A 115,424-nucleotide genomic window follows, 5' to 3' on the forward strand; every position below is an offset into this window, starting at 1 on the left:
CCTATAATATCATAAGAGTCTGATGAGATAAAAGCCTCTAAATCATGAATTTTATTCCTAATACTCCTGGCGTTTAAATACAGACAACAAAGGGTAGGCCTATTACAGAAATATCTATATATTTCCAATGCTGTATCATATTTCACATTCTCTGACTATTATATTAGTACCTGTACATACTCTTATGTGTGTGTGTATGTATGTGTGTGTATATATATATACATACATATATATACACACACATACACCACCTTATCTCTCTATGTCTGGCACCAACCACCAAAGCAAATTCCTTGTACGTGTGAATGGCAATAAACTCTATTCTGATTCTGATTCTAGCAATGGACGTGCACTGGATGGTCTTTCTAATCTTAGTTAATTTACCATTAAAAATGTAATACAGTCATCACTCTTAAGAGCTTGTGGGACTTGCGAGTATAATGAAGAATTCCATGTTAACTCTTTGGTCTAGGGGTAGGGAACACACTATCACTGATCGGGGCATGGTCTCACATTTCATTCAGTATCATAAACTTAATTCATAGCAAATAAATTATTTCTTATATATTTGTTTTGGCATTAAACTCATCTTAATCTTAGTGTACTTTGTAAATATGTCAGATTTATGTGAAGTTTGTAATTTGACATCAAAGTATATATCAAAGATATTGCAAAATGCAGTTTGGAACACTTGCAGAAACATTATAAAAGTACATAGTAAGCAATGGTGGCAGTTTATTTTGATCCCAGATATCTGATCACCAAAGTCTTGGCTACATGAAGATGATGAAATGGTGTAGTTGCAACATTCAGTTGAATAAATAAATAAGAAAAACCTAACTCATGTCACTATTTCTGGCGTCCTTTCATTGAATATGTAGTAACTTTCATGTGTATGCATGAGCCATTCACACCTGGCCAAATCCCCCCCCCCGCTTTTTATGGTGCTGATGGGGATGTATCTGGATCACGTTTCACCGTTGCGTTGTTCATCAAATTACCATGTGAATGTGATTTGAATATGCGGAAATGCGGATATTTAGAATGCGAATAGCGATTTTCACGTGAGGGTGGTACTACACGCCCCCGAAGCAGGTAAAACAATGACATGTGAAATGGTTGCCTTTTTTGCCGATTTAACCTTATTTTTAAAACTTTAATACTTCCAACAATTGACATTTTGAAAAGAAGACAGATTATGGATTTAGTCAGCATTATTTTCATGTTTCTACAAGATTTCAGCTAGTTATGAACTGAAATACACAAGAAAGATACGGGGCATCGCCACGACATGGATAATAACCTAGACATGGATAATTCAAATAGGAGGCAGGCAGCCGTAAGTAGGTAAAGGTGTGCACTGGATAGTCTGTCTAATTGTAGTTATCTTACCATTAAAAAATGTAAGAAAGTCATCACTCTTAAGAGCTTGCGGGATTTGCAAGTTTAATGAAGAATTCTGTATTATCCTAGCCACGGATTCAAATAGGAATTTAGGATTGGTTTTGTTCATGTCTATTAATCTGGAGAGATACACAGACCGAGCAGTCACTAGTGCTTGTCTGTATTTAGAGAGGCTCTATTTCCAGGCACATTTGAAATCTTCTAGTTTAGTTGAGCACCATTTGCGGTCTAGCTTGCATGAAGCCTGTTTAAGTTCACGCGTATGATCAGAGTACCAGGGGGCAGGTTTCTTATCTCTATGCTTTATCTTCTTAAGTGGAGCTACAAGACCTAGAGTGCTGTGAAGGGATTTTTCCATGTTTGCAATTACCTGTTCAAGTTCATTTAGACATGATGCTTCAGATGTAAGGCTGAAGGACTGTGGAAGCTGTTTGATAAACGTTGTTGTAGTTAATGAGGCAATGGAACATCTGATTCTGTACTTTGGAACTGTGGTTGATGTGAGGCTATACTGGATTTACCATTAACAAGTAATGTTCTGAAAGCAGAGGATTTTGAAGTATAATAGATACATGTTCCACCAGGATGCCATGGCTAATAATCAAATCAAGGGTATGATTACAGGCATGAGTAGGCCTGACTACATTCTGACATACACCTACAGAATCTAGAATAGCTGCAAACGTTGTTTTTAAAGGATCACTGTCTTTCTCTCTGTGAATATTAACAATAACAACTTTGTCAGTAATGACCACCAGGTTTGTTAAAATAATCAGCAAACTCCTTAAGAAAATTACTGTATGGACCAGGCAGTCAATACACAGTAATAATGGTGATTAGGGGTGAAGAGCTACAAGGAAATGAGCCAGAAAGGCTAAGAACAAGAGTGTGAAAAGTGCTGAAGATAAAACGACTGGACCGGGGGACACTTATATACAAGACTAACAAGGGAGCTAATGAGAGGTAGCTGGAGTGATTAACATGAGGACAGGAACAGCAGGTAAGAATAATGAACAACAGGTGTGGCTTGTTAAGGCCATGCCAGGGAGTAGACAGGGGGATGAGGTGGAAGGGGTGGGCAGTACCCCCCTGCCCCTCCCTCCCACCCTCGTACAACAAACAGCGGAAGGTGACTGAATGACAAGGTGAACCCACAGGGCTGGGGACGAATGGAAAATCGGACTAGATAGCATAGCAGGCCGACAGGACACATGGAATAAACACCACAAAAGACCACAGGGACTGAAAACTTGGACAGGACAGGACAGAATACATCTCACCAGAGAGCACCAGACAGATTCCAACTCAGGGTACAGGACAAGACCCAAAGCACAAAACAGACCTAGGCAAGACTAGGGACAACAAAGGAGACAACCAACACAACATACTCCAGGACTGGACAGAGAGGTAGAGGAACCACAAGTAAAGAAACCCAGAGGAGGACCACAGGGGACACAAGCCAGGGTAATGGGACAGGGACTAAGAGACTAGGTATGTATAACAAAAACAGGGGGTGTCCAGGGAGTCTTCTAGATCCTGGGATGCTGAGTGATGACCCTGGGATGTGGATTCTCCTGGGCTCATTCACCGGTGAGTCGGGGCCTGGTGTGTGTGAGCGCACAGCCAGACAGAGACAGTGGTAGCGTGTGGAGAGCGAGCGCAGGAAACCAGCAGAGGGGAGGAAAGAGAAAGAGGAACACATTTGTGGGTTGTGCACATATAATTGAATAAAGTGCAGAGTCCTGTCCGCCAGCCCTGGCTATTGTCTGTAAGTGGAGTCGACTACAGGCACACCTGTGAATGAGTAGAGTAACATTCAGAAAGAATCCTCCAAGGTTGCATAAACAACCTCAGCTAAAAACCTAAGCTCATTATAGAGGTGCCCAAACAGGGACTTAGATGGACACAGATTCTGAGAATACTTTGGCAAGATTGCCAATAATCACTTCCTCTGCTTCTCCTTCCTTTCCCTGGCATTTAGCTAATTACAAGGGCATTAAGGGACCAGCGGGACTGGACGGCACTGAGGGGCTAGAGGGAAGAACAAGGGGCTGCCAAGGAAACTGCAGGGGAGGAGCAGGAAGGCACCATGGGGTCTTCCCTCTGGACCTTAGCAAGAGAGTCGCCCGGATGGGTAGCACTGGGAGATCCAGACAGCCGCCACAAAAGGTGTGTCCCCCTCTCCCCCTATGGAAGCCGCTCTCCTGGGCCCCAACCAATATTGGTGGTCACCCAGGACAATTAAAAACATATGAAATTTACAAACGAGAGGAGGCCATTTGGCTCATCAAGCTCATTTGGGGAGAACCTAACTAATAGCTCAGAGTTATTAAAATCTTGTCTAGCTCTGATTTAAAGAACCCAGGGTTTTAGCTTTCACTAAACTAGCAGGAAGACTATTCCATACTCCAACTACATGCTGTGTAAAGAAGTGCTTTCTCAAATTCAATTTAAAATGTTCTCCCGCTAAAATTTCCACTTATGGGCACAGGTTGTAGTATTTAAAATAATACTGAAATAGCCATTTGGCTGAACAGCATCCCAACCTGTTAGAATCTTAAACCCCGTGATCATGTCCCCCCCTTAGTCTCCTTTGCTCGAGGCTAAACAGATTCAACTCAGCTAACCTCTCCTCATAAGACATTCCTCTAAGACCAGGAATCATTCTCGTCGCCGTGCGTTGCACCCTTTCCAAGGCAGCAATGTTCTTCTTAAGGTATGGTGACCAAACCTGTACACAATATTCTAGGTGGGGTCTTACCAAGGAATTATATAATCGTAGCATCACATCCCTTGACTTAAACTCCAGTAGCATCAACATGTACACTGAGATCTTTCTCATAATCAGCTACCTTTATTTCCACGGAACCCTTAAGGGGCAGCGTGTGGCTCTGTGGGCTAAGCCTGTGTGTCTGTAATCAGAAGGGCGCAGGTTCAAACCCAGCCTCAGATTGCGGGTCCTTGAGCAAGGCCCTTAACCCCCAGCTCCCTGGGCGCCGCTACAGGTGGCAGCCCTTCGCAGACAACTTCCTCTATGAAAAAGAGCAAGTTGTGGGAGGCATAAAGACAATTTCCCTATGGGGATCAATAAAGTATTGATTATTATTAAATATCTGTACTTTATATTTCTGCTCACTGCATGAATTACCTTACATTTATCTATGTTAAGTTTCATCTGCCAGGTATCAGCCCAGTCACTAATTAAATCGAGATCCCGTTGTAGCCTCTCTGCTGCTAGATCAGTATCTACTGCACCACCCAACTTGGTGTCGTCTGCAAATTTAACCAGTTCACTGTATGTATTGATGTCAATATAATTAATATAAATTAGGAACAATAGTGGTCCTAAAATTTAACCCTGCGGTACCACACTATGAACGCAGGCCCACTGTGACATTGTGCTTCTAATACTGTAACTACTCACTGCTTCCTGCCTGTTAACCAGTTCTTGATCCAAGCTGCTACAGTTCCTAAAATCCCTACAACTTTGAACTTAAGCAAGAGCCGTTTGTGAGGGACAACATCAAAGGCCTTCTGGAAATCTAAGTAGACCACATCGTAGGCCTTTTTGTGATCAATTCCTCTTGTAGCTTCCTCAAAGAACTCAAGTAAATTAAACAGGATCTACCTCTCCTAAATCCATGTTGGTTAAAACACATGTCCAAGAAGTTATGAATTTATTGTATTTTTTAAATGGTAAAATAACAGATTAGACAGACCATCCAGAGCACATCTGTAGCTATGTACAGCTACCAGTCCTATTAATAATGTTACCTTTGAATCTTTCTTTGCTGTAAAATAATCAGAACTTTTGAACTTAATTTCCTCTTGGAAATCGTCTACTAGCCTTGAAGACCCAATGCCTATGAAACATAATATTATTGTACCACTGATTAACACTACCCTGTTAAACTGATATCTTAGGCTCGGATATGTTCCATCCATCACTGCTTAATCCTAACTGGGGTTGTGGGGGGGGAGCCTAGGCAGAGCCTATCCCAGGAACAAACGGCACAGACAGGAACCAACCCTGGGCAGTCACTAACACAATGCAGGGCATACACACGGCCAATTTAGATTCGCCAATCAACCTGCCTCACATGCTTTTGGACTGTGGAAAGAAACCGGAGCCCCCAGTGGAAACCCACACAAACACAGGAAAAGCGCGCAAACTCAAACCTAGGACCTTCTTGTGAGGCAGCAGTGCTAACCACTGCACCACTGTGCTGCCCTGGATATTAAACGGTTCCAAAACCTTTTAATAAAGCTGTTATTAGATGTGTTTTCAAGAAACCAAATCTTGATACTAGTGATCCAGGACAGTGTTTCCCAACCCAGTTCTCGGGGAACCCCAGACAGTCCCCGTTTTTCCTGATGATGTCATTTGGTGCCCGTACCAGTTTTTACGACAGTGGAAAACCAACACTAAAGAGGTGCCATACTTTTCGCACTTTACGGAAGTACCGAAAGTACGGTACCTGGTGTGGTGGAAAAGCACCAAAACTGAACCATAGTCAAGCTTTGGAAGATGCTCTCCTTCTATGATACAGAAAAACTAATACATGCCTTTATAACTTCCAGACTGAACTACTATAATGCCCTCCTTTTTGGTTGTCCATATGGATCCTTAAATAAACTTCAGCTGGTACAAAATGCAGCAGCCAGAATTCTTATACAAACTAAAAAAAATTATCATATTAGCCCTGTTATATGCTCTCTTCACTGGCTTTCAGTTAAGTCTCGGACTGATTACAAAATACTGCTATTAACTTACAAAGCATTGAATGGCTTTGGACCGGAATATCTTAGTGATGTACTGGTGTCTTACAACACTCCTCGCCCGGTTCTAACTCCAGGAACAGGATATCTATTAGTATCTAGAGTGGAAAGCACTACAACAGGCTGGAAAGCATTCTCCAGTGGAGCTTCTCAGCTGTGTATTAGTCTCCCAGCAGATGTTTAAGATTCAGGTTTACTCTCAATATTCAAGTCTAGAATAAAAACACACTTGTTTGGTCTAGCTTATAGGGACTTTAATTGTAACTCTAACTAACTGCACACCCTCAGTTAGGCCTACAGTGTGAGGTGCTAGAGCTGGATCATGATCAGTGCCATTGCCTTTGGATGAACTGAACTGTCAGTGCTGTGACTCTAGCTTCACACTACCTCATGGAACTGGAGTGCTGATGTTCAGGGACTTCTTATGTCTGCATTCCTACTTGCCTCTCCATCCTACTTATATGCTACCATAGCCATATCTGTCGGAGCTTATGTATTGCACTCACGTAACTGTTTGCACAGCCTCTGGTCTCCTCTACTTTGGCTAATGTACTTTTTTATTTCCTCCTACCTCTCCTGGGGTGTGCTGCCTGGAGACCCCCAAAAAATCAAGATATTCTGCCTACCTGCTGCCTGCAATGTCTTCACTACCTGTTATGTCTCAACCTTCCTTCCCTGCTGCTGTACCACTGTTCATCCTGCCATTAGAAGCCACACCAACACACATGTGCCATCACCTGCCTGCCCCGCATTGAGACTCAAATCTTAAAATTTGGACAGTGTAAATTAGGACTTTGCCATCCTGTTCATTTGACTTCCTCTGCTGGCCCCTGGTGTATAGATTTCCCCTTTCAGTCTGGTTCCTGACAAGGTTTCTTCCTTTTAAGGAGTTTTTTCTTGCCACTGGGGGCTTTGGTCAGGGATAATGTAAAGCACTTTGAGACAATGTAATGTTGCAAAAATGCACTTTGAAAAATTGATTTGTTGATTGATTGAGTCTGGAGGCACTGGGTCAGGTAGAGGAACATCCATGGGCACAGCCATCCTCCTCCATCTCCTCCTCCTGCGACTGGAACCAGCAGGTGGGACTACGGCCAATGTTAATGTAATTAATCAATGACCTTTTTTTCCATGACTAAGACGTTGACCAGCTAGAAATTCATCATTGATAATGAACCTGTGACAAATGTTAACCAGACAAGATGGAACTAAAATGTGAACTTGTGGACTGTCAGACATTGAAAATGCATCTAGTTTGTCTGTCAACATGGGTTGGATGGGTTGACAGATGTGTGCAGATCAAATTAGAGCCATACAGGTCCTGACGCCCTATATCGACAACCGAGCAAGTGGATGGACACAAGGCTTCCATGCAACGAAGGTTGCTTGGGCAAAAAAGACAGCAATATGGATATTGTTTATTCATAATTCTGCTGAATGGAGCACAAAATGCCAAGTATTTAACGGAGATGGAGAGATGCCCTGTGGCTTCGAAATAGATCAGAAGAATGCAACAAACCTCAAGAGGCATTTGAAGGTGCACAACCCCGCTATTTATACTATGCTAACTGCAAGGTGAAATCACAAGTCTTGCTTTAAGCATTTAAGGTTTGCTAGTCAATGTTATTGAGAAATTGGCTGTGTCAACTTAAATGGCAAATATGTTCATGAGCTGAGTTTCGTTCTCACACAGAATAAGTTTGTATTAGCCAGACTAATGTTGGCTGGCTGAATGTACTAAATTAGTAACTTCAGTTTGCTAGTTTCAAAGATTAAGTGAAACATGCAGGGTTTGACTATTAATGTTAAGGCTTTTCCCATCCTGGACAAGTAAACGTCTACCTTAAGAATACATTGCTATAGGGCTGGGCAATACCATATCAATATTATACCACATATGTGCAAATATCACCAGGGCTTCAGATGATGGGCGAAACATTTGGCCAGACGCCAGCTTTCTGGTACTATACGGACATTTATTTCTGCCCACAATTTAGTAAGCAGATTAATAGTACGGCTAAAATATCAATGAGATGCATTTTGTGACACGCAAAAGTTAGAAATCTGTATAAACTTACCGCATGTTTATGTTTATTAAACTCAGATAGCGGAGTTTATACTGTTTTGGTATACTATGGTTTGGTATACTTCAGTGAGATATGTACTGAATTGGCATTTACAGGTTTTAAAAGAGAAGATCTTGCGGATAAACAAGGTAAAAAGACATCAGTGGTGTGGCGGTACTTTTTGCAGTTTAAAGCCTGACACGTTTATTAAACTCAAGTATATGCAGAATTTATACTGATTACTAATTTATGGGTGTCATAAAATGGCATTGATATTTTAGGTGTAATACTGATATACTTAAAATTGTGTGCGTATAATGTTTCACCCGTCATCTGAAGCCCTGGTGATTATTGTGCATGCACGATATAATATCGATATGATTTTGCCCAGCCCTACTTTGCTCGTAGTACATATTGAGTATTGTCTTAGTCAAGTAATACATATGGAGTGTATTGGCTTTTCAAACGTGTTCTGTTATCCAATATGTCTACATGCGCATCATGCTGTTAATGTTAATCCTGCGAGTTTATTCATGTGTACTTGGATTCAATTTATTATGCTAGATCAGTTGCATGCTTGCTTGAGCGTCAATTGCAATTTCTGTCTAGTCCAACGGTAATTAGTTATTTCTAAGATCACACAGCAATTTATTTGGAAGGTATTTATGTACAATTTCTTAGTTCCAAGGCCAGTACAATAAGCAAGTTGTATTGTGTTATTTAATTTGAATCTTCAAAATTGTGCTATTCTATATTTTAATGACAATGCTATTACCAAAGTAACACCTTGAATTCAATTTGACTTCATCTGTATGACTTGTGGAAAGTTGTATACAGGCAGTCATTGTATCAATTAAAAATTTTGCTAATGTAAATCCCAGAGAGAGCTCCTCAAAAACGGTAACCAAGTGCAAAGAATGAGCAGACACAGTCAACTGTCCTAGCAGCATTCTCCTCAGCATCTAAATACAAAGCAAGCTCGCTGGAACGAGATGCTAAAGAAGAGGCAATTGCTTGGTGGATTTGACACACTGGTCTACTTGCCCATACAGTCCATGATGACGATTTCATCCTTATGATGCCTTATGAGGCCGTAGATGAGAAGCTTATCCATGAGCATATGTGTGTTCAATGCACTTTTATTTGAACAACAATGGCCTAAGAAAGAATGCTTTTTTTCTTGACTTGGAGTTAAGAATACTTCACTATGTTACCACTTTGCATTATGCCACTTATCTGTGTGTAATGTACTATCCTTACCTTTGTATCAGAAAGGACAGCACAACAGCATCACATAGCTGGGAGAATAGGCTAATGATATCCAAGTAAGGCATGGAATCTGGTTATTACACAAGCAAAAGTGTTAATGATGAAATGTTGCTTTATGAATTTCAACACTTGATACAACTTGTCACCTTGATTTCAACTTCTCATTCGCCAAATTGAACAAGATTGAGGGGAAACATTTTGACAAAAAATAATTACTAAAAGATCACTAAAATATAACTAATTTTGGTGGATTACAACTAGACTAAAACTATGAAGATGGAAATTAATAAAATGTGACTAAAACTAATGTACATTTTCATGTAAAGGGTGTTTAAATCTAAAGTAGCTACCAAAATGAACACTGACTGTGGCAAACTGCAAGGAGCCGGCAGACAGATCAGTGGTGAGCTGCGAGGAGCCAGCGGATGAAGCTGCAAGAGGAGTTGCTCCATTCCCCCCATAAAACATACGATTTCCTCTTCCTCTTGAGGGTATAATAGGACCCTTATCCCTGAGTGCAACCCACACTGTCAGCTATGGTGCAAGTTCTGTCATGAAATGGAGAAATGGATGACTCAAGGGCTGATTTTAGTCTTGGTGCCCTGTGCCTTACTGAGACCTGGCTTAAACCGGATGAATTCATAGCACTAAATGAATCTACTCCAGCGGAATACAGTTATAAGCATAACCCTCGACCAAATCGCAAAGGTGGTGGTGTTGCTGCAATTTTTCAGTCCAACTTAGGAGTGTCTAAGAAATGTGGTGTGAGTTTCAGCACATTTGAAACTCTTGTTCTTAGCCTTGCTGGCTCATCTCTTTCTAGTTCGTCACCCCAAATCACCATTGTTATTGTGTATAGACCGCCTGGGCCGTACAGTGATTTTCTTAAGGAATTTGCTGATTTTTTAACAAACCTGGTGGTCAGTACTGACAAAGCAGTTATTGTGGGTGATTTTAACATTCATATGGAGAAGGATAATGATCCTTTAAAAATAGCGTTTGCAGCTATTCTTGACTCTGTAGGTGTATATCAGAATGTAGTCGGGCCTACTCATGTCTGTAACCATACCCTTGATTTGATCATTAGTCATGGCATCCTGGTAGAACATGTGTCTATTATGCCACAGAGTCCTCTGCTCTCAGATCATTACTTGTTAACATTTGAAATCCAGTATAGCCTCCTGTTGACCACCACTCCAAAGTATAGAATCAGACGTTCTATTAAGGCACTAACTACAACAACATTTATGAAACAACTTCCACAGTCCTTCAGCCTTACATCTGAAGCATCGTGTGTAAATGAACTTGAACAGGCAACTTCAAACATGGAAAAATCCCTTCGCAGCACTCTAGATCTTGTGGCTCCACTTAAGAGGATAAAGCATAGCAAAAACAAACCTGCCCCCTGGTATTCTGATAATACACGTGAACTCAAACAGGTATCATGCAAGCTAGAGCGAAAACAGCGCTCAACTAAACTGGAAGTTTTCAAATCTGCCTGGAAAGAGAGCCTCTCTAAATACAGACAAGCACTAGTGACTGCTCGGTCTGTGTATCTCTCCAGATTAATAGACATGAACAAAACCAATCCTAAATTCCTATTTGAATCCGTGGCTAGGATAACACAGAATTCTTCATTAAACTTGCAAATCCCGCAAGCTCTTAAGAGTGATGACTTTCTTACATTTTTTAATGGTAAGATAACTACAATTAGACAGACTATCCAGTGCACACCTTTACCTACTTACGGCTGCCTGCCTCCTGCTAGTCTTATGCCTACCAATAATGAGACATTTGAATCATTCATTCCTATTACACACTCAGAACTTTTGAGCTTAATTTTCTCCTGTAAATCCTCTACTAGCCTTGTAGACCCAATTCCTACAAAATTCTTCAAGGAAATTGTACCACAGATTGGCACTACCATGTTAAATGTGTTAAACTCTTCTCTTAGGCTTGGATATGTTCCAAAACCTTTTAAAATGGCTGTTATCAGACCCGTCCTAAAGAAACCAAATCTTGAACCCAGTGTTTTAGGAAACTACAGACCTATCTCAAATCTTCCTTTCATTTCAAAGATCATGGAAAAGGTTGTAGTTCGTCAATTGTCCTCTTTCCTACAAAAAAATAATGCCAATGAATTATATCAGTCTGGCTTTAGACCAAACCATAGCACAGAAACTGCTCTAGTCAAAGTAATGAATGATTTACTTGTGGCTTCTGACCGTGGCTGTGTATCTCTATTGGTATTGCTAGATTTAACTGCAGCGTTCGATACTGTGGACCATAATATCCTCTTGGACCGGTTAGAAGGTGTAGTTGGCATTACAGGGACAGCACTTTCTTGGTTCCGCTCATATTAATCTGATCGCTATCAGTATGCCCATGTGAACAATGAATCATCCAAGGCCACAAATGTTGAATATGGTGTCCCTCAGGGATCAGTCCTGGGCCCGCTACTGTTTACCCTATACATGCTACCTCTTGGTAACATTATTAGAAATCATGGTATTGGGTTTCATTGTTATGCAGATGATACACAGTTGTACATATCTGTTAACCCTGATGATATATCACTACTATCTTGGTTAGAAGACTATCTATTAGATATCCGGTGCTGGATGGCAAAAAATTTCCTTATGTTAAACACAGAAAAAACTGAAGTTCTGGTAATTGGTCCCAAGGCTGCTAGAAATAAGTTTCACCACCTCAACGTTGGTAGCCTTCCTACACAACCTAACATGGTGGTTAGAAATCTTGGCGTTCTTGTCGATTCAGATCTATGCTTTGATGGTCACATAAGAAGTATTACTAGAACTGCATTTTATCATCTACGGAACACAGCCAAGCTTCGTAAGATGCTCTCACTTAATGATGCAGAAAAACTAATACATGCCTTCCTAAGTTCCAGACTGGATTACTGTAATGCCCTCCTATCGGGTTGCCCGTCTGGATCCTTGCATAAACTTCAGATGGTACAGAATGCTGCAGCCAGAGTTCTAACAAACACTAAAAAATTTTATCATATTACACCGGTCTTATCCTCTCTTCATTGGCTGCCAGTTAAGTCTCGAATTGACTATAAAATACTGCTATTAACTTATAAAGCACTAAATGGCCTTGCACCAGAATACTTTAGTGATCTGCTGACCACATACAACCCTCCACGCTTGCTTAGCTCTCAAGCCATGGGATATCTGTTCGTGCCCAGGGTAGAAAGAGCTACGGCAGGCTGCAGAGCTTTCTCCTACAGAGCTCCTCAGCTGTGGAATGGTCTTCCACCGGATGTGCGGGTTTCAGGTTCACTCTCAATATTCAAGTCCAGACTAAAAACACACCTGTTTAGTTTAGCGTATAGGGACATTAGTTCTAGCCCTAGCTAACTCTTCACTCCCAGTCAGACCTGTAGTGTGAAGTGTAGAGCAGGGTGGGGATCGGTGCCATTGGCTTTGGATAAACTGGACTGTTAGTGCTGTCACTCTAGCTTCGCAATCTCTTGTGGAACTGGAGTGCTGACATTTCAGGGACTCCCCAAGCCTGCATTCCCACTTGCCTCTCCCTCCTACTGATGCTGCCATAGCCATATCTGCCGGAGCTTGCACATTGCACTTCATATTGCACTCACCTAGCTTTTAGCACTGCCAATAGCCTCCTCTAATTTGCCTAATTGTACATTTTATTTCCCCTACTCCTCCTGGGGGGTGATGCCTGGAGACCTCAATCTATCAAGATATCCAGCACACCCGGCCACATGTGACGTCGCCACCACCAGTGACGTCCCTGCATCTAGCTCACCGTTCTGATCTTCCATGTATGACCCGCTGCCTTACCTCTGGTTGCCTGGCGATTGGAAGAAGACTCGGCATCGGCATTGGCTTGTCATCTTCCTTGCTCTCCAGTTATTTCCCAAATCTTATGATTGGGACAATGTGACTTGGCGCTTCCCCATCTCTGGCACTCAACCATCTCTCTATTTGACTATCCCTGCTGGCCCCTGGAGGATGGGCTCCCCCTGTGGCGAAACAAAAGGTGTTTTATTAAATTCATAGAACATAAATGGGAAATATACAAGATCACGAGGGATCAAAACGGGAGGAGTGGCACAAGGCAGGGCAGAGGTGACATGAGGGAATGACATCAATGACTGGATTGGGGAACATGGGACTGGGAAGCAGTTATATACAAGACTGACGAGGGAGAGCAACACGAGGGCAGGAACAAGAGGTAAGACAAATGAACAACAGGCATGGCTTGTTAGGGTCACACCAGGGAGGAGACAGGAGGGTCAGTTGGATGTGGTGGGCAGGATATGAGAAGCTGATTCTAAAAATCAGTTATAGAAATCCTCCCCCCCATATGGAATACATAATTCTGGAAATCTATTGCTGGATGCAGTGTGTGAAATATATGACTGTCTGGCTGAATCATGAATCATAGTTTCCATGTTAGAATGAAATGCAGGGTTTAAACGCATATACTAAGATTTACTGGACTACTGTCTGGAGGTTTTTTCCGCCTTTAAAATAGGAAGTACAGACTGCTGGTGGTGAACTGGTTAAGGATGTGGCTGATGTGACCAAGTTTGAGGTGAGATGTCTGGTGAGATAATCTGAGATAATTTCACCAGGGAAACATCTAGCTGTACAAGTAGTTAAAAAAGATTTGAGTTGCTTATAGATGAAAATTAGAGTACATATAGTGTCGCACCATTTCTGCTGTCCATCAAAAACTCTTTATCTTGTGCTTTGGCCCAATTAAATCATCTGCTTTGATCTGAGAATGCTTGTCTCTTTCTTTATGACTTCTGTCCTTCTTTACAGCCAGCATACCAGACTGGGTAACGTAATGCAGATAATTGATCTTCTCTCCTTTGTGATCAAGGTGGATACTTGGAGGTGGGTGATCACCTATCCATCTTTCTTTCATCTTCCCTTTTCCCTGTTTTTGAATTATTCTGTATAATGGGCGTTATATAAAAATAAATTAAACTACTAAACTGAACACTGTATTATTTTCCATAAATATTTTTGAGAATGTCTAATAAGAATATGCAGATCAATACTGAAATATTGTACTTTTGAAAAATTGTACTACATACTCATCTAATTTCAATACTGGTTAACTTAATCTAGCTTTACTATATGTACTCACTAACTTCAAGTAGAACTTTAGTGCAAAGGCATACAGGAACAGAGAAAAAAGAACAAGGCTACTGAAACACAGATATTAATGGGCCTAGTAAATGTATTGTATAATGGAGGAGGAGCAAGATGCACAAGCACTAAGACTGATTCTCAGCTCTTTCCTTAGTCATCATCTCCTTGCTGCATTCTTTACAGTACAGTAATCGTGCATCTAAATCCTAACCACTGCCATCTAGTGATCATATCTGAAACAACATTATGTAAAGGAATTTACAGTAAGCTAGACGTAGCTGTGCGTTTATACTCACAGCAATAGCATATGTTAAAATAGCTTTCCCAGTATATGTAGGGCTTTTTCATAATCAGTGGTTAATGCTTAAGTAATGTAATAAGATCTTTTGGTTATAGCAAGGAAACTACCAGCAGTATTTTGTATTTCTTGAATGGAATTTTAAAATGCTGTATATTTATACCGTAAATGTAATTAATGTGTTACAAAAAAAATCGTATGTATAATTTATGAAAATTGAGAAAAGTGCCCTGATAATGTTTTGGAAAAGATATGTTGGATGCTTTAAAGCTTAGTAAACAGCCACTCAAATGCCTTTAAATGTCTCTTTGCTCATCCTGAGGAGAGTTGAGTTGAGGTTGATTATATCTCAATCTATGCTAATGTTGCAAGCCATCTGCATGGCACCCTAAATGAAGACTGAATTCACCCCACACAGATAGGTTAAGGGTCACATACTTGAATCTGCAGACTTGTCATTTATGTTTCCTATACTGGATTCACCTACTGCCAAATTACAGTTAGTATTTTTTAAACAAAATAACAGAGATAAATAAAACATGAGACTTTTTCTCCAGTTATCATTTCCCATAAAATGTAAATTGTAGATAAATGTAATGCCTATAAATAGCGTGTCTGCACCCAGTCCCCGGTACATTGCTGTTGCCACTCCTTGACTGCAGGGACCTTGCTGGGTTGGAAGTCTCAATGAAACAAGGGCGGCTGATACCCCAGGACTCACTGGAAGGGTAGCTGATTGCTCGATTGTAGAGGGAGTTCCTGGCATACTCAGCCCATGGAAGGAACTGGGCCTACTCCACAGGACAGAACTGGCACAGCAACCTCAGAGTCTTCATCACCTCTTAGTTAGTCTGCTCCATCACATCAAGAGTAACCCAGACACATTTAGGAAAGAACAGAAACAGAACACTCTGGAGGTGTTGGACTGAGGACCACAGTTCAGTGTACTTTGGGATCTCGTAGTACTGAAAGACCCACATGATCAATAAGTTCCCCAGTGTACAGAAGTTTAGGAAGGGGAACTGCTCCTGAGGATTAAGGTGTTCTCCTGCCTGGAAGGAATATTGGTCATGAAGTCTAAAGAGAGGTGCAACCAAGGGTGTGAAGGCACGGGTAAGGGCTGGAGGAGACTTGATGGAAGCTGGTTGGCATTCAGAACAGGACCTGGCTACCAGTAGCAATGCAAAACCAGCTGCGTGGTGGAGGCAATGTCTGGGTGACCTGGGCTGCAGGAGGTGTGTACCCACTGGATGGTAGCGGAACAGAAGGCTGGAGGGACTTACACTGTACCTGGAGAGCACTCTGCAGGAGGGATTTCTTACTGATTGGCCTTCTGCAGAGAATTGCCCAAGCTCCATGTAACTGGCCCTAGGAAGCTGGTATTAGGGAGAATCAGGACAGGTTACTCCAAAGACTCAGAAGGATCAAACTGCCTGGACAGTACATCAACCTTTATGTTCTTACACCTTGAGAGGTAAGATACCTTAAAATCAAATCAGGTGAAGAAAGGCAACCAGCAGGCTTGACAGATGTTCAGCAGTTAGGCATTCTGAATGAATTTCTGATTGCAATGTTCTGTCAGCAGCAGAAAGAGATATTTCACTTCTTCCAGCTAATGGTGTCACTCCTCCAGTACCAGCTTGATGGCCAGCAGGTCCAGGTTCCCCACATCATAATTAAATTCTGCTGTTAGCTTCTTAGAGTAAAAGGAGCAGGGGTGAAGCTGGTCAAAGTCCTTCCATCACTGGAAAAGGACAGCTCCTACGCCCACCTTCAAGTATCCACCTTGATCACAAAGGGGAGATCCGGGTCTGGTTGCTTTGGAATGGGTGCAGAACAGATCTTGCAGGCTGCAAAACCCTACCTCAATCTCCAGGACCCGCCGTAGAACAGGGCTCTCAGCATACAGGAGGGAAGTCAGTGGGTGACCACCAAACTGAACCTCCTGATGAAGCAACTGTAGAAACTGGTGAAGCCAAGGAACTGTTGTAGCTCTTTGATCATTTTGGAGACAAAACCATTCCTGAATGGCCTGGACCTGTTCTTCTAACATCAACGCTCCTTCTGGATGAATCAAACACTCTGGAACTTCGGGGTGCTCTGATGGAAGTCGTAGTATTCCCAGAGACTCTACAGCACCTGTCAAACATGGGGGACATGCTATTCTGGGGAAGAAGAGTAAACCAGGATGTCATCAATGTAGACAACCATAAAATTGCTAATCATGCCTGCCAAGACCTCATTCACACAAATGAATGCAATTTGTAATTCATGTAAAGTCAAAGTAAACCATGGCGGAACCACCATGAAAATGTGGTAAAACATCGGAAGTAAACTTTAAACTGATTATTAAACATATACTAGATAATCTTGAAAGGGAATAATCATTAAAAATGCAGAGCTAGCTAAGGATTTTTTCAGTAATAAAAACAGTATACATCAGGGTATGAAATGTAATCAATCATTTTAAATGAAGAGATATGAATGACAATTAATGCTGACAAATTAATTACATCATTTATGAAACATTGTTCTTGTTAGCTATTTCTCTTGTCACCAAATTACATATTCACGTGTATCATCTGAGCACTTTGGCTATACTGTGTATAATACTGGACATAATAGGTGGCTGTGGTCAAACAGATTGATAATTACTAGCACTCCACCTGCACCTGCTTGGGGTAGTACTGAACAGTAAAATGGTCACCTTGTGTCCTCAAAGAGGTCCCTATCAATCGGCTGATCATCACCTTTGCTGCTTTAACAAAGGGAGATCATTCTCATCTCATTAGCTCAGTTTGCTCCCATTTGGCTGTTTTTTTCTTTGCATGTATCTGTAGTCCATCATGTGTCCAGCAATCAGTGAGGAGTCTATATTTAATCAATTGATTCAGTTTAGGCTGAATTACAGGACAGGTTATTCAGATTTACACAAATATTAAGCTCCCAGTCTGTGTTTTCTAGAACTGATTGGCTACATTAAATACAAGAAAATACCACAAAGTTAAAAGCAAGCAATTCTCTGTTTCCTTCTATGGTCTTGAATCTTACGTTCACTGGCAATTAGAAACACAAAGTGTTGTTATCATCTCACTGGCACACCGTCATCCGTCTGCTCTGTGCTGAGAGAATATATCCGGAACATATATTGCATACACAAAAGCCTTTGTTTTGTGTTTTCATTTTTTTCCGGAGTGTGTTGTTTATACTAATGGGCTGTCCACATGAAGTCACCAAAGGAGGAAAAATACAGAGATAGTTAATTTAACAAAGGCAAATGATTGCATTTCTTTACCTGCCAAGTTGTAGTTCTTCAACTAGTGTGTTCTGTGCTAAATTAAGAACAATGGTCAAATTGAGAACAAGGCAACAAACATATCATATTTAGTCTTTCACTTCACCAAAAACACTGTCACATGTGTACACTAGGAATGTAAAGGTACAAATATTCATACCGAAATTTTTTGGTAGAGGTCTTTCAATTTGGTACACATATGAGAATCCTTTGTGTATTTGTTTGTTTCCCCAAAGCAACATTCGGAAAGGAGCGGATGAAGCCGCGTTACTACGCGTGCGTCCTAATGTGAAGCTGGAAGTTAGCGAGAATACAAGTACAGCACAGATGTTTTTTAAATGCTGCATTATAATGCATATTTATTTTGTTATGCTTTTCAATTTTTGAGACAATATTTGTGTTGCACATGAAGTTGAGTGCAGATCAGGTACAGTTAATTTTTTAAATGAGCACCTTAATGGATTTTTGTTTTATTTTTAAATTCCTTGAGATAATATTTATTTCGATTTACTTTTAAGTGAATTTTAGTTGTTTATTAGTAGGTTGCAACAGTATTGACAGAGACTTTTTATTTAAGAAAGACAGTCATACTTTGTTCAGTAAACCACTGTTTAATAAAGAAAAAAAGATGCCGTTTGTTTTGTTTTTGTAACTTAAAAACTGAGGTACATGTGAACCGTGATTTTTGTGTACCGTTACACCCCTATTCTGAGCAAAATGAAGATGATTTAATACTTAAGAGGCAAGTTATAAAACAAAGTGTATACAGCATAGTGTGTTCACAATAAGAATTCACTTTTATCCCAAGCAGCAAACAATAAAGAAAGCACTCCTTAGAGCAACTGCAGGCTAAGAGCCTTGCTCTAATGCCCAGTGACGAAATCACTCTGAGTCTGGGATTTGCACCAATGATCTTCCAATCACAGGTACTGAGTCCTAATCCACAGAGCCACACACTACCCCCTATTAGGTGAATGAAACACTTCTGCCCACCTAGATGTGCAGAATCCAAATTGTTACAAATCTGTTACAAAAAAGTATAAAATTTGCATGTCCAAGTTTGGGAAAAAAAGGGAACATTCTGCTCTGTGTATCAAGTTTGCATGTACGCCCACAATGTGTTTACACTCACTATCCAACTTAGGCTGCTGCCCAGGGAAAACTCCAGGCCCAGTCCTCGGGACCCCTTATTAGTGTTTGGAAAATTCATGGACGATTAGTGTGGACAGCAAAAGCAAAAGGACGTTATTATCACAGTAAAAATGTACCATCAAGCACTAGTAAACTGTTAAAACACTTCCCACTTTGCAACATCACACTGATTCATGAATAAAGGCAGAGTGACACAGAGAGACTGCGAGAAACACAGATGTGCTTCGGCAGCTCACCTACTCACCACTGAGGCTAAACATGAGAACCATGCTGAGCTACGTTACCCTGTCACCGCTTACTATTCTACAGAGAAGTGATTGCACAGAAAAGTGCAGTTCCAGAGTTACCTGATTTGTATTCTGAGGAAATGGTAGTATTTAAAGATTATACTGTAGTGTGCACTTTGGAACTCCACACCATGCACTTCCAGCTCAATTTCTTCATTGCTTTCTTGATTCATCACATTTAAAATTTAGCCATCTGACACCTTTATTGCAATTGTTTTTACAGCTGTATAGGTCATGAAGCCTACTCAATGGTACAAGAACAATTTTCCTGGTATTTCAGCTGAGTAATGTTCTTGACTGCTGTTCCACCTTCTGCCACTATTAATTTTGCACGTTTCATCACTGTTGGAGAAACAAACTTTTTTGTTTCTTCTTAAATTGTGTAGAAAAGTGCCATCCCTATGGAATCAGGTGTCGGTGACATATTTTCTGCATCCCTCTGTGTTTCTTCTCATCACAGGAGGATCGTGCATCTTGTTCATATGTGTGTGGACTTGCCTTACAGCAGGTGTCAGGAAATTACTTCTAATCAACTCCCCAAATTGAAGGTTTATTCCCCAGACTACACAGCTGTGAAAGCTTTTTTAAAAATGATTTAGTCAGTGCTTACCAGCAGGCTCTGCTTCAAGAGTATAGCTTTGATGCAGCCACTTTCATAATGGTCTTTTAGATTTCATAATAGTTCATATAAGCTGGCATCGGCTCCTGTTGCCTTTCAAAAAAATGTCTTTTTTACACAATACACAGAAAAATATAGTGACAATTATCCTTCAATATTTCAGCTGCAAATCCTGCCCAGTGATGCAGATGGACCTGCAGCATAGGGCACAAGACAGGGATACATACAACTCAGAGACACCAGTTCACCTGACTGCATGTCTTTAGGTTGTGGGAGGGGGAACCCTGCCTGACCGGGAGAGAACACGCAAACTGCACACAGAGTGGAAGCAGGACCCACCTCTCCAGTCCTGGAGGTGTGAGGCAGCAGCATTACCCAGTGCACCACCCTCATCATTCCTAACATAAGCATATACATATCATTATAAGCAGAAAATGGGCACTCACTTCATAATCCACACAGATCATCATACTCTGCACACACCAATATCACAGAACTTTCCTTCAAATCATTACATATTCTTCTGTCTTGTTGTGGCAATACTGCAGCAGAACTTGTACTGAAACACGTTTCCTGTTGAATGAATTTACCTCTGTAGATGCCACTTTACTGAACACTGTGCACCTGCTTTTTTCTGGGATGGGTAAAAATGCTTATTAATCTGTGCTATTTGTATTTCATAATCAGGGAACAACTTTCTGTATAAGATTACCTTTTACAGAGGTCTAATCTACTACTTCATATGCCACCGCTGAGACTGACCCAATGTCTTCATCAGTTTTTCTAATGGTCAGAAACAGGCACATTAGTCAAAATGTTGTATGCTTGTTATTCCGAGCCAGTAACAAAACTGAGAAAATATATAGAGCAGCTCTTTCCTTTCACTGGACTGTCAGTATGAACTGACACTCATGGGCAGAGCAGCCAGAGGTTGAATTTAGTCATTCTGTTATGACTACAGCTGTGAGTACTACACTCCATAGGTTCTCTGTCACCATGGCAACCCTAGAGAAATTTTCATCCAGTCGTGCTTAATACTCACTTTCAGTACAGTATGTGCACTGCTTTTCTAAGTATGCACTACGTGTGTAAGTAGCATTTGGCTAATGCTGCCATTCACCTGGATACCAAAAGCTGCCTCCAGATGGCAGGCCATGAACAAAACGCAGTCCTTCGTACAAAAAGGCAACTCCTTTTTAAATTATCCTATTTGCGACTCCCCAACATCAGCTCAAGCTGTCTGATGTGGTTTTGCGCCGCACATTGAAAAGTGCACCGTAACATTAACACCAAGAAGGTTATTAAGCATTCTGCAATTGTAATGGGAAATCAAATACATTTGCAGCTCCCATTCTTCATGAAGGCTGCAGTGTCTTCTGCATGTAAGTGTTCTACAAGCAGCTGTGGGGTAAACTCTGCCTGGTGGAAAGATGCTAAATGTGCCTCGCTTGTCTTTGCATTCCTCATTGTTTGCAGCATCTAAGACAAGACAGGGAAAAATCACGGTGCAGTCAAAGTAATTATTTTACCAACCAAAAATTTCCTGGGCAAATCAGACCCAATAATAATGTAGCAGGATCTTTGGTACTGGTTTCGAACTGTCATTTAATTCACTCTTGTATAAGCGTTGGATAGCATTTGTGTTCAACGTCAGCATGTACCTAAAGGTAAGACTGACAGAGGTGCATTCTGGTCATCTGTCTGTGGCAAAAGTTCTACCCCATAACATTTTGTCAGTGACATACTTGTTTGCAGTAATCCTTTTATCTACAAATAAGGAAATCATATTGCGTCACGTGTTCCACACAGTTCCATTCTGGCCACTAGTGACAACAGGTAACATGAGGACTATTCGGAAAATGCCCAAAGAAGTCTGGACGTCTGCGTTTACCACACAGTGCAATGCAAGCTAATAGTGTACAAACCCAAAATGAGCAGCGCTGTAGCGAACTACTTCAGATACAGATGAAATATGCATTTATAATCCACTTCAATAGGGAGAAACATAAGAAGGACATTGTGCGAAACCCTGCTTGTACTGCAGCAAACCCCTCAGCATTCAATGCCCACGAACACTGTAGCATGCTAACACATGTACATAACAAATAGTACTGTAAAGTGTTTATGGGAATCTACAAATGGACCCAAGTATCACAATATTGATCCAAGAGTCCCATAGAGTGTAAACAGCACCTGGTCACTGCAGCTGACAATGTACAGGCTGCGAGGTTCAAATCCGCTCAGCAGGAAAGTCCATTGTTTTGTTATAATCAGTTTCAAATACAAGGACATGACTACAGCAATACACTCTGGGGTTCAGCACCATCTCAGTGTTGGTGCAGACAGGGGAACACAACCAAAGACAGCATAGCCAGAAAAACGATCTTGAAATACAAGGGATTTAAAACAGAAGATAAAAATGCATTCCTTCTGAGAACCATTGCAAGAAATGCTTAAAAAAAAGTAAGAATGTAAGAGTAATAACATCATCAACAACAATAGCAATCATAATTAAGATAGTAACAATAAATTTTGAAAATCATATTTAATCCCTATAGCTAATTTAACAAAGAGCTCTGAAACTCAGCACAGTTCTACACTGGGTTTTACTAGAATCTTTCTCCCAAGGTGAGTTGGTAGTGAACTACATCTCTTACATATGTGTGCATGTGTCTTCAATGTTCACATGTCCAACGAGCCATGTAAGCATATATTTTCATATTTAATAATTCTTAAATATATATACACATTACATTAGCATTGTGGTGCATTATTGGGAAAATCATTAGGTTAAGAAAAGTCATAAACTATATAGGGTGTGGTAGGAAAAAATTGGTTCTTAAAAGACAGGCAGGTTTTGTAGAAAATGTTCAGTTTTCGGGGGGGGGGGGGGGGGGGGGGGAGAGATGAGCAGTAAAGATGCTACTCACAACACACACTTGGTGGCACCAAGTTAACAGGCATCCTACTCACTGCCAACTTAACCTGGGTGAGAAATTCTAAACCAGTTTCACTCACTTCACACACTGAACAGAGAGAGAACAAGTAATGAACAAAGTAAAAAAAAAGAAAAAAAAAAGAAAAAAAAAACACATTTACTTCCACCCTATCCATACAAGGTCATGGTGAGGACGTGCTCTCAGTGGCCTTTGTACAGACATGTGTATGTAAGCGTGAGGTGTTTGTGTTGTGTGTTTGTGTATATAAATCAATACATAGTCAACCATTTTAATATGTACATGACAATACTCTTTGAGTACGTACAAACATACATCTTTGCATATATTGTTTTTTTTGTAGGGATTAGTGTTTAAAGTACTTGTCTCTCCCAATACCTTATCAATAGACAAACATAGATTTATTCCAAGAAAATAATAAAAAGGATAACAAATTAAGTGCTTGACTGAACCCACAACAAAATTAAAATTGACCATTTTAATTTTGTTTTTGTTTTTCAGATTAACTCAAGTATACTTCTTTTCTCACCGATCATCCACTTTACATTCTCCCATCTAAGCCCAAAAGTTTGATTTTTTCCTGTCCTCGCTTTTCAAAGTGTCATCCAGCTGTTCATTATTTAAAATATATCATTTGACAAAAATTCGGTTTTAAAACATCGTATAGTTGCTCTCTCTTTGCCCCAATCCCTCCCCATATATAAAATATACAAAATTATTTCCAAAGGCTCCTCTCAAATTTCTCTCTTTGCAGATATAAAAATACACAGTTTTCCTATGTCAAAATGCTCTCACACTCTCTGTAAAATGCCTGCCCAACCATCTTTGCCTTTCACACATCTCCCACCACCGCCCTCCATCTGTTCACATGGCGTTCCCCCACTGGAAAAAAAAGCAGACACAAGGTCTGCAATAGAAAAGAGGAGGGTGGCTCGGCCCCCAGTTGCTGGCCCCCTGGCGACACTGCAGCTCACAGGTCCCCGTGCCGGCTCTCGTACTTGTTAAGGATGTTGCGGCAGCGGCCCAACTCCTTGCGCATGTCAGCCACCTCCTGCCGCAGTGCCGCGTTCTCCCGCTCCAGAAAGGCAGCCCGCACCGAGATCTGGTTCTCCTTCAGCCTGCGCGCGTCCCGCGACCGCTTTGCTGCTTCATTGTTCTTGTAACGCCGACTCCAGTACTTGTCGTCCTGCAGATGGGGGAAGGTGCAGAAGGGGGCTTAATGTGGATTGCAGCCCAGATCGCTGCTCCAGCTGAGATTGTCCATTTATGCACCACCAAGCTAGTCAGCTGACATTGTGTTTTGTATTAAAGTTGCTATTTTGAGAACTCAAACTACATAAAGTGCTTTTTCTATTCCTAGGTAAGTCAAGGTATTATTTTATCTTCGGGATGATAAGACCTAATAAATTAAATTTATATGTATTGCATAATGGCAATCAGTAGCATAAGTGGGAAAAACAGGGCAGCATGCAGGCCAGCGAGTTAGGCCTCTGTGCCCAGAACTGAAAGGTCATGAGTTCAAATCCCATAGCTGTTAGATTAATCATATCACTGTTGAGCCTTTGAACAAGGCCTTTAACCCCAGTGATTCCAGGGATGCTGGCTGACTCTGCTCTCTGACCCCCCAACTTTCCTCACTGGTACATTACATCTGCTAAATAAATGCAAAGTAGCACCTATTTGACATAATGCAGCTATAAGTAAGACAGAACATGTCCTGTCTTGCATCATCATACTAATACGGGCTCACTGACATCTGGGTGAAGACTGACATTGGGCAGCAGAAATGGCTCACTGTTTATTGGTGACCCAGCTGAGTCCCTGTACAGTTGCCATACCTTTTGCTCCTCCGGCACCAGCATTTTACGGGCTTTCTTGATCATGGGCTGTGGCTTGAGCTCTTCCTCTGTGAAGCGATGCCTCCGTGGATCGAAGGCCTCCTGGCCCGGCACACTTGACAGTGCCAAATCCGCGGGATCTGGATCAAAGTTCACCATTACATCTGCAGCATTGGTGGAAGGGGGCACAGGGGGCGGTGGGCAGGATGATGAAGCTGAAGGGTTAGGAGGGGCTGCCTGGCCACCTGCAGGAGAGAAAAATGCAAACGAATCAGCACCACGTGCCCAGCACAAGGATCTAGAAGGTTATATTTACAGTCAGGTTGTGTAGGCTTTAGCTGAAAACAGCAGCCAGGTGGCAGAAATGCTGAGCTACGAGTCAAAGCTCGTACAGCAGAGCCATCCCTGATACTGATCCTTGGTCAGTTTGGCTGGATCCAAAACAAACCAGTTTACCCTACTTCTCATTTCTTATGATTCATCAGTTGTCCTTTCAAATGTCGTAAAAAGTGCATGAAGAGGTAAATTTACAAATGTTTTTGTTTTTTTATTGTGCTAGAATGAACATTGTCACTGAGAGATGGCCTCAAATATTTGCCTGAAATATTAATATGTAGGGAAGCTGTCAGCAATCTCTTGGCAAATAGTAATTACTGTTCTGTCCATAAGACGCTTTTCCCACAGATTACAGCTTTATCTTTATACTGAGGGATTCTCACGATGCAAGGATTTTACATACAACTCTGCATCCATATATCTGCAAAACCAGGGTCCATAAAAGAAAGACCTAATCAACAGAATCTCTGGAGCTTGCAAGTTAAAGACATAGGGAGGATGAGGGTGACAGTGAGACCACCAGGGGGAGACGCTTGGGATAAATGAGCAAACCTACAGCCAGCATCTCTAATATAACATTAACATAACATCCTATAGGTATCTACTTACATAACCTTTGCCCTGAACCAAGCCCATTTTAACAATATAGGTCCCCTTCCTTTGTATTGTAACCACAGGACAGAGTCCCGTGTCCAACCCTTCCTCTTCCCTTCTCTGCTGTACTCCAAGAAAAGAGCCATTCTCCCACCCTGCCCCCCACCAGACCAGGGCTGAGCTGAAGTGCACCTCCAACAGGATCCAGTCATCCTTACGTTTCAGTACCCTGTTATGCCCCTGCTCCCCTATGCTCACTATTCCCATTTTTTTCCACCCCTCCTTCCTTCCCTCCCTGGCCCCCTCCCTCTCTTTCTCCACACTCTCGCTCCATTGCTTTCTGCATTAGCACGTGACCAGCTGCCTGCACATGGACCAAGCGTATGAGAGAGAGCGGAAGAAAGGGAGAGAGACAGTGCCTAACACACGGGCACGCATGCGCACCATGCACACAGGCGCAGTATACACGCTCTCCCCACTCTCTTTCCTTGAGCTACAATACAACACAGAGCCGAGACCTCTTACCAAAGCACCTCCTGTTCTTCTTATTTCTCTTGTTAATTTATACATTTATACACGCATGGTGTGTCACATTCCTCCAGCTCCTGCCGCTCTCTGGCAGTTAGGCTCCTCACTGCACCACATGTGAATCTGCTGTACGAACCCACTGCACACCCATTGCCGCACTCCACCAAATTTTATGCAGATTAACAACAGCAGCCTCAGTGTCGAATAATTGCTCTATGCACAGGTTATTCTTCACATCTTGAAATGTCTATCCATAAGTGCGCATCTGACTTAGAATACAAGAAGATAATACAGTGACCCCATCCTCCCCATGAAAAACCTGTTAACCATGGAACCACAAAGACTGCATCATAGATGCCCCCCCAATATTTGATTGTCATTATTATTACATACAGCAATGCCAATCTCTTCCATATAAAATACATTCCCAGCTATATTCCACCATCTCTCTCAAAATTCCTTCTCTCTTCTCCCTTTCTCTCTCCGTCTGTTCTCCCCCCAGTTTACCATGCCTCAGTCACTGCTGCTACCACCCTTCAGGTGTGTCGTGCTCTGCCACCACAACCGTGATGGCTGCCCAGGGCATACTCACCACGCAGGGCTTCTGGCGTGCCCAGGAGCCCCTGTGTAGCCTGCTGCACCTCCAGGCCCAGCAGAGAAGAGGAAGAGGAGGATGAGGAAATGGAGGAGGATGAGGAGCAGGGTGGCGGGGAGGACGGGGGGCACTGGGAGCTCTGGCTAGGGACAGCAGATTGGGAACTCTGAGAGGGAATCTGGGCAGAGCTGGAGCTGCTACTGTGCATGCAGCCCATGCCGTTCTCAGTGAGGAACTCCTCCAAGTCCATGTACTGCAGCTGGAAGAGGCCCCCATCACAGGGCAGGGTACGCTCCCACAACAGGGGACCCAGGAAGGCTGACTGTGAAGTTGGCCTCAGGGTGCAGCCACTGCCACCGCCGGTTCCACCCAGCGAGTCCTCGTCCGAGGCAAGGGGCTTCTCTTTGTCTGGGGGGGGGGGGGGGGGGGGGGGAGCGGGCAAACACATACTAAGACGGTACCACTAATCTCCTTCAGATTTGAGTAGGAAAATCAAAAAACCCTAACAATGTGGCATTTTCTATACAAGTATTTGGTGTGTTCTGCTGACTGTCTAATGGAAATCTGTTTTGCCTTTACAGGAGAGCACCTAACATTAGAAGTATAATCTACTATTCCATTGCAACAAGGCAGGAATTCACCAACTTCAACACAAATGAAGTTCAAGGAAGGAGGGAAATCCATATTCTTCTGTTTTAACTAAAGCAATACAATAAGGATGATGAAAGTTGACCTTTTGTGATCCAACTCAGTTGTGGTCAACGCACTTAACGACGACCATGGGAAAGGCGCTCAGCATTAAGCATGCAACACCAGGGGGCGCTATAATGGTAATCTTGAAATTATATTCATTGCTGACTTTTTCCTCCACATTCCGTAATCTTAAATCTGGTAAAATAGCTTTATAATATTTCCATCCATTTCGTGAGACATGGAAAGCACGGCTTGCTTGTGAATCTTCTCATTTCAGCTGAGCATAACTTAGAATTTGGCACTTTAGAGTGGCATACCAGAATGGTAATGGCGACCAAAGAAGCGGTGTCTCGCTTTCGTTTCTCCGCTCGAGAAAAAAAAGCGAATGCAAGGGGATATCATAACTAAATAACTTATTTGATAGTATACAGGAAAAAAAGAACAAGAAATCGCATCGACAAAAATGCACATCGATTTCGCACGGACCCACCTTTCATTTCGCAGCAATCCTTCCCGCGCTGGTCTGCTTTGATTGGGAGCTGCAGAAGGGACTTCAGGCTGGCCATGGAGCTCAGGTGTCCCCCTCCCGGAGCACCTCCCGCCTGGCTGCCACTCCCGAATTGCGGGCTGGCTCCAGCAGGGAGGTCAGGGGGAAGAATCTGAGACAGTGGCCTAGACATCATTAGACGGCTTCTGATTCTTGATGAGCTGAACCGAGCTGAAGAAGGAGGGGGTTCACTTATCCAAACCAACTGTCTTCAGATCGTTCGATTATCGACCTATTAATATAATTAATGTATATATAATATGCGAATAAACTCTAAAATATATTGCTGGTACGCTATGGCTCAAGCCCCCAGTGCACATATGTGACAGGCAGTTTATCAAATATGGAATAATATTACGTATTACCCGTGGTGTAATTAATACACCAAATGCCTACAATAAAATTCTTCTCTGGGTTCGGATGCAGCGTCAAGTAACGCTAGATGCATATAAATGTATTGCTTTTATTTGGTCAATCAAAATCTAAACGGCGCAGAAATGTTAAAGCTCCAATCGCAAAGAAAAATCGATCTCAGGTTGGAAAAATCTAGATATAAATATTATTTTGTATTTTCTCACGTCTTCCTGATATGCAAACTCACACGCACACTTTCGGGTGTAAACAAAGTTGTTTAAAATTGCTCCTGCTTGATTTTCTTCTGTATTGTTCCAGTTCGCCTCCCCCAAAATAATTGATTTATTTGTTGTTTCTATTTAAATTTAGCTTATTTTCTTCGCAACAAAAACAGTCTTCCAAAAATAAAATTGTTTGATAATGACAGGCGTCCATGGAGTGTTAAAAAGAATAAACAAACCGAGAAACTGACAGAGCCTGAACAGCGTTGTGTAAATGCACCAAAAACTAACCTGATAATGATAACTTAAAACTATGCAAAATTCTGTTAATCGACAATAAAACTATAGAGTCGAGTCTGTCCTTTTATAGCTGAGTTTCCGTTCAAATATAAAATGTAAAAATAAATGGCAATGCGAGCGATTTATGGCTTTCTTGTTCTCCCTCACTCTTTCACTCGTTATTTTTTCGTTCTCTCTCTCTCGCTCTCCCACCCACCCACCCTCTCTTCCATACACACTCTTTCTCCAACGCCTTTCTGCATGCAGGCTGCTCGAGCAGCGGCTGGAGTCAGCTGGAACGAACACGAGCCACACTCGTGACATCATCTCTCACGGGGGAACGGCGCTGGGGGGCGGCGCCAATCATTATTCATGAACAGCACACCCCTACACGCCCCACCCCACGAACCACAAGTACACGCTACTCCATGGTATCCATCCAATGGTATAACGAATAAAACGCTAATTTCCTTTCGACCTTGCCCATTTAATTAACCCACTACTTACTGCTTTGCTTCTGATACTGCCTTCGGTACCTAAACACGTGGTTGAAACATGCTGGCAAGCATAAATATGGTAGTGAAGCTATGTGTGCCCCATACAGTACGTAATAAATGGTAATTTTATACATCTCCATATAAATTAGTATTTATCTGCATCTACATTATTGGTTATTGTCAAATCGTAGAGACGTATTTTTATTTTTAAAAAAGCGCTGCACTTTATTACAAATTGTATGCATGTGTAATTCGTATAGTATCAGACGTAAGATCGTAATAAATCATCTATGTTCGGTATACATTCACATTTAATCTGCCTAAAACGTGAGATCCGGCAGTTTTCCCGACACAATTAGCAACCGCTGTTACCTTTAGACCAGCTGCTGCAGCGCACATGGACCTAGCACGCGTGGGTGCTGCCCACTGAAATGCAAGCCTCGTAGTGATTGGTTCTAAGTAGGTCGTTCTCTGCCTTCTCTATGATGTTATTGGTCAAAAGTAGGTCAACTGCTCCGCCTACAGCTTTCCCCATGCGAAGGCCGCGTGAGGCTGTGAAGAAACAAATAGCTACGGCGATGCATTTAGTCATTTTCGTTAGTGTTTAGTCGACAAGTCCATTTGATTTTTTTAATTAGCAAATGCTCCGTGTTACTTGGGTTTATCTGCACCAGGTTTATATATTTTTGCAGGAAAAGCTATTATTTTTAGATGCTTATTGCAGCTAACAAACATATATAGTTCATACTAACCAAGAAACCAAAGGGTACACTGAAGAGAAATAGTATTAGTTACCTACAGTGACTGGGGTCATGTAAGGTGAATACACACTTCTAGCCCATACAAAGTACATGGAATCACAGTGCAACAAATGCCTCAAATTTGCTAAACAAAAGCTCCCATTACCTATAACACTTTATAGTCATTTTGTCCTCAAACCACTTGCAGTTCTGGGAAAAGCACAATATGTTTGAGAAAGAAACCAAATGATAAGAAATCCCTGGCAAAGAAGGGTATTATGAACAGGAACATATCTACGTCAGTTAAGGGACACATTAATATGCCAGGCCCCATCTGAAATTATATAGTTTAGTGAATGTTTCCTTACCTGACAGCAGTTCCATGTCAGAGAAAACATTCAGAAAAAAAGCAGTTTACTCATACCACAATGAACTATAAAAATTATTTTGTCAGAAGGTACACCCTACTGCCAACGGAGATGACTTTTCTGGAGCCAGAACTACTAACTCTACCTCAGGGGTGTCGAACTCCAGTCCTGGAGGGCCAGAGCCCTGTGTAGCTTAGTTCTTTCCTTGTACCACAAATGACTTAGACCACGAGCTGTGTGGCAATTAGCACAAGGAGGTGCACGGAGTTGAATTAGGTGTGTCAAATGAGGGGAAACCCCAAAATGTGCAGGGCTTTGGCCCTCCAGGACTGGAGTGTGACATTCCTGCTCTACCTCATTTGTATTTTGCATGAGTGTAGCAACACCATGACATACATGGTGCTCATATAGTTTTTGCTTTGATGTAGTTCATAATTATGAAAGTATTAATATAGGCAAGTTACACACAATTGGAAAATGACTGGAGGCACTACCAAATTTCTATCAAAGAAAAATGCATATTACAAGTACAGCGCATGTGACAATTCGCCAAACTTTGGAATGCTACTCCCACCTAGTGGAAACCTAATGCACTTGCATTTGAAATCTGCTGACATTTCTTGGATTTCACTGAAACAAGAGAGCAAAACTGCTTTGAATATACAACTATTACCAGTAATTGCCTTTTATTGGAAAAAAAAACATGTATGAAGGAATGTTTTTGACAAAAGAAATTCAATTAAAAATATATAACTTTAGTCATATATAAAAGGTGACACTGGTAACAATAGAGAAAACCTGGAGACACACAGAGATACTGCATCTCTCCAGGCACTGGAGCTTATTGTAAATGAGTCTGGCGTGGTGCCCACTGTATGCTACAGCATGTGAGCAAGGAGGAAACCCCTGCAGAACACCTGGCACTGCACATTTCATTAGTTTTGATACAGCGAAGAAAAGCATCACTAAGCTTCCACTTACACTGCAGTTTCTTTTTCCATACAAATGTATCATTAAGCACTTTGAAGCTTCCCTTTATTCTTGAAATATCAAACATAGTTATTTAAAATCATTGAAATAGATTGAGGTTTTATTTTAAAAAACCTAGAATAGCAAGTATGAACATGGTTTTAGGTCATGTGTATACATCAGGGACTACATAGAGGACTGGGATGTGGAAAGAGTGAACAATCACATTGTTACATCTGATTAACAAAAATAAAAAATATCCACCCCTGCCACATCCCTCCCTTCTCTTTGTCAAGCCAACAATGAATCTAAATTATGCTTAGCCTAAAACACTTAAAACACTAATATACATTGTATACTACAAGCTGTATTTTCCCCACCTGTCTTCCCATGTCAATCTGAAACGACAGTCCAAAGATTAAAAAAAAAAATGTAATTACAGTTATCCTGTTTTGCTAGTTAAAATTGAATATGCATTTTTGGAAAGGACCATACACAAGTCAGCTGGGTTAAATACATCTTCTATTTCCTCTTTTTAAAATCACCCTTATTTTTATTGGCAGTGTTATGTAATTTGACTCTGATGCTTATAGTCACAAAGTGTCCTCCCAAAATACAGTAAGTAAAATCACAATCCAAGCGACAAAGCAGGTAACATTGTGAGTATGTTCAACTGATATTGATGAAGTTTTAACAAAAAGTTCAACAGTTCCAAACAAGTTTCATGTTGTACGCTTTAAAAAAAAAAAAAAAAAAAAAAAAAAAACAACTCGTATAAAAACTGCACATAGCACACAGCAGAGACAAGAGCATAAAATGAATGTTTGATAATGGCAGAAATCAACTAGAACAGACAATACTATTAGGATAAATTCACTGATATTGCTATACATCTATTATTCCCATACATTGTCAACCAAATAGGGACAACACTGTGGGCCTGAAGTTGCGAGAACAGTCATATATAAAACAAGTCTCTGGAAGTCCTTGTCTACAGGTTTCTTCGGTTGAAGTCTTTTTTGTATTATGAATCCATGTAAAGGTACAAATGATTCATGTTAAAATGTATCTTAACAATGTTCAGTAAGAATACATGGACCCGAATCATCAAAATTCTTAACATCCTTTTCTCAATCAAATCTGAACTTCTCAGTTATGAGTGTATTTTACGGTCTAGGGTCAGTTAGCACTATGCTTCTGTTATTTTGCCTTTCTTCTCTCTTTCTTCCTACTGATTTTAACAAAGATATTAGTTTCAAACCACCTCTCCCAATACCACGGCAAGCAATCTTATGCCTCCTTAGGAGATTTCCATTCCAAAAATGTGAGGGGCATCGTGAACAAGAGTAAGACCCTTGAACAAGATGGAATGTTCGATGAGCAAGTGCTGCAAATAAGCGTCGATGGCGCTTCCCACAGACAAAGCACACCAAACGTGCTTGGCGGGAACAGGATCTTGGAGGGTGTCTTACAGCGCAATGGACCAACAGTGCAGCCTGTCGGGGAAATGTGGTGCTTGGACAATAGGGGCATGGAAAGCGTTTCTGGGGTACTCCTAAAGATGACAGACATCCAAAGTTTAGTGTACCTCCATGCCACGAGTTCTGTATTCCCCTCAACTGAAGAAGCTGTGCCAGGTTCTTCCTAAGCAGCGGTTGATGGAATCTTCTCTTCTTTTGTTTAGCTCTGTTATGACTTTTCCTTTGGGCAGACATGCACACTGCATTATCCTTCTCTCCCTTTGCCTCTCTGGATAAACTTGAGTCGTTTCCTTTTTTTATCTTTTGCTTTCTTACATGAGACTCTGTTTGATGATTTTGGAAATTCATATTAGACGTTTTCATATCAACTGCATGACGCTGCTGCTGCAGCTGAGAGGAGGGCAGAAAATGGGACGAAGGAGTGAGAAGGCTGGCCGAAGCAGTTTGGTGAAGGGGCTCCCCTTTAATAGTTGTAGCCTGTTGGTGGTTATGGTTTATAGAGGAATGATTGGGGGGGATGTGAGAAAGTGAGGAAACATGAGTATTTAAAGGACTTGTTTCTGGAAGGTAGAACAGAGGAGAAAGGCAAGATGAAGACTGAGGAGGGGGTGGCTGTTGTGTTTGTGAGACAGCAGAATGGGTCTGAGGACCACCATGAGCTCCACTAGGAGGCACAAGCTGAAGCAGGGTATTTGTGGCCACTTCACTCTCAGGTATCAAATTATTACTTGCATGTACTCCAGATTCATCTCTAGCTCCAGGTGTGTTAGCCTGCCTAGTTCGAGGCAAACCATGTTGGGACAGTCTGTGCCTTGTTAAGCTGTTAGCATATGCAAAAGCCTTTCCACACACTTCACAGCAAAAAAGCTTCTCCCCACTTCCATGAACAGCTTGATGATGAGCCGTTAAGTGAAAGTGATGTCGGAAAGCCTTCCAGCAAACCGCACAAGTGTAGAGTCTGGATGGTGGCTGGCTGCTGGACCCTTGAGTCTTATCCTGAGAATAAAAGTAGGAATTTCCTTGATCACTTGCTTGGCTCATGCTAGCCCCTGGGGTTGGAGCAGAACTGTTGTTACTGTTGCATGTTCCTGCTGCTGTGGCCTCATCTCCAAAATGACCTTTCTCATGGAGTTTTCCATGTCTCTTCAGGCTCTGTGCATAACCAAAATCTTTTCCACATAAGCCACATTTATAGTTTTTCTCGCCAGAATGAACTGTGCGGTGTTTGCTGAGGTGGAACGCCTCCCGGAAGTTTTTGCCACAAATAGGGCAGCGGTGAGGCTTCTCCCCTGTATGAATACGGTCATGCCGACGGAGGGTTTCACGACGGCTGAAGCCACGTCCACAGACACTACACAGATATGGTCGTTCAGTCCCATCTTTCCCAGCACCACCTCCACTTTGGGTGTTTCGTTTTCGTTTGGTGCCCTCACCGTCGGTTCTGGGCTCTTTCTTTGGCCGTGGCTTACGAGGCCTCTTGGGTTTGATGTTTGGGGCCTGCTGGGGGGGGTGTTGTTCACTGGGCTGTGTTAAACTCATCATAGCATTTCCCATGCATCCATCATTTTGATTTGATCTGAACGTCTTATCCACCCCAGATGTAGATGTGGGGCCACCTGGGGAGACACCAAGAGAACCAAAGCCTAGACCCCCTAACAAACCCCCAATAATATCTCTACGTTCCTCTCGACTTCCCGCATTATTATGCTCCCCTGGAATACACGAGGCTACGGCAGCTGCAGCAATAGCTGACATTGCACTGCTGACAGAACTGGTAACATCATCTTCTGAATCATCCAACAAAGAGGACAGAGGAAGATGTGGTTGCTGTTGGTGCTGCTGCTGTTGAGTTTGGCTCTGAGGGTGCGGGTGCAGAGTAGGGGCTAGTGGGGCTTTCCTGAGTGCTGGCTCAGTCATCCCATTCCCACAGGAAGACTCCCCAGCATAACAAGGAGATGGGTTCGTATGTGAACGATGTTGCTTGTAATCTGCCCGATAGTCATCACCCCGATAAGATACTTGGTAACGACTCCTTGAAAATTCAGCATCATACTTTCCTTCAGTTTTACTCCTGTCTGCATCCCCATCTCTTCCTTGTTGAAATAAGTTCCCACAAGATAATGCAGCCTTTTCCTCTTCCTCCTCATCCTCATCAACCCCCATTATACACGCTCTCTCTTCTTCCTGAGTCTTGTCATATACTATCGTCTCACCTGTAAGTTGTCCCCCTTGGTATGCCCCTGCAGCTATCATTCCAGTTTTACTGCTTTTGAGCCCAAACGAGTCCTCTCCCCCAACAGTCAGAGAACTATTGTCACCACTATTACTCGCCCTGGATCTTGAGCCCCGTCCAGGCTTGCCACATGTACCTGAAGCTGCATGATTCAGCAAAGATGTGCTTTCACGAAAACATCGGCCACAGGCTGGGCACCGAAAAGGTTTATCTTCATGAATCTTCTCATGACGTGTGAGTGACTCACGGCGGTTGAAAGAACGCTGACAAATTGGGCAGGAAAAAGGCCGAACTCCAGAATGGATAACACCATGCTGAAGGAGATGACCCCTTTTCTTAAACCTCTTTCCACATTCAGTGCAACAGTGAGTCTTCTCTGGGCTAGGACAAGATGATGAGGATGTGGGGACTGAGCTTGACTGTTGCTGGAGAGCCTGCTGTTGTGGTTGCTGATGATGTGGATTGGATTGAGAAGTTAGATCCTGGGTTGAATGGGGGAGATTGGTCTCAGACTGATGGTGCTGATTGTGATTCGAATTGGGGTTTGTAATATGGTTGCCACCTCCAGAAGGCAACCCATGGCTGCGTAAATGCCTTCGCAGACTTGACAGATGAGTGAAGGTCTTCCCACATTCTCCACAATGATAGAGGGGTTCGGGTTCAGGCTGTGTCACAGTTGGTGCTATAGATCCTAAAGTGTCAGGTTTAGAAATTTGAGAATTATTTGTCACCAGGACAGAGGCAGATGTTGAGGAAGGGGCTGAAGATGAAGAAGAGGAAACGACTGAGGAGGTAGAAGACGGTGGTGTTGAGGTGAGAAGTGAGGAATGGTCATCATTAAGATTTGATATACTGACCCCTCCTCCCCCTCCAACAAGTCCTGAGCCTGCATTATGACCATGTCCCTCAGAGCTGGTGTTGGGGTCCCCACTGTTATGACAGTTATTACTGCTACTATTATTTCCGTCAGATTTCCTTTGAGGCAAGTACCCAGCCATAGCTTTTTTTCTTCTGCCTCCTCCACCCCCCCCTGCATTTCCACTGTCTTTCCCTTCTTCTTTTGAAAGTGATAAATGGAGAGGTAAAGGAAGGGGCAAGCCAGTTTCTTGCTGCATCAAAGAAGCCAGCTGATTAGAAGATAGGACTGGAATTCCCTGGAAATCAAACCCACCCAGTGTGGAGGGCTGAGCTCCTGGATGTAAAGGATGATGGGAATGAGGGTGAGAATGAGGGTGGGGTAAGGTGTGTGATGGAAGTTGTTGCTGTTGTTGCTGTTGAGGTGAGGGGTGACCATGGGCATGAGAGGGGTGAAGAGCAGGGGGTGGAGCGAGGCCTGAATTTGTGTCGGCACTGCCCTGTCCTAAACCCAAACTAAGATGGTTGTGGGTTCCTTGCTGAACCAAAAACTGCTCCAAACTAGCATTGGGTGGCACTCCAGAGAGAAAGTATTGATTTGCAGCTAGCATGCAACTAAACTGCTGGTGAAGACTTCGAGCATCAGACTGGGCACTAACCAGCTGTTGTCCAAGTGAAGCTACAGCACTGCTGCTAGGGGGGTTATTAGATGTGGAAGTAGAGCTTGAAGGTGAGGGAGACGATGAAGAGGGGCCCGGGGAAGCTTGTGGAACAGACAGTGCTGGATGTAAAGGGGGTGGTGGTGGTGGAGGAGCAGAAGTCACCACTCCTCCTATTACACCTGTTGCTCCTCCAACACTCCCTCCAGCAAAGTGTTCAAAACGACCCATTCCTGGATGCAACTGCTCCTGGGCTAGAGCAGCTTCTGTTGGGTGAAAAGAACGCAAGAACTGTGGATATCCCGCCACCGATCCCCCACTTCCACTACCACTATTTACACCCATTTTACTAGATTTCCGTGAGCTTTGCGAAGAGGCAGACTGAGCTTGTTGTTGAACAGGTGGAGGTGGGGCACTCATTTTGGCAAAAATAGAAGAGGAATCAGCAAAAGCATTGCTTCTAGATCCTTGCAATGATCCCAGGCCAATTCCAGAAAGGATGCTTCCTGAGGTTTCACCCTGCTGCTGTTGTTGCTGCTGCTGCTGCTGCTGCTGGAGCTGCTGCTGGTGTTGATGTAGCTGAACTTGTTGCTGATGTTGCAGCTGCCTTTCCAAGCCAAGGCCTTTAAACTGGTGGGCCTGATGTCCACTAAGCATCTCCAAAATGTCCACTGGATACTTTCCAAACTGGAACATTTCCCACTCACTGGCACTTGGTGGTGGTGCTGGAACAACTCCTGCTCCAGAGGATGCAACAATGATACCACCAGCACTCACTGAGGAACTGTGGCCTGAAGCAATGGTGCTTCGGGAACTGCCTGCTCCAGAACCACCTCCTGCTCTGCTGCTGCCACCTCCTGTTCCTGAAGCACTGTTGCTCTCTCTTCCTCTGGATGGTGATCTGCTATTCCCCCCACTTTCCATTAAGGAGAAGTGGGCACAGAACTCATTAAAGGTCTTAAGATTTTTTTTGTTCTTTGTAGCGTTCCAGTGTGTTTACAGTATAGATTTCATTGCTGTTTTTTTTCAAATGCCTGAAAGTGTCAGATTTCTACAATGACATTAGTGACAAGACTTCAGTCAAATAATTAGCTTTTCGCCTGTTTTTTGATAGAGAAAACTGGTAACTTTTCCATACTACTGGACTGCAATCCTTTGAACATTCGTTTGTATTGAACTTCTTGCTGATAATTCATATAATTATTTCCATAAATCCTTCCTTTAAATAATTTTGCCACCTTTTGGCTGTTTACATAGCTATAGCCTTGAATTTTTTAATAGTTTTTGCTATTAAGACATCTGTATTTCCTTGTCCTTTTCAATCTGATTTTAAGTGCAACAGTCTTTGGTACAGGTGTGTTAAACAGCCTCTTTTCTCACTGCCCAGTTTTCTTTTTTTGTATCAGGATATTACAGTGATACCACCTTTGTGATTTTTCGTCAGGTTCCAGTGTTTTTGGTGAGGTCTGGAAAGTCCCCTTTCCGTTTTATCACAGCTCCTGCTGAGAGGAGAAAAAAGGATGAAAGTCAGCTTTATTTTGTTTGAAACAGCAGGAACAGCCACTTAAAACACCATTTAAACAGAATTGGTGCTGCTGGAAACGACAGCATCGTATTCCCTGGACAGCCCCATCACTTGCCCCTCCCAGCTAATCTGTACTTGTCCCATACTCAGCAACTTGCACAATTTCTATACATACTGAAGGAATCACTTGGAAATGTGAAAGTTACATGCATTTTTACCTGAATGCCACCAGTTCCTACTGTGATACGTAGGTGTGAAAGTATTCTAATTTATTGCACATTCCACTTACACGACAATTTGCAAAATATTTCTGCACCAGTTAGATGGTTACATGTAATCATTTGTGTATGTTTTCATGTTTGAAAATATTATTTACATTTATGCTTAAATATTTATTCTATTTATTTCTCTTTTGTAGTATTACCAAAGTTTTCTGTGACATAAGTCAGAACTATAACATACACTAATGGCATTTGGAGATCTGAAGAAGCCACTCGATATGTATATACATATATATACACATATACATACACTGCTCAAAAAATTTAAAGGAACACCTTGAAAACACATCAGATATCAAGGGGAAAAAAACATGCTGGACATCTATACTGATATAGACTGGGTAATGTGTTAGGAACGAAAGGATGCCACATCGTTTGATGGAAATGAAATTATCAACCTACAGAGGACTGAATTCAAAGACACCCCAAAAATCAAAGTGAAAAATGACGCGGCAGGCTAGTCCATTTTGCCGAAATTTCATTACAGTAACACAGAATCATACTCAGTAGTTTGTATGGCCCCCACGTGGTTGTATGCATGCCTGACAATGTTGGGGCATGGTCCTAATGACACCACGAATGCTGTCCTGGGGGATCTCCTCTCAGATCTGGACCAGGGTATCACTGAGCTTCTGGACAGTCTGAGGTGCAACCTGGTGCCATCAGCTGGACGAAACAATATCCCAGAGGTATTCTATTGGATATAGGTCCGCTGTGCATAGGGCTGGGTATCGAGTTCGATACTTTTTAAGCACCGACCGAATCATCTCGATACTATCGAGTATCAAAAAAATCATTTTCGTTCGGTACCAAATTTCGATACCTAAGGGTATAATCTTGTCAACGTCAGTGAGCTAGAAAACGTGCGGCATCCTTGGGCTATGTTCACACTTGGCGTCTTTTTTCAAACTGCTGCTTTACATTATAACCCTATGGAGTAATCCGTTTTTTCAAAAAAGTCCTGACCGCTTTTTTAAACGCCACCGCCGGCGTCTTTTTCTGCAGCTCAGAGCGTCTTTTCAAGTTGAAAAAAGTTCAACTTTTCTGAAAAGAACGCCCTACGTCAAGCATCTTTTTGACAGCTGACCAATGACAAGCGAGTAGCGAGACCTGTCATTTCGATAACAAGAAAAAATGGAGACTGCGAGGCTGCCTTGAAAATCAATAGTTTACGGCGGTTACGCCCACTCGCCCAGAGCTTGTCAAATGTGAGGCTGTAATGTATACTACACTTTAAAGCATAGCATAAATTTAACGCAAATGATGTTTAAGCGATCAAAAGTATGGCTACATTATGCTAAGATTGACGGCAACAGCGTGCGATGCAATATTTGTAAAAAGGTTATCGCGTCCAAGACTGGCAACACGTCAAATATGATAAAACACCTGACAGTACACGGAATTAATTTACGAGCAGAAAGTTGCTCCGTGTTTGACTGCAAGAAGATCACGCCGGTGCAGTCATCATCATCCTTTCAGTATTTTCCTGACTCAGGGCCTCCAACAACATGCCCGCCACAAGCGTCGTCCTCCGTGACTGATGAGGATAACGGCGCGATGGCTGGGGCTCCGACAAGTAAACAGACATACAAAATCAGCTAACTTTTAGCTTGTGCACCGTTAAAGTTAAGTTTAAGTTTGTGCGGGGTCAATTTATTAATCCTTTTTCGGACCTAACGTACGCTGTGTAACATTATGTACTGTTTCGATGACTTTAAATGCCTAGCTAAGTTGATACTAAAATGCTTTATGGTTAAAAGTAAATGATGAAGTTTACCTCACATTAAACTTATCTTATTTAAATGTCCTTATCCTTGGCTGCATTAACAGTTTAGCTTTCATGTTTTCTTCACATTAATGTTATAGTCTCTGCTCGTGCTGACCCTGGAATTAGGAGACCATCAAGTGATAATCCATTTACACTGGCAGAAAAAGTAAAAATGAACAAAGAAAGGAAAGATGAATGCCATAGGGCCGTTACAAATTTTATTGTTAAAGGTTTACTGCCTTTTTCTACTGTGGAGGCTTCATGGTGGCGGTAAGTACAGTAAGCTGTAAATTATGTTGTAATATTACCATTAAGGCTGTTGGCCAGGTTTGTAGGTAGTCTTAACCTAGATAATTTTTTAAACTTTTTATAGTAAGCAACAATTATAAAATAAGGGTAATTTTACTTTTTTTGTGTTTGATGATGTCAACTATAGGGAGATGATAAGCACCTTAAACCCCAGATATCAGTCCCCCAGCCGAGACATGCTCTCAAATACCCTCATACCTGCATGGTATGCAGTTGAAAAAGAAAATGTCAAGAAAGAGTTGCAAGATGTGAGGGATGTGGCTGTGACTGCTGATGGCTGGACCAGCATTGCACAGGACCACTACCTGACAGTGTCAGTTCACTATGTGAGAGAGGGTTCCATGAAAGAGAAGGTCCTACATACAAGGGCGGTATACACATCCCAGACAGGGGACATTGTAGTAGAAGAGATAGGAGATATTCTTGATGAATTCAATATAAAGGACAGAGTAGTTGCTGTGACAGTGGACAATGCAGCAAACATGGATGTAGCAGTAAAAAAGATGAGTATTAAAAAAATTTGCTGCTTTGCTCACACTCTCAATATTGCTGCTCAGAAGCTTTACACAGTTACCTCAGTCTCACAGTGGGCAGGAAGGATCAGAGCAATGGTGGTGTGGCTGAAAAGATCCAGCCTGGCTAAACCTATCCTTAAAGAGAAGCAGCGTCTTCTTGGTAGGTAGAAATCAGAATAGATGAACCTTAGTGCAAAACTCTTTGGCCAAATAGTTATTAAAAATCCTTTGCTAAATCATGCAGTAAAACATTTCTGCAAATAAACAGCCACTTTGATAACCACACACACACACACACACACACACACACACACACAAACATGAATTTCTCTTTCTCACTTTAGGTCTTCCAGAACATGCGGTCATCCTTGATGTGAAAACAAGGTGGGATAGCTTATTCCTCATGGTGGAGCGATTCCTGGAGCAATTCCCTGCCATCCAGGCCACCTCCATGGACCATCGTCTTAAGAAATTAATGGACAAGGACAGGCAAAAACAGTTCTTATTCTAAATGCCATTTTCAGTGTGAACGATTTTGCTCATGAATCTATAGTCCAGCTAATGAATGTGATTATATTTTACAGACTGCAGAGTGTTTCTGGTGAGGATTTTAGAAAAGCAGAAGAGTTTGTCAAAGTTACAAAGATACTTTACACTTCAACCCTCTGTGTCTCTGCTGAAAGGAGCCCAACTTTGGGTCAGATTCTGCCTATCTTAAATAAACTCCAGCACCACTTCACAGTGAATAAAGAGGACTCCTCCTTCACAAAGAACATCAAGGACACTATCTGGAATGACCTCTCAAAAAGATACCAGGTGTGCAGTGTAATCCTGTTGAATTTGCACTTGTTTTCATTAGAATTATTCAGTGATTGACTCATAGTGTTTTTGTCTTGAAGGATGGCAATATCAGACAGTTTTTGGAGGAGGGCACAGCCTTAGATCCCAGATTCAAGTCAAAAGTGACAAATGAAGTGTGGACCAGACTGGAGGACCTCAGAACAGGTGTTAATTCATATTGGTAATCTTCTACTCCTCTTGAATTGTAGATCAATATGTGTAACCTATTTTTGTTATTGAATATAGACTCCGACTGAGCAGATAGAACAGGCACTTGAAGAGAGAGCAGGTAACCAAGATGACAGCTCTGATGAAGACAGTGCATCTGCAACAACAGCACTGGTAAGAAAATATAAAGAAATCCTATTTTTTCCTATTAGCTTGTTTGCATTTATCTTTATAGAGTTTTATATTTTTCTTTATTTCTTTACTTATTTCTAAATAGAAGAGGCCAAAGCTTTCTGCCCTTGAGGAGCTGTTTGCTGTGGAGGACATGGCTGTTGAAGCAAGAATGCAGACCACTTTCAGCAGCACTACAGAGAGGATTCAGGCAGAGATAAATAAGTACAGACTGCTTCCGTCTACACTGTCCTCAGTAAGTCCAGTAACCTGGTGGTGGGACATGAAGGATACTCTGCCAATGCTTTCAGAATTGGCATCAAGGTATCTTTGCGTGCAAGCATCATCCACACCCTCAGAGCGTACATTTTCCACTGCTGGGGACATTATCAGCCAGGAGTGGGCTTGACTGTCTCCTGAAAAAGCAGACATGCTAATTTTTCTGAAGAAGAACTGTTGAGTGATTTCAGGTGATCTTAAAAGGTTAGTTCACCAAAAAATGAAAATTCTGTCACTAATTACTCACCCTAATGTTGTTCCAAACCCATAAGACCTTTGTTTGTTTATCTTCAGAACACAAATGTCGATAATTTGGATTTAATCCAAGAGCTTTCTGATCCTCCCATAGATTTACTGGATATGCAGTTTTCAATGCCCAGAAAGGAACCAAAAACATAGTCAAAATAAGTCCATGTGATATAAGTGGTTCAATCATAAATATATGAAGCTGCGAGAATACTTCTGTGTGCAAAGTGAACAAAAATAACTGTACTCAACAATTTATCTATGGGAGGATCAGAAAGCTCTTGGATTAAATCCAAAATATCTTCATTTGTAGATAATTAATGACAGAATTTTATTTTTTGGGTGAACTAAACCTTTAAGCAGCAGTGAGCCTCACAAATACTTAAAATTGATTGACTTAAAATGGCTTGAACTTTATTAAAACGGTTTGCACTGATATATTGTGCTAATCACACTTTGTTCATTTTGTGCTTTCGTTCCTTTGTTTATTGGTCTTAGAGATAAGCCTGCTGTGAAAAGTGTCACAAACATCCTGAAAAAATAAAACCAAAGTTTCTCTGAGATTGTGTTATGTAATCTTGTTAAAACATATTTCTTAAAATAAAAGTATCGAAAAAAGTATCGTTCAGAACCGGTATCGAATTCAGGGTATCGGTATTGAAAATTTTGGAACGATACCCAGCCCTAGCTGTGCGTGGGGGGCAGTCAATGCTATCAATTCCGTCATCCTCCAGGAACTGCCTACATGCTCTTGCCACATGAGGCCGGACATTGTCGTGCACCAGGAGAAACCCAGGACCCACTGCACTAGCATAGGGTCTGACAATGGGTTCAAGGATTTCATCCTGATACATAATGGCAGTCAAGGTGCCGTTGTCTAGCCTGTAGAGGTCTGAGCGTCCCTCCATGGATATGCCTTACAAGACCATTACTGACCCACCACCAAACTATCATACTATCATGTCATGCTAAACAATGCTGCAGGCAGTATAACATTCTCCATGGCTTCTCCAGACCCTTTCACGTCTGTCACATGTGCTCAGCGTGAACCTGCTCTCATCTATGAAAAGCACAGGGTGCGAGTGGCCGACCTGCAAATTCTGGTATTCTATGGCTGAGCACATGTGTCCAGCTCTCCTTGAGTATCTGCCTATCTCCTGGAATCCTATGAAATATATATATATATATATATATATATATGTGTGTGTGTGTGTGTGTGTGTGTGTGTGTGTGTGTGTGTGTGTGTGTGAACATCTGACCTATCAGACGGAGCCCTGGGTACATGGGCCATGCACTCACACCATTTGGATGAAGCCCCAGCCTAGCGTTATGGACCCTCACATTAATTACCATCAGTTTAGTTGTGAGTACGAGGACAGGTTAGTTATGGCTGAGAAAGGAGAAAAGAGCTGGGGAAATGTGGTTTACGAAGACATCGTGACGAAGAAGAATGGCAATTATGCTATTTCAGGAGGGACGACGTCTTACAACAATACGTATTGTGTAAAACATGCCTAACAGTCGTGGCAACTTCCAGAGGAAACACAACCAACCTCCATCATCCCCAGCAATACAACCATAAAGAACTACACGAACAATTCAAAAGTCACCAAACCACAACCATCGAGGAGTAGCAAAACTAAAACCTTGCCATCTCTGCAGCAACAGAGTATTTCTCAGAGTTTTACCCGTTTGACGCCTTATGAAAAAAACATCCAAACGCCACATAGAAATAACCGAGGCCATAACTCGTTATTTGACCAAGGACATGATGCCCATGAACACAGTAAACAAAGATGGCTTCATAAATCTAATAAACAAATTAGATGAAGATACCGGATTCCATCTCGTAATTATCTTTCCCAAGTCGGCATTACGAAAATATTTCACGCATGTAAAAAGATCATAGAATCGGAACTGGGTCAAGCTGAATATTACGCCTGTACCACAGATCTTTGGTCCAGTCAAACAACAGAGCCCTACACCAGCCTCACTGTACACTTCTTGGATACAGATTTTGACCTGAAAACACGATGTCTACAGACAGCGTACTTCCCTGGAGAACACACCAGAGAAAACATAGCATGTGCACTCCATGAGGCTTTGGCCAGCTGGTATTTGCGTGAAGACCAGCTAGTTCGCATTACCACTGACAACGGACCAAACACCTACAACGTTGTGATGTTGTTATAAATAAATTGGCTTTACATTGTTATAGATCAACCTGAACCGAAATAATTCCAGTTTGGCTGTTTTATTATCTAGTGTTTGTATGGACAGTTGCCTCGTATAGCCAAATATTGAGTTTGCTCTCAAGATCTTTGTTTTAGTAGTGATGTAGCGTTTGTGAGCTATTAGTTCATTTTTAATTAGATTTTTGTATTACTCAGAAATAACGAGTCACCTCTGTTAGAGTAACTGGTTTATTTTGTCTGGACCATGCAAGCGTATCATTCTGTTTTAACATCTGAAAAAGGCTCTTTCTTAAACAGGTCTTCTTATGAGCACCTGATGACATTTAGGCAACAGTCTTATTAATCAGAATAAAAAAACAGCACACGCAATATGCACTTGTAAATATGGCAATTATCATTAGCAAGTTTGTTTTCCCCATTGCTTGGTCAGCTCTGAAACTAGCCTACTGTTGGACATGATTGAGTGATCTCAATTGTGTAATGAACATAACTAATAATTAATAATACAATACAATACAATATCTTCTTCCCAGAAAATGCTACTAAGGATGACCGTCGTATTGCTCATGCTGCCACACTTTGCAAAATATTTGTGGGACATTTCTCCCACGGCTGGAAGCAGAAGGTGGCACTGAAGGAAGCACAACAAGAACATAACATCCCAGAGTATTTACTCATTACATGCAAAACCAGGTGGGGCTCAAGGCAAAAGATGATGGAGAGGGTCTTGGAGCAGCGACAGGCCCTATCGGATGTCCTTTTGGCAGAGCGTAAAACACGGCATCTGATTCCCTCATGGCAGTACCTGGATGTGCTTGAGTCTGTAACCTTGGAGTTACACCCTTTGCAAGAATTTATTGATGCTCTTTCCGGGGAAAGCTATGTAAGTGTTTCATATGTTAAACCTGTACTCATTTGTTTGAAGACATCAGTTCTTGTAGCAAAGGAAGATGACTCTGATTTAACCAAGACTATAAAAGCAAAAATCTTGGATTATATGATTACAAAGTATGATGACGCAGCAACACTTGAACCACTGGACATTGCATCTTTCATTGACCCCAGGTTCAAGGGCAACTATAGTAGCAAAGAAAAAGCAAAGACATGAAGACCAGGGTGATGTCAGAAATGAAAGAAACGCCACAGAAAGTAATTAGGTTACACATTTTATGACATGCCCGCATACTGTAATCAGATATTGCATTATCTGAATGTGGATGGAACATACCTATTTTTCATTGCATTCTAAACTACCTTAGCTTGTCTTTACCTTTAGGAGGCAACACTTTCTGACAACACTTAGGCCCAAAGCATGGAGTCCCCCAGTGACAAGAAGGCAAGGCGATCATTGGGCAGTTTGCTAAAAACAAATCCAGGTTCCACTCACACTCCATCTTTTATGCAGCTGGAGCAAGCTGTTGAAGCTGAAATGAACAGCTACAGTCGAACCTCGTTACTACATACAAGACAGGATATCAAAAACATGTACGTTATAAGCATAGAACGTTGTAACCACTTAGTGCAAAATGGATGAAAGAACTCACGAAATATCCATGTAAATGATAAAACTAATAGAACAGACCCTTAAGTTGACTACAAAACAACGAATACATTATTACTTGTTAAATAATTCAACAAAGCTCATTTGGATCCTTGAAATTTTCCTTAAATTACTCACGATTATGGCCAGCGATAAATGGCAACGAAAATACACAACGGCTGGTCAAAATGGATTTTTTTAAATAAACATTCGCATCCAAATAGTAATTTGGCCTGAAAATATTAATAAAATATTGGTCAAATTAAATCAAGACAAATGTGCATTGTCGGGCGAAGATCAGGTAGATACAGGTAGACGTAGCGACAAGTTGTGGTGGGCGGTGAGAGCGCTGTACGTTGTAACGATGGTTAGTTTTAGTATTTTCTCTAGAAATTTGGATGTTGTATCGAAGTTTACGCTGTAAGGGTGTACGCTGTAAACAATGGCTGCTATTCGAATAATATATATGCTAAAAACGGGAATTAGAAACCTGTACATTGAAAAGGTGAAAACGTTGCATCCGGGGTACGTAGTAACGAGGTTCGACTGTACTTGCAGTCCCCGACCATTGACAGTGAGGCAGACCCTTTGTCTTGGTGGAAACTCCACCAGGTCACCTACTCAAAGCTACGTAAACTAGCTCAGAAATATCTTTGCACACCTGCCACTAGCTCACCCTCTGAGAGGCTCTTTAGCACATCAGAGAATGGGGTAACATGTTAGCGAACCTGTGTGAAAACTAGCAAAGTTAACATGCAGGTTTTCTTGGCCAAGAACTTGCCCTAAGGGAATAACTAAAAGTAGGAAATTATCAATTGGGAGAATTTTTTAAAAATGATTTTGCCTTCTTGATTTAGTGGCTTTTACTTCAGTTTTCCTCTTCATAAATCAGGGCACCTTGAGCAGAGTGAAGTGGTTTGATTACTTTAATAGGATATAAATTGTCATGTTTTATTCATATTTATAATTTATTTATTTGTTTTCCCATAGACAGTTTTGTTGTTTTTGTTTAGGAGAGAAGATTTTAAAAGGAACAAGAGAAAAAAATTGTTATAATGTAATACAGTAATGTCTTATATTAATGTTCTATTTAATTGGTTAGATATCTATGTTCAATAAAAACATAAAAACACATCAGAATTTATTTTATGACTTTGTTCAATGGTCTTAGGTTAATGTTTGTGGTTTGTGATAGTTGAACCTATTAAAGCAGAAAGACATAGGAACTGTATATGCACTTTATTTATCGCAAGTCATATAGTCATCGCAATACTGAATAACATATACCGTAAACGAATAATGCAGGCCTAATTGTGACTATAGTAAATCATGCTTTAGTTTAAAGTCATGAAATACTTAAACTGAATTCACAATTCCACTGTTAGAGAGAATATGAGACGCATCCATCCATCCATTTTCCAAATTGCTTATCCTCCTGGATTGCACGGGGTCCGGAGCCAATCCCAGAAAAAATGGGCATGCAGCAGGGAACAACCCAGGACGGGGGGGTAGCCCATTGCAAGGCACACTCAACAAGAACAGTATTTACATATCAAAGTATTTGGACGTTTGGTTCTCTCGCTTAGACTATACTAATTCCATGCCCACAAAATAAGAAATACAAGTGACTATCTTGTTCGACGACCAAGTACACATTCCATAGCTGAGCAAAGCTTGGGGGTACGAGTGCAGGGTCAGGCTGTTTATCTGTTGCCCTAAGGACACTCCAAGTGACTGCTTCAAGTTTGGAACCACCCATCTTAAAATTTGAGTGCATCCAATTTGTCAACCCTATAATAGCATTGCAGACACATGTAGGTCAAGTGTCCTCTACAGCTGCAGTTTCCCTCTATTGCTGCCACACTACACAGTTGTTTAATTTTTGGGTCAATTTGTCTGAAAATTAAACCAGGTGTAGATCTTATTGCATACAATGTTTCTGGAGCAATGATAATAGTTTTTTTGAATAGTTTTTGACTTCACAATCACAAATTCAAACAAGTTCAAATATTGTCTCCTTTCACCTTTCCCTTTGATGCCACTAATGCCTCGTCTCCAACACAGAGCCTGGGCTGGTGCTGGGCTAGTTTTCGCTTGGTGCCTTTTGAGAACCTGCTTACGCTTCCACTGGTTTAAAAAAAAGAATAGAACAGAAATGTTACATAGACCGAAGTAAGAGTAAAATAAAGGTTCATATTCTGTTTTTTGGATTCAAGTTTGTATAAGCTGATTTTAAGTTCTTACACAACCACTTTTAGATTTAAAGTTTTTATAAGCTGCTGAACCAAAAATATGAGCCTCTGTCTCCATTGTCTGTACCCACTTCTGTTTCCTTAAAAGACTGCATTTCTCCCAAGCCTGTGAGTTTATTCTCATTTGCTGTTTTACCACTGTCCTTTCAAGGATCACACAATAAAAGAAATTGAACTTTTTTTTCTATGACCTCTGCACCACTACAGCATCACAAAATTTTTTAAACATGTTGCAAATCAAATAATTTAAGATCAAATCTGGCCAGTAGATTGATCTTGTTGTTGTTCACAGAATAAAAACTATGTAACATTATTATGTTAATAAGCTGAGAAGTTGTTTCACTGTTGGCACCTGCGTTATTAAATATTATAAAAAACTATATTGGTTATGGATTGAATTTTACGTGTATGCGGATAGTTTGAACGTGATAGCCCGTCCCACTTTCACTGACATTACGATTCCAACGTTTGAGACCAGCTTTTCTGTGGCGATGTGCTGAAGCTGTCTTTTCTAGCCCGATGCCAGTTTTTTGCAGTGGAAATGTGCAGAACCAGTTCTGGATTGCGAGAAAACCCTACACTGTATTAGTGTAAACTAGACATAAGAAGCGCTAATTCAGTTTCAAGAAAAGATCAAGATTAGGGGCGAAGCTATAGACCGGTCCACCGCCCCTGGGCCAATTCCCTCCCCCCAGCAAAAAGATGACCATCCCATACACTAAATACACATAAAGTTATACTGATATAATTTCTCCGAAGCTCTTGACAGCTAGAACATAATATTTACACTTTAATTGTGACTTGCAATTTTATATATGTCATGTTTTGTATACATTCTTATTACGGTGGATGAATGGTGTAATTATTAATTTTTAGAAAAAGAATCTGTAAAATCCCTACAAACAAACTTAAAATATAATACATAGTGATGTTTTGAAGACAAACTAAACTGTTCCTTTTATACTTAATGGTTTTCCGTTTGAGAAATTTGCAAAAAACTGTGGTGCATGAGGGGTAGGATCTAAAGGCTGCCTAAGTCCTCATCCATCTGACGACTGTATATAGCCTAATTATATGCCGTGGGCCTTTTCATTTGTTTGTTTGCAATTCCGCCAAGTAGGCTACCTTCTTTAAAATTGCGTTTTGTTAGACTACATATTTTGGGATGTTTTATTGTAGTCTTTGTGAATATGTATATAGTTTAGCCTAACCCAGCCACTTAAGGGAGCAAGCCAGCTCAACTAATGGGGAGGGTTGGCGTCAAGAAATAAAGAGACTGTATCTTCACTGCATCTTCACTGCATCACTGATTTCAAAATGTGGGAAATATGTGGTTGTATAAATAAATCTGTTAAAATAGGTTAATGATTCTGTGTCGACTAAATTGTATAAAAAATTTCTAGGCATAGCCAAACAAATCTCCTCCTGTGTGAAAAGGCGTAGAAAACACAATTTAGCCACTAAAACTTTACAGTTTTTGTGTGCTCTGCGATGGGCTGGCCCCCCATCCTGGCTTGTTCCCTGCCTCGTGCCCATTGCTTCCGGGATAGGCTCCGGACCCCCCGTAACCCAGTAGGATAAGCGGTTTGGAAAATGGATGAATGGAAGTTTTTTGTGATTCTGCACCTACACTTAAAAACTAGTTTCAGCGCCACCACATACACGCGTGCAGGGGGGCCCGATCAGTGTTTTGCCCCGGGGCCTTGTGTGCAGTTGTTCTGCCACTGATTGAGATCAAGATACTTTATTAATCCAAAGGGAAATTCTTGGCCATTAACATTGCTCAGTGTAACAAAAACAGAAACACTGAATCAACACCACAGACATCATTAGACATTTAATATAATGTACCATAACTGTGATAAGTAGGAGTGTAACAGTATAGATATATCTACTGAAAATTTGGGTCTTTCGGTTTGGTATGCATATGTACTGAACAAATGCAGCAAATATAGAAACTTTCTGCGTTTCCCCCAAGCAACATTAGAAAAGGGGTGGATGAAGCTGTGCCACTATACATGCACGCATATGTCCTAATGTGAAGCTGGAAGTTCTTAATGCAAATACAAATACAAGCACAGGTATTTCTATAAATGCTGCAGCATAAGGACTGCAGACTAAGGGCACATAGGCTGCCTAGGGATGCCCTGACTATACAGACAGGGTGGTACTGTCCCCAGAATTTCACCCTGTCATCGGTGATTGGTATCAGCCAATTTTGATTCCAGTGAGAAGTGATTGGTATCTGTCAGTTCTAGGTGTGTCACGAGATCTCGCGATATTACAACATGAGAATTCTTGTTAGAGTGAAAAGTGGTCTCGTGAAGGCACTGCAAATGAGCAGATGCAATCTGAATTATTTAGCATTTTTTGTCTTTCAAATTAAATTAAAGGCTGCTTTCCAGTAATATATTTCCTCTTTGAAGTTTTCCTTAGCATATTTCTCGTCTGTGTAGGTAAGTCTCGTCTCATTCTCGTGAACCCAATATCTTGTCTCATCTCATGGGCTGAGTATATCGTTACACCCCTAATCAATTCTAATTCCAGTGATTGGCCGCAAAAACCCTGATCAGAGTATCGGATCGCGTCTCTGCTACCTGCGACTTCATTCCAGCCTGCCCGCTATTCTGCCTATGATATTTCTCCTACTAAGGGCTGCACAATCCTGGAAATGTGAATCACAATTTATTTGCTTAGAATTCAGATTGTGATTCTCTGTAATGATTTTTTCCCTTAAATTTAAACTTTTTTTTGCCGCTCAAATTGCAAAAAAAAAAATCACCACAAAACATGACTGTGCCAAACATATTACTGATCCAGGACCGGCATATCAACTTTTGACAACAGAACAGAAATGCTCAATTGGTCATTGTATTAGGGTAACCAAAACTGCCATACAAAAAGTGCCAGTGGGGTACTTTTTGGTACTTGGGGTGGGACTTGAAACACTTTCTGTCAAACGTTTATGCTAATAGCCTGCCTCCGAAACGCAATACAATCGCCATCTTGAGAACAGTTGCAAAATCAGAAAACAATGATAAACTAGATAAAAATAATAAATATAACAATGGATGCGTAGACAAATGAAGTGACTCAAGCTTTTTACTGTGGTCTGGTTGGAATAAACAGATCAGGATAGGATAAAAAGAAATATTTTTTATGAGCCAAAAGGCAAAGCTCTCGATTTACCAGTCGATCTACGTTCCTACCCTCACCTATGGTCATGAGCTATGGGTAGTGACCGAAAGAACGAGATCACGGATGCAAGCGGCCGAAATGAGTTTCCTCCGCAGGGTGGCTGGGCTCTCCCTTAGAGATGGGGTGAGGAGTTCAGTCATTCGGGAGGGACTCAGAGTAGAGCCGCTGCTCCTCCGCATCGAGAGGAGCCAGATGAGGTGGCTCGGACATCTGATTAGGATGCCTCCGGGACGCCTCCCTGGGGAGGTGTTCCGGGCATGTCCCACTGGGAGGAGACCCCGGGGAAGACCCAGAGAATATGCTGGAGAGATTATGTCTCCCGGCTGGCCTGGGAACGCCTCGGGATCCCCCCAGAGGAGCTGGATGAAGTGGCCGGGGAGAGGGAAGTCTGGGCTTCCCTGCTGAGAATGCTGCCCCCGCAACCCGACCCCGGATTAAGTGGAAGATGATGGATGGATGGATGGATGGATGGATTTTGTATGATACACTATAAAACAAGCATTTATAAAACAAAAAAGGAGTTTAATTTCACAATTTAAACAGCAAGGACGAAAATGATTATGATTGTCTCTCAGAACACATGTAGTGCTCATGCAAAAGCAGAGGAAGCAAACTTTAAACTGATTTTTATACATATACTAGATAATCTTGAAAATGAATAACAATTAAAATGGCAAAACGTGATAATTTTTTTCCTATGAGAGTGTAAAAATGCTTTAGCAAAACCTAAACTCCCAGCACTATAACATTTGTTTACAGAACTGAAAGTAAGAAAAAGCCTTATGTTAATCTAGCTGACTGGCGAAGTGAGAATTGCATGTGCACAACATGCAATGTTGGTATTAATATCGCACATTATCCAGCCCTACAATAACCTACAGCCATTTTTCACATTCAGTACAAAATACCACACCTCATGCTATGATGTTAATCAGAACCGGTACCGGTTATTACGCCAGTGGAAAACCACCTTGAAGTACCGTACTTTTAGTACTTTCTTGAAGTACCAAAAGAAAGGTACCTGGTGCGATGGAAAAGCACCCTGTAAAGAGAGTGCAGAAACATGGGACGCTTGAAACTCTCTGGTAAAAAGTAGGAGCCCTTGTTTTGATCCAGCTGATGTAATACAACGCAGACGCAGCCAGAACCGTTGTGATTTAGAAATGAGATTGCATAGAGGTGTGAATCGAGATTGTGTTTTTTTTTTTTTTTTATATATGATTAATTATGCAGCTCTACTCCTACCTGCCCTGCTATAGTACCACTGTTCATCCTGCCATCAGAAGCAGCACAAGCACCTGCCTGCCCTCTGCACTGAGACTCCACCCATCCATCCATTTTCCAAACCGCTTATCCTACTGGGTCGCGGGGGGTCCGGAGCCTATCCCGGAAGCAATGGACACGAGGCTGGGAACAACCCAGGGGCAGGGCACACTCACACACCATTCACTCACACATGCATTCCTATGGGCAATTTAGCAACTCCAATTAGCCTCAGCATGTTTTTGGTCTGTGGGGGGAAACCGGAGTACCCGGAGGAAACCCCACGACGACATGGGGAGAACATGCAAACTCCACACACATGTGACCCAGGCGGAGATTCGAACCCAGGTCCCAGAGGTGTGAGGCAACAGTGCTAACCACTGCACCTTAAAATTTAGACTGTAAATTAGGGTTTGCTATCTTTGTTTATTTGAGTTCCTCTGCCAGCACTGGAGGATGGGCTCTCCATTGAATCTGGTTCCTGCAAAGGTTTCTTCCTTCTAGGGAGTTTTTCCTCTGGCTTGGTCACTGGGGTCCCCAACTTTTTTGCAACCAAGGCCCAGTTTTATTCCGTTAACATTTTCACGGACCGGGGGACCAAACTGCAGCTAAAAGCGGCCCTGGGGAGCAAATTGTTTGTCCGTTATAAGAAAAATTCCGTTATATGCGAGTCCGCTATATCCAATACTTTTTCTGCATGTTCTTAAAGGCGCACGGCCAGGACCAGCGGACCTCGTCCGTTATAAACGATATTCCGTTATAAGCGAGTCCATTATAACGGGATTTTACTGTAATCATCAAGTGTGTTGCCTTATTGCCCCCTATGAGCCACAGATGGAAGTGTTCTCCAAAATGTTCACAGCTGCCCGATACCGGTCCGTGGCCCAGTGGTTGGGGACCCTTTGATGTAAAGCACTTCAGACAATGTAATGTTCTGAAAATGTTCTATACAAATAAAACTAAATTGAAGTGACCTGAACAGCACACCCACCAACAACAAACAAGTAAAACCCATGGAAAACATTACATTGGTGGTGTGGAAAATATATTTAGATGCTACTTCTGAGCCAAAAGTGAATTACTTATTTCAATGTTAACGACTGTTTACAGAAATGTCCTATTTTCTAATTGTAATGGTTTTATTTTATTATAATTAATATTTTAACTTAAGTAATCACTTTTGTGATAATTCTTTTGATTGTTCTATGCTAATTAAAAATAAAATAAAAATAAAGTAAAATACATGTTTGAAACAACTCAAATCTAAGTTTGTATCCATGCATTAGGATACACAGCAATACCATCAATATGCAGTAATGTTCGACCATGTTTTAAAATCTGTTAGTGAACATTGAACTAAAGCTTGACTATTTATAAAACTCAAATCAAATCCCAATGCATCAGAAAAATCGCACTGAAATATTTTGGCCGAATCATTCAACCCTACTTATTTGAAAAAAGTAGTCAAAACCATCACACATTCCCCATGGTTTAAAGATCAGACATCTTCATAAATAAGAATGCCGCATAATACAGTTTAAGTGGAAATCTATGGAGTTGGCGGTATTAAAGCTGTCATGGCCAGCAACAATACAAGCAAGCCCTATGTAGGGCTTGTTCAGCCTATTACTCTAATCTTACTGATCACAATAGAAATGACCTGCTACCTTTTTAAGACAACAGCTTATCTAACACATAAGGCTCATCCACTGCATCCAATTAATATCGGCAATGAACATTAGGAACAGAAATCGACTTGAAAACTGGTTCCAAATTTTTTAATCCACTTGAACTGTTTACCTCCAATGTTATCAGTTGAGCTTGTTATGGAACACCGTCAGGAAAAAGGCCTAAACCACGAGACAATTCTTCGACGTGGAATTTTCCCCCCTATAGACGCAGTAAAAATGCGACATTTATACAGCATTTTTGCTCATTTGATCACATCTTCAAGAACTGCAGTGGATGTGCCTATAAATGTGCCTATGTTTGGGTACTGCAAAGTAAAGCTTCATTACAGCATAATGCAGGAAATACACAATGTTAGTAATGGGTTGATTATGTGCTCCTGACTAATACAATGCAATTTCTTGTGCTTACATCTCTACCATGACAACTGACCAAAGAACTATGACCCTGTTCACACCAGATATTAACATGCATCCTAGTGACCCGATCACAAGTGGACATCACTAAATACAGGTGCGAACTCACCAAAAACAGATTGAAAATACATCGAGATCCGATTACTTAAGCCACATTCAGAGGTGGTCTGGGACACATATGGCCTCATTCTTATAACAGTGTAAACGTGAATGTGTCCCAGGCTGCATTGAAGGACCGCCTACTCAGCTGATTTAACATACACTTTGATGAAGCTTCGGTCCTGACTACTTCACTTCTTGTCAAACCATATCAGACAAATCAACGAACCACTTAATTCAAATTTTTACTAATTTAGAGCTTCATTGGTAATGATTAAAAGCTGAAGTATTAGCATATAGCAACCAACATAACGCATTACAGACTGAACCCTTTGCCCTTGAATAGAAAAGTATTAAGTACTAGAAGACCTTTTTAACATGTACATCTGTATCATGTTGACAGTATAAAAATGTATGCCTACATGAAATTTGAATTAAGAAATCAAATTTGCATTGCGAAATATTGTATAATGATTGTTGAATGAAAATTAATTTATTACGAAATACAATTTAAATATTACACTAATAAACATTACGTTAATAAGACGATATCCTTTATGAAATTCATTTAAAAAATAAAGACACATTAATTATAGAAATATTTATTTATAAATATATTTATTAACAACATAAGAACTATACAAACGAGAGGAGGCCATTCGGCCCATCAAGCTCGCTTGGGGAGAACTAAACTAATAGCTCAGAGTTGTTAAAATCTTATCTAGCTCTGATTTAAAGGAACCCAAGGATTCAGCTTGCACTACGTTATCAGGAAGACCATTCCATACTCTGACTACGCGCTGTGTAAAGAAGTGTTTCCTTAAATCCAGTTTGAAATGTTCTCCCGCTAATTTCCACCTATGGCCACGAGTTTGTGTATTTGAACTAATGCTGAAGTAACTATTTGGGTGAACAGCATCCAAACCTGTTAGAATCTTATATACCTGGATCATGTCCCCCCTCAGTCTACTTTGCTTGAGACTGAACAGATTTAGCTCAAGTAACCTTTCCTCATATGACATTCCTCTAAGACCAGGAATCATTTTTGTGGCCCTACGCTGCACCTTTTCTAAGGCCACAATGTCCTTTTTAAGATATGGTGACCAAACCTGCACACAATATTCTAGGTGAGGTCTCACCAAGGAATGATATAATCATAGCATTACCTCCCTTGACTTAAACTCCACACACCTGGAGATATACCCCAACATCCTATTGGCCTTTTTTATTGCTTCCCCACACTGGCGAGAATGGGACATGGAAGCATTAACATACACACCAAGGTCTTTTTCATGATCAGCTACCTTTATTTCAGTGGGACCCATAAAATACCTGTACTTTATATTTCTGCTCCCTTCATGGAGTACCTTACATTTATCGACGTTAAATTTCATCTGCCAGGTATCGGCCCAGTCACTAATTAAATCAAGATCCCGCTGTAGCTGCTGAGCCACTAATTCAGTATCTGATGCGAATGATAGGGACCCACCTTGGTGTCATCTGCAAATTTCACCAGTTTACTGTATATATTGGTATCTATATCATTTATGTAAATTATAAACTATAGTGGTCCTAAAATCGAACCCTGCGGTACCCCACTATGGACGCAGGCCCACTGTGACATTGTGCCTCTTATAACTACTCGCTGTTTCCTATCTGTTAACCAGTTATCAATCCAGGTCACTACGGTACCTAAAATACCTGTCGCTTTGAGTTTAAGTAGGAGCCTCTTGTGGGGGACAACATCAAAAACCTTTTGGAAATCCAAGTAGATGACATCATAGGCCTTCTTATCATCAACTTCCTGAGTAGCTTCCTCAAAAAACTCCAACAGATTTGTTAAACAGGATCTACCTCTCCTAAATCCATGCTGGCTATCCCACAAAATGTTATTGGAGTCCAGGTAATCTACCATTTTCTCTTTGATTATAGCCTCCATAACTTTACCAGTTATACAAGTTAGACTGATTGGCCTATAGTTTGACAAATTACTTCTATCCCCTTTTTTGAAAATGGGCATTATGTTGGCATGCTTCCAATCAGAAGGTACTACACCTTCAGATAAGGATTTTTGAAACAGTAAAGTTAACGGTCGGCAAATAAAATCCCTCATCTCTTTTAACACTATAGGTAAGATGCCATCAGGGCCCTGTGATTTATTTATTTTGAGCTTAGCTAGGCTTTGCAAAAACATCAGCTTCAGTTATATATATATATTAGTTACAGACGATGCTGGATCAGTAATAAGAACTGGTAAGTTACTAATGTCCTCAACAGTGAATACCCGTGCAAAACTATCATTGAACTCATTTACTATATCTCCTTACTATATTTTGAGTATTATTGCCTTAGGTCGTATAGTTACCCTGGAATGCAGCAATAGCTTGGTGTTTTCTTCTTCTCCTTTTAATGTTTGGCAGATTCTGCATATAAAAGTGATTTACATGCTTGTTAAATAAGTTGTGGGAAAGTCGAGATGCATGTTAATGCCAGGTGTGAGCGAACGTATTTAGCACTGCCCACTTGCGATCAGATCACCCAGGATGTGAAGGGGCTGTATGTTAGAATTTATGGTAGTGCAGAATGAGTCACTCGGTAGTAAACTGGATTCTGTACAAGACCTTTCTCCCTACAGCACCAAATAATCAGTTTGAATCCTGAGAGCAGCACTCATCTGATCAGTTATATTTCTGGTTAGTGTTAGAACCTCTGAAAGTTGGTTTAATTTTGGACTTTGACAACACATTTGCATGTGTCGCACATATTCTGAAAAAAATGTAAAATTTATTAGAAAGGGATTTAAAGATTTATTTAAAAGTGATTTATTAAATTTTTTCAGTGATAAAAGATGTTCTGCACAGATAAGGAAGCATCATGAAAAAGCACCATTTCATGCTTTAAAGATATCGATTAAACGTGCTGGTAAGAATGTTTGACTGAAAATGAAAAGCAGTATTTTAAGACATAGTATGAGATTCTAATCAGAGACACTTTTTGTCAAATTTCTCCTCACAGTCCACTAACTCTCTGTTGTGTGTGTGCGCTGAAGTAAAACCCGGTATTTATATGCAACCCCTGCTCTGTAAACGGGGAGAAGAAGAAATAAATAAAAACAGGAAGTGCCTCGGACTGAGCCACAAAATATTGTTCCAGCTAACCTGTGCTCACACACAGGACAGGGGGAGGGTAGACTGAGGAAGCAAAGAGGAAAAGAGGGGGTGAGATTATGTTGCATGGCTTGGCCTGAGCCACTTTATTTTCTTACCCATTAATGCAGAATTTCCCAACCCAGTCCTCAGGGAACACTAGACAGTCCACGTTTTTGCTTCCTCTCAGCAGACCTGTACCAGGTATTGGATGGGAGCTGGGAGGGAGCAAAAACGTGGACTGTCCAGGTTACTCGAGGACTAAGTTGGGAAACACTGCATTAAATCTATCCCATGGTCACAAACAAAAACCTTCAAATAATGAAGAATGTAGATACAAGTGTGAATGAAAAAAATAGGTTAAATAAATAAGTATTGTATTTTTACCTACATAGTGAACAAGCCACCACTAAACAAAACGAAAAAAACACATGTACAACAATGGCTTGGCTGCATTTTTTTTAGTTGAGCCCTCCCATCACATTGCCACCATGTCAAACCTCTTGACCCACAGTAAGCACTGTCCAATACCCTCCTCTACCCACCAGACACGCATTACGGAATTCAGCAGGTTATGGGTACTAAAAAATTAGCAAAATGAGCTTAGTTTAGTATTTTACACCAGCTTTTCGATACTATACAGGCATTTATTTACGCCCACAATTTGTTAAGCAGATTAATAGTATAACTAAATTATCAGAGGCATTTTATGACGCCCAAAAGCTAGCAAATTCAGCATATCCTTATGTTTATTAAACGTGTCAGACTTTAAACTGCGAAAAGTACCACCACACCACCGATGTCTTTTTACCTTGCTTATCCACAAGATCTGCTGTTTTAAAAGATATCGAGGCTGCTGAGCTGTTCCTTTCTCCACTGACACTTCAGTGTAAATCGCACTAAGACATACCAAACATAGTATACCAAAACAGCATGTGTTGTGCTCCGCTAACCTAATTTAATGAAGATTACTAAGTTTTGGGTGTCACAATGCGCATCTCATTAATATTTCAGCTGTACTACTAATCTGCAGTAAACTAGTAAACAGTGTACGTATTTAGTTAGATGGAAGCAATGATGAATCTGTATGAGGGGCCGTTAGGGACTTCATTCAGAATTACCATGCATATATATGTGAAACCATGCATAAACATATATGAAACCAAAATCCTTCACACAGTACACTGAAAGTTGCACACACAAGTGAAAGCACTTACATAGACTACTGAAAGACTCTCACATTATATGAGAGTGTTTCAGTTGATTAACAACTGAAGATGGAAACATTCACATACACAACTGAAAAGCTCTGAAGCACTAGTGAAACCTTCCACACATACCACAGAAATGCTTTCACACAAACAACTGAAAAGCTCTCACAAACACTAGTGAATCCATACAGGGAATAATAATACCTTAATAAGGCAAGCACACCCTTTCAAATAGCAATAAACCTTTAATCCTTCATATCCCGTTAATAATTTTCAGTACATCAGGTTTGTTTTACAGACTGCTTGTGAGTGATCCCCACCAACTTTGGATTCTCTGTGTTCTCTGTCAGTTCTGCATACCACCTGCTCTTGTCTGAGTGCATGTTTATGGATCTCATTAGGTACTCCAGTTACGGTGGGTTGACCACACACGTCCCTTCAGATCAGACTGAACCAAAGCTATAAGCATACCAAGATATCATGTCACTGGATAGCAGCAATTTCGCCAGATTTTTTTAGTCAGCATAATCATTGAAACCAGTTACCACTAAAAAAAAAAACAACCACTGTCATTAGTTGCAAATAGACAATACGGTTTGATGCACGGTTGAAAATACTGTGTATGCACAAATGTGCGAGATACAATTCAGACACATGGTACAATTCAGGTAGTTATACCTTAGATCTGTACAACATTAACAAACCAACAGACTATCCTACTGATTGGCCAAATAATATCACGTGTTTCTATCACAGGTTATATTTCAGGCGTGACAGATTAGAAAAAAAACTATTCAATGTGAGAATTATTAGTAAGAGGACATAAAACTTTACCATCCCTATCATTCGCATCAGAAGTAGATCATGGAGATCTTCAAAATAAATCACGATATATGACAGCATTTATAAACAAATTATTTAAAAATCATGTGCGCTGTGATGATTTACAACACCAACCCATTAAACCTGTAACATTTAAATATTTAATAAATATTACAGGGTTAATGAGTAACAACAATTATAAACCATTGTGGGAATTTAAGATAAGGTAGGTCACTTAATACCCATACGTTTCAGACAATACATATATCTTTGTGATTCTAGTCACTGTCCTTTCTGTTGGCAGTTAACTATTGTCATGCTACAAATACATTCAATCTACACTATACACCACAGCAGAAAGTCAGAAAAAAGACTGGACTACAGATTACACTGGGCAACAAATTGGAACTTTTTTTCTGTTTCAGAAATAAAAAGTTGTGTTCCTAATGGAGTTTTTGCTGAATTCAAATCTGACGTAAGTTTCTTTCTAGCACATACAGTTTTTAAGAAAAACTAAAATGAAATTTTGTATAGTCAATCTATAAATAGTAATGCATTTTCACTGGCTTACACATCTGGAAACACTGCACAACAATTTTTTTTGAAAAACTTTGCTGATTGAGACAGCTACCTGGCGGGTATGCACAAATAATTTTGGTTTTGCTGCATCACCTAGGAACTCAGAAATAGACAGTAAACTCTTTACCAGCAATAACGTATTTAATCATGTTTATGTTTCTTATACACTATTAAATTCAACATAATTAGAAGTGTTTTGCTCTTGATTTTCATTTGTATTCAATGTCAGGTACATCACGTTGCAGTGTTAAAGAGCAGTCAGCAGAAATGTTCGCACCTGGTGACATCAAACGCCATTCCAAGTCTCGAACCCAACAATTTGGCTTTTACTTTTGACAGACCCAAATCTCTGACCAGATTGTTTAATTCTGACTGTGTTAAGAGATGTGTATCACCAGATGAGCACGATTCAAAATCCGGATCAACGTCCCTACCAGTTCCCTGCAGTGTAGTTTCTTCATCTGGTTAATTTAAGGTACATTACTCTAGTGGTTTTGGACCTGAAAGACTGTGGTCATGTGGCATGGGTCTCATTGCTGAAAACAGATTAGGGTATTCAATTGACTACTTGTCAATTGACATTACTTGCCAGACACATTAGTCAAACAGAAGCAACAGTCCATCACATGGTCTTTCTGTTTTTGCCATATCATTGGGACAGCAAACGACATTGTCTTTCGAGTGCCTCTGAGGCAGGGTCTCAAACAGACAGCACGTCGCACAACAAATGTGAGGCGCCCATTACTGGTCTTGATCACTGATTTTACAGCTGTACAGATGATATGCTTTCTACACGAGAGCAGTTATTGAGCATCTGTGAGGCGCAAGCAAATATTTGCAACAAATACAGCAGAATGTTGACAAGACATATTGAACAACACCAATAGTCCTGCAAATGTCTATAGCATCTACCTTACTTGTCCCACTGCTACGGAGGCAATGCTATATTCTGAAACAATACATAAACATTATCAGTTCTATATCAACCCAATGAGCAGCATCTGTGTATGCAAGCCACTTTTATAGCCTGCTGAGACGGTGTCAAGCTGGCTCCGGCCTACCCAGGCTGTAAATTTCCACAGAAGTTTCCAACTGTTCTCAGACTGTCCAAAACATTGTTGATAGGTCTCTTATAGAAATGTAAATTTTTGGACACAAATATGACAAAAATACATGACAAAACTGAAGATTTCGATATGTGAAGCGCAAATTTGGATGTGATTTTCATAATCAACAGCCAAAAATCTATAAGGAACACCCAACAGTGTTCAAGAAACAAAAACTTTGTTGTGCAGTGTTATATACAAACAGCTTTTATGCCCTCTCTGATCAGACTGAAAATAAAGATGCATAGCAGATTTGAAGAAAGGATGCCTGATGAAGTCTGGAAATACCAGCATTTATAAGATTCTTCACTAAGGGAATATAAAGACTCCAAGATGGCTACACACCTAAATAAAAAGTTCATAACATACACCTATACCCTTGCTTTAGTGTTGTTATAGATCTGGGGCCTGTTGCGCAAAACAGCTTGAGTATGAGACTTAAGGTTTAATTTCTCCTTAGCGGAGGAATTTAATGGTGTTGCAGAGAATCCCATGAAAGGTTTCCAAAGTCATGGAAAAACTCAAAGGGATTTACTGCATTGAAAGATACTTTGCAGCAGTAAAATTGTGGTTTCCATGGAGCATCCCTGCTTGTAAAACCTGTTATTGCCCCCAGACCTAATTTCGTTGGCTGAAATGTTGACAAACATACCGCCTGACATTGCACACGATAACAACAAAAACGTAATTAAAGTGCGCATTAATGTGAGTGACGAAATTAAAAAAGTTGGATTTGATCCCTACTGCATCCTTATCCGATGAAAATGTGGACTGTTTCCCCTGGTGTATTGTGTTCACTACGAGTAGGTACTTTTCGCTTGATTGAGAACTACTGAGTGGGGCATACAACAATAAACTTTGCTGAATAGTTGATGACAAGCACTAGTACCAACTTGGAAGATACGCAAAAGTACTGGGAAAATAAGTAGTGGAGGAAAAACTGAGCAGAATGAATTATTGTTGTATTTCAGTTACATTATTTGAATTTTTGCATGCATCTCCATATTTTTGTATCAGAAAATTTGATTGATAACCGATGTACTTCTGTCTAATATTGCCAGTACAGCAGTGAAACTTGCCAGGGTTTAATTAACGGGATAACATTACATTGGTTTTTTTGTTCTGCAAATTCGAAAGATGTCTGATTTAATAATGAAATATAAACACGTGTAGGCCATATAAATAAAATCATATATTGACTCAGTCAGATAAAATCAACCGCTCACCATTAATCATATCCACTGGGTGTTCAGTCGCAGAATGTTTCTTGGGATTCATTCATTTATCGCCATAAATTCAGTCATTTTGCAGCTACGATAAGTACCTTAAATTGTTTTCCTTACTTTGGCTGTTAAGGTCTTTTGTGCAACCATTTAATCAACTTTAAGGGGATCCTTAGTGTCACGATCAGTCGCGGGGAGAGCGGTGATCGTGCGGGCAGGCATGCAAAAAGCAGGCGAGACAGGCGAAATCGGGGCAAACTACGGGGTTTTATTGGGGAAAAGGCACCAAGAAACATTTACCACAACAAACTACATTGAATCCACAACTAACTACAATGACGGACAAGGGGAACAGGTCAGACCAGGACTTAAATACACAGACTAATCAAAGGAAGCGGACACAGCAGGAGACGATCAGGGAAGCACACGTGGGTAATCAGGGGGCGTGGCACACACGAGGAGCGGACGAGCTGGGCATGACACTTAGGTATAAGACCAAGATGAGGAGAAAAACTTAAATACTTAAGTGAACATTTTAAGGAAACCTTAACTCGGACTTTAAGGTAAATCTTAACTTAAGCTGTTATGTGCAACAGTCCCCTAAATTTTTAATTTAGTTTTAAATGAGTAGCACGGTGGCATAGTATGGTGCTTTTTGCAAGCTGATATGGCCCTGCTCACTAGCAGGACCAAAAGCATGACCAAAGTTGGTTGCATCACTACCATAAGAACATAAGTTTGTAAAGGAGAGGAGGCCATTCGGCCCATCAAGCTTGTTTGGGGAGAATTCAACTAATAGCTCAGAGTTGTTAAAATCTTATCTAGCTCTGATGTAAATGAACCTAAGGTTATAGCTTACACTACATTAACAGGAAGAATATTTCACACTCTAACTACTCACTGTGTAAAGTAGTGTTTTCTGAAATCCAGTTTAAAATGTTCTCCCGCTATTTTCCACCTAGGGCCAAGAGTTCTTGTATTTTAGCAAATATTGAAATAATTATTGATGAACAGCATCCAGACCTGTTAGAGTCTTGTATACTTGGGTCATGTCTCCCCTTAGTCTACTTTGCTCAAGGCTGAACAGATTCATCTCCACTAACCTCTCCACATAAGACATTCCACCAAGACCAGGAAAGATTCTTGTAGACCTGTGCTGAACCCATTCTAAGGCAGCAATAAGCATAAGATAACCAAATCTGCACACAATATTCTATGAGAGGTCTTACCTCTCCCTTGATTTAAACTCCACATACCTAGAGTATCATAACCCAGCATCTTACTGGCCTTTTTAATAGCTTCCACATACTGATGAGAGTAGGACATGGAAGAATATATGCATGCATACATACATACATATACACCAAGGTCTAAATCGGCTACCTTTATTTCAGGGGTAACCATGAAATATTGGAAATGTATATTTCTGCTACCTGCATGGATTACCTTACATTTGTTAACAGTTGTAAATTTTATCCGCCAGGTTATTTGCCAAGTCACTAATTAAATCAAGAATCCAATGTACCCTCTATGCCACTAATTCAGTGTCTGCAACATCACCCATCCTTGGGTAAATTGAAACAATTTGCTGTACAAACTAGAGGTGTAAATTACAGCTTTCCTAACGATACAATACAATATCGATTCCTTAAGCCAAAGGTTCAATTTTTTTTGATACCTCAGAAATTCCCAAGATACGATACGATTCAGTTCGATACTTGGGTTAGTAGTCAAATGATGAAATTTCACACAATCCTTTACATTTCAATGAATTAAAAAAGGCAAATATAATTAGCATTTTATCATATTTCATTGGGAACTGTAAACAAAATCTAGTGTAGTCAAGTATGTCTCATAAAACAAGCAAAATAAAGTGTAATAAGGTAAAAATAAAAAAACATTGCATGGACAGACATGTAGAGGAAGATTAACATGACTGACTTCTACGGTCAGTAATCTTCTTTGAGAGGGTTTTTTAAAAAGAAAAATTAAATGGTCAACGTGTTCAGGAGATTGTGTGCTCTGAATGTAGCGCCCTGTCACCTGCCATACTAAACAAATGCTCTGAAGGTACGCTAGCTTGTAAGCTACTTATAAAATGACCAAGTTGAAATGATCTGCCTACTATAAAAATGTCTCTTTCTCAGCTCACTTTTCGAAGGGAAGATAATGTAGTTTTAATGAATAGTACGCAAATGCCGCTCCGCATTTCCCTTTTTCGGAATAGCAACGTTAAACTGACAAATGAGGCCTCTTACTTGGTCCAGCTCCCCCATTCATTTTTATACCCTTTCTTAAGTTTAGTAGAAATAAACTGGAGGTGACCTGGTCACTTGCTGGAGTTTTGCAGCAGCTGGCACGGTTGAACGCGTCATCCATCCTCTATTTTTTTAAGCATACGATCTACCCACTCTACCTTTGCAATCGAAGTATTGGGCACCCCTGGTGTAGACCATGTATATTTCGGAGTGGATCATGAAAATAATACTGGAACCGGCGAGAAAAAAAAAAAACCGCTTGCATCGACATTTATGCGGTCACGTCCATGCATTGGATCGTTTGCCATTGAATCGATACAAATCGATGCATTGTTACACCCCTAGTAAAAAGTATAGTGTCGATATCATTTATGGAAATTAGGAAAAATAGTACTCTTAAAATCGAACCCTGAGGTACTCCACTATGAACGCAGGCCACAGAGAGAATGTGCCTCTAATAATTACCCGCTGCTTCCTGTTTGTTAACCAGTTTTCAATCCAAGCTGCTACAATTCCTAAAATCTCTGCTGCTTTGATCTTAAGCAGAAAATGTTTGTGGGACAACATCAAAAGCCTTCTGGAAATCTAAATAGATCACATCATAGACCTTTTAATGACCAATGAAGTCGTTTACATGCAGACTAAGAAAATCGAATTCTTGTGTTTATCCGACTAAAACCAGACTTTTGAAATATATGTAAACATTATCTGAATGAAAATCGAATCGAACTAAATCGAATTCCTCAAAATCAGACTAAGACACCCAGATAATGTGACTGGGAGTTGATTTACTGCATGTTTACGTTCAATCGGACTCAAACTGGCCTACGTTCTCTGTGCATGTTTCACAGTTCCCCACGGGAGTTGACCCAGGAAGTAACAGAAGAAGCCTGTACACAAAAGATTCACAGAGCATAGCTGATGTATGGTACCTACGAAATGTACTGCGTTGTAAAGTTGTTCAATTCACTGCTCAACTAAAGAACTCATGTCCTCTACAATACCTGTGCAAACCAATGATGAAACCCATTGAAACAACTATTTCAATTATAACACCCATACTGTTCTGCAGATTAGTGACTTCAACTTTTAGAGCTTTTTTGGTGTTAAAATATTGGAAGAAAATTTTTAACTTGGTTTTTGGTATGAACCGGTATACCGCTCAACACTAATCGTTTTCCTTTAACTTGATGGTACAATCAACATTTTTAATACATATTTAGCTCGATAGTGATACGTTTTACTCTTTACTGTTGCAGTTAATCTAATAAGAGGTTGGTTGTACTTTCAAGCTAAATGCATAAGTTCTCTTAATAATAATTAATAAAAACACACTTAAAAAAAAAAAAAATAATCTGTAAATATAATTCATGTGAACTCCTGCTGCAGTATGACAGCTATTGCCCGGTTAATTGTTAGCCATATCAGTCGATTACAACACATTACGTGGTATTTTGTGCATAAAAACACTGTAGTCCAGATAGCGGTTGGGCAGTACTGTGTGTATGATCAATTTAATGAGCCACAAATAAAATGCAAGAGGTAATACACAGTTCAAAACAGCTTTCAACTGTTCAAAAAGCCATGAAAAGTGATGCCTTTCATTGAGGCATCTACAAAAAATTGTTGCATTACTAGCACATAAATCAGTGCAGTATTCTGTTCTGTGCTGTTAGTTTCATTTACAAATAAAAATGAAATTTTCAGAATGTTCAAATGTTTTTAATCAAGGAGTTTAAGTACATGGTATTGAACCGGGTATGGAGAATCGTGTAATACAACTGGTATTGGTATCAACTATTAAATTTCCGGTACTGCGTCATCCCTACTCAAAACCCAGCAACGCCTTTACTGAAGCAACCCTTATATAGTGGAAAAACTAAATCGAGCTGAAACCATGCTGAAACTAGTCTCTTTGCAGTATGACTCGGTTCCTATATGCCAATGAAAAAGCACCAGTAGTTAGTACTGTTACCTCAGACCTCCTGGACTGGGGTTCACCTCTCTACCCGGGTTCAATGAGTGAGGATAGAGAGAAAGTTGCAGGACTTTGCTACAAAATGTCACAATGTAGTGCTGTTGGCTGTTTCTATGGTTCAAGTGCATTGAACAAGAGAAACCCAAAGATAAAATATCATTACTTTAGCTAAACAGTATATAAAACCAGTAACAAAAAATATTTGATGTTTATTTAATTAGATTAGTTTGGTAAGCAATTAGAGGGGCACCGATCCAATATTCAGGATCAGTATCGGCACCAAACCATACCTAATTAGAGACAGATTGGTTATCGGCCATATGTAACTGATCCACAACCAATACTTTCTTATTTAGTTTTCAGCAGTCTATAAAAAATTCTATTTCTTGATAAAATTATTTGTACAATCAATTGCATGTCAGCTCTTTCACATTTTAGATGTGTTTTTTGCAGCATTCAAGCTGAACACTAACTGCCACTCAGTTTTTTTTTTTAACCAGTGCACAGTGTTTTCTGCCAGTTGTGATGTCATGTGCACACCTTTTGCAGTACAAGAACCACAAGGACATCAAATACTGTTGTTCAGATATTAGAGTTAGATCGGCACTGAAGAAGTGGAATCGGTGCACCTCTTTGAGCAATATTTACAGTTCTCATTTAGTTTTTTTCCAATTTATTTTTGGATCATTTCACGTGACAGAAATGTTTTAGGCAGCAATAACCATTCCTTATGTACTGTAAGAACTTGATAGCAAAAATCCTATTTTTAATACAATGCCTATACTTCACTTCACAGATGTAACTTAAGAGCAGATTTGTTCGACAGCACTAATCCAGGTGTGGCTTCAAATTCTGCGTTTCATTTACCTTGGAAGTCAGAGCTGGGAATGATGTCACACCCGAGCTAACCATGTTCCAGAAGCCTGAAAGCCCTTTAGCAGTACCAGTTCTAGCCAGGTTATTGTTAGCCACTGTTAGCAATACCAGTTGATAACACAGCATTACATGGTATTTTGCAGATACAAATACTACAGCAACATGCCCTCAGAAAACGGTTGGATAGTACTGTGTGTACGACCGACTAAATTAGACACAGACAAGACACAAGTGGTAATAAACAATATATAACTACAGCTTTCACTTTTGTTGATGAAGGGTGCAGGCATCTTGAATTCTGAGGTCAGGGTTGTAGAGGTTCCTCTAACTTTCCGAATCGGAACTCCAACTTCAGATTAGTGTTTCAGTTGAAATTTAACCAGGAACATGGAAATTCTGACTTCCAAGTTAAAATGGCACACAGCAAAAGTACACAACTGCCTGGTGAAAAAAGTATGAACATTCAGAATTGTGAATGGTCCAGCACTACAACACGAGTACCACGGCACTGCATTCACAGGAAGTATGAACCTGGCCTTAGTGATGATTTCATATAGATTCACATGAAAACCATATGGGTTCTTTACATTAGGTTTAGCAACTTCATGATATCACGATACTGTTAGTTAATGCCATAGAACACTATGCATTTAATTGCTAAAACAATAAAGCTTAAAATATTTTCACAAAGGCATAAAACCATATTAATCCCATAGACTACTGGTTGCTATGTAAACTAAGATTGTTACATTAAAATAAAATGTCATCATTTAGTTTTTTTGTTAGAAACAGAGTGGCCATCAACAGTTACAAGTGTGGCTCTGCACTGCAGAGATCAAGATCACTGTTTTAAAACAAACTCAACATGGTGACTAAACATTTAATAACTATAAGTTTTGTCTGATTATATTACTGGAATAAAAACAAATTGAGTTTTAAAAACTCAATGGGAAAAAAAAAGAATCTGCTGTTTTGTATAAATGGGATACTTAGACACTACAGGGATGCACAAAAAATGTTAAACTTATATAGAGAAACTAGAATTGCAAAATATCTGGAGACTCAATTTCTTGTCAGCAATTTCAGACCTACTCTAGCATTAAGGATGCCATAAAATACTTGCTCATTTTTGGGAAAATACTATCAAACTTACATCGGAGACAACTACATGTAATTACTCTCATTGGAAAATTTTTGTACTTTTCCAATTTCCTAACAAATCATACGTTTCATCGAGTTCTTTATTCGAAATAACCTTTTCAGGTATCTCACCAAAATGTTGCCAATTAATTGGTTATACCAGAACTAGCTACGCATAACCATAATTTAAAATACCCTGGTGCTTTTGAAATGCATTGCATTTAACGTTTAATTCAAATTCATAGAAAGGGTCAGTCGAGGACTTTTACTTTCTAGAATCTTAATTTTCATGGCGGCAAACTGAATTAGTTCAGCGGATATTTTGATTTGACGTCTCGATGCAATTGTAAATAATGAGAAAGTAGAAATGGCAATGGTTATACATTGTGGTTTTAAATTCCAATGAGATATTTCAAACGGTACATTTCATTACCCGGTTCGGTTACTAGAACATCATGCATGCAGATCTCACTTTTTTCAAAATTAACAAATCAGACTTAACCGTTGCATTGTCTGCACCGTACTGATCAAATTTCACTAGTACATAAAAACGACTAACAAGAAAATACCAACTAGAACTTAACGCCAACATCCTATGTGAAACTTGATGATTTTTACAAGAAAGACAAAACTTGGCATATTGAAAAAGACTACTCACCTTCATATCACGTGTTTTTCAACAATTCTATGCTGTACTTTTTGTGCAGTGCGAAAAACGGGGAGAAGGGAAAGGGAGGGAGAGACTATTTGCATTCACATCTCTCTGTAGCTTGCTGCTCGCTGAACTACGTATACAAAGTGCGTAACATATACAGATATTTCAGTACTTATCATACGTTCTATGAATGTAAAAAGTCATGTACTGGCTTAAAAGAAAATTACCCAGTAAAGTCAGCCACAAGCTACCTGGAGGGGAAAAAAATACCACTGCCAACCAAGCTTGTCAAAATACGTGGCACATTAGCTGGACAAATACCTAATCTTGTGCGTTTAGTGCTCAAATTCCGGTTAGAAGAAGAAGGAAAAAAAACAACAACAACAACACTTTTAAAATAATAATTCAGAACATGGGAAGCAGAAAATTCCCCAGGTCCGTGTTTCACATTAAGTGAAAAGTAGTTCCAAAACCAAGGCCCTCTTTCAGCAGCCTCTCCTGCACTATTTTCAAGCCGTTAACAAAACGCAATTTCCGCTGGGATAGCAAATCGGCTAGCAGGCCGTTCGTCAGCACAAATAAGCAAAATGCCACGCGTACAATAATTTCCTTATTTTCCTTTTGGCTCCCAGGTTATACGGTGGTACTTTTCGTTCTATGAAGGAAAAATACTTTGCCAACCATTTGGATCCGAAGAGTCTCTAAACCTCTATATGCATTAATGTATTCGCATCCCTTCAGCTATTTCCGGACATTAGAATACTTCCGTATGGTACAGGTTCATGTGTCCCCTATGGTCGTGTTTCCCGTCTTTAGAATAGTTCCGGGTGCTATTCTTGTTCCTTCAAATTATGGCGTTCAACAAGCTTCTCTACGGAATGGGTAAACTACTGGACAGATTTATAAAACACAAAATATAACTTTACTTTTGTAAAACTGAAGTAGTTAAAAAATATATAATAATATAAGGTGACAGTTTTGTATAAGGAATAATTAATCTTTATTGCTACTTCTAGTGAAAAAGCTCATATCCTAAAAATAAGGCACCAATTCTTTTTTACAGCTCTTACAGAAATCTCTTGTGTTTCGCTGTTAATTCATTTTGCTCGCCATGCAGTTTGATCACAGTTTGTTGAAATTCCTGTCACACTGCACTGTTTGTAGATGTATTTTCTATTTAAATTGCATTTTGTTTTTTTGTCTTATTTACAAATGTCATTGTTGAACAAGAGTGAATTCTAAACAATTTATTTTAAATTTTTACAGTTTTTCTTCTACGTTAGCCAGACTAAGTATGTTCCGTGGACAATTATTATTGTGCATTCGTAGAGGAACAACATATCTAGATAAAATGACTACGTTTCAGGGACTTTTGAGGCCATTTTATTACATTCAAACTCCCCAGCAGACCCGCAATTCTTTGACGCTGCCCCTCAAAATGGCGGATGCCCTTGAAGAGGCACATTTCTAGCCGGAAACAACATAATTACCGTACTCCCTGTGTGTGTGGCTGTATGTCTTGCGCTATCGCTAGAAACGTGCTGACAACGATGGTTATGTGAATGGTTCTGTTACAATATCCGTATTGTTATACAGAATAATATATACCTAAAATGTAACATCGTAAACAGGGTCATCCGTGCAGTAACATACATTAACTATCCAATCAGTGGTAACTGTGTGTCAGGTGTCAAACATTATTGTATCTTCACCCACCTCCGAAAAGCTTCTATAGGTCAAGGTCGTGGGGGGCGGTGACTTGAAGCCGTGTTAATGTTGTCCGGAAATGATAAATTTGTTTTTGATAACTAAACATACGACAGTGAATTTTATTGTACGTTATAAACGTTTTACGAGTAATAAACTAAAAAAATACGCGTCTTCATCCCATGTAAACGTTTCTGTACCTTTATATGGATATTAAAGCTTCCTCGGTTACTTTCCAAATTGTATTCTTCCTGAGTCCTTGGTTATATTATGATGCAACGGTTGTCGACATAATAGTGTAATGTTCACTGGGAGTTGTATGAAATTTCCAGTTGTCAGCCGTGAGCCATCGCCAATGAAACATCACAGTACTCATTTATTTACTGTACAATATGCAACATGAAATCTGTCTTTTGGAAATTGGAATATATTATTTAATTACCAAGCTAAACATTAATTTATTGATGAGTTATATCCTTTATTTTATTTTGACCGTATTTTGGCATGTATTCGCTTTATTTTTTATATTTTTCCAATAATTTATCATTTCAAAATTTATCAGATCGCCCATATCTAAAGGAGAAGTTTTTAATTTGAAAATGTGTAAATGACTGAAAAAGTTACCCGATTGGCGTCACTGCATTACCATTCACGGGTCTTGCACAAAGTCCGATTTGAGTCATCTGTCCAACTGAGCAGCGTATCTATTGAGTGTGAGAGACAACCAGAAATCCAAGAGGGTTATAGATGATCTTTTTGATTAGTTTATGCCTACGCAGATGTAACTAAATTTAGTGCATATAAATTCTGGTATATTGGTAGATAGGTTTTTTTCCTGGTTTACTTTCTCGCTCTCTTCTAACGTTACAGAGGTAACTTCCATATTTTTCTGGACTGTACCCTTTAACATTGAAATTGAACAGCCATAAAATACACAGGTATTGCTTTCACATTTTAAATGCATCAGCTGACAGAAGTCTGACAATTTTAATAACAGGTAAAGTCGACTGTTAATAACCAAATGAACTATATAGAAGCTTTTTTTTTTTTGGTAAACTGTTCATGGTGTATGTAAGGAATATCCTTTGAATATGTACAAAACAAATATTTATGCAGATGGAGAATAAAGCTTCTTTGGATGAAAATTTCCCCTGAACAAGATTTCTTTAAACTGCTGAGACTGATTAGACGAGTGGGCTCTGCTCTAAATAGGCAATCAAAGGATTTACCCATGAAAAAGCATGAATCTCCATCAGCACATAAAATATGGCTTTTCTAAATGTACAGCCTGTGTATGCTAAAAGGGCTCCATTGATCCGTCGTAGAGTGTTTCATGGTTACCTTCTTATGTATGTTCCTAGGGCTAACCAATGAAAATACTGTGGAAGAAATATAAAGGGGAATACAGGAAATTGTAGGTGTTCTTCTAATGAACTGGTTATTTCTTTTCCATTGGAGTGTTCAGTGTTACATGGAACTTCACTGTTGGGAATGCCTTATGTGATGTCATGTCCATTTAAGTGCCTTTGAGAAATTTATAATAGTTCATAAATAATCTCTCTCAAGGGGCACTACACATGCTGACCCTGTGCTGTGATCCCCAAGCTTGTTCTTACCAGTCTATGTATCTCATGGAGAGCAAGATGGGGCAGGCAGAAAGTGAATTCCCCCATGGGAATGAATAAAAGTATCTCTATTTTGGTTCTTCTTCTGTGTTGTTTTTTGCATTCATTCTTTCCCTCTTCATAATTAAGTACATATGTTAAATTCTTAAGAATAGGTTAAGTATAGGTTTCCCTATAATTACTGCAGTATTGATGCGGTCTATCATTTTAAAGCGCTCGTTTCATTAAAAAAACATGACTTGAGTTTTACTTTTTTATTAACGTAATTTTTTTCACAAGTGTGAGATTTTCTCATAGTAATCAAGGAAGAGTTGCATGCATGGAAAATAAGGATTTTCACTTAATCTTCTGGACAAGAATGTTGGGTTGCCTGTAGGTAAATCAATTACTGTACTGTCTCCCATTGTATTTCCCTAAAGCTAGGAATAAAACCAACAACAAATACTCTTCTCTAGAAAATGAATCACTTGACAGATCCTCCTGCCCCCCCTTCCAGCTCTATCCACAAACACATGCGCTCGCACACACACTCACACATTTTTCAAATAGTACATTTACAAGTGCACAGCACAGCTACAGTTTAACTAAATTACAAAGCACTATTACAAACCATTTCCTCAAAGTTTAAATAGCATGAAAACATCTTGGAATCTATTAATTCAACTTTAAGTAACATTACAAGATGATTAAAACCATATCTGAACGTATTTGCAATAATTAAAAAAATAATTGATAATTAAAAAAATTACTGAAGTGGTTTTGATTGTATCTCACTCTCCCTCTCTCTCTCACGTGCACACACACATTTAAACATGTTGGCTTCATGACCTTATCCTTCAGTGTAATATCCACATTCTTTTCTTGCTCTTTCTTTCTGTTTGTGCATTGTTTTCAGTAACATAATGATTTAAAATGAAAAATTCAAAAGTTCAGACACATTAAAACCCACAAAGGAAAATGCAAAAAACAATAATAACAATCAGCAATCAAGAAGTATGACAGTATTAATTAAATACAATAATGACAGATGTACCACAGAGTGAATGAACATTGTCTGACTGAACACTCAGTTCATATAATGTTGAATACTTATGTTCCTTCAAATGTAGGGAAGGGGAAAAACCTACAGATACACTGCTAATGTAAACACACTGTAACCCAAATTTATCCCCTTCAGCCAATCAAAAATGAAATGTGAGGAAAGTATTCAATCAAATCAACAGCTAGACAGTTTTAATTAAAACATGGCCTCATACCATAAAAACGAAATACTTTCAAATGATTTAGCAGAATATAATTTACAGAACATACCATGCCAACATTGGTTTTGTAAATGTTATTGGATTTGTGCCATGCTACAGGTTTTCTGCAGCAAGTCACACTAGATATTAGAAGCCTTGTGTTTCATACATTTTCTAATTTTTACACCTAGATTCATTACTGTCTTTTATATGCTAAACATTGCACATTGACTCAGAATTATTGTAAGCTTTAAATAGAATACAGATTAGAATACAGATTTTAGATACAGAAACAGTTTCTAAAATAGCCCTTACTGTAATTGTCCATAATATCATTTTTTTCAAATATATAAAATGAATGAAATGAGTTACAGCTAATAACTGCAGTTCATAAAATCATAAATGTAGATAATAGTTCTGACCATTTTACTCAAAATGTATTCAGAACCAAATGACATGCAGCCCAACACAACTTGTGAGGCTGACTTGTTAGTATCAGATACATACAATACAAATATTGCTGAAAACTGACACAAACTAATCAATGTGCCTTTATTACACAACACCAAAAAAATATTTGTTAAATGATTTTTTTCTCAAGTGCTGATTGTCAGGAGAGCTTTCATTTCACATTGATTCATGGTCAGTAGTGATAAGCTGAATCTCCTGCTTCTCCATGATTACACTTTACTTTACTTATTGCAGCTGTGGCAAATATGACTGGACAAAACAGCACGCTACATTTGACGCACTTCCTGATAATGACACGGAGGAATTGCCTCTCACCAGTGTGCAAATGGATTGTAAGCATTCCCTGCCTGCCATTGCAGTCTATTCTTCAGAGCACCAAAGATCATTTACAGATTAGAATAGGTGTAATCAAATACTGACTGTGTTTTTTACCCAGAATATAAGACTCAGCAGTGCCATGGACAGTAAATGTGCTCTCTGTGAGAAATGCTTAAGTTCCATGGCTCAGTCTGTTTTGTTTGCTAGCTGTTAGTGGTGGCTAAGTAGCCTTGTAAAATCACTGTTCTTTTATGAAAGTTGCTTAGGTTTGTACTGGTTGACCAGTGTGTAAGTGGCTGCATTACACTGATAAATAGCCCATGTACTGGTGTACATGACAGGGAGTGTGTCAACAGAATAATGAAGTGGTTCACTATAAAATCGTCAAATTTGGAGAAAATCCAGGAAATGTATTCTTATAAGTCATTTTATCCCTTAAGAGATATTTGAAAAGGCAGATAGATATATTTTACTGTCATTGCAAACATACAATCCAGTAATCCCAGCTTTTAATAACCATTCTAACATCATGATATAACTATGTTCCTCTTTTGTCCAGTCATTCCATCACAGGAGAACATGTGACTTCACCCCCCTATGTGTGTTATGGACCAACACGCACAGCCATAGCAGAAGCAAATGCATGGAGACTTAACAGAGGAAGTCTACTTTTATAAAGGCTACTCTGTGCCCACCCTCTTTCCTTCAAAATATGGCTGAAATTGTTTTTTGTTTGTTTATTGGAAATTTTTTTGTAAATTGTATTGAAGTTCAAATCACTGCCTCTCCTATTCCCAGGTAACCTCCTGTTTATCGTCTTTATCTTTGTCCTTTCTGTTTTGAAGCTAAATTGCAGGAAACCTTGATTTAAAAATTGACCTGACATTTCAAAAGTTTGAAAAATTATTTTTTTATAACGCTTCCTGTCTTTATAATAGCCATCCTTAAAACCCTATATGCTGCACTTAGCTGCCAACCTTCCTGTTCCTATTTCCTCTGTCCATCACCTGCTCCTTTCTCACATGAACACCGAAGTCTGTCCCCAGCCTGTCCTGCTCCTCATTGCCTTCTCCCCTACACGGTCACTTCATTTTTGCTCCCTGTCCTCAAGCCCTGATTCCCAGCTACCGCTACACCCACTCCCCCCCCACCAGGAATAAAGTGTAACTGCTCAATGGTGTTCTGCCTCTTGGCTGCAAAAGCTAATCTTCTGGCGTTGTGGCCCCCTAGTGTTCCTGTGCCCCCTCCAGGTAGCTCCCCCCAGCCCACGGCCCCTCCCGTGTGGGCAGGCATTGGAGCGCTGCGTTCCTGCTCCCTGCCAGAGGTGGGGTGAGAGTTCATTTTGATCATGTGATGTCGGTCGAGCGAGGGGGTAGCACAAACGTTTTGTTGGGACTGCGCTTTCTGGCTGGGGGTAAGCCGTGGCAGCGTGGGGACCATCCCCCCAAACTCTCCACTACCCACCCCTCCACTAACTCTTTCCCCCAGCTGATCAGGGGACACAAGAAGCCTTTCATGTGATTTCCGGAGGGTTTGTGAGTTCGAGCTTTTTGCTGCTGCCACAGCTTTATAATACTGATGTTGTTGGTTTTTAGTTAGTCTGGACAAAGTAGTATTGCCATCTCCCAGATTAAGCAGCTGATCCTGAGACATCACTCTTCGTGGAGGTTTGGACAGCGTGTCAAAGTTGGGGTTGTACTGTGACTGAGGCGGCTGTAAAGGATAAGGGTTTGGGGTTGGAGATGGCGCCGGTGGCACGTGAATTCGCGGGCGTGACGTGTGCAGAGGAAGCGTGCCCCTGGCCCCCAGTGTATAGTCCCCACCCCAGTGGAGGAGGTGCTGAGATGAATGAAAGGAAGGAGGAGCATTGTTTGGCCGCCGTTTGGTGGTGTAATATCCAGAGTAGTCATCCAGATCCTTTTCTGTTTTCATTTTGGAAAAAGAGAAGCAATTCAAGGTGAGAAACATTTTCCAGAAGTAGGACATCATCTGCATCCCATTCCAACATATTCATCTGTACAACACTACAACTCTTACCAGGAAGTTCTACATATTTCCAAAATCAACTGAAATATCTCCTGGGGACCAAATTCATTTCCAGGATCACTTACCCAGCCTCTTCAGCGAGCTGTACCTATTGATCTCAGATTTGGTGCTTGTCTCATAGGATGGGGGCAGCTGGGCCAGGTTGTGGAAAGAGTGTGAGAGAGAGGGGTGGGGGGCAGAGGCATTGCTGTGTTTGCTGGAGAGCAGTGTTCCAGTGGAGGCAAGCGTGGTGTTGTTCATATGTGGTGGGCGCTCTGTGAAAACAGGAAATATCTATTTAATAATCATTGACATTTAAGAGTGTAACCCATAGTCAAAATATGAACATGATCCACAGAAAGTCTGTGGTCTATAAAGAATGTATCCTGGTGAAATGTCTGAGTTACCACCCGTTATGTCATTCAATGATCTGGAGGTGTTTAGGTACGGCCTCCTATCAAGCTGATAAATAGTTTGGAAATGAAATACAGAGTTTGGTGTATTTGTAGTTCTGACATTCATTTTCTTTCTGTCTATCTAAAACCATGTGCCCTTTTTAATAGTAAAATTTCATCACATCTTCATAACTTTGTTTTAATGAGTGTGATATTATGGCACTCGGATTGTGGCAGTTGGCATGTTAATAATGTAGGAAAGCAGGACAATAAAATTATATAAAATGTGGCCTAATTGGAAGTTAATAAATGCAAAAATGGGAAGTTCACAATCAGTGTTCTAACTTGTTTTGAATGCTTTAAATACTATCTTTAATCAACCTTTCCTAAATTTATAAATTTTTATTTATAAAATTATCTCAAACTTAAGTTATTGTAAAAGTAATTGAATGCAATGTTTTAGTGTCAAAGGCTCTGAAAAAAGTTTACAGCTAACAATAGCTGATACATTCGAGATTTTCTGTGCCGTGCTCTGTCCGCCTCTCATAAGAATACTATCTAAGATTTACTATTTTTACTCATGAAATGAGTAAAATACTCATTGCTGACCACTTTGTTAAACCTGGTTGAAGTGTAATAAATATCTAGTAGTTGAACTTTGCATTGCAGACACTCCTCGAGGTTATAGTTAGCCATGATGCAATGAGACATGCAGGTGAGCTTTTCAAGCAAATAAACCATTGCCTGAAAAGTAAGGATTGTCAAGGTCAAATCAGCCCCAAATAAATATCAGTGAATCATAAAACCACTACTTTAACCTTTACTAACATCCAGCCTTGTAGAACTGGCATCTGTCATGATGATACCTGGGTCTGACCAAAGTTCTTTCAGCTAATTTCAAGAATTGAAAACCTTCCTGCATGAATCAACACCTGTGTCCGGAAGTCACTGTCTATAAGCCTTGGTAAACATGTTTTACAGTTTCAAAGCTTTGTGCTTCAGTAAAAATCTACTCCTGAGGTAAGGCCATGACCATCTTCTCCAGAGCGGTCCTACAAGTTATCTCGCAATCTGCAGGACTTGACCAGAGGACGAGGCCCAAGACCAGACAAAAGCAATACCTAGAGTAGTCATATTAATTGAATAATTCTAATTCCTTGCAGTATGAATTGTCATGAGTCTGTGCCATATGATTAACTGTCATGTCAAATTATGATAAAAACTAGACTGTAACCAATCCAAAACAAAAGGACTGTTTGACTGTAATCACATTTAAGAGAAAGATATGTCACAACAGCCACTAAGGTGTGGCCCAAAAATAGATGCATGCCCAGCATTCATTCATATCACTAGATTTGTAATCTCTATTTATGATTATCACTTCTCTAAACAGAAACAATGGATTTATGTTTTACCCAGTTTGGAAAGCTTATAAGGTATAAGGTGATTAATAAAGTTTAGCAAATATTATCCTTCTCCAATTTGAATCATAAACACTGCACTACTTTTGCTAAATAAAAAATAAAAAACAGATAAATTACAGGTTTATGGAAGTATTACAATACAGTACAAGTACTTTGGATGGTGTCTGTGAAAAGTAGTACAGTTTAAATAATGTAATTTTTAATCTGATGTGCATTTGATCAGCACATAAATTCCACTAAAACTGAAGGCAAACCTGATCTAATAAGTAGCTTATGTATTATATAAACTACTTATAATGCTACAGAAACTGTATTAAAATTGGTTAAAATGCTACGCAGAAGCACAACATGGCTTGATACTTAGGACCTGTGTGTCAGACATTTGCACCACACAAGCACACTGCCAGCCATTTCAGTGCCACAAATTCAATTCTACAGGCATACTATGTGCATGGATGGCCTTACCGATTGTAGCAGTGTGTTTGGGACTGGAACCAGAAAGGTGGATGAAATTGTGGTGCAAATTCCCAACTGCAAGACAGAGCATAGCTGTCATGTCTTGTCATTTCCTGTGAGTGTTTGTGGGTGCCTGAGTATTAGCTTCCTGGAGTACATGAAGCTCTGTAATGGTATATATGGTATATAACTGTTTATCTCCTTTGCCCTGTTCTCTTTCCAATCTCCTTTTGCATCAACCTGCTTTTAATTTCTCTCTTTGAGATATATATGTGATCATCCAACGTTCCATCACACCCACCATGCTGAACCGTCACTCACTTCGGTTCTCTTTGCCCTGAGGTACAGGTGTATACAGGTTTTTGATGGGTCGTCCCAGGGTCCCATCGTTCCCTCCAGGACCTAGAGCAACACTGTTGTTCCGCTCTGCTTGCTGTACTGGACTAGACTGGTGACGCAAGATATCTACCAGAGCCCTGAAGGAGACATGAAAAAGAGGGAAAAGAAACATAATATCACAACGTAACTCTGTGCAGGTGTGTGTGTAACCAGGGCCAGCGCATGGCCCCGGGGATGCCAGACCAGTAGGGGAGCACTAGGAGGGTTGCAATAGTAATGCGTGCCATCTTTGTGCATTGGTAATGGAGTAATAATAATAATAATAGATACTTTCGTGATCCACGTGGGAAATTTCTCTTTTATGCCTCCCCAAACTTGCTCTCTGTAGGTGTGAGCAAGCTGGCTGTGAAGGGCAGCCACATATAGCAGCATCCAGGGAGCTGGGGGTTAAGGGCATGCTGAATGAACCTCAGGTATACAGTATATATAGTGCTTTGGAAGCTCCAGGTTTACATAAATGACAAAATAATCACAAATGACACAAAGGTGACAGTTAATAGACCATAATTATAATTACTTATTAAACCCTTCGATCCTAATATAATTAGGTACTACTTAGTACTGATGTTTCTCTCTGGATATAAAAGTACCCTTTGGAAGGGCATTTATTTTTGTTGGATGATCACTGGAAAAATTAAGACAAAGAAGCATTCTGCTGATGTGAGAAACAATATCATTAAAATACACAAGGCAGGAAATGACTACAAAAATATTGAGGAGTTTGGATGCCCCATTAAGCACTGTTGAATCCATCATCTGCAAGTGGAAGGTGTCGTGCCGAGCGGGGACAGAGGAGCGAGAGATGGGAAGTCGGGGAACGAAGGGCGCACACACTTAGCAGCACAACACAATGTTAATGACAGCACTGGGGAAACACATTCGAACGCGGACTGAAATGACTAGAACTCAAAACAGCTGATGACACGGGGATTCCACACGAGGTTAACAAGGGGGGCGTGGCACACAGGAGGATCGGACGAGTGGGGCATGACAGACCCCCCGCCCCCCCAAAAGGTGCGCACTCCAGGTGAGCCCAAGGGGAGCAAGGAACGAGACCAGGGACATGACGAAACCTGGGGAAACAAAAGCAAAAACATCAATACACCATGGGGAACAGCACAGACACACAGAACAGACACAAGGAGACCACCTCAGACAACAGACGACAAACCAGGGGAACCGGGGAGCCGGAGGGACCCTCGTCTGGCGTGAGGCAGAGGCCACCGAGGCAGCAGGCATCAACAAAGTTGGAGCAGGGGCTGAAGGGGACACTAAAGCTGGTGAGGAGGAAGGCGAAGGGGCTGGCAGAGAAGGCAGGGAAGGAGGTGAAGGGGATTGTAGCAGAGGAGAGGAGGGAATCGTAGCTACGGCAGGCAGAGGAGCAGCCGCAGCCGGCCCAGGCACAGGCGACCGATGAGCCACAAGCGGGGGACTCGCAGATGATCAAGGTGTCACAAGCAGGGGATCCGCAGGCGATCGAGGAGGCACCGGAGACTGGCCAACTGGCCAACGAGGCGCCATGGGGGAAGTTGAGGGTGATTGCCGAGCTGGAATCTAGAGGAGCAAAGGCGAGTCAGGGAGTTGAGCCCAACGTCGGTGTCCTCTCCCTCTTCGGGAGACTGAGAGATGAGAACCCTGCTGGGATCTGCCGCAATGAGTGCCACAGGACCCGCTAGGGGGCGGAACATCATCCGACGGGACTGGGGCCGCAGGGGGTGGCACGTCATCCACCGGAACTTGGATCTCACAGAGCGGTGTGTCGACCGCCAGGGTGGGGACCTCGGGAGAGGGTGTGTCGGCTACCAGGACTGGAACCTCACTGGGTGGAGCGTCGGCCACCCAGAGTGGGGCTGCAGTGGCCTGGACCCACTAGGGGTGGAACATCATATGGCAGGACTGGGGCCTTGCAGAGCGGCACGTCAACCACCAGAATGGGGACCTCGGGAGGCAGCGCATCTGCCGCCAGAACAGGGATCACGGGAGGTGGTACATAGGTCACCGGGACTGGGGCCTCGCTGGGTGGCGTCTCTGCCGCCGGGACTGGGGCCTTGCTGGGCAGTGCCTCGGCTGATGGAACAGGGACCTCTGGATGAGAACAGGAACCCTGGGGACGAGAGCAGGAACCATCGGGCCAAGAACCACAGAGGGCACTGCAGGAGGCGCCAGGCCAGGACCCACAGAGGGCACTGCAGGAACCTCAGGCGGCAGCTTAGGAACCACCAGGAGCACAGCCGGAACGAGCAGCACAGGAACCTCTGAGAGCACAGCCGGAACGGGCAGTGCAGGAAACTCCAGGGGAGCAGCCGAAGCTGCTGGGTCTGGAGTCACATAGGGCAGTGCAGGGGCTGCCAGGTCTGGGATCACAGGAACCATGGGGACCTGAACATGAACTGGAGCCACGGGGGGCAGAGCAGGAACTGGAGTCATGGAGAATGAAGCAGGGACTGGAACTACGAAGGATGAAGCTATAGGGGGCGTTGAAGGAACCGTGGGTGCAGGAACCTCAGGGAGCGCTGCACGCACCGCCAGCACAGGAACCACTGGGGCGCTGCAGGAACCACCAGCACAGGAACCAGGGGGGGCTGTGGTTGGGGTTCACCTTGGTAGCAGGCGCTGCCTGTTTAGGGAACTTAGGGACCCGCGGGATGGCATCCCTAATGGACCTGGCCCCTTTAAGCGTCTCAAAAAATGGGCAAGAGGCAAGCGCTGGCAGCGAAGCAGCAGGCGGAGAAGCTTCGGGCATCTGCTGGGATGGGGCAATGGTGATGACATGAACACCGCCGGATCCAGGATCAGGAGGAATTCCTCTCGACACGCAGCAGGGCAGGTAGCGGAAGCTGAGACAGCTCTTAAGAAGGCCTCAGGCACATCTTCCGTCTTCGGCTTTTGTGCTTTCTCTTCTTCCTTCCTGCAGCAGGTAGCAAAGTCTGGGGCACCTTGAGCAGCTCTGACAGTGGACCGTACAGTAATCCGCTGTCCATGGCCACCTGCCATATCATAGACTATGCCACACCCCTTCTCAGCTGCCGCACATTTTCGCGCACCTTGTTGATGAGGTCCTTTCCAGGAGGTCCCCGGTGCGAGTCACCAGGGCGAAATCCGCGGGGTCCTCCAGGACCTCGGGCTGTTGCAGCCAATATATTACCTCACACATGAGGTCCATATATTCCACCTTGCTGATGGGAGGTGTCTTTTTGGAGAGTGCTGTCATTCTGTCATGCCAAGCAGGGACAGAGGAGCGAGAGACGGAAAGTCGGGGAATGAAGAGTTTAAACAATGACGCAATGACACTTAGGAACACAACGCAACGTTAATGACAGCACTGGGGAAACACACTCGAACGCGTACTGAAATACATAGGACTAATGACTACAACTCGAAACAACTGATGACATGGGGATTCCACACGAGGTTAACATGGGGGGCGTGGCACACAGGAGGATCGGACAAGATAGAAGGCTCATCATAGCACTAGAACAGGCCGTCCCTCAAAACCAAGCATAAGAGCAAGATGTCGACTGGTGAGAGAGGCTACTAAAAATCTTTCACTCAGAAGTCTGCAATGCTCTTTGGCTGAAACTGTAGTGCTCCATGAAACAGGCCACAATGGGAGGGTAGCCAGAAGCCGTTCTTTAAGAGGATCCACATAAAAGTACATATCGCATTTGATACAAAACATGAGAAAGACAAAGTTTTTGCCAGACTTCAAAGAGGTATGTGTGGTGTGAAACTAACACGGCCCAGGCTTCAAGAAACACCATACCTACGGTGAAATATGGTGGCAGTATCAAGTTATATGCTGTGCTGGGACTGGGAATCGTATCAGAATTGAAACGACAATGGTTGGACACAAATACCACACAATATTGCAAGAGAACTTGTTCCAGTCTCCTATGAACCCTTGGCTGGGGAGAAGATTCTTCTTTCAACATGACAATGACCCTAAGCATAAGGCCAAAGTGACACTGGGATGGCTCAAAAACAAAAAGGTGAATGTTCTGAAATTATGATGACCTTCAAGGGGGTTGAATACTTTTGCAAACTACCGTATATTGTTTATCGTTATTAGCATTATGTACTGGTAAACAGCTATGTTGTTGTGTTGTAATGTTAACGTTACAGGCTTGTGTCAGTTGCCGTTATTACAACAAATCTGATATGATCGCACATAAATTAATGTGTTGTAAAGGTAAACTGCTGATCGATTTATTTTATCCTAGTATGTGCTGCTTTCTTTTTGCTGAAAGGAATGTCTGAGTTGTTTCTTTTTGCATTCCTCTCTTGATGCCTGTGATGTTGTCAGACTCTTTATATTGCTCTGTCCCAAGTTCATTATTGATGCCCAGTCAGTGTTGCCTCTGTCACACATAATGCATGGTTTGCCTAACATGAAAGGATAAGAATGGCCTTTAGGACATGCTGTTTTTGTTTTGTTTTAAAACCAAAGAAGTTTATGTCAGCTTACTTCTCCTAATTTAAATGGAACGAAAAGTTGTAAAATTGCTTGTATTCACATTTGGTTATATCAGGCATCACAACCATAAACAGAATGAGGATCATAAAATGCAGTAGCGTTAGCATGCTAACAAATCTAAGCCAGTGTTTATCAGCTAATGAATCCCAGTACTGTTATCTATGAAAATGAACACAGCGATATGGAGGGTGTTTAGTGACAATAGTCAATAAATGAATGTCATTTAAATTGTCATTTAAATAAGTATTTAAAAAGCAAATTAATTATTTAAATGATTGTTTAAATCACAATTTTAATTATACCAGTAATCATTAGAATTCTGTCAAAGTAACTCATCACACTCAGTGGGCAGACTTTAAACAAAACTTAATCTAATTGGTTATGTTGCAAACTAAGTCACAACAGATCGATCTTGTCTAGTTAAAACATTAATTCCCATTTATGACAGCATTGGTTTGTTCAGTCATGGTGCTGTATAACATCCTAACTTCCCAAAATCTTCAGTAAGCTCTCCTAGGATAACAGATAAGCTGTCCTAACTTTCACTGACCACCATGTAGTGTGACGTATAGTTAAACTTATTTAATCCGTATGACTGCTCTTTTATTGATTTTACACAACCAACAAAATACTATTAAGTAAGTTTTTTAATAATCTTGGGAATCTTAAAGGATCCTTTATCTTTGTCATGAACACTGCTGTTGTTGCAATTGACAACTGGGGGCCTGCATCACGGAGCAGGGGGTATTCCAAGGAAGCTAAAGAAACCCAGACTTTCCCAAAAAATTCAGACACACAGGCAACGGGAACCGTTTTGGGTTGAGTTCACATGTCATTTTTACTGTAGGCCTATTCTGAATTATGTAATCTCATTTAAATATTTTCAGTCACAATCACGTGTTCTACACATATAACTGTATCTTGGCTTAGTTTTTACTAATAAACTTTCAGCTAGACTGTGACTAAACAAAATATAAAAATATCTTCCTGTTTCTCATGTCTCACGCGGGGCATGGAACGGAGACAGAGGCGCAGACGTCAGGACATCAGGGAATACGAGGTGTAATCAGGAACAGGCAACGAACTCAGACTGACAATACAATTACAGAACTAAGGAAACATACTTTGAAGTGTGGCCTGTGGCTTGTACTTCGAAGCGGGGTTACTGTCTTATCAGGGTAACTTTGCCAGTAACTTGATGACGTGTGGTGTAACTTAGAGATTAACCCGTACTACAAAAGGTATGTAGGTTTTACTCAAGGCATGCTGCTATGGCAATTTACTTTGCGTCTCAAACCTGCTCCGAGCAGTTTTTGTTCTTGGTCAAGTCGTACACAGTGCCACACAATTCAGAAGTCACCTATTATTTGCTGTTAACTAATGTAATGCTCCCTAAATTTCTATTACAGTGATGTTACTCGTAATTTAAACCTAACTTGATTCAATTTCAGATGCAATAATAGTAGAAAGTGTACGTGGCAGCCAGTGAAGATGAAATATTAAAGGATCATGTCAAGTGGTAGGGCTATGCATTTATATTTGTACTCATTATGAAAGATTTGTTGTGCCTAGCCTCCACTTAATAGTGTGTTTCTATGTTTACAGCTAATGAGAAAAAGGTGTCTGTTCATATGACTTAATAGAAGGTGAGCCATTGTTTAACAAACAAATAATTTACAACAGGACAAAACAGAAACATATGTGTAGTGAGAAAACGAGTAGAAACCTGTCATCATGGTTAAGTTAGCCTCATATTCCATATTCAGTTTTCTAACTTTAATAACTTTTAACGGAAGGTGGGCGTTTTAATGACAGAATTGTGACGTCCAGTACATAGATAACGATGCACACCGATTATTTTTGCGCTTCAAACCATTTCGTGATTTGTGCCAAATCGTGTTATTAGTTAATATAATAGGTCCTTTCAGCTGTAATGACATGGTGGTTTAGCATTTTGAGTTCATGGCGACTGTTGCACACCCCTTTGTTTCCCAGATTGCTTTACGTACAAATTTTAATTTGTGAATGTTCGAATGTATCCGTATAATGTGCAATGGGACAATACATGAATTGGTTAATAACTTTTAAACTAGACAAGACAGGCACATCTAATGAAGTGTGCTTTGATCGGTGGACAACAGGGAACAATACACACCCCTTGGGTTTTCAGAATAATTTTCTCTCTAACAGTTATTAATACATTGTATGCATATTATATGCCATTGCTCCATTTCATATATATTGACAGAAAGATCCCCTCACGATGCGCTCACTAATGCCATAAGGATCATCCAGTTGTCTACGGAGAAAATGTAGTTGTAGGGGCGATGCTCATATAGGGTTGGCGTACGCAGAAACCTCGACTTAACCAAGCACAAAAACTGCTCGAAGCAGGTTTCAGACTTATCATAAATTGCCATAGCGACATCCCTCGAATAAAACCTACCCACCTTTTGTAATACGGGTCAATCGCGAACACAAGTCGCCAAGTTACTCGCAAGTTATCGCGATAAGCCAGGAATCCCGCTTCATAGTACAGGCCAGTGGACTTAAATACACAAAACTAATGAAAACAACTTGAAACAGCTGATGACGGGAATTCCACATGAGACTAACGAAAGGGGCGTGGCACACAGGAGGAGAGGAGATTGGGGCATGACACGGTTCATATTATTTTAACGGATTTTTTTTTCAGTTTCAGTCATTGCATTTCATGCTTGACCTTTGTAATATTGGTACGCTTTTATTTGAATTATTTTGGAATTAATTGGAATGCTGCAGCGTGATATTTACAGGCTTTATTATGTTTATTACATGAGTAGCGAGAGCACGAAATTTTGGGAATCTTTTGGGAATCTGTTCCCACACGTCAGACGTTCTTCGAGACAACGCTTAACTAATCGAGACAGTTAATCTGGTCCAGAACAGATTTGTTCACTCGCCTAAGTTACCATGGTAGCTCAACGGGGATTCATTTAAGACACATTGATGGAACGGAACTCCAAACGTATAGGTACCAGACTTGTCGAAATAAGTCAAAATTTCCCTTAATCCTGCTTTGTGGAATACCTCCCAGCCCTGATGAACGTGGCAAAACAGCACAGACTGTACACACACAGAAGGGTACTTTTCGGTCCAGTTCACATTTGGTTTTAAAATGCATCTTGGGAGGGGTACCCAGCCAATTTTGTCATAAGTATTTATGCCAATACAGTGCCTTTGCTTCACTTTTAGCTCAGAGAAGAATTTTGTTAAATCGTTTGGAAAACCTGTCTAAGGCCTCCCACTGGATCAAGGACTCATTTTTTCTCAAACTGGGAAACTTAGGAAGTTCCAAAAAAGTATTTCAATGTACCATCCAAGTCTAGAGTAATAATTTTAAAACTGTTGAAATGTTGCAACACATTTTCTCTCTCTGGTCTGGTGGAATATCAGTGCTGTATGCATGCACTGACCGCAACTATCCGCATCAGCGAAGTGTAGTAGGAACACAAGCTGCCATGCTTACGATCGTACAGTACCCAGCTTGCAAGAGGAAATATGAATCCACCTTTAGTGTTTACATTACAGAAGATTTGTGGTTAAATGCAATCCCAGACCACCTCGGCAACTGGTTTGAGTGAATAGATCACAATGTGCGTTGGTGGTCATTTACGCTTGTATTTAGCGCTGTTCAATTGTGATCTGATTTAAGCAAGCCACATTTTAAAACCAAGTACAAGCAAGATCTAAAAGTACCTCTCCTGAGATTTAATGGCCATCCATTATGGAGAGATCTAGAGATGAAATGGCATGAAAATCACAATTATAGTAATTATCACAGTTATCAGTATTATTGCAGTATTGTTAAAATTTGCTGAAATGTTCAAAACGTACTGATATAGAACCATTTCATCTAGTTTTATATTGATCACCATAAATAAAATTAGCAGCAGTATGCACTTTTTGTTTGCATGAAGATTAAAATAACATAGCCAATACCTTATATAAACACATGAAATCCATATCAAATGCACATTAACATTAAAAGCCTGTGGAGAGCTGTCACTCCCAAAGGTCACTGCCTTCCGCCATGTTCTGACACGAAACAAATGCATGTTGCATGCTGCGCCTGGGCACCTACATATGGAAGATTGTTCTTAACTTTGGCTGATGCTGGACACCATTTAATGTGAGCTTTTTAAGGAGTGGTAATCAGCCACGGTTGTAATGATAATTAAAATTTGAAATAATAATACTAACCATCTGGAATTTCACCACGGTTTACCGTAAAGCATTTCATCCCTAGCCACATCTTCCGACTCTCAGATATGCATTGTAACTGCTTGATTGTCATTTAATAATCAATTAATTTTGAAATTATATAAGCCTTTAAATTATTCTTATAATTATTATTATGGCTTTGTTGTAGCTTAACAATAGGAAAAAAGCAATATAAACCAGAAACAATTTCATACTAGTAAAAAGCCTAGCACAAAGAACTTTCTTTGTTGCTTATCAATTCTCACCTTGGCACGTTTATATCCCTGTGCCTGGGTCGACGTGACACCTTGTGGAAGGCCACCTTAATGCCCACCGCCACCACCACCGTGAAGGAAATCACACCTCCTATGACATACATGGTGTTGTCTGGCCGGAGTGGGTCAAAGTCTGGGTCAGAACGTTGGCCTGGTGGTGTGGTTGCAGGTGGTTGTGTGTTGGCCCATACAGGAGAGTCGTAGTTCTTGCAGGAGTCCTGGTCCAAGCGGCTGCTCTGGTGATCACAGCAGAAGCGGTAGTGGCAGGTCCCACAGCAATATATGTATGTGCCTTTGGTGCAATTGAAGGTCATATCATATTGGCCCATCACATCATAGTAACTTCTGCAAACGTCCACATCCACAATTCGTTTTGGTGGTGGAGCCACCTGGGCAGCCCCAAGTGGTGGCTTTAGAGCGTCGACTGTCACGTTCCTGGGGAGCATGATTTGCGGCAAAGGTTTCGGTGGCATCTCAGATATTTTCATGTCCAGCTCTGAATTGCCAGCAGACTTCATTGTTTGCTTGTTACGATGGCTGGTCAAAAGTACAAAAGTTGCACTGCTTGGACTCCCATTTGCTGCCTGATGCTCAGTGGAGCTCGTCACCATAGCAATGACAGAAGAAAATATCAAAAAAATAACGAAAGAACACATCCTGTGACAGGCAATTGAATTCATTTTTGTAAATCAAAGTTCAAGGTGTCCAGTGTTCTAGATGTTGCCTTTATGCTGTGCAGCTCTCTCCACTCTGTCTGTTAGCTATAACATCACCTGCAAAAAGAGACTGAAAAAACATCAGCCCACACTGTAAAGTGCTGAGAAAACACTTATCAGGGAAATGTGGGAATGCATGTAAACATCAAGTGGAAGGGCTGGGATCTGTGAAGAACTGCTGTTTTGTCCCAAGCCCTATACTTTTTGATGTCTTCTTATTCATTATGCTCAGCTGTTTTTTTGCCTAATGAGCTAGGCAGTGTGCTCAGTGTGTCCAAAGTCTGAAAAATTTGAATAGTACACAGAAACAACATAACTACATCTCGTGAAATTGTAGCAGTACACAGATTTTATGAGGCATATGTCCTTTTAAGCTACAAGCAGTAGGTGATCTATAATAGTGTTTTACTTCTGTATATTTGTTTGTTTATTCATTCATTCCTTTGTTTGTTTGCATTCAGTGTGGATCTGTTAATATAAGTATACTGTGTAAACATTTGGTTACCTAGATTTAAACCTACATTTTCACATTATAAAGCTGTACGAGGCAACACAACTTTAAAATGACTCTGCCGATTTAGAAAATAATATGTCTGACAAATCTGGCTTTTAGTCAATATTGATCGATAAGCATGAGACAATTGAAACCGCATGGACCTTTACAAATAAGCAATGAAGAAACTAATACTTTACCTCCTGGGACTACTCTTGCTCAGCTCCACAAAAACGACACAAAAATCCATCAAAAAATCTAAGAAAAAGCCTTTTAAAAACCTTTGTACTTTCAGCTGTAAACTTGGTCTTATCTCTGTTTGTTTTTTATTTGGCAATGATGTCTTTTATTTTTGGCACTTAAATGTTCTTTAGCAATCTGACCTTCTGCAAAATCACACTAAAATAGAAAAATAGTACTTTCTTATGAGGTGTAAACAATTTATTGGCAGTTTCAGGAGTCACTTTTTCTTGTAAACTTTGAAGATGATTATGGCACTTTAACTGTAAGTGTTGCTAAGCAGTAAAATATCAAATGTAAGTAACCGTTTGATAACGATGGCTTTCTATACAGCTACCCTTTCTTTACTGGCCAGTGTTTCTCTTTAAGAAATTCAGAGGGAACCTGCTTAGTAAGCACGGGTAACTATGGCAACCCAGCATGGTGGGCTTCATCATCACATCGAGTGCTAGGGTACAGCAGCAGGGAATATTATGGAATTCAAGTCAACTTAAGTATTTAAAGTTCAGTGATAACTCCTTTATGAAAAATGTCTGTTCCTTTGCATTCTCACAGATTTCAGTTTCTCCTGATTAAAATAAAGTTAAAAATGGTCAATGCAAAATGAGGTATAGTTGTCCAGGATACCAGAATCCAGAAAAATTCCAGTTGCTTCCAAACAAAAAAATAATTAGTGAATTGATTATATTTCTTTTATGAAAGAAGCCTGATGATAAATCCTGAAATTAAATGTTTCCGGAAGAATGTTTCTTTGTCGGGCACATCTTTCCTTTCAGTTCTTTCCATGTTTATCCACTCAGTCACTCAGATGAAAAAATCCTTGATCCTAGGAAACAAAAATTGAAAACATTATAAGAAATTACTCAAGATGCAGCATGGAAATTTTGTACACATTCCAAGTACAGTATTTGTTTTATTATTTCAATGATATTTTGTAAGGTGTAAGCTATAAAGAAAGTATGAGTTTGGTATTTATTATCTGAATTATATTTCTCACATACATCAGAGAATTAAATAATATTTATTGTGCATATAAATAATAGGGGGGCGGCATGGTGGTGCAGTGGTTAGCACTGTTGCCTCACACCTCTGGGACCCAGGTTCAAGTCTCCGCCTGGGTCACATGTGTGTGGAGTTTGCATGTTCTCCCCATGTCGTCGTGGGGTTTCCTCTGGGTACTCCGGTTTCCCCCCACAATTAGAGGCTAATCGGAGTTACTAAATTGCCCATAGGTGCGCATGTGTGAGTGAATGGTGTGTGAATGTGCCCTGCAATGGGCTAGCCCTCCATCCTGGAATGTTCCCTGCCTCGTGCCAATTGCTTCCGGAATAGGCTCCGGACCCCCCGCAACCCAGTAGGAAAAGCAGTTTGAAAAATGGATGGATAATAGAATACAGATATTACGACTAAGAAGCTGACTTAAAAATGTTTTGCAGAGACTTACATTTAGTATTTTTTAACTTAACCTGGTCACTGAACTGAACAGTACAGTCAAACCTCAGATTGCAAGTAACTTGGTTTGCAGGTGTTATGCAAGATGAGCAAATTTTAAAAATAAATTTTAACTTGATAAATAAGCAAGGTCTTGCAACACGAGTAATACGTATACGCTTTGTCTGCCGAGCGTCACATAATCACAACTGAGTCGATGGTTCTTCTCTCGCTCTCTCTCTCTCGCTGCGGGATTGTGAGTAATCGTCTCCCATGCTTGGTTTCATTCGGCGTGCCTCACTCATATAGTTAAAATTTAGTAGAAAACCACCACCTGAATAAGGGTGCAGCAGTGCAAGCAATGAATCTGTTTAACGACAATGCAATGTCCACATTTCTGCGAAATCGAAAAGGAGGCAAAAGCAGCTGTCATTGGATAGGTTCCTTGTTAAAGTCCTACAAAAAGAAAAACATTCCAGTGAGCCAACAGATAGCAGTGATTCCATTAGTTATAGTGAAAGTCGTCCTACAAAATAACCCTCCTCTTCTCCTCTCTCTCATCTCCCTCACACCATCCCTGATTCTTTTCAAAGGTAAATTTCTTTTATGTATTTTTACTATATCATTTTATATGAATATTTTTGGGTTGTGAAATAAATCATCTGAGTTTCTATTATTTCTAATGGGAAAATTCACTTTGGTATACAAGTACTTTGGATTACGAGCATGTTACGAATTATGCTCACAATCCAAGGTTTTACTGTATTTTGCTTCTTCACAGATATAGTAAGGTTTGCCAGACAATGACAGATATTTCTCTTCATGCCATGTCTCAGTTTCTGCATTCAAAATAGCACCAAGTTCATTTAAGACTGTGTACTCTTTCAGTCCATAATCCATCAGGCGTTTCTTCATTTGATACTATGGATAGACTCTAATGAGATGAATCGGAAGGAGTACACATTATTTTATTATTTTATCTCTATTCCAAAGCTATCTCATAAAGTCCTTACAGGACCCTCCTGGCTTAATTTTTATGGTAATGCAGTGCTGTTGTCATCTTTATTTGGACATGACAGCCACTGGACATACTTGTCCCTGAGACCATGCTTTTATTCTTCTTGCTATACTTCTCACACAAATGGGGCATAGTAATCGACAGAGGGTTATGAACTTCCTCCACCATCTGTTTCTACACAAAGTGTAGCTATGGTGGAGGTACTGCAGCATGTCCTTTGTGGCAGAAATACATGCATTTGGATTGCTAAGCATTATAACAGATTCCTCACTTAGCTCGCCTTAAGCATTGAAATTCTGGTGCCAAGTGTACATCATGCTTGTCCTCATTCTTGCTGGACTACCATCTGTTGCATTTATAGGTGTCGGCTTAAAGCTAATAACATAAAACCAGGGTTCAACTTGCTTGAGTGCCTATTTTGCTAGTGTCACACCTTGTTAAGCTGTGTCATTTGGATCCAGAGTACTTCTGATTAGATGTCATTTAATGGTTTATTCGCAGGTAGTGGCTCAGAGCCTCTGAGTGCTGGTCAGGGTTGAGCCTTCATCATTTCTGACGTGACGGCAGGTCAGACAGCATCACTGGTAATACCAGGCATCCATATGAAAGCGTATATTATGTTCTGCACTTGGCAAGGTTCTAAAGGCATCTATGGTGAATCATTTCCACTAAGTCTGGCCTCACACTGAGAGGAGTGACAGGTTTCCAAATTATAATGAGTCCATCTCGTTTATTCTGGAGCTCTCATTGTGAGAACTATGACTTTGCCAGTAGAGATGTGGCCAGATTTTCTTTGCTGTATTTCAAGATTTTTCAGTTCAGGTCCTGCAGATCCACTGTTTTTGCTGCATACATTTTAGCTGAGCCATTCTTAAACTTTTAAAATAAATTTTGGTGACTAAAATGAATAATGTTGCTTTAAATTACAGTCAGCTGCTTATTTAATGCAAATTCTTTAGTTGCTTCTTCTAATTATTAGTTTCATGTAATAACAGTTAAGTACATGAAGGATGTCACATTATTAAGCTACAAAGTATTCAGCACAAAGAAAATAAATTCAATTAACTTATTTGATACTAGTTTTTTTCGGGAAAAAAAACTTATAAATGCATGATATTTCCCATAAAGAGAAGGTAAGTCGCAATTCTTAAATGGAATCTGAGTTTCCTCCTAATAGTTTAATCAAGATTAATTAATGAGAATTTAGAACATAAGAACATAAGAAATTTATTAACGAGAGGGGGCCAGTCGGCCCATCTAGCTTGTTTGGGGAGAATTCAGTTTAACAGCTTAAAGCTGTTATAATCTTAGTCTATAATCTAACTAATATTGAAGTAGCTATTTGGTAGAACAGCATCCAGACCTGTTAGAATCTTATATACATGGATCATGGTCCCCCTTAATTTACTTTGCTTGAGGCTGAACAGATTCAGCTCTGCTAACCTCTCCTCATAAGACATTCCTCTAACACCTGGAATCATTCTTGTAGCCCTAAGTTGAACCCATTCTAAGGTAGCAATGTCCTTTTCATAGTAGGAGTAAAAACCTACTAACCCAAGTGAATGAAGTCACCATTCATCCAGTTATTAGGCCTGAACACACCCTTTCACCTAATAATTCCACAATCTGCAGAAATATCTACACTTGTGCAAGCTTTAACGATAATTCCATTCTTCCTTCAAATATATGGAGAACCTTCCAGAACTGGATCACTTTAATCATCCCAGCTTACCTAAAGACATCATCAGCTTTAGCATATTAAGTATACATGTGCAAAAGAAACCCCATGGTTTTCAAAATATGCAGGTTTCTCCAAAACCCATTAGTCTTAGTAATGGATTGTCTACCATGCTGAAGGTTGTGAGTTCCATCCCATTTTTAATTGTGTCCTTGTAAAACTGGTTATACTGCATATGCAGTATGCCCCCGTGATTATTGGATGATTTTAGTCCCCTGAATTCCATCCATCCATCCATTTTCCAAACCGCTTATCCTATTGGGTCGCGGGGGGTCCGGAGCCTATCCCGGAATCAATGGGCACGAGGCAGGGAACAACCCAGGATGGGGGGCCAGCCCATCGCAGGGCACACTCACACACCATTCACTCACACATGCACACCTACGGGCAATTCAGCAACTCCAATTAGCCTCAGCATGTTTTTGGACTGTGGGGGGAAACCGGAGTACCCGGAGGAAACCCCACGACGACACGGGGAGAACATGCAAACTCCGCACACATGTGACCCAGGCGGAGACTCGAACCCGGGTCCCAGAGGTGTGAGGCGACAGTGCTAACCACTGCACCACCATGCCGCCCCCCCCTGAATTCCATTGCCACAAATTACATTTTGCTGTCCTCACTTGTTTTCAAGCTGTTCCATAGTCCATAATCCACGAAATCTCACTATGTGTTTCCTGGCACTGTGTTTTATATAATATCCATGTGGAATGTCAGAGATTTTGCATTGACACATCTGAAGAGCAGACATCATGTTTTAAAGACTGCCATTCAGTGTTATGTAACAGGGGTGAGAAGGCAGGCCAGTCATGCATCCTTCCAAGGAAATCTGCCAAAATCTGGCTCTAGCATTTAAACTGCAGAATACTCTGCTCCTGGGTAGTAGATCTTGGCAGTAGATCATCCCAGCTGTCCAAATTAAGTTCTGTCATTTTTATGCAGTTCCTTTAAATCCATACAAATCATCCTTGTCTGTTTTTATTTGTCATTGGGAAGCAGCTACACACAACTCATATCCAGTATCACTACATACCACTTCCATAGCCCCCCCCCCCTCCCCTGCCCCCCCAAGATGTGAGTTTCATCGTTCACAATGGCCTCTTGGGTTTGTTTGACGTCTCTTTGGTGACAGTAACTTCTCTGCTTATTGAAAAGCTCACTACTGCATATAAGAAGTACCGGAATCAGGTGATCATTGTTCACTCCTGGGCTTTTTTTATTCACAGCACTCCTCAGTTGTGGTTCCTTGGCAAGATTATTGTTGTTGGACGTGTCATGACCGATGCATTGGCCTTTGAAGCCATTTTGAAAGTCGCAGGAGTTGCTGTGTTTTGTTGGGACCTACCATTATAAAATCATCTGTTATGACAGAAGCCGCTTGAGGTGCTCTGCATTGCTGAGCTCATGCACAGATTCACATGCTGGGCCAGTACTCTGCTGTTTCTGGCCCTGGGCTTTCACTTTAATTATTTTAGTCCTTCATCGCATCCAGTTTATGCTTCAATAATCCATTTTCCCCACCTTCTGATTCAGACAGAATTTAAATGTCAGTCAGTATCTTATTAAAAAAAGTCTCTAAATTTACAGCTTTCAATGATCCTACACCTGCATGTCTCATAAAAAGTTCTCCAAATCTTCTGAAGGTTCAGCTATTCGTACAAATCTATTTACCTTGTACATGTATGCCTGTTCACTTCTGTATTGCACTGTGTTGTGTTTCACTGCAGCTTATATATCTTTCTCATCCCGAAGATGCACCATGTTTCTTGTTGATTGACCAGATAAAATTTTGCAAAACAGTGCTCTGTTATAATGGGAACAGTATTATACAATAGTGGGACACACATAACTATATATTCCATTTATCTTAGCATGTTTCTGGCATGGTATGGCTTTAAAAAATGGCACCTACTCTGTCACTCACTGTTTGCACTACATAGAACTGGTCCCCCCCCCCCCCCCCCCCACCCCCACCCCATCTGTGCGTGGGTGGTAGCAGCTCTCTTGGAATAGCAATGCAGCACTGAGAAGAATCATCCATTTTTCCAATAACTGTTTCCCTCTAAAACACATTTTTCTTGTTCTGTCAAGTTTTACCATTTCATCGTCTCTTAAAAGTCCTTCCCATTAGCTCGTAATATAACACCCAATAATCTTTATCCATCTCACCACCTCTCTGATTCCTTCCCCATTTCCACCCAGTTGTCTGTGAGAAGCAGAACCGAAAATCCTTATAAATAATCCAAATTAGCATTGGTGGTTAAGCGATTGCAATGCTTGGGTACTCTTGTTTCACTATGCCTGTCAACTGAATTTCTTAGATTCTGCAGAAAAAAATATGAATTTTTAAGCTCTGACTACAAAGATATCTTCTAACAAAATAATAATCCTGCACTGAAAGTGCCCATAATAACTCCATGCTGTGAGATAGGAGCAAGGAACATGTTTAATAAAGAAGGCCACGAAAAAGAAATTGAGGAAAAAAATATTAGTAAGAGTGGAATGGAAAAAACACACAAGAAGGGCGAAGATCTATGATATCTTGCATAAATTTGCAAATCTCAGATATCTGAGATACAACAGCATTAATCACAAAATATTACACAGATGCAATTGGTAATAAACAATCGACAGGGTTTACGTCCTTAATAGCAGTATGTGAATGGGCAGGTCATTGCGTCTTATTAATGTGAATGAAATTGCTGAAAAATCGTAATTTTTTATATATTTGCATGTGGTTGGACGTAGTGGTGTAATTTCGTCGTGATAATGCATCATAACGGGACTTTAAGTGTACTGCATTAGTACATTTGTTGTTAAATCACAGCCTTGTTCATTAATAGTCAATAAGGCATTACATGTCAGTGTGTCTACAGTGGACATTCAGTACAATCATGAACCTTCGGGAAATCAATCAAGTAAGCACTCATAATAGATATACCCAAAAGAATTTTCTAAGCATTAAATGTACGTTTTTTTCTGTAGTAACCTGGTCGTTTACGAAAACAAAGAATTAAACATATTTTGAAAAAAAAAACTGCATATGGCGTTTAAGCAGTATGTTAGCTGTGTATAAATATGAGTATCCATGTACAATGAAGTTAACGTCAGATGTGTACAGCTGTGGCAGCACTTGTTTTCATTTTGTGCGGTATCGTGGGGAAATTAAAAAAATAACAGTTCGCCATAACACAGATAGATTTCAGAAACACACATCGTTTTATATTAGTCCATTTCATTGTGTCGCAGCAAAGAACCCAAGAATGTAAAACTGAGGTCTTACCTGGATGTTGCCTTCTGTATTCTTTGTGTGAATTATAGATGGTGAACGCGCATTTCTCAGTATTAAGAATAATAAACTTATAACAAAATTGTATAATTAATCTTCAAGATTTACCGTGGTCAATCGTGAAACGCACAGTGCTGTCAAATATGGTTTGACAGAACGCAGCAATGTTCCCACTCCATGCTATATGCGCCTCAGTCTCACTCTTTCATATCCTCAAAAAAAAAACAAAAAAAAACACGGAAAACATTAATACGGCTCATATTCATTTTTAATTCCATATTCCTGGTTCCCACAAGCATTCTTTTATCTTCGCTGAGTCGGGTCACTGACGCTGGTAACTACCTTGCCTACGCTGAAAGAAGAAAAAAATAAAAGAGCATTTTTAATATAGAAGTAAAAGTGGATATATGCGCAAATACTATTTCTTTAATGTCTGTTTTTGGATTGTACAATTTGACATTTACATTACTATAGTAATTTAAACACGCCCGCATTTGTGGGATATATCACGTAAAGAAATAATTAAATGGTAGGCTATACGGAGCGATCGGTATCGTCTGTTTTATTAAAATGGAATGAAATGGTTGTTCTAGAGTGAAATTCTGCATGGAATGAAATGGTTTTTCTAGAGTGAAATTCTGCATAAGAATTTACAGTATCTTAAAGTGCCTTCTTGATTTATCGTCCTTCCACACATGTCAGCATTCTCTGTCAAATTATATAAAGAATAGTGCGACTGCTGTCTCCTGACTGTCCGCTTCGTGCATTACTCGTTAGTTGATTGGCCTTCACTCTTACCAGCACCATGATTTTAACTGCAAAGACAGGACTACCCAACTAAAGCGCGCTTTTATTGCTACTTAGAACATTTCTGTGGAGATATTCGTTTAAGGGGGAAATATGGAACAGTAATTAATTCAGACATAAAGACACACCGATACAGTAACACACATGCGCATATATCTCACTTCATGTGCAGTCTGTATCAAGAAAACGTCTTAAAATATCAGGAGACGCAGTACTTCACGTTTTGTTTCTATAACTTAGCCGACGGACCTTTAATTTCATTTACTTTAAAATGCAAAACGAATCCTACAGTATCAACACTTGGTTAAAACCTTAAAAATTATATAAACGATTCACAAACGGTTGCCATGGTAACTAATCCGGCAGCGCTAATTGTGAAAAGGAAGAAAACGTAATAAATGAATACACAATGTTCCGTTTCTCCCTGTATTCACCGTTTTTTTACACCATAAACATACTTCAGCGTTTTCCTGACATGAAAAGCATTAATATTTATTGTTTCATTACTCCTTTTACCACTTCTTCCTCTCATGTTTTTGGCCTCGCCATATTCGTTTAATATTTTTTTCAGTCACTGAATTGTATGATTAACTTGATAAAACGAAATACATAAAATCCATGCACTGCACACATTTTCCCTGAACTTAAGGTGCTACAACAAATACATAATAAGCAGCCATTCGGCATTATATCTTAGGCTCCACTGAAAGAAATCCATATAGCTGGAATGTATTCACTTGTTAAAATTCATTTAAAAATGGAAAGCACTGATATTTCCTTTATGTGTTTTTCATTGAACTGTATTTGATTTTAAGTTCAGAGTAAAATATCTTTATACTACTTCTATTTAACTGGAAGTAATTACTTCAAAACATGATTGTACATTTAGGTTATTAAACTTACTTAACAGACACATATTTAATCCATCTTCCAACCACTCATCAAGCTCACAATTGTACTGAGCTCATCCCAGGAAGCCCATCGCACAGTGCAAGAGACACCTTGCAATAGATAGCAGTCCAGTGCATGGTACATACACTGTCGACAACTTTAATATGCCATTTCATCTAACCACTGGACTGTGACTGAAGACAGAGAAACTGTTGGAAAATTCAAAAAGATTTGCAACCCTGGGGGTGTGAGACAGCACATGACACATGACACATGACACAATATAAGTTTAAAATGGAGCAGACATGAGTCATGATTTCATGTAAATCAAAGGACCTTGTTGCAGACAAGAATTTGGAACACAGAAAGAAAGTCATAGCAACACGCTGGAAGTCAGCTTTGTGTTTTCTGCTATTCTGTCTGTGAGGAAAAACAAATCACATGTTACGTCCTCATCTGCAAAGCACAATCTTAAATATCATTGTAAGTATGTGTGTGTGAATTGCTGCAATACGGAATCTGCTACATCAGAGCTGGTCCCAGCTGATGCGGCACTTTAGGCGGGTATCACCACCTGCACCCCCCCATCCAAGGCAAAGTGAAACTGGCTGACAAGTCGGCACCTCCTCAGAAACTGGTGCCCTAAGTGGCCGCCTTTGTCACCTATAGGATTGAACACCCTGTGCTACATCCAGGTTAGCTGAGAATGAAGAGTTTGTAACAGTGACAGTTGTAGACTCTCGGCCTTTAGGCAGAATATATTTCCTGCTGAATAAGATACATAAATAAAAATTTTTATTTTTAAAGGGAATGAGAAGTAAAAATATCGGTATATTAATTGGCGTGCCACAAAACATTATTTTCTTGCTGCTGCATGATGGGAGTTTATTTTTAAAAGTGCATTATAATACAATTAATGCAAGGGGGCAATCCCCTATACTATACAGATCATAGAAATAGATCACTGCATTGTTTATAAAAAAAAAAAAAATCAATATCTACATACTACATTTATTCACCTGCAGCCGTATGATTTGCCGTTTGTAGAAGCAGGCTTTTCATGTTAATGAGCAGGTACACCAAATAAAGTGTATGCAAAAATTCTTAGAATTCCAAATTATTGAATAATACACTTATTATATTTAGAATGAATCCATCCATCTTCAAACTGCTTTTTCAGTGCAGGTTCCAGGGGATATGATGGCAGAACACACATGCACACACTTGCAACACATGCCGTTATGCCTCATCATATAAAAACAGAATTTATAATAAATAATTCTGAATATTGTATCAGACATGATAAGTGGATGGGCTCAATATGTTATTTTACGTTGTTCTGTCAAATGAGGTAAAAAAAAATTCTTTTGGGATCAATAAAGTATTTATCTATCTAAAATATACAATATAAATATGAGAAGTTTCTATGTTTAGATTCTGTATACACAGAAATGTTTTACAACAGATTCCTTTCTATCAAATCATATATAATATCATATTTATTGGAGGAATTAATATGCTCAGTGTAGCTGTAATTTCAATCATCTCACTATAACCTACTTACTCTCAAATCGTATTACCCACAACATTATCCTACTTCACACTGGCAGAAATGGCTAGATCAGTAGTCATGAAATGATAATTGATCTGAATCTTGATTAATCTGACAAATACATTAAAGAGATTATACATGCATTCAAACATACATGTATTTACATAATTAAAATTTTTTGAAGATTTGTTGTAACTTGAGCCTGTTGTGTATTGAGAAGAATTTTTCATTTTCACTGTACCTTCATGTTCAGCCATTTAGCAAATTAATTAATCCAGATGTAATTAGCTGCTTTTTCTCTGTAGCTTGTAGTGTAGCTAACTACTACATTAAAATAGTAGTTTGGCTGTAGCTTAGCTGCTTTTAATCATAAATAGCTTTTAGCTTGAAAAGCTACCATTTAAGAGCAGCTTCCCCAACACTATTTAGAAGCAAGGTCAATAATATATGGTGACCGATTAGTGTCAATGTACTTAAAATTCTTAAAACTCTTTAATGAAATGACAACGCATATGCTCTACATTAACAAAACATGTGGTAATTTATTAGATGTTCTGAAAATTCAGACAACACTTAAGTCAAAATGATGATACCCACACAAGATTTTCCAAATACTGTAAACTGACAGATGCGATGCAAATCCCGAAAGCACATGCAAAGCAAATGCTGCAGATATGCTCACAACACAGTGAAGGATGATTCCAAGGGCCTGTGAGTGAAAGAAGAGCTATAGCTTTGCCTGGCTGTAGGGAAGCTTAACCTGCTAGTGATTTATTTTGTATAGTTTACCATGCCTTGTGCTTCAAGGAACAAGTTGTGATTATGAAAATGGGACAGACATTTCTCAGTCTCATACAATATCATTGTTTCTTAATATGAAATAGCTTATACTATATGTAGCCTGCAGATGGAGACAAAGTTTCAATATGTTATGAAGTCTGAGGGTCCAGTTTGTGATTTTTTTTTGTAATGAGCTTGGGTTTTTAGCTGAGGCTGTGTGTGCAGCCTCGGAGATTCCTGCTGAGGGTTACCCCACTGATCTACAGGTGTGCCTGCAGTCGAATCCACTTACAGATACACAGTAACCAGGGCTGGCGGACAGGACTCAGCATTTTATTTGAGGTAAATGTGCACAACACACAAATACGCTCCCTTTCTCTTTCCTCCCTTCCACTGGTCTCCTGCATTCGCTCTCCACACGCCACCTGCATCTCTGTCCAGCTGCGCGCCCAGTATAGGGGGGAATGATATAGTGAAACCATACATGGTAAGAGGCTCAACACCACAATAAGGAAATATATACACAGAAAGCAAAAGTGGTGGGGAGAAGTCAAACAGCTCAAAAATAGAGGCAGATACGAGACATACGAGTCATAAAGAGGCAGACATACCAGAACAACCCAGCACGGCCACCGCCTGCCATTTTTATCATTTTCTTTTTTTATATATAAACACAGGACAAGGAACAGCAAAAGAACTGAACAAACAAACAATCTTTCCCCATCCAGTGAGTCCACATCCAGTCTCTGGGTTTGGAATTGGTCAGTCCAGTGTGTCGCCTCCCAACTAGCAGTGATACAGGGCACCTTCCTTACGCTCAGACCATGACTATGCGGATAGCATAGCACTGGGAGTGGGTCCGGTCAGGAGTGACTTGCAACTGGGTCTAGGTGTACGGCCATCTTTAATTTACCATCCAAGGTTCATGCCACAGAGAAAAGTATGTCACTAAGTGTGAGGTTCAGGGATAAAGTCACTGCGTGAAACTCAAGTGGGTGCTCTTGTGTCAGTCAAATCAACAAATGTGGTTCTGGAGCCTATCCCGGAAGCAATAGGCATGAGGCCGGGAACAACCCAGGATGGGGGGCCAGCCCATCGCAGGGCACACTCACACACCATTCACTCACACATGCACATGCAATTTTGCAACTCCAATTAGTCTTAGTATGTTTTTGGACTGTGGGGGGAAACCGGAGTACCCCGAGGAAACCCCACGACGACATGGGGAGAACATGCAACCTCCGCACACATGTGACCCAGGCGGAGACTTGAACCTGGGTCCCAGAGGTGAGGCAGTGCTAACCACTGCACCACCATGCCGCCCCCTCTGGCAAGATTCATCCCACTTAAACTCTGTTTCGTCCTAAGTCAAAACAATCAATGGTTCTGCAATACTAGCGAACTGGCTAATGAACTACCGGTAATAGCCAGCAAGACCAAGAAACTGACGGACGTATGATGGAGAGTTAGGCGTGAGGAATTCTGCAATGGCCCTGACGTTTTCCAGGTTTGGGGTCAGCCCATCCTGAGAAACCTTGTAGCCTTGAAATAATAACTCTTCCCTCAGGAACTGACACTTATCCCCCTTCAACATCAGTCCTGCATCACGCAAATGGGTAAACACAACCCTCAAATCCTCGACGTGTTCCTTCAGGGAGGGTGACACCACTTTGATGTTATAGCCAACTGAGTGACACTGAGCCTGTGGCTCCACCCCCCCACACTTCACCCCTCTCATGCCCATGGTCACCCCTCACCTCAACAACAACAACAGCAACAACTTCCATCACACACCTTACCCCATCCTCATTCCCATCATCCTTTACATCCAGAAGCTCAGCCCTCCACACTGGGTAGGTTTGGTTTCCATTCCTATCTTCTAATCAGCTGGCTTCTTTAATGCAGGAAGAAACTGGCATGCCCCTTCCTATACACATTTTAAATAGCTGCATCACACATTCTAAATAGCTGCATTAGCACGTATTTAAATAGCATTTGCATGGTAATTTGATGAACAATGCAACGGAGAAACGCGATCCAGATACATCCTCATCAGCGACTTAAAAGGGGAGGATGTGGCCAGGTGTGAATGGCTCATGCATACAGATGAGAGCTCCTACATATTCAATGGAAGAGACCAGAAATAGTCACATGAGTTAACTTATTCTTATTTATTTATCCAACTGAATGTTGCAACTACACCATTTAGTCATCTTCATGTAGCCAAGACTTTGATGATCAGATATCTGCGATCAAAACAAACTTCCACCATTGCTTACTATGTACTTTTATAATGTGTTTCAAATTGCATTTTGCAATGTCTATACTTTGATGTCAAATTACAAACTTCACATAAATCTGACATATTTACAATGTACACTAAGATTAAGATGAGTCTGATGCCAAAACAAATATATAAGAAATAATTTATTTGCCATGAATTAAGTTTATGATCCATCCATCCATCCATCCATCATCTTCTGCTTATCTGAGGTCGGGTTGCGGGGGCAGTCGAAGGAGGGAGACGTCCAGGAGGCATCCTAAGTAGATGCTTGAGCCACCTCATCTGGCTCCTCTCAATGCGGAAGAGCAGCGGCTCTACTCTGAGACTCTCCCGAATGACCTAGCTCCTCACCCTATCTCTAAGGGAGAGCCCAGCCACCCTGCAGAGGAAACTCATTTCGGCCACTTGTACTCGCGATCTTGTTCTTTCGGTCACTACCAATAGCTCATGACCATAGGTGAGGGTAGGAACGTAGATCGACTGGTAAATCGAGAGCTTTGCCTTTTGGCTCAGCTCCTTATTCACCATGACAGACCATTTCAGCGCCCGCATCACTGCTGATGCCGCACCTATCTGCCTGTCGATCTCCCGGTCCATCCTTCCCTCACCCCGCGATACTTAAACTCCTCCACTTGGGGAAGGACCTCTTCCCCGACCCAGAGAGAGCACTCCACCCTTTTCTGGCTGAGGACCATGGTGTCGGATTTGGAAGTGCTGATTTTCATCCCAGCCGCTTCACACTCGGCTGCGAACTGCTCCAGTGAGAGCCGGTCACGGTCTGATGAGGCCAACAGAACCACGTCATTTGTAGAAAGCAGAGACCTGAGGCCACCAAACTGGACACCGTCAAGACCCTGGCTGCACCTAGAAATTCTGTCCATAAAAGTTATGATCAGAATTGGTGACAAAGGACAGCCCTGGCGGAGTCCAACCCTCACCGAAAATGAGTCCGACTTACTGCCGATAATGCGGATTAAACTCTAACACCGGTAGTACAGGGAACAAACAGCCTTTATAAGGTAGCCCAGCTCCCCATACTCCCGGAGCACTCCCCACAGGACTCCCCAAGGGACGTGATCGAATGCCTTCTCCAAGTCCACAAAGCACATGTAGACTGGTTGGGCAAACTCCCACACACCCTCCAGGACCCTGCCGAGAGTATAGCGCTGGTCCACTGTTCCACGACCAGGGAGAACATCACACTGCTCTTCCTGGATCCGAGGTTCGACTATCCAACGGACCCTCCTCTCCAGCACCCCCAAATAGACCTTACCAGGGAGACTGAGGAGTGTGATCCCCGTATAGTTGGAACACACCCTCCGGTCCCCTTTCTTGAAGAGGGGGACCATCACCCCGGTCTGCCAAACCAGAGGCACTGCCCCCAATGTCCAGGCGATGCTGCAGATGCATGTCAACCAAGACAGCCTCACAACATCCAGAGCCTTGAGGAACTCCAGGTGAATCTCATCCACCCCCGGGGCCCGGCCACCGAGGAGCTTTTTAACCACCTCAGCGACCTAAACCCCAGAGATAGGTGAGTCCACCCCCAAGTCCCCAGACTATGCTTCCTCATTGGAAGGCGTGTCGGTGGGATCGAGGAGGTCGACCCACAACGTCCTGAGCTGAGGTCAGCAGCACACCATCCCCACCATAAACAGTATTGATGCCGCACCGCTTTCCCGCCCTGAGCCGCCGAATGGCGGACCAGAATCTCTCCAAACTCCTCCCATACTCAAGTTTTTGCCTCAGCAACCGCCAAAGCCACGTTTTGTTTGGCCCGCCGGTACTTATGAGCTGCTTCCGGAATCCCACAGGCTAAAAAGGCTTCTTCAGCTTGGCGGCATCTCTTACCATCATTGTCCACCAGCGGGTTCGGGGATTGCCGTCACGACAGGCACCACTCACCTTACGGCCACAGCTCCGGTCAGCTGCTTCCACAATGGAGGCACGGAACATGGCCCATTCGGACTCAATGTCCCTCGCCTCCCCCGGGACATGGGAGTTCTGCAGGAGGTAGGAGATTAAGCTCCTTCTGACAGAGGATTCTGCCAGACATTCCCAGCAGACTCATACTATACGCTTGGGTCTGCCAGGTCTGACCGGCTTCCTCCCCCACCAGTGGAGCCAACCCACCACCAGGTGGTGATCAGTTGAAAGCTCTGCCCCTCTCCTCACCCGAGTGTCCAATACATGCGCTTGCAAGTCCGATGACACGACCACAAAGTCGATCATTGAACTGCGGCCTAGGGTGTCCTGGTGCCAAGTGCACATATGGACACCCTTACGCTTGAACATGGTGTTCATTATGGACAATCTGTGACAGGCACAGAAGTCCAATAACAAAACACCACTCGGGTTCAGATTGGGGGGCCATTCCTCCCAATCACGCCCCTCCAGGTCTCACTGTTATTGCCCACATGAGCATTGAAGTCCCCCAGCAGATCAAGAGAGTCCTCGGGAGGAGCACTCTCCAACACCCCTTACAAAGACACCAAAAAGGGTGGGTATTCTGAATTGCCGTTTGGCGCATAAGCGCAAACAACAGTCAGGACCCATCCCCCCACCCAAAGGCGAAGGGAGGCTACCCTCTCGTCCACTGCGGTAAACTCCAGCTAAAAAGGTGCCCAGCCAGGGGGCAATAAGTATGCCCACCCCGCTCGGCGCCTCTCCCTGTGAGCAACTCCAGAGTGGAAGAAGGTTCAACCCCTTTCAAGGAGACTGGTTCCAGAGCCCAAGCTGTGTGTCGAGGTGAGCCTGACTATCTAGTCGGAATCTCACAACCTTGCGCACCAGCTCAGGCTCCTTCCTCACCAGAAAGGTGACATTCCATGTCCCTAGAGCTAGCTTCTGCAGCCGGGGATCAGACCGCCACTGCCCAACTCACACTGACCCCTTTGGCCCCTCCTACAGGTGGTGAGCCGATTGGAGGGGGGACCCACGTGCCTTCTTCGGGCTGTGCCCGATCAGGGCCCATGGGTGCAGGCCTGGCCACTAGGGGCTCGCCATCAAGCCCCAGCCCCAAGCCTGGCTCCAGCTCCCTGGGCGCCCCAATAGGTGGCTGCCCTTCGTAGACAGCTTACTCTACAAAGAGCAAGTTGAGGGAGGTATACAGACAATTTCCCCACAGGATGAATAAAAGTGCCTGTTATTATTATTAAGTAGACCATGCAGATTTTATACACAGGATCAGTAAAAGTGTCTGTTATTATAGTTAAGTAGGCCGTGCAGCTTTTATACACTAGGCTGGCCAAAACAGACTGCATCAGCTGCTGAAATGTGGGAACCAAAAGGCCAAAAGGGAGAACCTTAAACTGAAACAGACCACAGTACAGTAGGACACAAATGATGTCTTGGGTTGGGAGTCAGGGTCCACAGCTACTTGCCAAATGCCTCTGAATAGGTCCAAGGTGTAAACGAATCTGCCATGTATGAGGAAATCAAACATTTTATCGATTCTTGGGAGCAGGAACGAGTCCTCACTGTAGTGCTATTCAGCTTCCGATAACCTACACAGAAGCAAGACTCACCATTAAGCTTCTATATGATGACAATGGGAGGAGACCAGGGGCTAGAACATGGCTCAGTGACTTTGTCATGGAGTATGTTCAGAATCTGTTATTGAATGATTGCATGTTTTACCGGCGAAGTGCGGTATAGAGGGAAGTTTATAGGATTCTTGGAGGTCATCTCAAAGACATGCTCTACTAAGTAGAGCAAGCTGGCCTGAGAACAGATCGGCAAACTCCCTAAGCAAACATGTTACTTTAGCATTATTGGTATCCGGCATGCTACACCCTGGCACTGGAGATGAGGCTGACAGAGAGGCCATAACGGGACTGTCCAAAGCCTCAGCATCCACTGGATCATCAACGCCCATGGCAGACGCCTCCTCCTCTAAAGCAGGTGAACTCACACTTTTGCCGAATGTAAGGAACGAGATGGAATGTGGATACTCAGTGAAGCTCTGATCATCAAATCCTTACCAAGGATGACAGAAGTCAGACTAGGAATAACTACAAATCGGTGGTACAAAGACTTGCCCCTAAATGAGAATGAAATCCATAGAACTGAAGCAGATGTTTTGCAAAGCCTAGCTAAGCTCAAAATAAATAAATCACAGGGCCCTGATGGCATCTTACCTATAGTGTTAAAAGAGATGAGGGATATTATTTGCCGACCCTTAACTTTACTGTTTCAAAAATCCTTATCTGAAGGTGTGGTACCTTCTGATTGGAAGCACGCCTTCATAACGCCTATTTTCAAAAAAGGGGATAGAAGTAATTTGTCTAACTATAGGCCAATCAGTCTAACTTGTATAACTGGTAAAGTTATGGAGGCTATAATCAAAGAGAAAATGATAGATTACCTGGACTCCAATAACATTTTGCGGGATAGCCAGCATGGATTTAGAAGAGGTAGATCCTGTTTAACAAATCTGTTGGAGTTTTTTGAGGAAGCTACTCAGGAAGTTGATGATAAGAAGGCCTATGATGTCATCTACTTAGATTTCCAAAAGGCTTTTGATGTTGTCCCCCACAAGAGGCTCCTACTTAAACTCAAAGCGACTGGTATTTTAGGTACCGTAGCGACCTGGATTGATAACTGGTTAACAGATAGGAAACAGCGAGTAGTTATAAGAGGCACAATGTCACAGTGGGCTTGCGTTCATAGTGGGGTACCGCAGGGTTCGATTTTAGGACCACTATTGTTCCTAATTTACATAAATGATATGGATACCAATATATACAGTAAACTGGTGAAATTTGCAGATGACACCAAGGTGGGTGGTGTAGCACATACTGAATTAGTGGCTCAGCAGCTACAGCGGGATCTTGATTTAATTAGTGACTGGGCCGATACCTGGCAGATGAAATTTAACGTCGATAAATGTAAGGTACTCCATCTAGGGAGCAGAAATATAAAGTACAGGTATTTCATGGGTGTCACTGAAATAAAGGTAGCTGATCATGAGAAAGACCTTGGTGTGTATGTTGATGCTTCCATGTCCCATTCTCGCCAGTGTGGGGAAGCAATAAAAAAGGCCAATAGGATGTTGGGGTATATCTCCAGGTGTGTGGAGTTTAAGTCAAGGGAGGTAATGCTAAGATTATACAATTCCTTGGTGAGACCTCACCTAGAATATTGTGTGCAGGTTTGGTCACCATATCTTAAAAAGGACATTGTGGCCTTAGAAAAGGTGCAGCGTAGGGCCACAAAAATGATTCCTGGTCTTAGAGGAATGTCATACGAGGAACGGTTACTTGAGCTAAATCTGTTCAGTCTCAAGCAAAGGAGATTGAGGGGGGACATGATCCAGGTATATAAGATTCTAACAGGTTTGGATGCTGTTCAACCAAATAGTTACTTCAGCATTAGTTTAAATACACGAACTCGTGGCCATAGGTGGAAATTAGCGGGAGAACATTTCAAGCTGGATTTAAGGAAGCACTTCTTTACGCAGCGTGTAGTCAGAGTATGGAATAGCCTTCCTGATAATGTAGTGCAAGCTGAATCCTTGGGTTCCTTTAAATCAGAGCTAGATAAGATTTTAACGACTCTGAGCTATTAGTTTAGTTCTCCCCAAGCGAGCTTGATGGGCCGAATGGCCTCCTCTCGTTTGTATAGTTCTTATGTTCTTATGTTCTTATGTAGAACGTCCTGCAGAGAGCACAGAGCAGAATCCACCAGTGTTAATGGTGGAGCCATCCATGGTCACACCGTATGAGCAAAACCACAGAGCGTGAGGACTCTTGGGTGTACTGTCGAGATCGAAGCCTGGATGGCAGATGCCTCCTCCTCTAAAGCAGGTGAGCTCACACAAGGTTGCCTGTAGCCAATTACCTTTCAGATTAACTGCTACTAACAAAGGAATGTTCCCATGAAGCAGTCGAGCAGTGATCTTAGGAAAAGACAGAACATTAGACAACGCCGCGGCCTGAAAAAAAAGCTTAGTGAAACCTCTAGGACCACGCACCCTCTGGGTCAGAAAGGCTGCAGAGTAACTACCACAGGGCTAGTGGGAGGTGAAACCCTAGAACCAGACTGGGTTCGTGCAGGACTACATTTAGGGCATGTTTGTTTCGTAACCCCGGAATGCGAGCAACCGAAACAATGAATGGAGCCATTTAACCCTCTGTGGTTGAGTGCATCATCGGCGACGCAACGTACCTTTCACGTCTCTTTCAGTTTATATCTTGCTTCAGTTTAAATCTTCATGTAGAATCATAAAAAAACGCTGACTAAATCCGTTGTCTTCTTTTCAAAACGCCAATTGTCATAAGTATTAAAGTCTTTAAAATTAGGTTAAATCGGCAAAAACGTAAACCATGTCACCTTTCTTTGTTTTACCTGCATTGGGGGCGTGTAGTGCTGCCCTCACCTGAAGATCGCTATTCGCATTCTAAATAGCCGCTTTAGCATGTACTCAAATGGCATTTGCATGGTAACGAACGTATCGCTCTTGCTGGCATCTAGTTAAGTTAGCTTGTAGATCAAGAGAATCATTTAAACAGCTTCTCAACACCATCACCTCATGTTGCAATACTGTCTCGCATCCAATTCACCCAGTTAAATCACGCTTCCTTGTCCCAGTCCTGGGGTGAGACACCATAAAGAAGGAGAAAGTCAGGTTGTCCATGGCTAGCCTAGTGGAACACACAGAAACAGGTACTATTGTACACCAACACATGCAAATTTAGAGTCAGAAGAAGGGGTGCTGAGGTAGGATAAGCAGGAAAAAGACAAAAATAAAGGGGAAAAAAGCATGTGTCACGGGACGAGGTGAGCGATCGCGAGCAGAGCGGCGATCGTGCGGGAGAGGAGCAGGCAGGCAAGCGGGATACGGGAAAACGGGGTTTTAATCGGGGAAACTGGAGCAGGTCGGGAAACAGACATTGACAACATCAATGACGGACACTGGACTCGGGTAAGACACGGACTGATATACACAGGACTGAGCAAATGAACTAGATACAGCTGGGTACAATCGGGAGAAAACACGTGGGTAGGCAGGGGGCGTGGCACACAGGAGGAGCCGACGAGCAGGGCATGACAGAACCCCCCCCCAAAGGCGCGCTTCACCGGGCGCGCCAGGGAGGAGGCGACAGACGGGACACGGGAACCGGGACCTGGAGCAAAAAAAAAACAGAACCATCAACGAGAGACAGGAAACAGGACCGAGGCACAAAACACAGCCAGGGACAAGACAAAGGACAAAACCTGACAGAGGGTCGGGAAAGCAGAGAGACAGACCAGGAAGGGAGACACAGCGGGAACAGGAGGAACAAAGGGGCCAGGAGTGCAAGGCGGGTACACCGGGGCACAAGGAACAGAGACGGGCGGAACGAAAGGGCGAGCAGAAAACGAAGGGGCAGAGACAGGCGGGACAAAGGCAGGGGCGTAGGGAGACAAGGAGGGGGAACAAAGGGGAGCCCGAGGGAGCCCAAGCGGGTGACGGGAGGCAGCCAGAGGGGCCGCAGGCGGCCGGGAGGCCGGAGCCGGAGGGGACCTCGGAGGGGCCGAGGAGGCAGGGCGAGGGACCCGCGGAGGGGCCAGGGAGGGAGCAGGAGAGAGCACCAGGGAAGGGGACGAGGGAGCTGGAAGGGGCCAGGGCGAAGGCACGGAGGAGGGGGGAGCCGCAGCAGGCGGCGATGTCCGGGGGAGGGCCGGAGGTAGGGGCCCCGCAGGCGACCGAGGAGCCGCCGTCGAGGAACCCCCAGGCGACCGACCAGGACCCGGAGAGGGGAGCGAGGCAGGGCGACGAGGCACCGGAGAGGGACCCGCAGGCGACAGCCGACCCGGAGGGCCAGGACCCGCAGGCGGCAACCGAGCCCCAGCGCAGGCGAGGCAGGGCGAGCCAGGGGGCAGGGCGGGCGGGACCCCAGCCCTGCGTCTGTGTCCCCTCCCTTTACGGGACACAGACATGACCCCAGGTCGGGGTCGAGTTCGCCGGGGCGAGGGAGAAACTGTCACAGGGGGAGAAGGGACAGGAGCGCGGTCAGGAGCTGCAGGTGGCTGCAGTGGGGGCGCCTGCCCGGGAGCTGCAGGTTGCTGCAGTGGGGGCGCCGGCCCGGGAGCTGCAGGTGGCTGCAGTGGGGGCGCCTGCCCGGGAGCTGCAGCAGGCGGCTGCAGTGGGGGCGCCTGCCCGGGAGCTGCAGCAGGCGGCTGCAGAGGGGGTGCCTCTGCAGGAACTGGAGCGCGGTCAGGAACTGGAACGCGGTCAGGAACAGGAGCTGGCTGCAGTGGGGGCGCCTGCCCGGGAGCTGCAGCAGGCGGCTGCAGAGGGGGCGCCTCTGCAGGAACTGGAGCGCGGTCAGGAACAGGAGGTGGCTGCAGTGGGGGCGCCGGCCCGGGAGCTGCAGGTTGCTGCAGTGGGGGCGCCTGCCCGGGAGCTGCAGGTTGCTGCAGTGGGGGCGCCTGCCCGGGAGCTGCAGGTTGCTGCAGTGGGGGCGCCTGCCCGGGAGCTGCAGCAGGCAGCGAAGGCGGCGGCTGCGCAGGCGGCGGCTGCGCAGGCGGCGGCTGCGCAGGCGGCGGCAGCGGCGAAGGCGGCTGCGAAGGCGGCTGCGAAGGCGGCGGCAGCGGCGAAGGCGGCTGCGAAGGCGGCTGCGCAGGCGGCGGCAGCGGCGAAGGCGGCTGCGAAGGCGGCTGCGCAGGCGGCGGCAGCGGCGAAGGCGGCAATGGCGGCTGCACGGGAGCGGGGTCCGCCGGCAATGGCGGCTGCACGGGAGCGGGGTCCGCCGGCAATGGCGGCTGCACGGGAGCGGGGTCCGCCGGCAATGGCGGCTGCACGGGAGCGGGGTCCGCGGGCGGCAGGAGCGGAGGGAGCTCCTCGGGTCCGGCCGTTGCAGCGAGCAGCGAAGGGAGGTCCTCTGTACCGGCGATCGCCGGTTTCTTTCTCCCTCGCTGGCGCCTAGCGGTGGCGGGAGGCGGCGCGACGTCCGTAAAAACGGACGGCGGAAGAAAGGCCTCCGGCTCCGGGTAAGGGTAGAGGAAGGGCTCCTCGTCCTCGTCCTCACTGGAGAACCAGTACTTCCACACGGGATCGGGGTCGCGTGTGGTCAGCCTCCGGGCTGGAGGTAGGGCGGGTACTTCCCTCTCGTCCCCTGTCGGGAGCCAAAGCCTGGAGAGCGAGCAGGCGCCGAGACGGATCGTCTCCTGCGGGACTCTCCTCCTCCCTCTCCGCTTCTTTTTGTGGTCCGTCATTCTGTCACGGGACGAGGTGAGCGATCGCGAGCAGAGCGGCGATCGTGCGGGAGAGGAGCAGGCAGGCAAGCGGGATACGGGAAAACGGGGTTTTAATCGGGGAAACTGGAGCAGGTCGGGAAACAGACATTGACAACATCAATGACGGACACTGGACTCGGGTAAGACACGGACTGATATACACAGGACTGAGCAAATGAACTAGATACAGCTGGGTACAATCGGGAGAAAACACGTGGGTAGGCAGGGGGCGTGGCACACAGGAGGAGCCGACGAGCAGGGCATGACAGCATGTACAGCATATTTATACACAGAATGCAAACACTTGCTCACAAACACCAATTTCCATTAATAGGAACCTTAGCCACTGGGAGCAAACACTTGTGCACATCATTAATCTAGATTAATCATGCTTTTCCCTACTAATCTAGAATGATATTGTAAAAAAACATTTCCCACGACACATGCTATTATACAGCAGCCTTCCCTGTCCATCTTGGATAAAAGCAAAAACTGAGCAGTAGGAAAAAAAAAAACAATCGAAGACTTATTCACTATCCATTCACTGTCCATTCAATATCCATTTAAAAGTCCACGAAATAGCAGTTCCCGTGTCTTCAATGAGTTTCCTTGGACAACAGCCTACCCTACAGGACTTCACTGAGGTTATCAAAAAAAGTGGAAATTTTACTTAGTCCGTTTGATGGTGGTACATCCACATGCATGGCAGCAAAATGGAACTAAACCAAAGCCAAGCTTGTAACGATATGGCAAATAGTTACTTTCAAGGCAAAAGTCCAAAAAAAAAGAAAAATGACTGAAGCGAAAAGAAAAAAAAAAGCAGTTAGACCTCATCCCTTAATCAAGGAAAAAAATCATACTATAAGTATGCACACTGTTCTAAAAGATATTCCATATGGGAAAAAATGTTGCATGTTGCAAAAATGTTGCAAATGTTGCTTTATGACAAGGCGTGAAGCCATGTGGTGTGGAAAGCAGCAATGCATTATTAACAATGGGAAGGTCCCTTCTCCCACAGAAAGAAAAAGGTCTCAGGCGTATCGCAGGAGGAAGGAGAAACAAAGGGAAACTTGCCAAAGTATTGTCAGAGTCAG

General features: G+C 41.7%; 3 protein-coding genes across 6 annotated transcripts; all 3 read right to left on the bottom strand.

Annotated features, from left to right (window-relative positions):
• Window positions 1-22,279: 22,279 nt before the first annotated feature.
• Window positions 22,280-29,462, bottom strand: LOC125718968 (thyrotroph embryonic factor-like). Its single transcript, XM_048993320.1, has 4 exons — window positions 28,357-29,462; window positions 27,171-27,581; window positions 25,121-25,365; window positions 22,280-24,468 (listed from the first exon to the last, which is right to left on the bottom strand). Exons 1-4 carry the CDS (start codon window positions 28,547-28,549, stop codon window positions 24,253-24,255), a joined length of 1,065 nt encoding a protein of 354 aa, XP_048849277.1. The 5' UTR covers window positions 28,550-29,462; the 3' UTR covers window positions 22,280-24,252.
• Window positions 29,463-31,890: 2,428 nt separating this feature from the next.
• Window positions 31,891-71,601, bottom strand: LOC125718938 (uncharacterized). Of its 2 annotated transcripts, none has more exons than XM_048993255.1 (2): window positions 70,821-71,601; window positions 31,891-38,568 (listed from the first exon to the last, which is right to left on the bottom strand). In XM_048993255.1, the coding sequence occupies exon 2, from the start codon at window positions 37,991-37,993 to the stop codon at window positions 33,008-33,010; it is 4,986 nt and encodes a 1,661-aa protein (XP_048849212.1). In that variant the 5' UTR covers window positions 37,994-38,568; window positions 70,821-71,601; the 3' UTR covers window positions 31,891-33,007. The 2 variants fall into 2 exon arrangements, with proteins under 2 accessions (XP_048849212.1, XP_048849211.1); XM_048993254.1 differs by having other exon boundaries at window positions 31,891-38,571.
• Window positions 71,602-74,388: 2,787 nt separating this feature from the next.
• LOC125718947 (protein shisa-7-like) lies at window positions 74,389-99,610 on the bottom strand. 3 transcript variants are annotated; one of them, XM_048993285.1, is made up of 6 exons: window positions 99,449-99,610; window positions 98,789-99,146; window positions 89,861-92,144; window positions 80,801-80,955; window positions 78,291-78,479; window positions 74,389-78,101 (listed from the first exon to the last, which is right to left on the bottom strand). In XM_048993285.1, the coding sequence occupies exons 3-6, from the start codon at window positions 90,547-90,549 to the stop codon at window positions 77,254-77,256; spliced, it is 1,881 nt and encodes a 626-aa protein (XP_048849242.1). In that variant the 5' UTR covers window positions 90,550-92,144; window positions 98,789-99,146; window positions 99,449-99,610; the 3' UTR covers window positions 74,389-77,253. The 3 variants fall into 3 exon arrangements, with proteins under 3 accessions (XP_048849242.1, XP_048849241.1, XP_048849243.1); XM_048993284.1 differs by having other exon boundaries at window positions 89,861-90,642; window positions 91,279-92,144; window positions 98,789-99,610; XM_048993286.1 differs by having other exon boundaries at window positions 89,861-90,655; window positions 91,279-92,144; window positions 98,789-99,610.
• Window positions 99,611-115,424: the final 15,814 nt, after the last annotated feature.

This window comes from Brienomyrus brachyistius, chromosome 23 (assembly GCF_023856365.1).
Source record: "Brienomyrus brachyistius isolate T26 chromosome 23, BBRACH_0.4, whole genome shotgun sequence".
In the NCBI taxonomy this organism is placed as follows: Eukaryota; Metazoa; Chordata; class Actinopteri; order Osteoglossiformes; family Mormyridae; genus Brienomyrus; species Brienomyrus brachyistius.

Bases quoted from the DNA above. Each gene is read 5' to 3' on its own strand.
- LOC125718968 (XM_048993320.1), bottom strand. From the start codon at position 28,549: ATGATGTCTAGGCCACTGTCTCAGATTCTTCCCCCTGACCTCCCTGCT. The intron at 25,366-27,170 runs GTGAGTATGCCC...TCTCTCCTGCAG, and splicing joins CACGCCAGAAGCCCTGCGTG to GTGGCCAGGCAGCCCCTCCT. The intron at 24,469-25,120 runs GTATGGCAACTG...CCCCATCTGCAG, and splicing joins TGGTGCCGGAGGAGCAAAAG to GACGACAAGTACTGGAGTCG.
- LOC125718938 (XM_048993255.1), bottom strand. From the start codon at position 37,993: ATGGAAAGTGGGGGGAATAGCAGATCACCATCCAGAGGAAGAGAGAGC.
- LOC125718947 (XM_048993285.1), bottom strand. From the start codon at position 90,549: ATGAATTCAATTGCCTGTCACAGGATGTGTTCTTTCGTTATTTTTTTG. The intron at 80,956-89,860 runs GTGAGAATTGAT...TGTCTCCTTCAG, and splicing joins AGGGATATAAACGTGCCAAG to GGCTCTGGTAGATATCTTGC. The intron at 78,480-80,800 runs GTGAGTGACGGT...CTGTTTTCACAG, and splicing joins TCAGGGCAAAGAGAACCGAA to AGCGCCCACCACATATGAAC.